The sequence below is a fragment of the Miniopterus schreibersii genome, assembly GCF_964146895.1.
Source record: "Miniopterus schreibersii genome assembly, chromosome: X".
Classification (NCBI taxonomy): Eukaryota; Metazoa; Chordata; class Mammalia; order Chiroptera; family Miniopteridae; genus Miniopterus; species Miniopterus schreibersii.
Window position 1 is genome coordinate 6,618,696 of NC_138104.1, and position 144,179 is coordinate 6,762,874.

General features: G+C 39.8%; 2 protein-coding genes and 2 pseudogenes across 9 annotated transcripts; 2 read left to right on the forward strand and 2 right to left on the reverse strand.

The window, feature by feature from the left end:
* The first annotated feature begins 207 nt into the window (after positions 1-207).
* Positions 208-34,359, forward strand: MAP7D3 (MAP7 domain containing 3). 3 transcript variants are annotated; one of them, XM_081125867.1, is made up of 18 exons: positions 208-497; positions 5,732-5,830; positions 5,924-6,007; positions 7,065-7,228; positions 11,461-11,575; positions 12,122-12,226; positions 16,617-16,742; positions 20,002-20,636; positions 21,181-21,278; positions 21,865-22,070; positions 23,757-23,886; positions 25,496-25,628; positions 26,604-26,708; positions 28,226-28,279; positions 29,790-29,895; positions 31,026-31,218; positions 32,112-32,359; positions 32,987-34,359. In XM_081125867.1, exons 1-17 carry the CDS (start codon positions 440-442, stop codon positions 32,353-32,355), a joined length of 2,655 nt encoding a protein of 884 aa, XP_080981993.1. In that variant the 5' UTR covers positions 208-439; the 3' UTR covers positions 32,356-32,359; positions 32,987-34,359. The 3 variants fall into 3 exon arrangements, with proteins under 3 accessions (XP_080981993.1, XP_080981994.1, XP_080981995.1); XM_081125868.1 differs by lacking the exon at positions 16,617-16,742; XM_081125869.1 differs by lacking the exons at positions 31,026-31,218; positions 32,112-32,359 and having other exon boundaries at positions 32,987-33,080.
* Positions 34,360-35,757: 1,398 nt separating this feature from the next.
* LOC308551498 (activated RNA polymerase II transcriptional coactivator p15 pseudogene) lies at positions 35,758-38,418 on the reverse strand (annotated as a pseudogene). Its single transcript has one exon. The product of its transcript is annotated as an activated RNA polymerase II transcriptional coactivator p15 pseudogene (transcript).
* A 2,513-nt stretch (positions 38,419-40,931) lies between these two features.
* FHL1 (four and a half LIM domains 1) lies at positions 40,932-101,187 on the reverse strand. 4 transcript variants are annotated; one of them, XM_081125708.1, is made up of 8 exons: positions 100,778-101,187; positions 79,025-79,095; positions 45,624-45,805; positions 45,014-45,188; positions 44,232-44,401; positions 43,580-43,766; positions 42,804-43,003; positions 40,932-42,421 (listed from the first exon to the last, which is right to left on the reverse strand). In XM_081125708.1, the coding sequence occupies exons 3-8, from the start codon at positions 45,777-45,779 to the stop codon at positions 42,338-42,340; spliced, it is 972 nt and encodes a 323-aa protein (XP_080981834.1). In that variant the 5' UTR covers positions 45,780-45,805; positions 79,025-79,095; positions 100,778-101,187; the 3' UTR covers positions 40,932-42,337. The 4 variants fall into 4 exon arrangements, with proteins under 4 accessions (XP_080981834.1, XP_080981836.1, XP_080981833.1 ...); XM_081125710.1 differs by lacking the exon at positions 42,804-43,003 and having other exon boundaries at positions 100,778-101,148; XM_081125707.1 differs by lacking the exons at positions 79,025-79,095; positions 100,778-101,187 and adding an exon at positions 53,013-53,099.
* Positions 89,725-90,639, forward strand: LOC308551226 (ribosome biogenesis protein NSA2 homolog pseudogene; annotated as a pseudogene). Its single transcript has one exon. The product of its transcript is annotated as a ribosome biogenesis protein NSA2 homolog pseudogene (transcript).
* Positions 101,188-144,179: the final 42,992 nt, after the last annotated feature.

The window sequence follows — 144,179 nt, forward strand, 5'->3', positions numbered from 1 at the left end:
TCTTCCTCCAAATTGGGCCTTTCTTAGTGTAGTGTTTCAGAGACTAGCAAACTCGTGATGCAAACGCACTCAGTATGAGTTCCGTAAGTGAACGAAGGAAGGAAGGCTGTTACTGCGTTGCCAGGTAGGAGTGACGAAAGGGGAAAAGGAATGTTGGATGGCCCAGCCGCGTGGTGACTGGCTGGCCTCACAAAGGGGGTGGGGGAGAGCACGGAACGAACGAGAAGGCTTCTTTAGACTAGGTGGTCGCTGCCCAGCGGGTCGCGACGTGGTGGTTGGAGAGCTGCGCCGCCAGCTGAGCTGGTCCCAGGCGGGCGGGGCGGGGGCGGAGCCGCCACGCCCCCCCGCGTTGGGGTCCGGGCCAGAGCGGCGACCGCGCTGGAGCCTGCGCAGTGTGGCCGCAGCGACAGTAGCGGCTAAGGGCTTGGGTACTTGGAAGATGGCGGAGCGCACCCCGGGCGGCGGCACATCCTTGAGGGGGATGCGGGAACGCATGGGTGAGCGGGCGGTGGCTTCCTGGAGGAGGGGGCGGCGGCGCGGGCGGCGGGGGCGGCGGGGTGCTCGCGGCCCCAGACACGTTGGCGCTGCGCAGCGGGAGCCGGAAAACTTTACTCCGAGTCGCCTAGCGCCGTCTGTCCTCCCCTCGCCCAGCTGGAGCCCCTGGGACTGGCGGGGGAGTGGTGACGGGACAGGGACACTTGGGGAGACTGCCGGCGAGCGCCGCCGATGGCTGATCCCCGCGAGCGGGCGGCACGTAGCTAACGGGCGCTGCGAGGCCGGGGTGGCCTGGAAGCCCGGACCCCGCGGACTGTCCCGAACCCCTCCTGTTGTTGGGGGCGGCGTGCGCCCCACAACCGCTGCGACCGACGCGCGGCTGCCGGGGATGAGCGTCCTGGAGGACCCCGCGCTCTGGGGCCGCCTCCGTCGCGGGCGCAGCCCTTCCAGGCATCAGCGGTTGGAGTTTCCCTTCTATCTGGGGCGCTCGCGCTCTGATTCTTTCCCACGGTTGCAATCCGTGCCTTTCCGAAAGCTTGCCTCTGCCACCTTCCTACTCACGGTTCGGTAAGGAGGGAGCCTAAATTGGGATGAAATTTAGCTCTCTCTACCTCCTGATTCCCATTACTCCTCCAAGGTGTCACCTTTCCTGGGACATCTTGCAGACCCTAGGCTGCACTGATTCAGAGTGCATCTCCTGAACTCATCTCCTCGCCAAAAAGTTACCCTCCAAATCGTTAATTTTGTAAAATTTGGCAGCGTATTTCTTAGCCCACGAGACTGCTCCACTACTTGAGCGAAATAGCATTTCTTGCTTGTAGGAGGTTGCTTTTCGCCAGTTCTCAGGCAAGTTTCCTCCTGTATGAGCTTGAATAAAACTATCTTATTGATTTCACTGAACTCCTCAGGGAGTTTTTTCATTTGCAGTTGATAAATTAATTTAGATTGGCTGCAACTGCGAGGCGTTATGTGACTTCAGAAGGCTTTGAATCAACTCTTCAGAGAAAATACACTTTCATCAGTCCATCAGCAGAAAACTCTTTTCTGTCTCTAGGGAGACAGTTTCCATTAAATTCAGATTTGTTTTATTGCTTATGGACAACTAAAGCTCTCTGACATTGGTTTATATCATTGTTTTAAATTAACCAGCATTCTGGATAATTCCCCCAAACGTTTGTATATTGAACGTTGAAAAGTATTTGAAAATCTTGTATAGGACAGTTGCTTGAATTGACATATTTCAAACCCAAAACTTAAAAAGCCATGGAAAAGAGGTTTAACACAGAACCCTAGTTGACATCCTCGCTGCCCACTTTGTGTTAGAAATTGAAAACATCACATGCTAGACCAGAACTGCCCTCCAGGTCTCAGCATTTCTTAAAGGGTGATAAAGAGTCAATGAAGTGTTTTGCCACTTTATGGCACTTGCTTCTTTTTATTCTCTTGTCCAAATAAGAGTGAGTAGTACTGAATTTTTAATCTACCAACTAGTTTCATAGTATGGTTCTCTGCCACAACCAAAGCCCTTTTGTAACAGTAAAAAAACCATTCAATCATTTTTTGCAATCTCTGCCCTTCCCTACCTGGTAAAAGTACTAGTTTAGGTGATCTAATGTTTCTGATGAGTACAGAAGAAAGGATCATGGGGAAGAAAGGTCATGGGCAGGTAGGGCTACAGGTTTTATGTTGAGTTCTGACAGGGATTTAAGAGCAACGTCTGCAGCAGACGCTATAGAATTGCTGGATAAGTATGTGGGTGAGTATTCATCATTGACGTCTCATGGGATTAAGCATTTGGGGTTGATTGTGCTTGTGTGCAGCCTTAGGAATATTATCATCATTCTTAACTAGTTGTCATGCTGTGTTCTTCCTTTCCTTAATTCAGTTTGCCCTAGTGCAGCAGAACTCTAGTGACACAGACAGTGTGTGTATTATGTATGTATGTATGTGATTGTGTGTATGTGGGGGGGGAGGTAGCAGAGAGAAGCAGAAATTTTCTACTACTTTGAAGTCAATAATGAGCTAAAATACTTTATGTCCCAAAGGGGCTTCAAAATCTCAATGACATGTTTTAAAAACCTATTAAGTGTAAGCATTCTTTAACTTTGGCATCTTAGTGGCACCTATTTTTGGTTCATTTCATTATGAGACTTATATTGGGCTAGATAGCATGACTGAGTGTAAGTTTTCCCCATAGGAGAATGGTTTTCTTCTTGTAATGTCCTTTACACTTACTTTAAAGTAGTCCTGTGTTAGCCACAGCATAATAGTGCTTTCTTTCTTTTTTTTTTTTAATAGTAAATGCTTTATTTTAAAATCTTTCCATAGCTGTATTTTTCAAACTATATTTTCAGCCCAAACCCATATATTTCATTTATTTCTTGTTTAGTCAACTTTATACATTTAGATCTTAATTCCTTTTCGTGATTTTTCAAATAGAAGTAACCTTAGAAGTAGCTGGGGTGGGAATAATGAATTAAGTCCTATAGAGGTTAATGTGGGTTTTCTTACAGTCTAGTCCTTGATAATTATGTAATATTTCAAAGTAAAGTTGCTTCTTAATCTACAACTGAATCAAGGTCTGGTCTCACCATTACTACCTGTGTGATCTGGGGAAGTTATGTTTAGCTTCACTGTCTATAAAAAAAAAGGGAAAACCAATCATATCCACTTTATAGGATTGTTGATAAGGTTTACACCTTGCAAAGGAAGATAACTTTGTATATGGTGAAGTGATGATGTACATTATTTGTTATGGCAATCTTTAGGAAAGTACCATAAAATAGATTACAATTCATAATTCAGTTTTAGTAATAAACTCTACACGTTTTCTTGTTTAATCTCCAGGCAAAGGTAACTTTTAACCTTAATTTGGGATTTAGAATTAGAATAAGAACTGCAGAAATACTGTAGAGTACGTCCTGTAATTTAGTGTTACTTTAAAATGGTAAATAAATCCCCCCAGTCCATGGAGGTGAATAAAATATTCACTGTGTTAAGTCAAGACATAAAGGCTTTCTCCCATTGCCTGGACATTTAAAATAATTTTTAGAGCCTGCCCTTTTCGTGAGTGTATATCTTGCCAGTAGGAATTTGGATATAAAGGTGTAAAAATCAGATTTGATGTTATATTACCACATTAACCTTTATTTGATTGGTTCATTATTCCCACCACAGCTAATTCAAGGGTTACTTCTGTTTAATAAGATCTAAAAATCTGGTAAAATTGTTCATTTTGAAATAAATTGTCCTTTTGGCCAGCTAAATTGTGCCAAAATATCGACTTTCCTTATGACTTATAAGAAAACCGAATGCACAAAAACAAGTTTTCTCCATGCTCACGTAGAAATGTTGTAAGTGGGAGGGGTATATAGGAGGGATTACTTTATAGACTGTATTTAAGAATTTTTCCTAATACACTAGTACTCAAATTCAGAGGGTAATTGTGGTCTACAAAATTGCCAGTAGTTGAATTATTAAGGAAGGTGAGAAGGGTCTAATCTTCAAATTTAGCTAAGTCATGTATTATCTGAGCTGTTAGGTCTCTGGTGTAAAAAAAAACCCTTTACCCCTTGTGAAATAGTGATCCCTATGGCAGCCATAGTGATGTCACCTTTCAAGGTTACTCTGTAAAATGACTCCCAGATATCTTTCCTCAGTGGCATCTAACAGCTCAGAGTCCATTCATTCTCTGAGTACAAAGACAGCACCTCTATTCCCTTAATTATTTCCCCTGCTCATCTTCAGCTGTTATATTTTCCTTGATATATAGAAACCAGAATTGTATGCAGTATCACGGGGCCATATTTCTTGTGCTTTCATTCAAAGGTGGAAGAGAATTTTCATTGTTCTTCTCCAGATCCTTCCTGAAGATGCCCAGTATTATGGGGCCTTTTAGAAACAGCCATACATGGAATTAAAGGTTTCAGGGAATCCTTTATAATAACTTGTATGTGTATCACCCTAGAATTGTAGTTTTTCTTACTTTCCCTAAAACTGTGATCCCCTTATCTTATATTTTACCCCTATTGAAGTTTATTTTACTTAATTTTTAAATTTAAAAATAATTGGCATACAATATTATATTAGTTTCAGGCATACAATATAGTGATTTGACATTTATATACCTTTACAATTTGATCACCACACTAAATCTAGTAATCATGTGTTACCTTGCAAACTTATCACACTATTATTGACTGTATTCTTCTTCACCTTTTCCACCCATCCCCCTTATTGAAGTTTATAGCTTTTGTACCTGTTTACACAAGACATATGTAAATTTGTATTGTATAATTTACATTTGTTTGCCTGACGTTTTTCTACCTAGAATAATGCCATCTCATTGGAAATTCCTTGAGTGGCTTTCCACCTTCTGTGTGCATCAGAATAGAGCCTTTTGCAATTGCAAAGGCCTGGGTTCACCCCCTAGAGAGTCGGGGCTGGGAGGGGCAGGCATTGCTAATTTTTTTAAAAGCAATTTAAGTGACTGCAGCCAGTGTAGCAAGCCCCTGATCTAGGTCATTTATAAGTGTACTCCTTAATATCAAGCCCAATCTCTGAGAATATCACTGTTGACACTTTTGCTTCCAAGTTAAGATCCATAAGCTCCAAATGTTTTCTAAATTCCCAGTTTACGGCGAAACATTTTTCCAATTCCCTGCCAGCTCAGTTTTTCTAGTACTTGATGCATTTTTGTTTTTTGTTTTTGTGTGTGTTTTTTTAAATATATCTTTATTGATTTCAGAGAGAGGGAAGGCGAGGGAGAGAGAGAGATAGAAACATCAATGATGAGAGAGTCATTGATCGAGCCCACAACCCGGGCATGTGCCCTGATCCGGAATCGAACCCCGATCGCCTGGATCCTAGGTCGACGCTCAACCGCTGAACCATGCCCGGCCAGGCTTGATGCATTTTTGAAAGCTACTGATCATTAACTCCTACTCATCCACAAACTTGTCCTGCTACTTACTCCCACTAACAACTCTCTTTATGTCCAAAGATATAGTGTCATATCCACAGCACACACTCTGAATTTTTTGTGAAATCATTGTTGAACATCATGAGCTCAGTATGTCTTTGTTGTTGACTCAGATTAACCCGTCGGGACTTCGCCTTATGGAGGATACACTTTCCTTTATCATCAAAGACACAATTGGCTGTGCTTTGCAGCCCCTGTTTTAGCTGTTTGTATTCTTAATATCTAATCCCTTTCCTCTATCTCCCTGTTTTTTAGTTGCTGCCGCTCATGCCATTGCTCAAGAAAGACGCACCCAGAGTGGGTTTAGCTCTCTTCCATCCCAGTCCTCAAATACAAGATCAGCATTTAAACCAGGTATAATTTCTAGAATACTTTGATAGGTGTCAAAGTGTCATATCATTAAAATTTGATATCCTATTAATGTCTAACTATATTCTCTTTTTTTAGTAATAGATGGATCTGTTCTTAAAAATGATATAAAACAAAAATTAGCAAAGGAGCGAAGAGAAGAAAAAAGAAGACAACAAGATGGTATATTTTAGACTTTAAAAAAATCAAAATGAATGAATTTTATATTGAAGTTATATATTTCCAAATTGTTTTTTGTTTTTCCTAATCTTATGTGATAGATCTCACTTTTTATCATATGCATTATATTGGATTAAATGCTTGTACTAAATCAGATAGAGAAGGCTCATGAAAGAAATTTGACTACAGTTTAATTTTTGACATAGTAATTTCTGTTAGCTTTAATTTTCTGAAAACTAAGGTATGAATATCTCTTCAACAGTCCTAGAAACAAGCAGAATGGGATGTCAGTAAAATAATAGTAAACATGAAAATGAAGTTGCTAAGAATCCTAACATAGATCTGGTATCTTTCACTGATCCCTGTGCTTCTCAAGTGTAACTTTGGATCATTTGGGATCTAAAAGAATATTCTTTTTACACCCTGAGAGAATGCTCTTTCAACTGTGTATTTTTCTCCTCTGGTCTTGTAAATCCACTGACAATACTAGTGCTCAACTTTATTCAGATGAAATATCAATTACCATTGTTTTGGTGAGGAGCTGTTTCTTCCTAGCTCTAAGCCCCAGACTGTTTTACAACTGCATAGATCTCTCCAGGCTTAAGCTAGGGGAAATTTAAATGTAGGAAAACATCAAAATGTGGTATGTGACTAAGCCCATGAACCGGCATGCTTAATGTGGTCTGTATAGGTGAGGCCTTTGAAAGGAGTTTCCTAGTAGAAGGAGAAAAACACATCTGGCCATGTGTTTTTTTAAAAATTCTTGTTTTAATATTTGACGTTAGCTCAAATCAGCAGAAATGTCAGATGTACCAGAAACTGTTTCTTCTTAATTTGAAATTTGGGTTCAGACAGGATGAAAGTCATCTAAGCTAGTTTAGTTCTCTGGAGTTTCTGTTTGGTGGCCATCTCTTTTCACTTATGTAATAAGTGTTTAGTTATGAACACAGATTGTTATTTTTAAGAAAGAGAATGAGATATGTTCACTTTCTCCTTGGTGTGTCATGGGGAAAACGTAAATATTTTCTGGATCTTACACCTTGCATTTGGAATATTTCAGCTACTAAAGAAATACAACTACTTGAAAAAGAGAGAAAGTCCAAGATCCAGTATGAAAAACAGATGGAAGAGAAACAGCGAAAGCTGCGAGAACAAAAACAGAAAGATGAACAGCGGAGAATATCTGCAGAAGAAAAAAGAAAACAAAAATTACAGGAAGAAAGGGTACCTATTTTTCTAGACTATTAATCAGATGATATATTGTGTTGCCTGGGTCTGGAATTTTTTTTTTTTTTTTTTTTTAAGCCTGTCTCTGCCTTTACTCATCTGACTTGTGGAAAGGAAACCAATCCCAATTCTTCCTTTCTTCCCTTCAATATTAGAGGCTCTTGTCCCTGTCCCAGTCAGATCCCTGGAGTTGAGACCCGCTGGCTGAGGTAAAGAGGAGCCTTGCAGATCCAGGATGAGAGCCCAGACATGGCACACAGGGTGCCTGCAGCCTGGGGTTTGCTCTGAGCAGCTCTCTCTTACCAAAGAGCTTTCAGTTTTGGCCCAGTTACTAATATGCACAGACCCACCATCCGGTCCTCCCTGACAGGGCCCCATCTGACAGGCTTGCTGCTTTTATTCTTATGAGTTTATTTATTTATTTATTTATTTATTTATTTATATCCTCATCTGAAGATATTTTTTCCATTGCTTTTCAGAGAGAGTAGAAGGGAGGGAGAGAGAGAGAGAGAGAGAGAGAGAGAGAGGAGAGAGAGGAGAGAGAGGAGAGAGAGAGAAACACCTATGTGAGAGAGACACATCGATTGGTTGCCTCCCGACTAGGGCCCGGGATCAAGCCTGCAACTGAGGTACATGCCCTTGGCCGAAATCAAACCCAGGACCCTTCAGTCCTCAGGCCAATGCTCTAGCCACTGAGCCAAACTGACTAGGGCTGTGAGTTTCTTTTATTGATTTCAGAGAGGAAGGAAGAGGGATAAGCCTCCTGCACACCGCCTACTGGAGATCGAGCCTACAACCCTGGCATGTGCCCTGACCAGGAATCAGATTGAGACTTCTTGGTTCATGGGTCATTGGTCAACCACTGAGCCACACAAGCTGGCCTGACAGACTTACTTCTTAAAACTACAACTGTAATTGTATGACTGAGTCCCAGCCAAGTCCAAGCCCTGCTCCCTTACACATTCCCGATTCCCTCTTTTGTGTGTACTCTCCCTCTCCCTCTCCCTCTCCCTCTCCCTCTCCCTCTCCCTCTCCCTCTCCCTCTCCCTCTCCCTCTCCCTCTCCCTCTCCCTCTCCCTCTCCCTCTCCCTCTCCCTCTCCCTCTCCCTCTCCCTCTCCCTCTCCCTCTCCCTCTCCCTCTCCCTCTCCCTCTCCCTCTCCCTCTCCCTCTCCCTCTCCCTCTCCCTCTCCCTCTCCCTCTCCCTCTCCCTCTCCCTCTCCCTCTCCCTCTCCCTCATTCCTCACATTCCCTTTTCTCTCTTTTGTTTTGTGGCCCACTGCTCTCTTCTCCTTTCTGAACTCTTAGTGTCTTTGGCACTCTCTTGATATGAGTCACTGCCATTGTGATGCCCTCTCTTTTTCCCTTCAGTCCCTCTTTACTCAGTTTGTCTTTTATTATTTCCACATGGACACCTGGCTCCCTGGATCATTCTGTAGATTCTCTCTGACACCAGATTTTTCTCCTGTAGGTCATTCCACTACTTTACTCTGAGTCACTTTCTTCTGAATCTGGCAGATTTCTCTGTGACACCTTTCTCCTTCCTGCTGGCATTCCCTTCTTGTTTCCAGTGATTCTCCAGTGTCCCTAAACAAATCTTAGTCTGTGTCCTGGTTCTCTGTCTGAGGTGCCTCACTTTTCTTTCTGCTTTCTTTGTTATAGCTTCTCTTTTCCTCTTCTCATTGCACTTTCTGCCTAATTTCTCAGTATGTATGCTTTTATTTTCCTCTTTTTCTGTTGCTCTAATTTTACATCTCTCTTTGGTTACATTTCTTCCCCATGAACCTTCTTCTCTGTTGCTCACTTTTCCTCCTTCCTTGTGCACACAGTTGCTCTTGCACATGCCTCACCCCCAGCCCCTACCTCCTGTGGATCTTCTTTATTCTAGACTGTCCTTGTGCCACCTCTTCCCCATCCATGATCCACTACCCTTTCTGTGTCTTTCTGAACCTTTTTCTGTGGTAGCTTATGCTCTTTTTCCACATTCCAGTATTTAATGGACTCTCAGAATTTCTGTCACTTTGTTTTCCTCTGTGAAACATCTCTTTAATTTACTTATCTATGTTAAAGAGAAAGGAGAGAGAGAGAATATGAACTAAGTAAAGACATAGAACCAAAGAAACTAAAACAGAAAACTGTGTAGAGTCTGGGAAGGGAGGGTCCCTGGAGGAGAGAGAGAGTCTCAGGGACTGAGAGGAAAAAATACCATCTTAGAGAAAGGAATCTGAGAAAGAACACAGAAGAGAATGCAGCAAAATGAAACTGCAGACAGAAAGGGAGCCAGAGACATGGCGGGAGAAGAGGCAGAAAGATGAGACAGGGCCAAAGAGAATCAACCCCAGAGAGCTAGTGTCCGGGAGCAGAGCAGGGACCATGGGACAGTAGGCTGCAGGTAAAAATCCAAACTTGGTGGTGCTGAGGAGGCAGATGGGAGGTATATCTGAGCCACAGATGCAGGAAGGAGCCTGAGAGCACAGGTTCATTTGGAAATCAGTGCATTTGAAAACAGTGAGATAGAATTCTTAGGAATCAGTAATGTTGAACTAATACAAGATTAATCTCTGCTTTGAGTCTTTTTTTTAATTTTAGAATGTATTTTTTAAAATTTATTTTATTGTTGAGAGTACTATGGATGTCCCTTTCTGGGTTTCCAAGTAATTTAAAGCAATTTTCTGTTAGAAAATATAATTTTAAAATACTGCCCTTAGATACATTTTTTTTTTGATAAATTTTATTTTAGGAATTGTAATTGCTACTCTCAGAGGATATGGATGATTCTGTTTTTCTGCTACGTTTACCCTCTATGCCCTCAGAGAAATGATGGGAACATTGTAAGGATGATGTTGCTAAGAAACGGTGGTTTCCAGGGAAAAATAGAAAACCTGGCCCTGAAGTTGATTGGCTCACCTGAGTATAGCCCATGGCATGTTATAGCACAGAGATGAAAAATATCTGAGTGAAGAAAACCGTCTCGTTTCTGGCAGTGGAGTTTTTTTGCCAACGTGTGACATTGACATTTGTGTGGCTGTTATCCTGGGAAGTTGTGGGTTTTTTTTTAATATGTTTTTATTGATTTCAGAGAGGAAGGGAGAGAGAGAAATAGAAACATCAATAATGAGAGAGAGTTATTGATCAACTGCCTCCTGCACGCCCCCTACTGGGGATGGAGCCCACAACTCAGGCATGTGCCCTGACTGGGAATCGAACAGACATCTGGTTCATGGATCAATGCTCAACCACTAAGCCACACCGGTCAGGCCTGAGCAGTTTAAATTGAAGTTGAGGTCAAGACAAACACATTAGTTATCTTTTTTAAAACTGGGTTAGTTAACACCAGAATTGAAGATGTTATAAATGGGTATAGTTTTAAAAATACATGCCACAACCAGGTGATGAATGCTTGAGGGAGTCAAGCAGAGGGAAAAATGAAAGTAGGGAAATAATAAAACATAAGTTATGATTAGCAAACACAAAATTGGACCCCTCAGCCTTTGTATAGTTGGTAGAAATAGGCTACAAATTTTGGTTCTACATTTCCTAATGATATAAGCAGAGGGAAGTAAAGTTAGTTCTTTGATTCAGATTCATAAGATTAAAACCTCGTTATTCAGTAGAAGCACTAATACTGATTGATACCCGAGACATGTCTCTATTTTTTAACTTTTACATGAATACAAAAAAAATTTTGCCTGATAGAAAAATTTGGTGATGGTGTTTTATAACCCACAGGTCAAATTATACTAATCACTAAAAGGAATATGTAAAACTTGTTGGGATTTAATTAATTAAGTAGGCTTTTTTAAAAAATTATGTTTTTATTGATGTCAGAGAGAGGAAGAGAGGGAGAGAGAGAGAGAACCATCAATGATGAGAGAGAGTCATTGATCAGCTGCCTCCTGCACACCCCCTGCTGGGGATCCGGCCCGCAACCTGGGCATGTGCCCCCACCGGGAATTGAACCAAGATCTCCAACTGCTGAGCCACACCATACTGGGTGGCATTTTCTTAAAATTTTTATTTTATTAAATTTATTGCCATGACATTGGTTAATAAGATCATATAGGTTTCAAGTGTACACTTCTGTGGTACATGATCTGTATATTGCATTGTGTGCCCAACACTCAAAGTCAAATCATTTTCTGTCACCATACATTTGGCCCCCTTCACCTTTTACTACCCCCCACCCCCTTCCCTCTGGTAACCACCATACTGTTGCATTTATTTTAAATAGGAGAAATTCAAAGCTGTTGTCTCTCGTACGTTGGAGCGGAGTAACCGTATTGAACAACGTCAAAAACGATGGTCATGGGAAGGCTCTACAACAGTGAACTCTGAAAGTAAAATGGGTAATTAATACAACAATTAACCTTTGGGTTCATTCATGCTGATACTGAAATATTGGCTATTAGTATAAGGTTGCATTGCAGCAAGGTTTTGAGTTTTGTATCTTAAATGAAAATGCTGCCATGTACTCTTTGGCATGCACAGTATTTCACTCGTGTCATGTGATTGCAAAAGAAACAGGTGAAAATTCTATAACTTTATTTTTCATACAGTATATCTAAAATCTTACCAGTTAAACTTGTAATTAGTATAAAATGATTAATAATAAATAAGCTTGACACACTTTTTCCAGTGCATAGTTTTAAAATAAATTAATCCGGCCTCTTTACTATTGATGTACTGTAAATTTTCCTACATAGGAACATAATTCTACACAATTTCATAAAGCATAAGTTAAATTTACGAAGTTTTTAAGGAACGACTGACAGTGAACATTGTGTATCTAATTAATACACTGGCGCCATAGAACTACATCATGAACTCATTTTGTTTCAGCTAATGATGCTATCTTAAAATATGAGTACAGTAAAAAATCTATCTTTTCTCAGTCAAGAAACGGTCTATATCTACTGAAAAACTTGAACAGGAGACTTCTGGGTCACACAAACAAATGACTGTGTCATCTTCTGGTTCTCAGAATTCTATTTCCAAGAGTAAGTAATTATTTCATGTATTCCACTGAATTTCAAGTAAATGAAGTCAATTATTTATATGTATTTTTATAGTACTGCTTCTTTAGATTGTACCACATTTGATTTATTACAAAGAGCACCACATTGTTTTACAGTAGAGAGGGTCATTACTATTTTGTATTTTCATCAATATACCAATATAAATATCAATGTATATATATATGTATAAAATCAGTATATCAATATAAATATCAGTGTTAAATCCTCTTTTTGTCATTTGTGTATTAATCACATCAGAAGGGTTTGTTAGGCTCAGCCCAAAGTGAAACATTTTTTTTTTGTTTGTTTTCCTTTTTATTACTTAAAAATATATATTTTTAAAATTTATATTCTTTACTGTTGACATTATTACAGATGTCCCCCTTTTGCCCCCCTCCTCCCAGCTCCCACTCACCCCCAGGCCTTCATCACACTATTGTCTGTCAATGGGCTATGCATATAAGTATATAAATATTTTGGTTTATCTCTTCCCATCACCACTCCCCCCCACACACACACACTGAGATGTGTCAGTCTGTTCCATACCTCCAGACCAGTTTTGTTGGTCAGTTTATTTTGTTCATTAGATTCTACAAATAAGTGAGATACTATGATACTTGTCCTTCTCTGACTAGCTTATTTCACTTAGCATAATACTTTCCAGTTCCATCCATACAGTCCCAAATGGTACGAGATTCTTCTTCTTTACAGCTGTAAATGTACCACAGCTTTTTTATCCACTCATATCTACTGATGGGCACTTGGGCTGTTTCCAGATCTTAGCTATTGTAAATAATGATGCTATGAACATAGAGGTGCATATATTCTTTCTGATTAGTGTTTCGGGATTCTTAGGATATATTTCTAGAAGTGGGATCACTGGGTCAAAGGCAGTTCCAGTTTTAATTTTTTGAGGAACCTCCATACTGTTTTCCACAGTGGCTGCACCAGTCTGCATTCCCACCAGCAGTGTACTAAGGTTCCCTTTTCTCCACATCTTTGCCAGCACTTGTTTGTTGATTTGTTGATGGCAGCCATTCTGGCAGGTGTGAGGTGGTACCTCATTGTGGTTTTAATTTGCATTTCTCTGATGATTAGTGACATTGAGAAAGTGAAACATTTTGACCACAAGTTGTTGCTATTAAGTGGCACAATAATTTATTTTAAAATTAATTCATATTCTTCCTAACCTATAAATGAAGTCATTTTTTCCTAAGGACTAGTTAAACTAGTCATTCAATTTTCATTAAGTTTCATGAATATTACCTCATTTTAAGGAAAATAATACCATATATATAGCATTGGACAGATTGGTCTGCTTTATTGGTCTATGAATATATTTGTTATTCACAACAACCTTGTAAAGTTGATAGATGAGTATAATTACCTTCCTGGTTTTATATTTGAGACCCCAATGAATTTACTACGAATTCTTCAAATACCTTTTGCTCCTGGTATTTGCCCTTTTAATTAGTATTCCTTATTTCAAAAATTGTTATGAGTGTGTGTGGCCATTTCTGGCTTGTTACACATGGTGCTACTCACTAATAATTGAAATGGATTAGGCAAGCTTACCTATCAATAAAAGAAATTATTCTTTATGGAAATAAAAATAGAAGTGATCTTGGTAGGAAACATTGGTAAACATTCCACAGCATTCCCTCAAACGTAGCCATTAACCAGAAGAAATACCTCTTTTATGCCTTGTGAATTGAGAAAAAGGTGTAATAATTTGAATTAAAAGTGTTTTTTGTATTATTAGGTGCCTTGACAGTTTTTGGAACAATGCTGATTGCTATAAAATTCTAGTACAGCAAAAGATTCTGGATCTAAGTTAAAGTATAATTAGTTGTAGCAGTGGTTAACTTAGTAAGATTTCCATTTTGTCTAAATATTATAGTTTTAATATGTTGAAAATGATTTTTGTTTTGTTCGTACTTACACTATGTTATTTGTACCTTTAGGACTCATACAGTTTCCAACAATTACTTGTGAGGTCTTTTGTTTGTCAGTTTGTGTGCATCAAGTTTTCTCTTCTATTGGTCTAACAAAAGTTGATCCATCCTGGCCGTTTTGGCTCAGTGGATAGAGCATCGACCGAAGGGTCTTAGGCTCGATTCCCGGGCAAGGGCATGCACCTCGGTTGCAGGTTTGATCCCCGGCCCTGGTCGGAGCGTGTATGGGGGGCAACCAATCAATGTGTCTTTTACACATCGATGTTTCTCTCTCTCACTCTCTTCCCCTCCTCCCTCACTTCCATTCTCTCTAAAAAAAATATCCTCAGGTGAGGATTTTTTTTAAAAAGTTGATATACTTATCACCCTCAATATGCTTTCCCAAAGCAGTTTTATGTATATATAGTCCAGGTCCATTCATAAATTAATGTGGGAAGATTTCCTGTAGCATCTTGCTTGTCATATAATAAAATTTATTTTTCACAAACTCAGTCCTTTCGAAAAATTCTGTAACATTCATTGCAATGTCATGTTTATATATTTCTTATATATTAAATACTTCTATTTTAATGTATCTTGTTTCACAAGCATTGACTATGTTTTACCATCTAGTTGCTTTGAGGAATTAGCAAAGATTTCCTACAGAGACATTTATTACATTTTTAGTATCCTGACGAAACACTAATATGTTTTCATTAATATGTCTACTTGCCATATTAATGAGACATGTAAAGAGAAGGAACAGGTGATGACTTTGACGTTAATAATTAGTTAAATTGCACGAAGGAGCCAATTCCAAGTAAATTTTTAAATGATTTTTTACTGGTTTTTCATATAAGAAGGTATGTGTGGAAGATACTTTGTGAAATAACTTGCTTAAAGGTACAGTATATTGCACATCCTGAAATGATGAATGTAATTAATGATTCTAAGGAAAATAAAATCAATGTTGGCAGTGGCAGTGGCTTACATTTACAAAACCCTTTCAAATTTAAATGAAACCTCTTCACCCTGAAGAGGTGAACATTTCAAACTCAAATACTTCAAATACCTTTGAAGTTCATAATCTAACCTGTAATATTTTAAATATCCCTGTTTCATTTATTTTTTAATATGTTTTTATTGATTTCAGAAAGAGGAAAGGAGAGGGAGAGAGAGATAGAAACATCAATGATGAGAGTCTTTGATCGGCTGCCTTCTATAGGCCCCAGACTGGGGATCACGCCCACAACCCGGGCATGTGCCCTGACCGGGAATCGAACCTCAATCTCCTGGATCCTAGGTTGATGCCCAACTGCTGAACCCTGCCCCGCCAGGCAGTATGTTTATCTTTGAATAAAAGATATAGCAAACTGCATTAACCTACAGAAGCTGAACAAGTAGAAGGAAAATCGGGTGGTTAGTTATTTCTCAGTACCAATCTTAAATAGTGGTTTAAAAGAGATATATGTATGTCAACATTCAGTTGCTTGAAAAGTCGATCCTAAAAGTGGAAGCAAAAAACAAAACCATATCCCTTTAGCTAAAAAATGTACTTTGATACCATGCTTATTTGGCTGAAGACAGAAGAGCCTATCTTTAAATGAAATACATAATTCTGCCATCATCTGAGCAAGGGGTCTTGAATGCAGCTGACAAATTAGATGACAGATGTTGAAAGAGATAATTTTGTACTAGAGGACTTGATTCCTTTCAAACATTTCATCAATTTGCGTTTAGAAGTTCTGAATTACCAGCCATATTTTGAACTTCAGTGCTTTGCTCTGTTACCCCACATCCATCCTTTGTGCATGTTCTCCCCACTGATTATTGCACGCAAAATACCACAGTGATTACTGAAGTATTTCTTTATTTAAAATAGTTTCTTTCTCACACCTTTCCCCCTAACTTTTCCCTCTCAAACATGATAGTTGCTTTTTTGTTTCATACTGAATTGTTCACTTACTGAAGACTCTTCACTTCATTGATTCAGGTCAAATCACATTGTCACAGGGATCTTTATAACAATAAAAATTTATTGGAGTAAGATATTTACAAGATTCATCTTTAGCAAAAGAAATCTGTCAGTCCCTTGGAGCTTTTGGCAATGGACTTGACCAGCATGACTGTTAGCAAAGTTGCTTTCTCCATGTGTGAGTTTCTCCATAGAGACTCCATATCCGTTGGGTATGGTTCTGTTAAATATCTTACCTAGGTTCTTTCATTGGCGTTGTGGTATGCTGGGGCATTTGCCCCTTTATTCAGGTCCTCTCTTCCCTAACTGTCAGGCGGCAGTATTCACTATCATGTATGTGTTCTCGTTGCCCCTACTTTTTGGCTGGGAAAGTTGTTTGCAGCAGTTCATGATGTTCTTTTTTGCTTGGCATTTATTTGTGAGGCCTCAAATTGAATCCTTTCTGTTTGTTCTCATCATTTAGTTCAGCAGCTGTACACCGATCTTTGGGAGAATGATTTAATCATGCGCCTGATCGCTCCAACCAAAGCATCAATAGCCAGGAGCAAAAGTACTGCTTCATTATCAATCCCTGGAAAAGATACTCCAGGTAACAGGCATAGGGTAGAAAGCCAGAAAGTGCTGGTATTTGCATTTAAGGAGTAGGTTGTATCACTTAATTTGTTAAAATAGGGCATGAAAATAATTTGAATCCATAGTTTCCAAATGAGTGATTTTATCCAACAGTTTATGTTACATATTTAATGTCTTCTAGCATTTAGTAGTTATCTGAGTAACAGGTAATTTATAGGATGAAATAGGTAATTTTGGTGGTGGTTGTTAAATTACAGAGCTCTATGGTTTTCCTGACTTGTGCTTAAGTGTGTCACAATGCTGTCGAAAGTACTGGATTTTAAAAGCATAGAAAAACTTAATATCAAGGGAGGAAATTCCTACTCTACCCTCCTTTTTCCCCCAAAATATGGAAGAATAATATTGAACTGCTCTTTAGCTTTTAATTAAAGACATAGAGATTGTTGGTAAAATAAGTCTTTAGGGTTATGTGGATTTTCTCATGTATAGGCCACATAAAGTATTAGGCCTGCCTGTGGGTAGTTAGCCGTCTTCTGTAATGGAGAGCTCTAACACATTGTTCCCATCATTTGTTTTCCCCTTTTTCTCCATTTTTGATTTTCCAGAATATATCCCACCCCTTTGTGGGGTTTTTTCAGTCAATCTTCATTTGATTCATAAAGCAAATCAAAATGCTCTCACTTTTTGGTAGTTCGTCTTTACTTCTTTTGATTTGAATTCCTGACTTTGTTTATGTCTAGTTACATGTATGTCAGATTATTTTCTGCCAGTGTCCCTCCAATCTATTGTAAGATATTTCTAATTACTTTCATTTTAGTTTAATATATTACTCCCCTCAAAAAATTCAACATTTTGTCTTAAATTTCTGTAGCTAATAGAAATTACATTATTATACTTACTATATCTTTTGTAACACAAACTGTCGGTGTTAAATAATATGACTCTTTAGGCACATATGGATATGTAGATAGGATGCTTTCTCCACCAGCCCTGGCCAGGTGGCTCTGTTGGTTGGAGTGTCATCCAGTACACCAAAAGGTGGCGGGTTTGATTCCTGATTAGAGCACATATCCAGGTTGTGGGTTCAATCCCTGGTCAGGGCACATGCAGGAGGTAACCAATCAATGTTTCTCTCCCACATCAATGTCTCTCTCTCTTTTTCTCTTTCTTTCTCTCTCTCTCTCAAAATCAATTTAAAAAATTTAAAAATGCTTCCTCCACCAAAAGTGAGACTGCAAAATAACATTTAATTTAGTCAGTGTTATTCATTAGTAGTCAATCTTTGGTAATTTGTTCCATTTTTATTATTTGATAAGATTCTATAAAAATTTCCACCCATATTTAAAGATAATATTACAGATTTACCATGTCTTAAGAAAGCTGCCATCAAAATAACTTCTAAAAAATGTTTACTTCATATTTTTCTTTGTGTTTATGTTTTTTTTTTTTTTCACAAAATGGGATTATAACCTTTTTTTTTTTTTTTTAATAGAGGAAGGGAAGTAGAGGAGAGAGAAATATTGATGTGAGATGGAAACATCGATAAGTTGCCTCCCATATACACACACAACTTGGCCATGCACCCCTACCAGGAATCAAACCCATGACCCTTTGATGCATAGCAGGACCCTCCAACCAACTAACCACACTGGCCAGGGCATAACCTGCTTTTGTTTAAACTCAATATATATTATTTTTATGTCCCCAAATTGCATATTGTTACTGTTAATGACTGTCTTAGTGTAGAGTCCAAATTTTCTGTTGGATATTTGGATTATATTTTCAATAGTTTCAGTATTATAAGCAATGCTATCATAAATAACCCTGTAAATACATTTTCATTTATTTATCTGATTTTTTCCTAAGGCTAAACCTAGAAGTGAAATTGCTGGAACAGAGTAGGTACTTTTTAAAAATCACTTTTGATGCATTATTGCCAAAATGGCCCTCATGGAGCATATGCAAATCCTCACCCCCACCACCAGTTTATGAAGTTGCTTGGTTCCCAAAATTGGTACCAAGTATTATCTATTTGCCCATTTATTAGGCAAAAAATATTTAGATTGTTAAAACTGGAAGAGACCTTGAAGATCTGGCCCATTCTGATTCATGTCTTAAATACAATTTTTAAAAATTTTCCTTGGCTGGTGTGGTTCAGTGGTTAGAGCGTCGGCCATCCCGCAGAAGGGTGGAAGGTTAGATTCCCGGTTAAGGGCACAGTTAAGGGCACATACCTGGGTTGCGGCCCCGCCCCTGGTCCAGGCTTCTGTAGGAGGCAACCATTCGATGTGTGTCTCTCACAGTGATGTTTTTCTCTCTCCCTCTCCGCATCCCTCCCTCCCTTCCACTCTCTCTGAAAAGTAATAGAAAAAATATCCTCTGGTAAGGATTAACAAAAAAAATAAAAATAAATAAATAAATAAATAAAAATTAAGTTTATTGTGGTGACATTGGTTAATAAGTTTAAAGTATACAATTCTATAATACATAATCTGTACATAGCATTGTGTGCTCACCTCCCAAAGTTTAGTCCCCTTCTGTCACCATATATTTGACCCCCTTTACCCTCTTCGACCTCTTCCTACCCCTCTTCCCCTGTGGTCACCACCATACTGTTGTCTGTGTCAATGAGTCTTTTTGTTTGCTTGTCTGTTCATTTGTTGCTTTCTGTTTTATATCCCACATATGAGTGAAATCATATCATTTTTGTCCTTTTCCGCCTGACTTATTTCACTTAGCATGATACTCTCAAGATCCATCCATGTTGTTGCAAATGTACAGTTTGTAGTATGGGAGAGAAAATGCTCTTTTTTACATTCTATCTAAAAAAATTATGTATAGAGTGTTTGACATAATCACCTGTAACAGTAAGTTCTCTGGCCCTGGTGAAGTTGTTTAGATTATTTTTTAAAAGTGTTGAAGATCTTGTAATTTTCTATGACAATTATTCTGAACAATAATGTGATTAAAATAGAAATGACAATTGCAAACCTCCACTTTGTTGGGAGCAGCATCTTATCTTCATCTGCAGTGGGTTATTGCTTTCACAGTGATTCTGTTGGTGGTGGTGCTTATGAGATATACCAGTTTTGCCATGCATCTGCCCTGTGTCTGTCATCCCACTAAACACTTCCGTTGTGTGTAATCTTTGTCATTTCCTAGTAAACACAGTCTATCTCTCTCTCTCTCTTCTCTTTTCCTGTTCTTATACTGTTTCAGGGTGCATTTCTGTTTTGTCAGATTTCTAACTGGAATTTCATTCTCTCCTCCTTCAGCCATAGGCATCCGCAACCCTGTAATGCGGTATGCAAACATGCCCTTGCTTAGCCGGAGCAGTGATGAATTGAAGAATCCATTAGCACTCTGCAAGTCAGCAGTTGCAGTGCCTCCCCAGGAGAAAGGAGAAACACCCCTCAAGGTGAGCCTGGAACCACCCCCTGAGGGGAGCGTGGAAGCAGCTCCTGAAGCAAGTGTGGAAGTGGGCCCTGAGGTGAATGTGGAAACACCATTCAAGGTGAGCGTGGAAACAGCCCCCAAGGGGAGTGTGGAAACATTCCCTGAAATTAGTGTGGAATCGCTCCCCGAGAGCTTGGAAACATCACCTGAGGGGAGCGAGGACGTGTCCCTCGTGAGTGTGGATCCATCCCCTGAGGTGAGCATGGACTCGTCCTCTGAGGTGAGTTTGGACTCATCCCCAGAGGGGAGCATGGAAACGTCATCTGAGGCACGCATGGAAGTGTTCCACAAGGCGAACATGGACGTGATTCCTGAGGAAAGCTTGGAAACAGTCCTTGAGGAGAGCATGGAAGTGCCCCTCGAGGCGAGTGTGGAAGCCTCCCCCGAGTCCAAGTCATGCCCTGAGGTGAATGTGGAAACATCTTCTGAGGAGAAAGTGACAGATACTCCACAGGTTTGTCAAGTACCTCTTACTGACTGACTAATCTTCCATTAAAATATGTTTATTTAATTGTATAGATGATGTGATAGGTTTCCCAATAAAAACTATACCATTCAGCAATAAAATTAATAAAACAGGATAATTCACTTTGGTGATTTAAAATTCTGATATTCATTATATCAGTTTCCCCTAAAGGTGAAATACTAATTTTTAGGAGGGACAAGATGTAGGAGTTTATATGAACTTTGCTTCTAAACTCTGAAGAAAAATTTTTGAGAAATATTGTAAACCCTTAATTAAGATTTAGAAATACAATTTGAAGTGACATGTTTGTTTTAAATTAATTATTTCTCTGGCCTGCTTGAGTTGTGTAATATGAATTATGATTCTGCACAAATGTATCTCTGTAGCTAATTTTCATGCATTTTTAAGGAAAATTAGGAGTTTAAGGAGCTATAATTGTATATTATTCAGAATATTTTTCTCTTAAAAAGATAAGCCAGTTGCACAAAGTTATTGCTAGTAATTTCTTATCCGATTGTATTGATCTGTTCAGAAATCAAACCCTGTAAACAAGCACACATCGACACATATGCCATTGTCTAGATGGCCATCTTCAAGTGGACTGTGTTCACCCTCTCCCTTCAGTGCTAAGTAAGTAGCTATTTGCAACTCTTCTGATGTGTGTTTTACCAGGATAAATTTTACATCAGTGTTTTCATAGTTAAAATAATGTAAGTATACGTGCTAATGTAAATATTTAAAAAAACAAAAACCTTTAATAGACAAAGGCAAGCCCTAGTATAAAATACCATGATCTCATCCTGGCCCATGTGGCTCAATGGGTAAAACATTGGCCTGTGCACCAAAGGGTCTCCGGTTTGATTCCTGGTAAAGGGCATGTACCTGGGTTGCAGGTTTGCTCTGGTTCCCTGGTCGGTCAGGAAATGTGCAAGAGGCAACCAGTCAATGTGTCTCTCTTAACATCGATGTCTGTCTGTCTGTCTCTCTCTCTCTCTCCCTCTCTCTGTCTGTCTGTCTCTCTCTCTCCCTCCCTCCCCCCTTCCTTCCACTCTCTGAAAAACAATGGAAAAAGTATCCTCTGGTGAGGATTAACAACAAAAAAATACCACGGTCTCATAATATATTTTATGAAATAGTACACTAAGAATTAATTGGCACATGTTCATTACAAAACCATATCAGACTTCCCCTATTAACTATTACTTTTTCTCACTAGGCAAATCCAAAAGAATCGCCTGCCATCAATTTCACCGGTCATGTCAAAACAATCAGCACAATCTTCTCTTTGCTGTAAACTGATTCCTGTTCAGCATACCTTATGTGCACAAAATGTATTAGGTACTATCATAAGGAAAAAAGAAGCAACTTCTAAAACCACTGAAAGCTTTGAGGCTGTGAACCAAAAGCATATGACCTATGAAGGTAAGTTCCTTCACTGAGTTTATATTTTGACAACATAGAAAATGTTAAGGTATGGGAATGGTCAACTTTATTTTCCAATTCAGAGAACTTTAGGGAGCGAGCTTTCTTTTAAATAAAGAGAATTTAACCGATCACTGGCACACTGCTTACTTTTCCTTATGAGAGCTTTTTTACCCTTACCCCCTTATTGTTTTGGAAAATCCATTTTTGGAACTGATTTTAAAAGTACTTATTGGATGAGCACATTGATCTAGGTGATCCCTGCAGTCCCTTCCAGTTCTGATAGTGGATGGTTCTATGAATGGCTGAATAAGTTTCCATTAAGAGTTATAGGTCAGTTGCCATACATAGGCCGTAACATGTATCTGGGAAGTATGTAGGTTCCTGAAAGTACCATATTGGTATTTTGCCTGTCATGTGTGTGTTTTTTGTGCATGTGTTGTTGTTTTTTAAATCCTCACCCATGGATATTTTTCCATTGAATTTTAGAGAGAATGGAAGGGAGAGAGGAAGGGTGAGAGGGAAAGAGAAACATAGATGCGAGAGAGACACGTGGATTGGTTGCTCCCAAACGTGCCCCAGCCAGGGCCCGGGATTGAACCTGCAAGCCAGGTATGTGCCCTTGACTGGAATTGAACCTACAACCCTTCAGTGCACAGGCCAATGCTCTAAACACTAAGCACACCAGCCAGGACATTACATGTGTTCTTAATATTCAAGGAAATTGCTTGCTTTTAAACATACTGGCAAATTTTACTTTATGAAGGAATTCCACAGTAAATTCTTTGTAACAGAAACAATCTTTTTATTATAAATTATTCATTATAGATGTCTTACGACCCTCATTTTCATATGTGGTTTATTTAAAATAAAGAAATTAGCCCCAGCTGGTGTGACTTGGTGGTTGTGCTTTGCCCTATGCATGAGGAGGTCATGATTCAGTTCCTGGTCAGGGCACATTCCCATGTTTCAGGCTTGATCCCCAGCAGGGGGCATGTGGGAGGCAGCCAATAGATGTTGATGCATTGATGTTTCTATCTCTCCCTTTTCTTCCTCTCTCTCTAAAATCAGTAAAAACATTTAAATAAAAGAAAGAAATTAGTCAGATGGACTAAAATATTATATGCCTTCATGTGGTCACCTTATGTTACTGATGGTCTTGGTTTCTTTGGTTATCTACAGTTAGCCAGTTTATGATTAACCAAATATTGTAATATGCTATTATCAACGATTAGCTAAATAGTAATTTGGTAAAAATGATGAACAAATTTTAAAATATATGCTGAATCTATTTTTGTTTACTCAAGTATTTAAGATTTGTATACTTCATTTAGATCAAATATAAGCTTGTTTTCCTCTATATTCAGCATACATCTTTTTCCCCATAGGGTCAATTTAGCAAGTTATCTCAAAACAGCTAAACCAAAGTAGGAGTGAGGAGTACGTTATTTTATTTTGGAGCAAGCAGTTGTTAAAAAGAAACAGAATGGTACTTCTGTTTTTGAGAAGGGAATTGGGATTTTGAACAAAATGTGTTATATAGTTACTTATAGATTGCTATTTATAAATTTTAGACCATATACATATTGCTTGTTTTTTATGTTGTTGGTTGTCTTGCACCTCTTTATTGAACAGAGAGGCAGCAAGTTCCCTAAACTAACTGTTTCACATGTTAATTTAAACTAGTGTCTGGTAACAAAAGCACACAAGGGATTTTGAATGCTGAGGAGGCAACAAAAATTTTGGCAGCAAAACGACGCCTTGCTCGTGAGCACAGAGAAAAAGAAGAAAAACTACAAAAAGAAATGGAACAAAGGTCGGTACAATATCATCCTTTCTATGCTATAAATCTTGGCTGGGCTAAAGTTTGAAAGTCAAAACTTAACATCAAGTTAGATGTATTATAAATTCTCGAAGAGTGATTGACTTTTTCTTCAGCATTAATCAGAAATGACTGTTGGAAGTATGTCCAGCAGAGAGACGACACTGGTGGGTAGATGAATGGTATAGGCCTCTTTCACTTTCATGCATCATGTACCCTGATGTGCCATAGAGATGCATAAAGAGACCAAAACTCACGTCGGGGTCCCAGATCTCAGCAATGGAACCTGAGTAATCACACAAGACTGTTTCCATTGGCACTCACTGGTGTCAAAGGTCTTTTGTAACTTTAGAATTTATAAACCTGTAAAGTATACTTTCTTGTGTTTTACTAAGGGTGCTTTCCAGTGACCTTTGGGACACCTGAACTTCATTAGTCATTGGTAGAAGGATTTCCTGTGGGCAGCAGATCTCATGTACAGTTGTGTATATTCTAACTTGATCGAAAGGGTTTCCTGATCTTCTATCTTGAGGCCCATTCAAGTTGGGGCCTTGGAATGTAAACCTCTGTTCACTGCTTGACTTTGTTTTTAAGTATTTTGTTTTTGTTTTTGTTTGTTTGTTTTAGTTTGTTTTGTTTTGTTTTTGTTTTGTTAATCTTCACCCTGAGAATATTTTTTTCATTGATTTTTAGAGAGAGTGGAGGGGAGGGAGTGAGGGGGGGAGGGAGGGAGGGAGGGAGAGAAAGGGAGGGAGGGAGAGGGAGTTATTAATATGAAAGAGACACAATAATCGGTTTCGTCCTGCACGTGTCCCAACCGGGGCCAGGGATCGAACCTGCAACCCACATATGTGCCCTTGACTGGAATTGAACTGGAGATCATGAGCAGGCCGACGCTCTAACCACTGAACCACACTGGCCAGGGCAATATTAAGTGTTTTCTAAATTTCTTTTTTTTTTCTTTTTTTTTTAAATTGATTTCAGAGAGAGGAAGGGAGAGGGAGAGAGAGATAGAAACATCAATGATGAGAGAGTCATTGATTGGCTGCCTCCTGCCTACTGGGGATTGAGCCCTAAACCCACGCATGTTCGCTGACTGGGAATCTGAACAGGCAATCTTTTGGTGCATGGGAGAATGCCCAACCAACTGAGCCACACGGGCCAGGGCTGATTTAACATTTTAAAAGCCCTCAGTACTGGTCTTTGTGGATTGGGCTTTCTTCCTCTGGGCACCAGCAAACCCTCCTCTAAATTACCGCTATCACACTCCCATGTGATATTGGGTGTGAGCATGTATAAGTGGAGAGTCTCACATGTCTAAAACAGATAAGAAAGAGTGATATTCTCCCATTCTCCCTTCCTTCTCTCTCCCGACCCCCGTGTTTTAAGATGCAAAGTAGCCCACCACTTGATAGAAATCTTTTTCTGCTCCCAAGAGCTAGTTTTCCCCATTTAGAAAGGGTGAAATTGTGCAAATCTTCTGCAGTAACAGCACATAAAATGTAGTGAATCTGGTGTACATATAAATTGTACTTAATTCCAAGCCGTGTATGGTAGAGACCAAGACGAATACTAAGAGTTACTTAAATATTTGTGTCATCAGGAAAGAGAAAAATGTGGCAAAGGAAGCATTTGGAGGCCAAGAAGAGTTCTCAGAATTTGACAGTGGACAGCAACAAAAGGAAATGAAGAAAAAAGGATGTCAGGATCAAGAAAACCAGAAAGTGCTGTTACAGGTTTGCTGGGTCTGCACTTTATCAGGGGATGAGAACTAAGTTATAAAATTCAGTCGAAACCCAAAGCAAAAACCTGCTTCTCCAAGAAAGATGAGCAGATGCTGCCTTCTCTGGCTGCAGTTTTGCATTACAGTCTAGCTAATACCCCACATCGCTGTAAGGCATTCTCAGCCGCCCTTGGCAAAATCCAAGAACGTTTACCAAGGGAAACAAAAGCAGAAAGCAGCAAATTCTAGATTAGTAGTCCTTTAGTTTGTCTACATAAACAATACTGCAGCTTGATTTCAGGAAATCCAAACCACTCACACAGATCAAGCTTCTTAGGTGAGTTTTCCCAGTCTGCATTCCGTGGTAACATTCACAACTGCACACTACATCCCCCCAACAGATAAAAATGACGAATAGCTCTAAAAGTTTAAAGTCATCAAATTCACCAATAAGAATGTCTCACCCATGTAAGTTCAAATCACCATGTAAATAATTCCCCAAACAGCTTAGCTGGAATAGCCTAATTTACATTCCACTTCTAGTGTATCTTTCATCAAAATCAGTTAGATGTTACATAAATGATAGTATGCATTTGCATTCCTGGGGAAGGTACCTTTAAGAATCCTCTTGGTACTTTTGAGAGGAATAAGACTTTTGGCTCCTGTTGCTATGTTAATGGATACCTACACACTCACTCACATTCTTTGAAACTATACTGGTCTGATGACCACTTTTAATGATAACCCTGAAGCCCTGGAGGGCACTAACACATGCCTTCTAAATCCTCAGGATAAAAGTTAGCCTAGTTTTGTGCATTTTAGCTAATGCTTTGAAAACTGCTAATCCATATATGTTATGTAGGCCCTCTCAATCAAAAGGCTACCTTCTTTTAGCTAGATAACAATTTACTTTTTAACTCTTCAAACTGGTGTTGTCTGATGTCACTCAGATATATTGAGATGAAACGTTTTTATATAAATTTTCTAGAAAGGGGACGCCAATATCAAAGCTCGGGAGGAGGCCGACAAACGCAGGAAGGAGCAGGAAAAAATTATGTTACAGAATTTACAAGAAAGATTAGAAAGAAAAAAGGTATACTATCTCTCTATCTCTGTCTCTGTTTTATGGGTTTGATTCTTTGTAAAACAATGTTGGGCACAGGATATCAAAACATGTATTTGAAAATCACAAATAAGCCCTAGGTGATTTGGTTCAATGGTTAGAGCGCCAACACATGGACTGAAAGGTCCCGGGTTTGATTCCTGGTCAAGGGCATGTACCTTGGTTGCTGGCTCCGTCTTCTGCCCCGGTTGGGGTGTGTGCAGGAGGCAACCAATCGATGTGTCTCTCTCACACTGATGTTTCTCTCCCTCTCTCTCTCCCACTCTCTCTAAAAAGTGAAAAACAATGGAAAAAATATCCTCATTGAGGTTAAAAAAAAAAGAAAACCACAGATAAGTGACCTACCAGCCCCTGGTTATTTTCCCACTCTACTCTTCCTTATCCAAAGATCTGACCTCTCCTACCTATAAGGGTCTGCTTTTATTGACCATACATATCCCTCATGGAATAGTGGTGACCATTACAGTGATGCCTCACTATAGCAAACCCCTGGGAACAAAGTTCCTTTGAACAGAATTACTCTGGCCTTGGTAGGGGGTGATGGAAATCAAGTTTTCTTCTAAACTGGGCTACAATGTGCAGGTCTCTCTGAGAGGCCAAGGTGCAGGCTTTTAGTATGCTAGGACCTCACTTTGTGTAACTCATGTGCCTCATCTGGGAGCAAGGAAGCGCCCTGGTCTTGGCTGAGCGCTGCAAGGCCTGTCAGATCCATCACCATGAGGAGACCAGAGAGCTGCAGCTCTCCTCACTTCCAGGGAAAGAAGTGTATGCTGGAAAAATCATTCCTAGCCCTCCTACATGTGGACTCTTTCTGGTAACAAAAGCTCTGACAGTGTCACATCATTGAGGTACATTCTTTTCATTAACATTGACCTCCATCATGGTCTGTTCAGACTGAAATTATCTTGTTTTTAATCTTCACCCAAGGATATTTTTTCCATTGCTGTTCAGAGAAAGTGGGAGGGAGTGGGAGAGAGACAGAGAAAGAAACATTAATGTGAGAGAGACACATCAATTGGGTGCTTCCTGTATGCACCCTGACTGGAGCCAGGGATCGAGCCTGCAACCAAGGTATGTGCCCTTGTCCAGAACCGAACCCGGGATCCTTCAGTCCAAGGGCTGACGCTCTAACCACTGAGCCAAACCAGCCATGGCTAAAGTTATGTTTAAAAGTTTTAATTGGTTTGCAATAATATGTGCTTAGTCTAAGTGATGCATTTTGAAGTCTGCGAAATTAGGAGTGAGGAATAATTTGGATTTTCTGTTACCATAAAAAGTACAATTATCACCACCCAGGGCATCTTTTATATGACTGACACCAGGACTCAACTGCTGCCCAAGGTCTTGTGTCTGATCAGAGTGTGGCTTTGGAACAGTCGCTGATATTATCCACTTCTGGAAAATGGAAATAATCAGCTTTCTCAAGACCACTGTTTTGTTGTTTTTGATCTGTTTCCATGTTTGTAATTTTATTTTCCTTTAAATAGAGAATTGAGGAAATTATGAAGAGGACAAGAAAGACAGATTCGGATGCCTCAAAGGTAGTTTCCATGCTCCTACCAGCAGTGTATAAAAATTCCTGTTGCTTCACATTCTTTTTAAGTTTTGCCAAACTGGTGGTTATGAAATAAAGTGTCACATTGCGTTTTCCTGATAGTAAAAAGGTTGAGCATGTTTTTCAGATCTTTAGTTATCTTTCATGTTTTTTTCTTGTGTGAAATGCTTATTTCGGTCTTTGGCCCAGAACTTCTGGGCTGATTTGTATTTTTCTTACTAATTTGTAGTTCTATAAATGTTCTAGATTCTATTTCTTTCTTGGTTATGTGTGTTACAGGTAGTTTCTCCTACTTTATTATGGCTTTGCCTTTTTTAATACCATATTCATTTTTACATTGTTGAATTTATCAGTATTTTTATGACTAATGCATTTGGGTGACTTTTCATATGCTTATTGGCCATTTGGATATTTGGTTTCATGAATTGCCTTTTCTTTTTCCTTGTTTTAATTGATTTTATTAGAGAAGGAAGGAGAGGATGAGAGAGAGAGAGAGGAGAGAGAGAGAGAGAGAGAGAGAGAGAAACATCGATGTGAAAGAGAAACATCGATTGGCTGCCCCGTGTAAGCGCCCCAACCAGGGATCAAACCCACAACCTGGGTATGTGCTGGGACTGGGAATCAAACCTGTGACCTTTTGGTGCACAGGACAATGCTCCAACCAACAGCCAGGCCAGCCAGGCCGTGCAGTGCCTTTTCAGTTCCTTTGCCTGTGTTTCTATTGTGTTGCATGCTTTTTTATTGCTCGGTAGTTTTTACCTGCTTTGGTTGTGAGCTCTTTGGATATATGTATTGCAGGTATCAGCCCCAATGCTGTAGTTTGCCTCACACTCTCACAATGTTGTGATGAACAGAAGTTCATTTGCATGAACTCAAAGTTAGCAGTTTCTTCCTGTATAGTTACTGCTTTTGGTATCTGTCTCATGAGTATTTGCCTACCTCAGTGTCCTGTCTTTTGATGGATCACATGCATTCAACGTCTTTTTTTCTCCAACTTCTATGCTGTTTATTCTCTGCTATAAAACTGTTTACAACTTCCCAGTTGTGGTCATTCATATCTTTATGAAAATTTAGAATAGAAATACGATTTCTGAAAAGTTCTGGGCATCACCATCTAGCACATTGGCCTAAGAAGTTTAACTCCAGTAGCAGCCAAGAATTTTTTTAGCTATTCACCAGTCGGCCTTACCTTGGCTTAGTTCGGACTCAGAGTGGGCAGAGACCACATGCTAACCCTAAGCTCATGTCCCTTGGCTCCCACTCAGGGAAGTCTTTCATTCTTGAGTGTCTTTACCTAAATTAAAGACACAAGTAGGGCTATCTGTCCTGTTTCCTGTTATGTTCTTGGGGCCAAAGAGTTGAGATTTTTTTAATCTTGTAATTGAAATGATGAAAATTAGCCACCAATCCAGCCTTGAAATCTATCTTCTTTGAAGTAATTAAGTCAGGATGATTGGATATTTAGATGTAACCATGATTTTCTTTTTTCATCATAGGAGGCACAGACATCCAGCAGTGACACTTATGAGGAGCATGAGGCAGACGATGAGGATGAGTCAGAAAGTGACGACGCAGGTTCTTTTGATGTCGCACATCCGTCAGGTTCACTTGCCTTTTGAGTTTTGTTAGTCACTGTTTAAGAGCTAGACTGCCTGGCTCATCCAGGGACTCCTTCGCTTCTGAGCTGTGTGACTATGGGCAAGCTGTGTAATCTCTGCGTGTGCTCAGTTTTCCTGTCTAAAAAAGGGGAAGCTATTGTTCTCCTAGGTTGGGCACGATATTTCAATGAGATAGTCCATGTAATGCAAAGAGAAGAGTACCTGACACATAAACTCTCAATAAACATTAGCTGCTGAAAGACTGTAGATGGCAGCTCTTTCTCAGCTGACTGTGAGGCTTACTAGCATTTCATAGCTCATGACTGAGGCATCCATGACTGACTACAGGCAGAATACTACTTTCCACCTCATTGAGAAAAATTAAAGTCATGTCATGATTATGAGTGCTCTCTGAAATGTATTATTGATTCCCTTATGAGTATTGAAATGATGAAAATTAGCACTTTATGGCAGCAGTAATTGGCATATGAAAAAACACCTTTTGTTCACCCTATATCCCACAAGTCTGGTCCTCTGCTAGGTATAAGGATACAGAGATGAAGAGACAGGGTCCTCCACCTTGAGGAATTATAGCCAGTGGGGAGGCAAACATACAGACATACAAACAGTGATACTGCCACAAGCTGGTCGCATTAAAAGAAGTTTGGCCAAAATGCAATGAGAACATAGCAGTAGGAGCAAGGTAGGTGTAGGGTCTGCCTTAGGGCACTGGAAAGGGTAGGAGGTAACTGGAGGTGAGACTGAAGTAAGAGGCAGAAGCGGAGGCAGAATTGGCTGGGTGAATAATTAGGAGGAGAAATAGGAAGCACGGTGTAGTCCTGTCCTGTGGTCTGGCATTATTTCCTGTCAAAAGAGAGAGTGCAAGTTCCTTAAAGGTGGCCCCTTTGTGCTTCGAGGGTAAGGTGGGCAGGTGTGCTGGACAGCAGCCTGGACTGTGTCTGAGGAAAGTAGAGCAGCTTGGGGGCTGCTGGGCCTACCTCTCCAGAGTACTGCCCATGACTACTACTGCCATCAGACAGGTGGTCCCTCCCCCAGCCCATCAAAGTCACAGCCTTCGTTATTCTTGTCTTCATTGTTGAAACTCCAGTTTTAATCTCAGCCCTTTTTCCCTAGCCTTTATAAATGGCATGAATTCATCCAGAAAACTCAAGACAAGTTTTAGAAATGTGAAGAGCACCCCCAGGCTGTTGTTTTTAGATGTCAATTCTGACAAAGTCTATGCGAAGCCAAAAGCATCTTTAAAAAGTGACATGAAAAACTTCAGACAGAAAGTGAAAGACCCTTTGGCTCAGGCCAAGGGTATCAGGTGAGTCACTTGGAGAGCTTTGCAGAGTAAACGTGGTGGTATTGACATTCTTAGAATGATACATGAGATTATTGGCTGAGCTCTTAGTTTGTACCAAACACTATGTCAAGCACTTGTCTTACAGAAACAAACTAACCCACACAGCAGTCTCAGTAGGATTAGCATCCCCATCTTTACAGATAAGGAAACTGCAGCATGGAGAGTTTATGGGTCTTATTTGTCCAACATCCCACTGTTCCAGGGCAGAGCCCAAATTCACACCCAGATACATCTGACTCCAAACTGCTTTTGTTCACACTGATTAATGTTGTCTCATAAAATCAGGGAAGGGGTCATTGATTGACTGCTGTATACCAGGCATTTTACATAACCTATTTTAATTCTCATTGCACCTCTGAGTTTGATAGTATTGACCTCATTTTACACATGAGGAAACAGTGTCCAAGATTAGGTCAAAAAAGTAGGAACAGATTCTAAGAAAGGAAGGCTCCTTGGGCAGTTACTTGAAAGATATTAACCTACAAGGCCCATGGAAATGCTCTGCTAAGAGACACAGTAATAGTGTGGAAAGAGCACTGGAGCTAGAAAACCCATGTGAGTACTCACTCTACTTTACTGGCCATGTCTGGGGTCAGCTTGAAGTAGGGACAGGGTTCCTGCAGCCTTCACACTCAACTGCATACCCATGGAACCTAGGAGTTTGTAGGACACAGTTTGAAAACCAGTATGTTCTGTGATCTCCAGGGCCCCTTCCAGCCTTCCCATTTTATCATTCTGAAAGTTCATTTATTTCCAATTCATTTCTTAAAATTGCATTAAATTGTACAGCTTCTTTGAGGACAAAGCTCTGGCTTGGGAATAATCAGGATTATAACCAGAACATCTCTTTACAGGATGTCCATCAAAAGAATGACCAACCAAGTAACAAAAACAGAAACCAGCAACACAGTGGTACCACCCCAAAATTTACATTCAGTGTCACAGGAATGTATGTGTGACCAGACACTAGATACCACTAGCGAGATCGATCCACTCACGTCCAGTATTCTTCCCGATTGCCAAAAACAGCATCCGAAAGGTTCCACAACATTCCACCAAAGTCCCCAGACAGAAGTAGAAAAATCTGATTCTGCTTGACCAGGTGAGGCTTGATCCCATCTTCACTTCGTTTGCCAGGCAGTTGACCTTGAACAATCCTGCTTCCTGCTGTTTCAGAACCATCTTGGCACCATGTAACTTAGGAGGTGAGGGAGAAGACAGTGGTGGGTCTAAAAGCTACACTGGTGTCAAAGAGTCTTCCATGAAGTTAGTTTTTAGAGAGTAAATTAAATGACATGATTCTAATTTTAATGTCCTGCATTTCCTGCCGGATAATACAAAGTAGGTTCTTGTCACAGCCCAGACCCCTCAGCTTCCTCTGAGCTCCTGATGCATCGACTGCTGTACAGCATACACATTATCATTTAGGGCAGAGAGTTTATGAGGTCTGTGGAATTTGGCTCTCAGCCTGTGTCTCCAAAACCAAAAGACCTTTGTTTTTCTTTCCTTGAGAAGCTCTCTTTGAAATTCAGAGGCAGCATAGGCTTGTTTGGGGTTAGGGATGCGGAGAACATTTATAAGAGCACCGGTATGTCAGCAACTCCAGGGGGGCTACTGAGGGTCCCTGACCCACCTCGAAGAAGGGAAGGAAGGCCAGACAGGGCCCAGTTGCTGTGAGACCAGCATCTTCTCTACTAATCTTTTTTTTTTTCTTTTTCTCTCTGGTCAGATATGTGAACCTTGTGCAGCCTAGAAGAGAATTTATCCTGCACTCTGGATTTCAGCTTCCAGACCCATCTCCCCAAATTTCTCTGCCTTAGACTTAAACCAGGCAAAGAAAATAAATATCCAAAAAACGAAAACACCAAAAAGTCATTTTAACAGATCTCAGAAAATGCTCACTCAAGTCATCTTTACACTTGCCCACAAGGAAGGGTTCTGAGTAGAGTTGTGCTGTTTTCCTGTAAAAATCTCCATTGTCTCTCATTGTTGTATTTTCCTGCCAACAAGTGTTTGAGTGTGCATTGAAGGAGTGTTTATAAAATAGTAATTCTTGAACTTCTAACAGAATCTCTACTGAAAGAATAATTTTCTCTCAGTACATATTTGAGATCTTAATGTTTATTCTGTTTAACATTACATCAATTTAGATCTTGTAGTGAACTTAATAGGTTATATGAGGGACTCAAGATTGCTCGCAAGAGCTGTTGGATTGTTTCTAATATACCAACGCCAAAGGTTGCAGCATAGAGTAAAGCATATGTTACCATTATGTTTATTTTTAACTCTGCCAGCCGAGTACACAGGCACTGTTACCCCCAAATACTGGGAATCCTAGAAAGTGTGAACTTGAAATAGTTAGCATCTTTTGTGCTCTTGTCAGTATTTCCTTTTGGAGTACATACTGGGGTTTATCTACAAAAACGTATTATTTTTATTGTGTACATAAGGCAGTATTTTGCTGTTCTCTGGTGGGGTATGTTTAATTCCTCTAAATGTTTACTGTGTATAATCTTTTTCTGTTTGTGCCCTCCAGTCCTTCCCTTCAGTATACACCCAGGCTTGGGATATGGAACCAAAATTTGCTTGCCTTTTTCTAGCCACTGGCTGCGAGTACAGGAGCAGTTGTTATTCCTCAGTCCTTGTGATAGATGGGCACACAGACATACCCATGTGCAGACATGCGCGCACATACAGGGTATATGTTTGCTGAATTGCATTGAATCCTGGTTAAACCATTGACTAAAACTTGAATGCAAATTAGTTGTCCTAATGCTAGTGAGTTTTCTGGTGAGTCACAAATAGTTTGAAGCACACCCACGTTCCATTCCAGTCACCAGCCTTGAATTAGTAAAAGGAAGTAATTATCCTTTCTCGTCCCTTAGCTCTGTGCTATTTAGAGTACTATAACTTTGTTACAGGTTAGAGCTTGGTGCCTTAGATTTTACAACTATTTTTAATGCTAGTTCTTTCATATAGAAGGCAGACAATCATCCTAAAACATTTTTGATATTTTTCTGCACAAATGTCACCTGTTGAAACACTCTGTTATACCTCCATATAAATGTGTGCTCTGTGAAATAAACTTTGCAGATAAAGCCAAATTTTCTTTCCATTATAATAACACAATATACTGGCGGTTGTATTGAGGTGACACCAATTGTTAACTGAGCCATGAACACAGGCGACCAGCAAGTTCAATCAGCAATGGAATCTTACGATGCTCTTCCTCAGCTAGTCGGTGATTCGGCCGAGTTCCACTTGTGGGACAGTAAGATGTGAATTTCAAAACTCTGGTCCTCCTGCACCTGTTTCAGTGCTTGTTACTCTTCCCCATGATGGTTCTGACTTACACTTGAGGCCAGTGATTCAAGTACCTTTCTTTTTACTGTGGTGAAATTCACATAAGTCACCATTCAGTGGCATTTAGTACTTTCATAGTATTGCACAGCCATCACCACCATTCATCTCTTGTTCCAGAACATTGTCATCACTCTGCAAAGAAATCCCAGACCCTTTACAGTCACTCCCCATTCCTCCTCCCCTAGCCCTTAGAAACCTCACGTTTGATGCTTGTGATGGTTGAGGAAAACACATTAGCTTTTTAAGTCTGAGTGTCCTCAGGCAGTTCTGATACTGTTATATACCTGTCTCTTCATGATATCACTCACTTTGATTGGTGAAACCAATGTTCTGATTTGCCTATAAAGCTTTAGTTTCCAATCTTGAAACGTTCTACAACACTAGTTACTGTTTTTGATAAGGTGAGGTCCCCTGGCACACACACAACTTGAAATGCGTTCGTAGCACCCTGTTTACAGCTGTAAAGTGATGGACACTGATCTAGATTCCCCCTCTTGCCGGGCACTGGTGCTCTTGAACCTGTTAGGGGGACACATTGGTTGCCTCCAGCTTCCCATTCTCTCTGAGTAGCCTCTTGGTATCCTCTGCCCTGAGGTTCCTGGCCTTAAAGTAGGTTCTGAGGATGAGCATATTTCCTCCACCTGTGTCATGAACACTGGAATGAAGCCTTTTAAAGGCTCCAATCCCTGGCAGCCACAGAAGCGCAGTATGGAATAATGTAAGGGACACTAGCCAGGGATCAGAAGACCTGAATCTTAACCAAGGTGGCTGTGTGTGTGTACACATTATAGCCATGTGATTGCACATGTTATATATGGCCCCTCTGAGCCTTCTTATCTGGCAAGAGGGGGGCTGCAGTAAAATCTCTGAGGACCCTTTCATTCTCGTTCTGAGGAGTCACAAAATCATTATGGCAACAGCTGGAGGATTGGGAGTAACAAAACAGTGGCTAGTGTCAAGAAGCAAAAGCCTAGAGGCATACTTTCACATTTTATCAGGTCAATTCCCTGTGTCTCTTTCAGTGCCCCCCACCAGGTCTGGTTGGTTGAAGCAGGCCCCCAAAAGGCTGCCTTGTCCTTGGTCTCCCCACCAATCCAGTGCCAGTGTTTCCAGAAGTATGTGTCTAATAATTTCCCCAACTGTGTTATAATAACTAGTTAAGTTTGCATATGCTATATGCCAGGTACTTTATAGGCATCACTTTAAACCTTCACAGCAATCCATATGCAGTGTGGGTATTCGTTGTTACCTAGGAGGACACAGATTTGTGGAAACTGGCATTTGTTCAAGGTCACTCAACTAGAAAGAGGCAGAACTGATTAAAACCCAAGTCTGATTCTAAAGGCAACACCCCATCCCATACTGCTTGGGGAGTGGGAACAGTCCTGGGGCTTGCATGGTAGTTACTATGCTGTCTTTGGTGATGGAGATAAAATAATTGCTAAGGTTTATTGAGTCCTTTTACTGGTTGTCAGTCATCCTGCTGAGCACTTGTATTATTGTGAAATCTGCATGTGATTCTGCAAGGTAGGAATTCAAAGTCTCATTTACAGGCAAGGAAAAAAGCTCAGGATAAGTAACTGGCCCAAGGGCTCATACCTTGAAAATGGCAGGGATACCAGGGTGGGCAGGATTTGAACCCCTTCCATGGGGCTTCAGAACCTACTCAGTTAACCACAAGTAGATCCGTTCTTTTAAAAAAAATGTTTTTATTGATTTCAGAGAGAGGAAGGGAGAGGGAGAGAGAGAGAAACATCAATGATGAGAGAGTCACTGATTGGCTGCCTCCTGCACACCCCCTGCTAGGGATCAAGCCAGCAACCCGGGCATGTGCCCTGACCAGGAATCAAACCGGTGACCTCTTGGTTTCTGGGTTGATGCTGAACTGCCGAGCCACACTGGCCAGGTTTCACTGTCTTCTTTAACTTCCGTTATAGCTCCCTTACATTCTTTTCCTCAGGCACACCATGCCCTATTTATTGCTGCCCATCCCCTGAAACCTGTGCCTAAATCTGTGTCTGCTTTGTCACTGGTTCAGTGAAAGTCCTATCAGAGTGCCTGCTAAAACTCAGTAACATTTAAACCCAGTAGATTAACTGCAAAAGAACCAAGCCTACTGAAGCAAAGGCTAAAAAGCACAAGTATATATGCTCTTTCCCCTAAAAACTGACCACATTACCTACTATAACAGTAAAGCTCACTGCTATCTCTGGCTATATATAATCCATACTCAGTGTTATAAAATAAAATGTTAAGCCAGTAAGCTTTCACAATTTTTAATAAATCCTAGTCTAATTTAATATCTGATTTTATAGACATCTTATAGTGAACATGTTTGATAAGTGAAAGCAAATCAGACATCAAAGTTATTTTCTGTAGACTAAGCAATACGGTAACTACTACACAGAATACTACAGGTCATGATGATATACACACACTCGCTCAGAGTTTTCATACAACAACCTGTGTTGTTTATCCAACTGTATCTCCTAATATTTAATACAGTAGGATTTGTGATTGTAGTTCTCATGTTTTAATTACAAGTGCCTTATTGAGATAACATTTTGACAGTTTCACTGACTACGCAAATTAGCATAATACGTTCAAGAAAAAGAGCAAGAAGTGTTCTTACAAATTGTTCTACAATCCAAATATACAATAGCTTGGAAAACAACATTTAAAAAACAAAAGACAATGTAAAAAGACAGATTAAAGTAACTAGAACAGTGCAAGTTTTATTTGGTCCTGATTTTACAGTTTTCTTACTGCATCATCAATGTCAGCAATTTGCACCTTCAGCAGGCTCCATTGCTCAGGGGTTAAGGAAATACCCTTTCTTCCTGGCTTCATTTCACCTTCTGAATCCATCCAAAATTCTCTAATATCAATCAGGACTTTTCCTTTAAAGTCCCGAATGCTGACGTACCTCATCTTCCCAATCTGAAACATGTTTTCTCCGCAGCTGCTGCTGGGCTTGGAAGATGGCATGGCTCTTGAAGTTTCATCAGTCTTTTGCTTCTTTACAGGGTTTTCAGAAGTAACTTGCTTTATCTTCTTTAACACTGTGCCAACTTCACTGTCAGATTCGCTGCCAGAAGAGATGGTAACCAGTTCTTTTAATTTAGGCATTGCTTGCTCCTGCTCTGAAACAGCCCTTTGCTTGCTGGCTTGCTCGCTTGTGACTCAAGTAGATATGTTCTTGATATCCTGCTCCCCTTAAGTATGAGGGAGAATAGGTTTTTCTCCTGAAAATTTGGTAACTAAAATGTCCCTCCCTTCCTTCTGAGTCTTATGCCTGTCAATGTGCACCAATGTCATTGTGATGTCAGACACTGTCCCTGCCCTAAGGGGGCTCACCGTTTCTATGGCAATGCAGTATCATAATGGATAGGGTGGTGTCCAGGGTGGTGATCTGTGACTTACTAGCTGTGTGACCTTAGGCAAAGCAAATAACCTCTCTGAACTTCAATTTTCTTATCTGGAAGATGGGGGCATGAGTGCCAGTGTTGGCTGTGAGGGTCCAATATAATGTGTATAAGGTGCTTATAGTGGAACCTTGGTTCTCAAACCTAATTTGTTCGAGAAAGCTTTTCGAGAAGCAAATTGTTGGAAACCCAAATCATGTTTTTCCCATTAGAAATTATGTAAATGGAATTAATCTGTTCCAGACTCCCAAATGATTCTGTTTTAACCTTTGTTATATATGGTATGTGTCTAATGTACTGTTTAATCTATAAACAAACACTTTAAAAAGAAAAAGGACATGAAATGTAAATGAAAATTTATCAAAAATGAAATGTGCAGTAAAAAATGAAAATTTACATACACACTAGGACTTACCATTAATATTGAGAGCAACAAAAGGAAAAAACACAAAAATATTCACAACACAATTTCCTGAGATGATAACGTGAGGTTTTGCAGTAAACCAACTCATACTCACTCATTCCCTCCTTTGTCCCCTGAGAAACACCTGACTTATAATACAGGTATCAGCATGAAAGGGTTGTTGGCTTGAGAACCCAAGTTTTTAAAAAATTTATCTTTATTGAAAGTATTACAGATGTCCCCCTTTTTCCCTCATTGACCCTCGCCACCCCTATCCACTCCCCCAGGCCTTCACCACACTATTGTCTGTGTCCATGGGTTATGTATATATGCATATAAATTCTTGGTTAATCTCTCCCCACCCACTCCCCCACCCTCGCCTTCCCTCTGAGATTCATCAGTCTGTTCCATGCTTCTGTCTCTCTGAACCAATTTTGTTCTTCAGTTTATTTTGTTCATTAGATTCCACATATAAGTGAAATCCTGTGATATTTGTCTTTCTCTGGCTTATTTCACTTGCATAATACTCTCCAGGTCCATCCATACTGTCCCAAAGGGTACGAGGTCCTTTTTTACAGCTCCATAGTATTCCACAGTGTAAATGTCCCACAGCTTTTTTATCCACTCGTCTACTGATGGGCACTTGGGCTGTTTCCAGATCTTAGCTATTGTAAATTGTGCTGCTATGAACATAGGGGCACATATATTCTGATTACACGGTGTTTTGGGTTTCTTAGGATATATTCCTAGAAGTGGGATCACTGGGTCAAATTGCAGTTTTGTTTAACAACCAAGACTTTTTTTATGAACTTGCTTGAGAACCAAATTGAGATGGGAGATGTTTGAGAACCAAGGTTTGAATACTTCTAAAGATGCTCGAGTGTTAAGAGTAGGCATCCTGTGGCAAGCAATAGTCGGAGGCTGACACCCATGAGTCTGTTTCCTGGGCGAGGAAGGTGGTGGAGGAAGTCTGTTAGGAACGTGGAGGAAGTGGTGGAGTGGTGGTACAGGGCTGAGGGCCTGGCAGAAGCTTATACAGTACTGGTGGCTACAGTCTGTAATTGTGTGGCTTTTCTCAGCAGAGGTCTTTGGCCCTGGTGTGGGCTGGAGTTTTGCAGGCCAAGTGAAAAAGCAAGGCAAATAGGTAACAGGACTGAGGGGGGAATGAAAATGATTGAAGTGAGAGCATAGAATCTAGGGCAGATACAGAGGGAAGTAAGGGTTGGGAGGAACTGAGAGAATAACCTGGACCAGTCAGTGGACCGGAAGGCAAAGAATGAGCTCAGTGAGAATAAGTATGGCCAGGAAAAATGCAGTTCGACGGCAGGTGAGCATGGATGCTGCAAAGGTCCAGGGTTTGCGAAAGTGGAGCAAGCAGAGGAGGAGGAGGGTACTGGAAATGTGTCATGGTCTCTTCCTATGAAGAAGAGTACATAAGCCAGTGCCCAAGTCTTGAGTGAATGGGAGGGCTTGTCCCCTCCGGGCTCTATCCCTTGCCAGGGTTTCAGGAAGCAGAGGGGTGCCACCTGAATTCCCCACCCTACCCACTTCCTTGGGACCCCAGATGATGACCAGATACATTCTTTTCATTGTTTTAAGGGTCGCTCATCTCTCCAGGGAAATGCAAGGGGATGTTCCCCATTCATAAAAATGCTCATGGTTTCTTGCTGACAGGTTCTGATTCCCTTCTAACATAGTAAATATTAGAACCCAAGGGGTTCTGCCCTTGGTTTTTATTGCCCTGGGCCTGAAGCTCATCAAAGACTACTGCCCTTTCCTCCCAACTCTGCCTTTAGCTGAAATGTTTGACTACGTGCCCTTATGGCCTGGCGACCCATCATGTGGGAAGGCAGCAGACACCCCTCTCGCTGGCCCTCCAGTGCTGCCCTGCAATGACATCGGAGTGAGTAGGTTGAATGGCTCGAGAACATGGGACCCAGAGATGTGTAACAATGATCTAGAAGCTGCAACCTCTGTCAATCCCTAATACCCCTCACTGAAGCCCATGAGCCCAAATGAGTAGTCCCAAACGAGCACTGTCCACAAGGGGGAGTAAGGTTCTCCTGAAGGCCCAACAGTGGAGAGCAGCAGCTGAGAACCAATGTTCAACATTGGCCTGGGACTCCAGAGGGCAGGGGGAAAGGGTAGCCAACAAAATAAGGATTATGATGATTACTCAATGACACGCTTCAGCTGCAGTTCTCTTCCCACCCCCATCCCCCTGGCCAAAGACAATCAATTTGCTCTTTTTAAGGGATGGCAACATCTGGAAAATGCTATTTTGGGTCAGAATAGTTTTTTGTTGTTTTCAACTGGATCCAAGTGATGTTATAGGTTTGTCTTGTTTGTAATTCCCATGTTTTGTGCAACCGCACTGGACTGAGTATGTCCTTAAAGAAAGGGAAAAAGTCATTCAGGTTTCAGGGTCAGTAGTATCACCTTCTAGCAATTCCACCGGGTGGAATAAAAAGATAGGAGGCAAGTTATTTATATGCTGCTTTATTTCTGTAAGAATACACTGAAACATTAGATGATATTAGCTAATGACAAAATGTAGAAATGAGGCATCAGCTCCTCTAACCACGGCTACGAGAATGTTAATATGTGTTGTCATTACATGTTCACTTTGACATCATCTCATTCTACTATGTAATATAACAATGTAGCTAGAATACAGTAAGTAGGTGATCCAGCATCTCAGGTGAGCACTACATGGAAACCTGCCTGTGAGGACGGTGACTTCCTCACCCCCCAGAGATACAGCTGAGCTCTTGAGGAACAGTCCAAAGAATTACAAGAGAAGGGACACTGGCAGGCCTCTTTAACACAGGGACAAAGCAGACAACCACTATGTTACAGGGGATTCAACTCGCCACTGTTTGTGTCACATCTATGTCAATGCCAGTCCTGGAGCCTGCTTAGCTACCCCTCTAGAGTTTTATGTAGGATGATGTCAAAACTGCAGGAACGTTTAGGGGCTAAAATATTTTCATGCAAGTCTCCAAACTCATAATCTATGTTGCTATTAATGAAAACAAAACATTAGTAATTTAAAAAACACGGCAGCTGGGTTAGTTTTGTTCAGCTTCCAGAAGTATTCTCTGTGACGATGTTCCTCTGAAACAGGCTCGTTCTCTCAGATCTGCCTACACTTGTCATATCACCTGCATGTCCCACACTCGGAGGCAGGGACTTTCAGAAAACATGGCACGCAGGGAACTCAAAGGTTAGTACAGGGGAAAGGTCAGCTTAGAATCACAGCTAAGTTCAAATGTTAATTTTCTAGAAATTCGCATTAGTCCATCAAAAGCACAAAAGAACAGAAGGAAGGTTTTGATGAGAAAGTTAAACCATGCATTTCGATAAGTTTTCTTTCTGCTCACAGAACACAGGGTGAGCAGCGAGTTGGAGCAGCCGCTCCAACTCTTGTGTCGTATGATGACACGGTGGGTCCCAGCTGAGTGACGAAGGGCATCTCAGTGGGAGCTTTATCTCTTAGGCTTCTTGCTCACATCACTAAGCAGCTAAATGGTTAGCACTTTTCTGCTCTATGATAAACATGCAGAAGAGTCAATCTATCTAAGTGTTCGTTTTTTAACTGCAGCCATCGCAAAATTCACTTCGCTGCGGAGTTGGTTTTGCTAAATCCTAGAATGATCGCTGTGTGCCCTTGAGTAATACTGTAAAATGGGAAAAAAGACAGGAACAATTTTGAAGAGGTGAAAGACCACTCTCCCCCTATGGATGGTGCAGGGCAGAGGGTGAGGACACAAAGAAAAGACTCAATGCCATTTTACAGGACAGGAGCCCCTGTCACTTTACAGCTTTTTGGCACAGTCGGGGCAATACACTTGCTCCTGATGGAAAACAAAGCGCTTGTTGGCCAGATTCACGGAGCATTTTTTGCAGTGGAAGCAGTAGTCGTGCCAGGATTGTCCTTCATAGGCCACCACACTGGAGCCTTTACCAAACCCTGTGGAAAACACAAAAGAGAACAAAAGAGACAGCTCAGTGAATACAGGTAAGAGGTACATCGCTGCCTTGCCCATTTACAGAGCCAACAAGCACGCAGGGGCAGGGTCTGCCCGGCTCCCAGGCCACCCCTCCACCATGATCTGTCCCCTACGCCATGCCGCCGTGACCCTGCTACAGCTCTCAAGGACCTGAGAAGATGCCAGAGCTCAGCCAAGGGCTTCTCTGATTTAAAGAACCCCCATTCCCACGCCACTGCAATCGCCCTGTAACACTTGCACCGACCTCCCAGCATAACCAGTTTCTTTGATTTATGTCAGGGCCATGGCATCAAAGTGGCCACCAGGAGGCAAACTTGGGCTGTTCGTGGGGTGTGCACTTACCGGGCCTCGAGGAGCTGCTAAGCTTCGATTTTTTCTATAAAGAACCACCACCCACGAGGGACAAGTCCTCTCTCCACCCGGATGCCTGCCCCGGAGGTTGGCGCTGGGAAACAGGGTGAGAGGCAAGCGTTTCCCGTGGCACACTGGGGGCTTCCTAGCTTTAGAGACTGGGTGGCTCACTCTTGACACAGTCCTTTTCCCTGAGGATGGCAAAAGTCTTCTCAAATGTACATTTCAAGGCTCCCCGGGGAGATGGGAACAGTGGAGGCGGGGAAAGGGCCCAGGGCACGTGGACCGCGGCCGCGAGATGAGGAATGAAGTGATTAGCTCAGCTTCTGATAGCAACACAGCTGCTCACAGATACCTCTGAGCTAGCCTTCAGCTATGGGGTGTTATGATCCCAGCCTATCGCTCCCCAGCCTCCCTCCCTTCCCTCTGTCCCACCCCCACCCCACCCCATTAACCCCCTCCCCCCCCCACCCCCCCCCACCCCCCAGAATCCCACGCGCAGTGCCTGCCCATTGCGTGGGTCTCAGGCTCATGAACTCCGCAGCACAGATCATTAGTCAGCAGCAGTCAGGAAGTGTTCTGTATTGCAAAGGCTAACCTGGCCTGCGGGAGAATTCAACACTATTTGGGGGCCTTCAGGACCACAATAGCAAGGAGAGGGGGCATTCTCTGGGTCCTTTGTGGATGACACCGACGTAGGAAAATGAGAGATGGTTACCATGCGCAAAACCTAGCCTGGCCAACTTAGCAAGGACTCTTTAGCCTACCAGTGATGGGGTTCTTGCATCCAGCACACTTCTTGGCCACAAAGTTCTTGTAGCAATCCACGCAGTAATACTGGTCCTCCACAGCGGTGAAACGCTGCCCAGCCAGCTTCTTAGAGCAGGTAACACACACAAAGCACTCGCCATGCCAGGGCTGATCCTGGTAAGTGATTCCTCCAGATGTGATGGCCTAGACCAGGGAGTGTAGCACCGAATTCAGATTCAACAACCATTTTGTTGAATGCCTACTACGTGCCAGGCACTGTGCTGGGCGCTTTGGTCTACAATATCTCATTTAATCGCCACAACGGCCATGGGAGGCAGGTGCTATTATTATCCCCAAGTTACAGATGAAGGTACTGAGGCTCAGAGAAGGCAAGCCCCTGTGCAACATTACACAGCAACTAGGTGGTGGAGGCAGGCCTCTAGAGCCGGGGCTGCCTGTGCCTCCAGGGTGAGCACCTTTCGGGCAGCCTGAGTTGGCCCGGACACTTCTTTCTACTACCAGTCTCCTCATCTGTAAAATGAGCATAATAATTCCCACGTCACGGGGCCGTCGTGGGGATGGAATGGGATAGTGTGTGTGCAAGTGCTCTGCCAACTGTCCAACGCTTCTAGAAACAACACTCCATGCAGAACTCCCTTGACAACGTACCTTGTTGCACTTGACGCAATGCTTGGCAAATTTGGACTCGTGGCAAGTCACGCAGTAGAAGTCCTCCCCTTTAGGGAAGAAGCTTCCAGACCCGATGACTTGCTTGCAGTTGCTGCAGGTGAAGCAGTCTTTGTGCCAGACGGTTCCCTTGTATTCCACGTTTTGATCTCCTGCAAGGGCGGGGGAAGCGATTGGATAGCCCCACTGATAGTGCTCTGCAGGGGGCTGCATCCACTCAGCTCCCACCCTGGGCCCTCCAGAGGTGGGAGAATGCAGGCCCTGCAGCGACTGGCCTCACACTTCCAAGGAACCTACCCATGGGGGGTTCTCGACAATGGCCTACTTGTAGGTGTGCCAACCCAGATCCGTCAGGGAGGGGACCCCAGCTGTAGTGTTTGAGGAGGAGACACCTGAGTCCCCACTCCCACGCCCTTTGTGGACTTAAGAGATTCCGTAGGGGACTGGCTGAGCCCGAGCTACACCCTAAGGAGGAAGCATGCGTCGATCACTTACTCTACTCAAATGAGAAAGTGCTACATACTTTTCACTTCCTTCTCTTGCCACAGACAGTTGTCTCCAGTGGTCTTTAGTTTCCAAATGTGTGCGTGTGTGCGAGCATATATGTGTACGCATGTATACGTGTATATATATGCGTGCATATATATGCCAAAAGCTAAGAGCAGCTCCCAGCAGCATTAGCCCCATCGTCCCAAACCACCCCACATCCTCTCTGCCCACAGGCCTCCTCCCTGGCCACCCCGGGGGGTGAGTGTGGGCAGTACCTGCCACAATGGGCTTGAAGCAACCCTTGCACTTGGGGGAGTCCTCCCGTGTGGTGCACTTGTTGCACAGGATCTTGTTGTCCTTGGACATGAAAGTTTCATTGGCCAAGGGGTGCAGGCACTTGGCGCAGCGGAAGCAGGTGTCATGCCAGTAGCGGTTCTTATAATGTACCTCCTGGAAACCAAGCAGAAGGGGGTGGGCTGCTGTCAGTGACCTGGGGCTGGTGAGATGACACCGCCCCTTATACCTGGGGGTGCCCTGAGCTGAATGCTCTAGTGAGTAACATGGAGGACACTGAGGTGAGAATGGAAGACTTACAGTTCCTGAAACAAAAGAAAGAATACAACCACCAGAGCTGGTATGGGCCTTGGCACCAGCTGTTACAACTCACACACAGACAGCTCAGGACACTGTCAAGGGAATGAGCACTAGAAACAAGGGTTGCTGGCTCCTGGGCGAGTGCCTGTTTCCTTGTGTCCATGCCCCTGCCTGTCCTGCCTTCCACACAGGTGGCTGCAGTGATGAGGAGAACTTGGGACAGGGTGGGCTTTTGTTGTCTTGGCCGCTGGACAACCAACCTGTCCCTTCCCCACGTGAGGACCGCGTTACCTTGGAGTCTGCTCCAATGGGCTTGCGGCACTCCACACAGGTGTTGGCGCAGAACTTGTCGAAGCACTTCAGGCAGCAGTGGTGGCCGTCCTTCTCCACGTACTTCTTCCCCTGCAGGGGGTCCCTGCAGTAGTGGCAGTCAAACTTCTCAGCCATGGTGCCCACTTTGTACCTGGAGGGACCTATGGGGGCAAGAGGCAGAACAAATGACCAATGGAAAAACTAGCTGCTGTACCACGGAGGCTTCCAGGAGACAGCTGCACAAGGCCGCGTGGGGCCTGCAGGCACCGACGCAACACATACTTCACTAAGACTCCTGGCAAGAAAGAGCCCTTGAGGGTAGCTCCCCAGGGGCCAGGGAAGTCCCTGGGGACTTGGGAGAAACCCTGCTGGGATATCCTGCTGTGCTGCTTCACAGGACACTGAGGGGGACAAGAGGATCAGAGATGTGTCGGCCTGCCAGGGGTTCTGGACGTCGAAGTGGCTCTGAGCAGTGATGTGAACGAGTGCAGGGGTGTGAGGAAGCAGGCAAGACAGAAGGAGTTGTTTTACACAGAAGGACACTTAGCTTCGGGCACAGTTTGCATGCAGCAGCTGCTGCGGGCGGGGGATGCTCAGGATGTTCTCAGGCTGGCTGGCTCAGCTGGCTTGCAGAGGAGGGAGATGCCCAGACCCTCTGCTTTAAGAGCTATGTTCTAGACAGTGAGCCAGAAACCTCCCTGCCAGCTTCCAGCTCCTCCTCCATAACTTCTTAGAGGGGGAAACAGCATCCTCTGGAAGCCTCGCTTTCCTCCTGACTGTAAACTTCAGTTCATCTGAACACAAAGATTCACTGCTAACTCTAAACACTGGGCACACAAGCAGTCCTTATTAATTTGCTTAAAACGTCTGCATTTACTTTAAACCTGACAGAACAATTTTACATCCCTGAATGGATCCTAAGGAATTTTGTCCAAGGTAAGTTTACTGGCTTTGAGTCAGTAAAGAGAGGATTTATTAGAGTAGCATTCTCAATTGGTACTGGCAGGTTTTACAACTGTCAATTATTTGTTATAGTAATGTGCAGTTTTATGGCAGTCCAAAATTAACCCCCCCCCCCCTTTGTTCAAGCAAGTGAGAATAGATATAGTCAATGAAGTGTTACTATTTAGGACATTTGCTGTTTGAGAAATCGCAATTTTAAAGTAAAGTCTGGGGGTGAGTAACTTATAAAAAGTGCTAAAATGATAATTCTAAGAACCTCCTCCACTGCCTTCATATGAACAAGTCCCTTGCCCCCTTCCTGACCCCTGCCCACCCATCTCCGACCCTAGACCACCCACCTGCAATTACAAGCACTGCTAAGGTATTCTGTTAATCCTGTCACGGAAAAGGTACCAAATGTGAGTATCTATGAGCTCCCAACTTCTTCAACATATGCTAATTTGTTTCTCTCTCCCTGAAAAAGAAACTTACATGGGCAAATAAAGAGCAATTATTTCATTTGCTTAAGAAACATGAGAATGGAGACTACTTTTGCCAACTGCCCACAAACATGGTTACCGTGCTAGCAGACATCCCCAGCATAATTTAGAAAGAAAGGAGAGAAAAGCAATGAGCAGTTGCCCAGTACTCACCGCAGCTCTTCTACTAACTGAACAGCCCCAAACTCCCTCTTTGGGTCCCATTCCCAGTTTTTTTTTTTATACAAACACATGTCCAAGTTGTTTGGATCTTGTTGCCATAGGCAACCAAATAGCAGAGTGTGAGCTAAGGAAACCGCACCCAGTGTCTCAGACCCTGCCTCAGTGAAGGCTGGTGAACTGTCACTGAGAACTGGGTCAGTTTCTAAGGCCAGCCCCCCTAAAGAGGGCATCAGACCACTGACAGGCTTTATGTTGTGAGCCAGCCTAGCTCCAGCTTGTGCTGGCTCACAGGCAGACCCCTCATCTCCACAGAGCTGATGACTGAAGCAAGCAGGTAACATTCTTGGGCAAAGATATTTGCTTGACTTCTCAGTAGAGATTTATCGAGACCAGAGACCATTCTTAATAGCACTTTTCCCCCAAAAGAAGAGCAGGATGTTCTCTTACACAATTGGGTTAGAAATGAAAAGCAGAGACACAGAGAAACCAGGGGCAGTTTACATAAGGAAGCTTGGAAACTGCCTTGAGCCTCTGTATATAGAAAAATGTGCCTGTCACAGTGATATCATGTTGAGAATCTCTCCCCTAATTCATTCTTGTTGGTCCTTCACATGTCACATAAAATCTTTGTCTTACTGGCTTTTCCATATTGAAATTGTGCACTCAACAAAGATTTACTCTTGCTAAGAGCTAAATAGAGAAACCAAACGAATCTCCAGTAACAGTAAACGCCATGAAATTAAATTATCAGTGGTTCCTAAATGCCATTTGGCAGGAAATCAGAATATATAAGATAGACAACACTGGCTAGTAATCTCAGCTGGTTTAGCCCTTCAGAGACTATCGGCTTGGACCGTATTTGAAATACACTTTCCCTTACCAAAGTCCCTACTTACAGAATAAAACTTTGAACACTACTCATTTTAAGGTCACTCTCTTCCAGGCATCCAGATGATGAACTAATCCATGTCTCACCAATGAACATGAAGTACCCGAGTGTGTTGAACATGAAGTCACATTTAATGAAGTTGCTCACCGCTCTATCATTCTTATGGTACAGGGTCTTAGATCCAGCAAAGGGCAAGTTAAATGAATGCACCCCAAGTTAATGATGTTTTCGGGTGCTAACTTTAGGTGTTATTTTTTCTGTTTACAGTGTGAAAAATCCAGGGTCATCCTTTTAGAACTGATTTCCACAGTGGACTCAAGCTTTTTCTTTTTCTTTAATCCTCATCCAAGGAAAGAGGAAAGGTCAGGAGGAGAGAGAGAAGAACACTGATGTGTGAAACACCAATCAGTTGCCTCCCATACAAGCCCTGACTGGGGATCGAACCTGAGACCCTTCCATGCATGGGCTGATGCCCAACCAACTGAGCCACCCCGGCCAGGGTAAGCCTTTCTCATGTGTATGGAAACACTTATTTGTCAAGATAAAATAGGAACTTCTAGGAATGCTCATTTTATTGCCTAATAAGTAAACAGGCTGGAAATACTTAAAGCATGTTAACAATGTTGATGGCAAATTCATGAACTTTGGTACTCTTTTGCAATAAATCCAGTTAAGTGGAACTCAGGCGACCCAAATTAGCTTAACTCGTGTTTTTCTAACCTTATGATTATTTGGTCCCAAACTATTTCAAATTGTCACACAGTGTGCTTAGGAGGAAGCTGGAGTAATACATTCCTGCTGATGAGATAGTTACCATGTCAAAACTTTGAATAAAATGTGAATGATGTGTACAAGAGCAAACTATTGTGTTACTACTTATCTTCAAAGAGGTTAACAACTCTAAGAAGAGAGCTTATATATGACAACACTGAGAGCTTCCGAAAAGACGGCAAATGCCCTGATTTGTGGGCTCCATCCAAATGAGACATAGTTAAGTGCTGACTTCACGATAAGAGAGAAGCTTTGAGCTTTCCTTACTTTCCCTTTGTTAGAAATAAGAGAATAGAGAAAAATAATGATGGCATTGATCTTTTCTTTGGGACTCTCTTTAATCTTAAGTAATGACAGATACTGAGGTGTTTATCTCTTAGGGAATAATTTTTATCCCTTTAGCAATTTCTAAGCACATGAAATCCGAAGCCTTTTAATCTTCCAGAACTGCCAGATCTGTTTGCCTTGACCTATTGCTGTTATCTGGGAAAGGGCATGTCATCAATCATTAAATGAAACTTTGATACATATAACTACAGCACTGCTTCCCTGCCTGTCTGTCCAGGCTAGGTTTGCCCTGGGGTAGCTCTCTGACTAATTTTAACCTCACAGTGTGGCCCTCACCCGGACATGGTGATGAGGTTTCTCTATCACAGACAAGTTTGCCAATTCACCAGGAGCCCTGGGGACCTAAGCAGGGGCCTTGTACACAGGAGTAACACAGTACACGCCCATTGAAACTTCTTTTAGTAAAGGCATTTTATAACAAGGATTTCTGTTTTGGGAACTCAGGGAGCAGATCCTGTGACCCTAAGGTGCTGACATCTAACCAACAGTCCTTTATAGACTTAGTAGGTCAGAATGCAGTTGGAAATGTGACCAGGCGATCGAGTTGTAGGTATTTATTCCAAGGTGGTAGCCTGACTTTCATGTTATGCCTGCTTCAAAAGTCACATCATTCTTCACTTAATAAACAAGCTTCCTCTTTCATAAAATTCCTGAACCACTTCCAACATGCTGCGAGGTGCCTACATAAACCTCAGTATCTCAATAAAAAGTTCTGGTTTTTGATTTAATCATGTACATATACAAGTAATACAACATTGCAACTTTTTTTTTTTTTTTACTATAAATCTCTCATTAGAGAAGTCTATCTCTATTTAATAATCTTGCTTGTGTTTTTATGTGTATTTTGTCACATATTTCATGCTAATGTTCATTTTTGTCCCCGTGCTTAAGTGGTTCTAAATAAGAATATTTAAGAAAAAAGTGAGTATTATAACTAGGTAGCATTTTTTTAACTAAGCACTTCCCGAGTGGTATAATGTACAGTGTAAACAATGAGCAGCAACCCCCCCCCAAAAAAAAGTTCGGGTTATTTCTGGTCTGTTAATTGCTAAGTCCAACATACCAGTATGTTAGTCACTCCATTTATAAATATTGGCTTCTAAAGAAAGGGTATATTGCTTTCCTGAGAACATTCAACAACTGGAACGGAGCCTTAGCTGATGAATAAGACACTTGTGTAACAGACATGCTCACGCACCTGGAGGTGTCGTCAGACATTTGGGAATAAGTACCTAAGTAGCTGGAATGAGACGAAGTTCATGAGTCACGGCTGAAAAGTAGTCTTTCATAGAATTTCATAGAAAACCAAAAAGTGCTTTTTCCCTTAAAAACAGAATGTGTGCAGAGTGATTAAATGTTATTAGCAACTTCACTTGTACACTGTATTTAGGGGAAAAAACATATAAATCTCTTTTGGATCACCGGTAGACAGGTAACACAATTTAGATTATATCTGGTATCAGGAGGTTTGATAGAGATTATTAAACAAAAAATTATGTGTCCCTGAACTTCCATTAGGCCAGATTCTATTCTTGTGCTACTTTGTTCATAGTTGAAGCTTTTCTTAACATTTTAAAATTGATTTGAGGGAGGAAGAGGGAGAGGGAGAGAGGAGGGGGGAGAAACATCAATCTGTTGCCTCCCGTACATGCCCCAACCTGGGATCAAACCTGCAACCTGGGTATGTACCCTGATCAGGAATCGAACTCGCCACCTGTTGGTGCTGGGGACAATGCTCTAACCAACTGAGCCACCTGGCCAGGGCGAAGCTTTTCTTAATGTTGTTCACATTATGTGCTGTACATTCTGTCTTCCATATAGCAACCCGACAGCAATGGAACATGTGTTTTTAGTTTCTTTAGTGGTGGTGAAGTAGTAGGCAGTCATTTAGTGGTCATTAAAAGTACAAAACATTGAGCTTCACCCTTGACCAAATCTACCATTTTTCAGTTATTTAAAGAAGTCAATCCACTTTGATTATTCTTTCTCACTTCACCTTTTCATTTTCCACCCCTGCCCTGAGAACAGACTCCTGGGGCTGTGTAACCCGCGGGGAGTGGCTGGCGAAGGGAATTAATGGGTGTACCATAAGGCAAATGATCTTACTTCCCTCTCACCCATCCGCAGCCCCGGTCCTCAACTTGAAAAGCCAAAGGGTAAAGGATTTCAATCTACATAATTTTGCAGACTGTAAGTGTTCAATAACAAAATTCTTGTCCTTAAAATGTCCTCTCAGTATGTGGATGGTCACTAAAAATGGATTCTGATCCACTTTTGTCCACATAAAGCCCATTTCAGGGCACTATGGATTTTCCTGAATGTGAGGACTTCTCTTCTGTCTGCTTTCATGGACCTAAGAACCCAACGCAATAGAAAACAATAGTTCCTGATTTAAAACTCATCGAAAAGGTGTCAATTAGTCTAATTTAGTCACAGTTATAGCTTCCAGATTTATATAGGCAAGAATAAAATCAAAGCTTGGGTGTGCTAGAATGTCACCTTTTAAATACAATATGTCCCTACTTAGTCACTTAATTAGTAAATAAAATGGGGAGATACTGTAGCAGTTAACATGTATCCAAGGTCCACTGGAACAACTGGTACAACTGAAGAGTGTGCTACACCCAGAGAATGTGTATGTTGGCCGATTACCACAATCTCTGGCATGTGGTGCCATGTTTGTAAAATGGCTCCTGGGGTGGGGGGTGGGAGACAAACAGCTCTTGAACTCTTAAATAAGGAAGACATTGCATATTAATTCATCAAAGCAGGAATTCCATGGTAGCACATTTGTTTTAAAACACCAAAGGAATAGTTTCTAAACTATTCCTATTGTTTAAATATTGACAGGCAATCCCAAGTTTATAATTTTTTTTTTTTTCTAAAAGAATGCCACTGCTTATTTCTTTGTCTCTTAATCTGAAAACTTGGAGACAGGACAAAGTGCTTGGTTTCTAAGAAAGGGAAGCGTTACTCAGGCAGAGGACAACAAAGCAGCAACAGCATTCCTGGCTGCAGAGCAGAGATTGGCAGCAGGCTGAACAGAGAGAGCCGGGCATTCTGAGGAGACTGCCTGTCCTTCAGTCTTTGGTCCCCTATTCCGAGGTGTATTGTCCATGGCCAAAGGGCTTCCTTAACATCACGTTACAAAACAAGAGGAAGACTCTTATAGTAATGACAGTCTAGAAGTCCTGAAATTTTGCCCCCTTTCCAATTAATAACCTAAGTGTTATAGCAAAAGGAACACAGCTGTTTCTTCAGGAACACTAAAAACCACTGTTTAGAAATAGGGAAGATACGTGGTAGGGCATTACGGACTTTCTCAGTTATAAATACTCCTTCCAGCTCTATATTCAATTTACCTTTTTCTACACATCTTAAATTTGATTTAAAGCACTGTCAAGATAAGAATTTGTATCTTATAAATCACCAAAAATTTCTAACCAAAATATCTTCTTTCCTCCCACAATTTCTTACAGTTTTATAAGATGTCCTGAAAAATGTACAATATAGTAAAAGGTTCATATATTTTAAAAAATAAGCCATTCAAACTGCTAATTTTACTTGAATAAGAATAACATTTTGTCTTTGAAACAACATCAGAAGACAAGGACTGAACAGAGATGGGCTATGTCTTATTTACTATTTAGACAATACTAAATTCATTTCATGAAAAACTATCCTTTAGGCAAATGACGGCTTTACTGCCCAAACAAACTTGTGCTCAATAGAAGATAAATAATATGAAGCTTTTACCTGAGTGTCTTTGGGAAGCCATGGCTCAGATACCAAGTTCAGGAGCAATACCTAGACCAGTCCTCCCTGGACCACAGCTGATAAGGCTGTGGCTCATTTGTGAACATACATTTAAGGGGAAGCGGCTAACACAAAAATAACCAAGAGCAGATGGCCCACCCCTCCCCAGAGATCACAACCTTAATCCCACTAGAAAATTCTTAACCATTTTAGGTGATCCAAGGGAGAAGAATAGAACCCAGTAAAAATACCAAACACTACATATAAATACCTGTGGGGCTACTCAGCATCCAAATTAGCTCCAGAGCCAGAGAGGCCACATAGAAAGTCATCCCTGTACCGGAATAAAATTTGGACTCAGCTCTGGCATAACTTAACGCTGAGCCACCCTTGTTAACCCACTTCATATGCCTAAAGAGCTTGTATTTGGCCCTACAAATAATTCATTTTTTTTGCTGTTATGATAAAAGTAACTATAAGAGATAGACTTATGTTACCAGTGTAGTTAAAAAGAATTAGACACTATGAATATAGAGATCCTGGGCATTATCTGTCCTCCTTGGTATGTACCAGATTAGCAGAATTACTGAAAAGAACAATTCTAGCCACACATCTCCTTAGTGTCAGACACTTAATGTCAGATAGAGCAGGGTAGGACAGAGACATAGACACCTATACCCACTATGTACACAAGGAAGAGACTTTGTCTCACAAACAAAATCTCTTGCTTTTCACTGTAGCGACAATAAAAATAAAAATATTGATGGAAGTGAATACAGCAAGTTATTATGCTATGACAGCTCAATAGGCCATCTGATGGCTGGAGGCTGGTCACCAGGAACAAGCTCAAGGAAAAGCTAAGGTCCTCAGGATGGCCTGTAAGTCCCTCTAAGAACCCCTGTCCCTGCCCCGCTCACCCCAGCTCCCTTCAACTCCAGCCCCATTGGCCTCTGAGCTGTCCCCTGCACCCTACAGACACGCCCCACCTCAGGGTCCCAATACTGATTCCCTCAGCACCAAGCCTCTCCCAGCCGCTCCTCTGCCTCCTCAAGGGAAGTGACATGGTGCTCTCCCCATGACCCTCTAGCCTCTTTCTTATCCAGCCTGATTGCATTATGGCAGGAACATGGCCAGTCTGAACAATACCACACCCCTAAAATAAACTCGAACTTTTCACCCGAAGGAAACACTGTATTTTATTAGATGATTAACCTTTATGAACCCAAATTTTAGATTTCAGTGAGGTGTGTTTTTAGGTAAAGCCAAGGTATTTTTTATGTCCCTCTTGTGGTGCTGTGAACAATAAACTTAGAGCAGCAAATGCTTTCTTCTAAGAAGTCAATCCTAGTTTCAAGCCACACATCAGGACGTGTATTCCTTTAGCAAGTGTGGTAGTTCCAGCCATCTGATCATTTGGAAAAGCAACAACCGAATATGGACAGAGTGACAGCCCTATAAGGTTAGCAAATCAATATAAATCTATTTTGCCTGATACACAAGAGAAGGCACAAAAACAAGAGCATTACTTCCTGACCATTAATGAATTAGTCAACTATGACAAATCAGTGTGAACTGAGAGCTTGGCCCTACAGCAATAGCATTTATTCTATCTGCAGTTTACTTCAACCAGGTAACTCTGCCTTCCAAAAAACTTCCTGAAGCGTGACCACTGCCTGCTCTTAAGATTTGTCCCCACAAAACCACAACTTTCATGAAACCAAAACACAAAAGGCCTTTTGTGAGGTGAAACACAATTTCTCAGTAAGAATAGCTGGTGATTTTGCCCTGTCTTAGATCATTGGGTCAGAAACCCTGATGGTTATTTAGCACACGCCCAAACAATCACTGGTTTCATTAGCGTCTGGGCCAACTTCATTACACATTAACAGTATGATGTTAATAATATCCTTAATAATCACTGGACTGTTTACAAAGTGCCTTTATATACTGTTGGTGGAGCTGGCTGGTGTTTGATTAACAAATCTCTCCAGTGGCTGAAGGCCACATTTCAGACCCTTTAGTTTTTCACAGTCCAGTGTACATCAGGATGGTTTTCCAGTGAGTGTTAGGCATCAAAAGTTCTAAGCTCCCTCTTGCACATGATCCTCTGAGAACCATTTACTTCAGAGGTTATGTACACATTCTTGTCTTCCAACAACTCAGCAGTTACATTTTAACCTCCCCTTGGGCCCCACCTGTACATGCTACCACCCTATTCATTTTATAAGATGAACACTTAAGGAACAGTTGTCGTACTATGTGGTGCAGGATCTTCTGCTGCCCACAGAGAGTAAGACAGTTCTTTCTTCTCAGTGTACCAAGATCAATATACAAATGACTGTCATGCAAGAGATATAAAGTGGTGTCGAGATTTAGCAGAGGCAGCGATCATATTGGGTTTAGGGGCATCAGACAAGACTTGGTGAATGTGATCATATTTGACCTGGTCCCTGAACAATGGGTAAGACTTTAGCACAAGGAGGAGAGGAGAGGGAATTCTAAGGAAAGGTACAGTGTGGGCAAAGGTATGAGAAGAGCACAGGGTCTGCTCCAGAAGCAGGACACAGCCCATCACAGAAGCACAGGATGTGGAAGAGATGGCACACCAAGCTACAAAGGAAGGGAAAGGCAGAGCATGAAGGGCCTTTTTGCAATTGGTACAGAAGGATAAGATCAGGATAATGCAGACAGTAATAAAGGTGGATCCTGGGGAAGAAAGTCTGGTAGCAGGAAGAGTCTGGAAGGGTACTGCAGTTATCCTGATGAGACGTAAGGGGGGGGGGACTGAATGAATGAGAGCAATAATGGCAATGGGCATGGAAAGGAAAGAAGGCTACTTTGGGGCAGGACTGACAGGGCAGGTTTAATGTATCAAGGGAAGGGAGCTGGCGATCCCTCTGATTTAGTTATTCTGGGTGATCAGGTAAATAATGGGGAATTTGGGAGGCGGCACTGGTGGGGGGAAGAGTGGTGCTTTATTTGGGGCTTTATAATGAGGTTCTACTGAGAGGTCAATAACTAAACCCCTTTAATGGGATCCAAGTTGTCAAGTCAAGAGAGAAATAGGGCTACTGGTGCGGTTACGGTGGAATCCCATTTGTGGGGATTCTCCCACTGCAACCTAATCCCAGCCTCTCTACCTCAGAAACACTGCTGGGAGGATCAAACTTCCAAAGTTCAAAGTGGTGCAACCTAAGAGTCAAACACGGCAAATTCAGTGACCTGGTTGGCCCACACCTCCAAAAGTTCCTCGTTCACAGCTTGGCTTGTGGTCATCCTTCTCCCTTTACTTTATTTTTCATTTACCAAAGAAATTTCCAAATGATTTAAAACTTCTTTAGACAATTACTGGCCACTAGTCATGGCAGAGGCAAGAGGTTGATGACAACCTAGAATGGAGTCTTTGTGGGTTTATCAGTGGTTTGATCTTCATTTTTTTACATTATTCTTCTCTCCTCGTGCCTACTATTAATAAGTTAATACACTACAAGTATCTTCTCAATATAACTTTGTCAGAGTACCAGTCCCTTCGCCAACAATTTTACTGAGTGACTCCAACTACAAGATTAGGCATCTAGTCATGTACTCTGATATGATGGGATTCGATGCTGAGCTCTCCCAAGTATTTCTTGTCCTATGTACTCTTGCCATCTCATGTTCCTGTCAATCTTTAGGGTGGGAAGAGTACTTTCTCTTACTGACAAATCAAATTTTGCAAAGTCACTGCTTAAATGTCACAATTTTAGAGTAAAACAAGGGAGCCCCACCAGGGCAACCTGAGAGGCAATCTCATCGTGCAAGATCCGAATGAAAGCAAAGCTAGAATTCTTTCTCCCAAAAGGGTCTCTGAGTTTCAGGGCAAAGAAAAGGGCAACTATGAAAGGGAAAGACTTGTTACAAATGAGGTTAAATACAAGAAGCAGAGAACTTTGCAAATTGCAAAGCACCTTGAAAATGCTAATTTATTCCAGTGAAGACCTGCTCATTTCACTATGAACGAGGGCTTAGAAGGTTTTCTTGTAATATTCACACAGAGATTAAGAATTTAAACACATACCATGGCCTTTGACACTTGATTTTTGGAAATGTCATCCCATGATTCATAACAGTTTTAAATGTATCCTGTCCTCAAAGTCGGCCCTTTCCTATACTGCTATGAGACTCTCACCAAGATGTATGAACTATCCCAACCATATCCTAGAGATATTTTTATGAGCCTCTAACCAGAAATCATCATCATAAAAACACTGAACAAATGACTTTCAAATAAGCCACACTATATGATCTCAGATTTTTTACAAAACCAAAGTGGCACTTAAGAAAGAAGATACAGAGAAAAAAATGATAGAACAAAAGAAACAAAACAGAGAGTTTTAGGAAGAAATATTAAACACAGATATAGAATCTCAGATCAAGGGAGAATGGATGTATCACAAAACTGAGAAGCTGGTAGGGATAAATCTGTCATATTTTAGGTGTTAAAATTCTCTTCCAGTCTATTTCTACCACCCACTTGTGATATATCTGTTTTATTTCCATGTTGCCATGTGCCATGACTCAAAACACTCTCTCAATCATGTTAAGTCCTGGCATTCACCAAGCCCACCTGTTGTGGACATTTCAAGCCTCTGATAGATACTTGAGAGCTAAACATGTATGGGACTAGTCTATGATTTACTAAGTAGATTAATATCCATTAACAGAAAAAACCCAGCAAATCAAATAAGCTTCAATCTATTTATTCTTAAAGCTACTAATGGAGATCGACTGACTTGTCCACAGGTGCTATCACAGTACCTCATGAGCCCCGCACTTCTTGATGTGAGGTCTCAACTAGTAACATAAAATCTGTCTTCATTTACCAAAGGGCTGTAATTAACATTACCTTATTATGCATTGGTGTCTTCAATTCCCAAATAGGGCATAGCCCTGGAATTCTGAGTAAAGGCTGGTAAAGGTGCACATAAGCAGGAGTGAGAGCACAGGAAAATGAAAGAAATCAAGCAGTGATATGGGTGTCACTCAAAAGTCTAGATCTTGTTAGGCAATAGGGCTGACTAATAGCAGGGACATTCAGATTTCTAGAGGACTGAAAGCTTCACTTGGTCTGCATATGCCAAGTTTTTCCCGAGGGCCACTCTGAGCAGTGTCTCAACCTAGATTTGAAGCAGATATCAAGGAGGATCCAGGAGGGTGGTGGTCCACAGTGATTCATGGCTGAGAGAGCAAATAGGAATAACTTCCTGTGGAAAGAGCTATTCTGTTTGTGAGGACAGGCACTCTTATGTGAAAACTCAGTGGTAGACCACAGTAAAGACTAGTGTGATCTTGTGTGTAGCCTGCTGTGAGGTAACTGCCCAAAAGGGTACCTCATGTTTTCTGTCAGTCTGTGCATAGTCAGGACAGAATATAATGGGTGGGTCCTATGGGTATTTCCATCTTCATAATGGCAGAGAAGAAAAATGATCTTAAGATACCATCTAGTCCAACCACCTCATTTTACAGATGTGGAAACTAAGACCCAGAGATGTGTGAGAACTTGCTTCATTGTGTTAGAAGCACCTCCAGGTCTAGAGCCTGGTGTCCAGACTTCCAAAGCTCTATTCCTTGCATAATATCAAGCTTTTTCCAGCAAGGGCTCTTTACTTGTGACAATGTAAAACCTAGGAATGCAGTTTATGGTAAATAGGGTTCATGATCCCTTGACTTTTGATAATCATCAGCAGAGGCTAGGTGTCTGGGTCAAGACTAAGGGGCAGTTGTATGATCTGTTGATGAACACTTTGCAGATTTTCTCATGCTACAGCAAAAGTCCAGTCAAAGAGACCATAAACTTCATCCAATGTAGTTCAGATAAAATGGTTTAGACTGGATCATAGCTATTTTTGAACATTTCCATGAAATAAATTAAAGTCTTAATTTTATATGATTATCTGAACAACTAACATTGTTCTAAGACAAATAATATGGAATGTTCCCTGAGTTTAATATGGTCATATCTAATTTTTTTTTTAACTTTCAAGGGAATACAGTATACTGGCTAAGGTCATGGACTCTGGAGCCAGCACGTCTAGAATCAAATCCTGCCTCCAACCACTTACTGGTTGTGTGCAAGCAAGTTTTACTTAACTTCTCTGTGACTCAACTTGCTCATTTGTAGAATGGGGATAACAACAATACCTATATTAATTGGATTGTTGGGAGAAATAAAGTAGTAAATATCTGCAACATTTAGAACAGTAGCCCAGCCACATGGCTCAGTGGTTGAGCATCAACCCACGAACCAGGAGGTCATGGCTCAATTCCTGGTCAGAGAACGTGCCCAGGTTGCTGGCTCAATCCCCAGCCCAGTTGTGGGCATGTGGGAGGTGGCCAATCAAATCTTGCTCTCTCCCTCTCCCTTCCTCTCTCTGAAATCAATAAAAATATATTTTTAAAAATTAAAAAAAAATAGAACAGTAGCTGGCACACAGTAAGCACAAAATGTTATTAATTATTCAATTACTCTAAAAATATGGATGTTCCAAGTAGCAGATTTCTGCAAAAGATGAATTTATCTTCAACTTTACCAGTTCACAAGGGATATGTGGAGAAGAGATAAGAGCTCAGGATCTTGGCCAAGAGTCCAGCTGTAAGGGTTATGGGCCTGAGAATGCTTAGGGCACCAGACAGAAGTTCTGAAAGTCCTAGTAACTCAGAGGAATCATCCTCTGGTAGCGGGACAGCCCAGAGAGAGCTGTATATACTACACAGACGAGGGTTCGGGAACAGATGATGGAGATCTAGGGAGAACAAAACTCTGCTCTTTTGATCCTCTAGTGCAAATAAAAGACATGCTAGATTTAGGTCACCTGCTCAGTCTCAGGGTGAGGAAGGCTCTTCCCTATATCCCTCATACCAAGTAAGGGCCCAGTGAGTCCAAAGGATGATTAGACTTTCCAATACGATGAACAAGAGCTTGCTGTGACGTGACTAATTAATGAGACAGGCCACCTGTGGTTCACATCTCTGATCTCAAGTTGGCCTGAATATCAACAACAAAAATAGGCTACCTATACCATCTGAACAGTAGCTCCAGCCAGAATGTAGGTTAGTTTTGTATTATCTGAGTTAATTCTGAATGAATGAATGCCAAGGATGTGGATCTGAAAGACCCTGTCTTATTAGGCCACTTACAGGAAGGACTCAGCAGCTCATTTGAGGTAAGGTTGCTTGTGGGGAGACTTAGCTTCAGTGGGCACAGTAATGACTAAGGTCTCAGGGGTGGCAAACTGAAATATACATTGTGCACCTGACTCCTCACCATTATCATCATGCCCACTCCAATATAAATTCAAGTTAAAGCACCTGGAGTTGGAAAAGACTAACAGAAGATTGGTATCTGACCAGCCTGTAGACAGGCTTATATGCTATAATGGCAATTGTCCTGCTGGACAACAATTCACAATGACCCAGAACCTATGAACAGTTAGTGACTAGGGGAAGAGAAGCTGTATTATCAGATCTACTGATCTTATCCAAGAGCCCCAAAGCTAATCCTCTATCAAGAAGGGCTCCTGCCCGGCCTGGAGTGGCTCAGCCAGCGATTGAGCATCAACCTGGGATCCAGGCGATCAGGGTTCGATTCCCGGTCAGGGCACATGCCCGGGTTGCGGGCTTGATCAATGACTCTCTCATCATTGATGTTTCTCTCTCTCTCCCTCTCCTTTCCTTTCTCTGAAATCAATAAAGATATATTTTTTAAAAAAAGAAAAAAGGGGAAAAAAAAAAAGAAGGGCTCCTTAAACTCTGTGACTCAACTCAACCCAGGAGAACACAGAGAAGGGAACAGGGGGAGGTCACCAGCCCAGGGAGGCAGGATATGGGCAGGGGAAGCTCTGGGATCAGCTGAGAGGAGAGAAAGGACTGGTCCAGAAGATTCTCTGAGGTTTCTTCAAAACTCCCATAGCCTTCTCTCCTAGTAGCAGGGTTTGGAGAAGGCCTTCAGCTACATCTCAATCCCATATAATTCAAATTCTTTTATTTGGTTATTTTGCCTAAAATTCTATCAGGGATTCATTTGGGTTAACAATAAAATGGAAAGATCACTGGTGAGTGCTAGTGGTTCATTGTTTTATATGTCCACAGTGATTCTTAAAGTTTCCTTGTTCATGACTTCACTGAGTTGTTTTAATTTTATTTATTGAGATATAATTTACACACCATAATATTCACCCTTTAAAGTGTGCACTTCAGTAGTTTTTAATATATTCATAAAGTTGTGTAAGTATCACCCCTAATTCCAAAACATTTTCATCACCAAAAAAGAAACCCTGGACCTCTCAGTAATCACTCCTTACCCTCTTCCTCCCAGCTTCTGGCAACCACTAATCTACTTTCCATCTCTATGGATTTGCTTATTCTGGATATTTTGTACAAATGGGATCATACAAGCAGTGACCCTTTGTGGCTGGTTTCTTTAACTTAGTATATAATGTTTTTAAGGTTTGTACATGTTGTAGGTGTGTCAACATATCATTCCTTTTTATAGCTAAATAATATTCCACTGTATGGATATACCACATTTTATTTATTCATTCATCAGTTAATGGACATGAGTTGTTTCTACTTTTTAGCCATTATGAATAATGCTACTGTGAACATTCTTTTTTGGGTATGAATTTATTTCTCTTTTTCTCCATTTTTATTGACTATATTATGGTGACACTGATTCACAAAATTAAACAGGTTTCAGGTGCACAATTCCACAATACATCATCTGTGTAATGTATTGTGTTTTCACCACACCATGTGGATTTATTTCTGAAATATTTTTTGAAAAGGTGCAAAAGAATATATAGTGAAAATTTTCCTCCCTTACCTGCGCCCAGATACCCACTTTCCCCTTCCATCAGTAACTAACAATACCAGTGACTTCTTCTGTTTCCATAGATACTGGCTATATGAAAAATAGGCAGCTATATACATTTTACAAAAAACAACATGGTGATATGAACTCTTCTATACCTGCCTTTTCTATTTAATATATTTTAGAGAATTTTCCATGTTAGTACATAGAGACTTTCTACTTTGTAACACATACATAGTATTCAATCAACGGTGTACATATACCGCAATTTATTTAATCAGTCCCTTATTTACAGACATTTAAGTTGCCTACAGCCTGTTATTACAAATAATGCTGTAAGAAATACACAAAATTTAAAACGATGGAATGGAACAACTAAAAAAGTAGTAAGTTAGTTTATTCAGACTGCCTTCCCCTCACACCCAACAGGGTCAGCTGCACTACACGAACAGAGTTGTGAAATTTACAAGGGAGGGGAGTGAGAAAAGGGAAAAGGATGAAAGGATCTCAAGTGGATCAGGTAGCTCCCACCAAAGCTTACTGAAATAGCAGATTATTTTTGTTCATGCAGAGAAGATGCCATCTGGAAATCCTATGCCAACTATGCTAAGGTTACACTCAGTTAATAAGCCAGCCAGACAGGAAGTGGCTTTTGATTCCAAGTCTAGTGCTCTTTGCACCAAACCACAATGCCTTGCCAAAAAATTACAAAACAATAAACTCAGTAAAACACTTATCCTGACAATATGTACATATGCTCATACAGTGAGGGATCATGAAAGATTAGTGGCAGTGAAGGATTTACCTCTCAAACTTAGTGTTCATCAAGTCTTTAGACTGAAAAGCTATAAAGTACACATGGTATTTGACTTTCAAATATTCATGTTCTCCTTTTAATCTATTTTTTAAATGAAAGGTGGCTTCTCAGCTGGGGATTATAATGGAGCAACCTGAGCTGGGCACAAGTCCTTCTGGACTATCAGACTGGCAACATGTCAATGATGCGTATCACCAAGTGCACGGCTCTGACTCACCAGTCTGACCTTAACTGCCTGCTGGGAGAACAAAACACCATACTCGTTCATTACAGAAACCTGTTGGGGATTTTTCAACTCTATCTGTATCAGAGTTTTAAATTAACCCTGTAAGTGTTCCTTCTTTAAAGCAGAAGAGTAGCTCGATGTCTACAGTCTCAAAATCAGTTTTTTTCTGAAACAAACACTTGTTATTTAAAGGTCACATAACTAACTAAAGCCAGGTGACTCGTGTCCTATTTGTCACTGATTTACCAACTTAGATTATACCTCCCTGTTTCTCTGAACAAGAAAAATAAGTGTCACTAGCACTCTCACTCCAATCTCACATCTAACATGTAAAAAATTAACTCTTTGGATTTCAGGAAAAGGGGTTGATGTTTGTAAATCAGCTTAGTATATGCAAATCATTTTATTTATTTATTTATTTATTTATTTATTTATTTATTTATTTATTATTTATTTATTTTTTTAAAAAATATATCTTTATTGATTTCAGAGAGAAGAAAGGAGAGGGAGAGAGAGAGATAGAAACATCAATGATGAGAGAGTCGTTGATCGGCTGCAGCCCACAACCCGGGCATGTGCCCCGACCGGGAATCGAACCCTGATCGCCTGGATCCTAGGTCGACGCTTAACCGCTGAGCCACGCCCGGCCGGGCGCAAATCATTTTAAAACAGAACGAGTCAGAAATGAAGAATACAATAACTGAAATGAAGAATACATTACAGGGAATCAACAGTAGAGTAGATGAAGTAGAGGATCAAATAATAGATTTAGAAGATAAAGAAGCAGAAAACACCCAATGAGAACAGCAAAAAGAAAAAAATCGAAAAAAATGAGGATAGTATAAGAAGCCTCTGGGATAACTTCAAGCATACCAACATTCACATCATGGGGGATACCAGAAGGCGAAGAGAAAAAGCAAGAAAACTTACGTGAAAAAATAATGACAGAAACTTCCTTAACTTGGTGAAGGAAACAGACATGCAAGTCCAGGAAGTACAGAGTCCCAAACAAGATGAACCCAGAAAGGCCCACACCAAGACACATCATAAATAAAAGGCAAAAGGTTAAAGATAAAGAGAGAATCTTAAAAGTAGCAAGACAAAGGCAGTTAGTTACCTACAAGGGAGCTCCCATAAGACTGTCACATGATGTCTCAACAGTAACTTCAGTCCAGAAAGGGTTGGCAAGAAATACTCAAAGTGATAAAAAGTAAGGACTTACCACCAAGATTATTCTATCCAGCAAAGCTATCATTTAGAATCAAAAGACAGATAAAGAGCTTCCCAGGAAAAAAAAACTAAAGGAGTTCACCACTACCAAACCAGTATTATATGAAATGGTAAAGTATCTTCTTTAAGAATAATAATAAAAACAAAGATAAAAAATATGAATAAAATGGCAATAAATACATATCTATCATCAATTGAATCTTAAAAAAACAAAATAAATGAGCAAACAGAACAGATACAGACTCACAGATACAGAGAACATTTTGATTGTTGCCAGATTGGTGGGGAGGGGTTGGGGGGAGGGGTGAAAAAGTACAAATTGGTTGTTACAGAATAGTCATGGGGCTGTACAGTGCAGCATAAGGAATATAGTCAATAATATTCTAATAACAATGTATGGTGTCCGATGGGTGCAAGATTAGGATGATCACTTCGTAATGTAATGTCTAATCACTGGGGTATATACCTGAAACTAATAATGTATATCAACTGTAATTAAAAAATAAAAATGATTGAAAAGAATATATATATACATATGCATATATATGCACAAATACATATATATATATGTGTGTGTGTGTATATATATACAGTTAACCCTTGAACAATGTGGGGGTTAGGGGTACTGACCCCTCACATAGTCGAAAATCCACATATGACTTGACTCCCTCAAAACATTACTACTAATAGTCTACTGTTGACCAGAAGCCTTACTGATAACATAAAACATCAACTAACAGATATTTTGAAATCTATATGTATTATATAATATATTCTAACAATAAGCTAGAAAAAAGATAAAATGTTATTAAAAAATCATAAGAAAAATACATTTACAGTATTTATTGAAAAAAATCTGCTTATTAATTGACCCTTGCAGTGCAAACCCGTGTTGTTTGAGAGTCAACTATACATAAATCAGGCTTTGTACCTAAGTAGGTAGTGTCTTCTAATTTTTCAAGTGGATTTAATTTTTGACATGACTCACATAATTTTCACAACAAACACACACATTTATCATGCACCATAAAAATCTAGTAGCAGATCACTGTGAAAATACTGAGAATCTCCATGATAAGGATTCTCTCTCTCTTTCTCTCTCTCTCTATTTAGCCCAAGCTTTGAAGGATATAGAATTGATACAATAGTCATATGGGTATTTTAGTTTTACTTAGGGTATAGCTATTTAATCCTCTTGGCATTTAGTTAATATTTAATTCTTTGTAAAGGCGCAAGTAAGTAGCTGGGAACAAATGTACAATAAGTAAGCTGCACATAATCTTAGTTCTTTGCTTTGATCTAAAAATCAAAAGCATACTCCTCTACATATTTGTAGTTGGTAATTTTAGTCACTTTAAGTTACTGACATGGTTTATCCTCCACTCTTTACAAAGAGAATAACTTGGGAAGCTCTCAACGAAAGAAAAAAAATTAAGCTAAGATAGAAGACTTTTACTCCAGAAAAATTAAGTAAAACAAGGAGCAATTTTTATTTCTGTTGTCAAAAGGGCTGGAGATTTAGTAACAACTTGAAGAAGTGAGTTAATCCCTTTGTAACACAGCCAAGATCGAGTTTATTTTCCTACTGTTATGATGGTAACTTAGAACACACAGGACAACAATATCAAATATCAATTCCCTCTAGAGTTGTAACTTTCTAAATGTAGTAATTACTAATTTGTTAAGATTATCATTCCACATACAAATAATTTCTGCATAATTTGAACCTCTATGCCACTTTATACATCAAGTCCTCAAATGCTGTCAAATAAAAACCAGGTACTGTTTTCATGAAATAAAACTACAGGTGTTATAGGTAGATAAACTGAGACATTAAAAGATTAAGTGTCTTGCCTTAAGAGAGGGGGGCGAGGTCAGCCTAAGAATAGAAGCTCAAGTACTGTCACCTGTCCTAATCATAAATCTAGGACACTTCCTAACCTCTTGCTAGCAATAAGTACATAGGTAAATTGATTTATGTTTTAAACACGTTTGCAGTAAAATGAATTTTCTAAATTGATTTGTCAAAATATTTAATTAAGGGTGGTCCTGTGTATATGAATATAGGATATAATTACTCAGACACAAAACCACTTTTTTCAAGTAATATTAAATCTGATGAATGTTAATATCTAAAAATTTATAAAATAATTCCAAAAGCTTGAGGCCTAACAGCAACTAGATATATATAGTCAGACTACTCTATTATACTATATACATTAAATCGGTTTTATTATCAGTACTTATGAAACCATCACAGAACAAGTTAGTCACTTTCTGAGATCAAAGAGCAAGTCGGTGGTAGAGGAGTCAAAATTTTGCAACCTAACAGTCTCTTCCAAGAACAAAAGGCATATTATTCCTTGGTGCGCCAAGGAGTTTCTATGGGTTTTAAATGGTAGTGTATTTGCCTGAGGGGGTTGGTAAATTTTCTACAACTCCCTATATGTATTTTTTTAAATTAATGATCTACTAACACGTTTAAAATATATCCAATCATCAAGTTCCCCACCCATATTCCCCACTTAACCCCTGCCTCAAAGATTTTCTGTTCTTTTTGTTGTTAAACATTAAATTTTCTTGGAAGGTCCAGAGATTGGACAGACAGCAGAGAGCCGTTTCTACACAAGCAACAGCAGCTGAAACTTAAGTGGAAATTACAGGATTAGCCCTATAAGGGAGTGGGAAAACCAGCTTGGAAATGCTTTTTAAGTTAAGGGATCTCCTGCCAGCTATCTCAAGAGTGCAAGTGAAGACTTCCAGAGGGAAATATACCCAACCAATCCCCTGGGCCAAAGAAGAGTGTTTGGACATGACTCTGGCGACTGAGAATAAAGGGAATAACAACACAGCTTTGCAAGAACGCAGGGAGTGCTTGCCGAATAAATGGGGCAAAAGCCATACTCCAGTAGCTTTCATCTCCAGCCTGGTCTTACTGTTCCAATGGTAATGAGAGTGTTTTTTAATAATTTGCACTTAACACCTTGACACCAGGATTTGGGATCAGATCCAGCATAGACCAATTTAGTCCTCAGTTAACTTGCTCCTCTGCTTTCCAAATCCAGTACATTTTGCTGCAGTGACCAACACTTGATGTTTACAACACTTTTAAAGATGATTCTCTCTATAAGAACTGGGAGTTATTTGGCTCTTGTCTCAATGATGAAAACAAAATTTACAAGTATACCCCCTCTTTATTTGGGGTCAGCAATGTCTGAGTCAAGATAAAGTTCAGATTTAAAAATAAGCCAGTATTCTTCTCCAACTCCACACCAGAATTCCAGAAAAATCTGTTACTTTTAAAATAAGGCTCCTAATTTTCCCCCCAGTAAACCCAAAAGGGGCATTTATTTTACATCTTTCACAGGATTCAATGACAATTTACACAATCTCTGTAATGTTTGAAATGCCACACTCTTAAGAGTATACAATATACGAAGTTAACTAAAATCTACATTTACTTTGCAATGCATCCAAAAATGATATACATTGATGGATAGACAGATATATGGATAGATGCGTGATAAAACAAGTACAGTAAAATGTTTTTGATGGTAGACTTTTAATGATGGGTATATAGGTGTTCACTGCAAAATCATTTCAACTTTGAACATCTTCATAATAAAATGGTAGGGGGAAAATAAAGATAAGCAAATATTTTAAAAATTGACTGCAGCTACACACAAGCAGGTATTGGCTTCCAAAAGGCATTTTAGACCACAGGTACAGAATGTTTATGATCCGAATGAAGGGACCAAAGGGAGTACCACAGCCTCCAAGTGAAAGTAATCTACCAACGCTGTTCTAAGGCTTTTTAGGCACTGGAATCAAGAAGCCTTAACAATCTCATAATGAACTCCAATATTGCACACGTACATTTTCAGACGTATGTTGAGCAATTTGAGCTACAGGCCAAGAGAGAGACCTTTTTGAAGGTTCCCTAATCCACTCACACAGCCCCATCTGAGGGATGACACTGGAGCCAGCCTCCTCTTAACTAGCTTTCCCCTTTTATGGTCATTTCGAGTTGAAAGCATATACTCATCTGTTTCCAAATTTCTAAAGGTACTAGAAAAAAAAATCTAAATATAACAGATGGATAAGTGCTCATGGTAACTGGAAACCAAAATGTAACTTCAGCTTTCACAGGCCAGTTCTTAGCACTGTGGCTTTAGTGTAATGGTCTTGCTGAAGACCTTTTGTCTGTATTCCCACAACAGGAACATTACCCTGGCTTTGATGGATGACAGATAAGGGTTATTCAAAACTGTGTTTTAAGCTGACATTAATAACCTTTACCTATTTTAATGTCAATCAGCAAGTGTTACAGTATGCTTACATTTACTGCAAAACACAGCTGAAGTATATGTGTTGTTTTTTATTAGTTCTTTAAAATATACTTAAAAATCTAATTCGAATGGTGGTAAAACCTGTGAAACATTTCCATGAATTCTAGGGTTCCATGTGAAAACCACCAGAGTAGAATGACCCTCTATTTGTACTGTTAGTGTGTATCAAATATGTGACTCTTAGATAATATAAACAGCCACTTAACCCTCTCCAGACTTATACATACATATAAGTAAGCGGTATCCCACAGGTAACTTCCTGATTCTGAATCTCTTTCCCCCTCCCTTACAGTAGCTAACTCTAAAGTTCTGACCCACTATCCTGAATCTCCAATCTCTGTTTTTACTCATATAAACAAGACCCTCTATTTCCTAGGCTGGTCTTCCAAGTTTCAACAATACAAACAATGTGACCGTGTGATGTGGGGGGAAAGGGGCGGTGTTATGTATGTGTTTGTATACTTGCTGGTAGTTAAAAGCAAACAAAAAATTCCCCAAGTCTGAAAACAGAGATTCTTTCACATTCAATTTACCATCTCTTCTTAGCCACCACCAAAACCAATTTGAGAATCTTAGCGAACCTAATAGCAGCTCTAAGTACGTCAAAATTGAAACCACATAATCATGCATACGGAAGTGTTTAGAAGTGAAGTATACAGATGCCTGAAGTTTACTCTGAAATGCATCCTAAAACTTAAGATGGACCGATGGATGGATATGTGATTAAAGCAAATATAGTAAAATGTTTAATTGTAGAATCTGGGTGGTAGAAATACAAGCATTCACTGTGTAACTTCAACTTTTCTGTTTGTAAAATTTCAAAATAAAATGTTGGGAAAATGATGCCATGTCACAGGAGGGACCATTCCTTTCAAGAATATGCTCCAATGATGTCAGAATACAGATATTAGCGGAACACGGAGTCAAACAAAGTTCCTGAGATTGTCCTGTGCAACACCACAGTAATGCTGTGGTTTGTGATTTATAAAATGCCTTTCACTTAATTAACTGTATCTCTAGCAAATGCCTACTAAGCCTCTGGCATTAAATAATAAATGAGCCTGGCTGGGTGTGGCTCAGTGGTTGAGCATCTAGGATCCAGGAGATTGTGGTTCGATTCCCGGTCAGGGCACATGCCCGGGTTGCAGGCTCAATCCCCAGTCAGGGGCGTGCAGGAGGCAGCTGATCAATGACGACTCTCTCATCACTGATGTTTCTATTTCTCTCTCCCCCTCTCCCTTCCTCTCTCTGAAATCAATAAAGATATATTTAAAAGTAATAATAATAATAATAATAATAAATGATATGGGAGACACCAGAGAAAACATCAGTATTCTTGCTCCCAAGGAGCATCCAGTTTCCTGGGGAAAGCAGAATACAACTTAAGACAGTGATACCAACCAAATCTTGACTCTTAGATTATCCTCACTAAAAAAATGGAAAATACCCAGGGGAAGACTGAGGAGTTTTGGTCAATATCCTGTGTAAATCTATGAGTACTGACAATACGGTGGACAAAGCTGGGTACATAAAGGATGGGCCAAAAATAATGGAACATATTGTATTGTTTTCAGGCTCAAACCTAACACGTGAGCCCAATGCCAAGGGTGGAGTGCATTCTCTCCAATTAGTCAGCACTAGACCCACTTTAGTAAGCAAAAGACACTATGGATAATGACTCCCCTAGCCCATGAATACTGACAACTACATACGCAAACACTCATTAGAATCCACAGAAGATGCTCCACTGGTTCTGGGAAAGAAATCCTGGGAACATCTTAAGTGAATTATTGATTTACAACCCTGAAGAATGCATAAAAATGGTCTTGTCACATATGCTTAAGAGATATCCACAGACTCGCAAAGACTACAAATTCTCACCAAATTACCTAAAACCACTGCTTTACTTCTAAGGTGAAGAACTGTTCAACTAATTGTTTCTCCAATAAGTGGCTATCCCTCATTGAGAGATGTTATACAAAGTGCGAAGCTTATCTGGCTGATAGGACAAGAGAAGAAATCTACTATTCTAAATACATTTTTATGTATTTCATCCTTTTTAAATTTAAATTGATTTGATCCTTAGAGCTGTTTAGACAAAATTGAAATATTAACAGTTAAAGAAATAATAAAATAAATTATAACTATTATTAGCACAGTTCTCCATACTGGGCTTTCAACACACAAGGCTGATAAGAAAATAAATGATGATGACAAGGATAATGATAAAAGTACAACTCTTTCTGAAGCATTAAGGGCTTCGGACCTTAACATTTTGATTTCTGTATAAGTTTTGACCTCAGCTATGCTTACTTTACTGACCATAATAAAATGTATATGATTTAGCTATGACCTTAACTTAATATATTTTCTAAGTTCACAGTTCTAAGATATAACAGTCAAGGTTTCAAACCCAGAACTTAATAAGTATCCCAAATTCACCTCACAAGTATGGATCTCTTCTATAGGTGACCACCTGTTGTTGGCTTTGCAAGTCTTTGCCCTACGGACAAAAACGTTGACAATGGAGAAAATCTTAAAATCACTTCCATATCCACTGAGTTTTATGATGTTAAAAATCTTAATAACTATTCACAAGTTCCTATTGTACTTGAGCTGAACTTGATGACAGAACTGAATTCTAATACTATGTTGGGGAGTAAAGATGCAAGGACTTGCAAATAAATAAATTATCCATAAGTAAACTAACACTGTATACACTAGCCTTAAATAAAGTAAAACACTCTTGATTAGATTTTGGATAAATTATTAAATTTCTAAAACTGGAGTCTCCTTGCAAATCTCAAAGGATCATATGGGAAAGGATAAGAAGTTTTAAAGGGTCATTTGAACCAACTGAAATCCAAGATGGTTTGACTCTAGTTGCCTTAGAGATCTTCATTTCACATCAACTGGGTATGGATGGAACACTATGTTTGAATTTCAGTGTCAAGATCTGACTTCTTCCATGGGAATCCTAGCGAAGCCCAACCTTTATTGTGGACTTGCACAGCACGGTTTAATACACTTGAATTCTGAAATACGGTTTGAACACATATATACAAGCAAATTTATAGTAATTGATAAAGGAAGTAATTTTTAAAAATAAAATTGTAGTATCAATGTTCCCATTGATTTAATTAATATTCTTATAAAAGATTCTCTTATAAAACGTTCTTGCCCTAGTCAGTGTCACTCAGTGGTTAGAGCGTCGGCCTGCAGACTGAAGGCTCTGGGATTTGACTCTGGCCAAGGGCATGTACCTTGGTTGCAGGCTTGATCCCCGGCCCTGGTCTAGTCTCGTGCAGGAGGCAACCAATCAATGTGTTTCTCTCACATCGATCTCGATCTCTCTCTCTGTCTCTCTATCTCTCTGTCTCTCTCTCCCTCTCCACTCTCTCCAAAAAGCAATGGAAAAAATACGCTGGGGTGAGGATTTAAAAAATAAATAAAAATAAAAATAATAAAATGTTCTTACATACAACTCATTCACATTAACTAAATATTTGATTTCATTGAAAAGAAAATTACTTCCCAGGCCACTAGCAATGTTGTGTGAGTGTGTATAAATTTATCTAAAAGACTTCTCAGCTTTCTTTACAAGTGCTATATGAACTCTGATCGAAGACAGCATAAGAATTGAAGACTCTGGAGATTCCACTTTTCAGGAGTCCAGTCGGGACCCTTTCTCTAAAAGTGGCAGTTTCTCTCCTCAAGTGAAAATGAATTCCTTCTAAATCAGAGGCTGGGAAAGTTAGGAGATGTACAAGAGGTCAAAATTAAGTCCATTAAATCCAGGCCCCAGATTTAGTCACCATAGAGACAGGGAAGATAAATAAACCAGTAACCTTAACAAATGTGCTGCACCTTTGCCAGACATATCTTTGACTTACCATTATTTTTACTTAAGTATCTTTCAGTCCAAACATAACTGATGATGAAGACTACAAAACCAAACAGAACTAGGCCCAAAAGAAATAGGAACACTCAAGCAGGCAAAGGGCAGGCAAAGAGTCAAGAGCTACCCCCTTCGTAATGTGCTCTCTGTTCCCCTTGAAAAACGATTGCAACATGAGGCTCCAGAGGCAATGACATATGGGGAAAATATGTGGTGCTAAAGCCAGAGGAAACCATGTCAAAAAAGAAAAACAGACATGAAGTAACTGACCTAATTAAAGGAGAAAAGTATACTTACAGCAGGGAACAAGGATATCTGAAACAGGGACTACAACTGAAAGGGAGGGGATGCTGAAAGAGGCTCATGACACTACAGTGACAACTTGTTACTTATCAAAATGAAACCAGAAGATGAAATTATGGCATCCCTCGAATTATGGCTGCATCAAGGTTCTAGTTCAGTTTTTAGACATAGGATTCACTCCCTGGCACTTCTATACATTAATGAGAAGCTCTGAGACAAACATTTATACTTTGTCATGTGAGACACCTAGATGCCTCTATACCAACCACAAGAAACAGAAGAAAGAAAAATGGGGGCTCAGGATGATGGAAGAAAGCAGCAAGCAGGAACCGTATCACCGGAACTCCATGTTAGGCTCTGGGCATCAGTCCTCATTGTGGTTCAGTTATTTGCTAAACACCCATTGTGTGAGCAGGGGGAACACTGCTGTTGTGATATGGAGTTGATTTAAGTAGGTAAAAGCTGAAGATCCTCAACCTCTAAGCAAGCATATACTTATGGTAAAATGTACAAATAATAGGACAATAATACAAATAAAACCTCAAATAAAGTATTACTTACATTTGTCCATGTGCCTTCCAGTTCTTGTCCGTGTGTACATATCTCTTTACAAGGTTATAAATCACAGCATATACACAATTTTGTATCCTGCATTTTTAATAAGGCTATATTATACAAATTCATGTTGCTCTGCTACTGTCAGAATTATAATTTTGGACAGATCCATGGAATTCCACTGCATAGAGTACCACAATTACTTAACCAAAAATATCTGATGAACAAATGAACCATTACTCTAATGCTGGACATTTAAATTCTTTCTAATTTTGTATCCTTATAAATAACATTGTGCTGAATACCTAAAACATATAGCTTCCTTTCTTTTCTTAGGGAAATTTGTTTCTTAGAAATTCCCAAAATAGGATTAGTGGATTAAGTGGTACCAATCTTGCTATATATACTAAGCCAAATAATGTTCTACAAGGCTTTTTAACCAACTTACAATGCTACCAGCAACAAGTCAGTGTTTGTCAGTTTCAAGATAACTGTGTTAGCATAGGGATTCCTTTTTGTTTTTCTTGATGTAATAGGTGAAAAATGTACTTTTTTGTCATTTGAATATGCTTGTTTTTGCATACCAGAGAGGCTGACCGGTTCTTCCATGCATTTATTTACTTTGTGATTTAATGTGAGTGCCTTTTGCATGCCTTCCTACTGCAGAATTCATTCAGTCAACAGTTATGGCACATCTACCCTAGGTCAAGCCTGTGCCTAATGATCTATATGAGCTCTGTGAGCAATATGGAAATTATCTTGTCAAACTCACAAACTTTTCCTGGTGTGTTTTCCTTTTCGTTAGTTATTTTTTCCACCTTTATTTAAATATAAATAACAAAACTGTACATATTTAAGGTACAATATGATGATTTGACATATATATACATTGTGAAATGATTCCCACAATCTAGTTAATTGACATACCTATCACCTCAGAGTTACCATTGTGTGTGGTGAGCATACTTAAGATCGACTTTCTTAGCAAATTTTTATATATTTGAATCTGTTGATCTCTTCCTTTGTTACTTCTATCATTTTATAGCTTACAAAGTTATCATATATCCAGGGATCTGATAATTATCTATTTTCAGTGGTCTTATTTATAAGTTTTCTAAGAGTCTCATAAATATATTCTCCTATAATTATAAAATAAAAAGCTCTAAACCCTACTTCATGATTCTTAGCTTTAACATATATAGCTTTTTTTTTTTTTTTACCAGAAGCACTTAATTTGAAACAAGTTTTAAAATAAAAGTTAGGTTTATTGTTTATATGGGTATGTTGTATTAAAAAAACACACACAATGATTGCACCTGGCCAGCGTGGCTCAGTGGTTGAGCATCAACCTAGGATCCAGGAGGTTGTGGTTCGATTCCCATTCAGGGCACATGCCTGGGTTTCAGGCTCGATCCCCAGTAGGGGGCGTGCAGGAGGCAGCCGATCAATGACTCTCTCAAATCACTGATATTTCTATCTCTCTCTCTCCCTCTCCCTCTCTCTGAAATCAATAAAGATATATTAAAAAACAACAACAACAATTGCTTTTTTTTTAACTTACCATGCTGCAACTAGAAGTGAAGACCGGTTTATTTATGAAGCTTCAACCCCAAATAGTCTGGCTAAGATCTCCTCTTTCTCAGGACAAAGTAAAAAAATATTTAGAACCATCATTGCATGACTGCCTTTTCTTGGGATCGCTTTAGGGTAGAGTCCCTCACTACTCAAAGAGCAGTGGGTCCTCAGACTAGCGGTAGTGTAACCTGGTGCTGGTTGGACTCACAGGAACTCATGCCCTGCCCCTGACCTGCTGTGTCAGAATCTACATGTTCAAGTATGAAAAGCACTAGGGTAGACCACAGGAATCCTTTAAACTCTGCTGATGCTCCTTCTCTCAATCAGACACCACTGGGAGATATCCCTCTCCTTAAATGTTTACCCTCAGCCCATTTAATACAACCCCTTAAAATGAACATTATCCAACATCCTGCACCTGAAAAGCAACAAGCTGATATTTTGAGAGAAAGGATACATCTAAGTTTGCAGCCTCAATTTCATCTAGACCAGGGGTTGAAAACACACATGCTTGTAAGAGCTAAGCAGGCTTTTCCTATGAGTAAAACATTCAGGTAATGGCAACTGCCCTTGTCCTCAGTGTCAAGGAGGTAACAGTCGTGAAGACTGTGGCAAATTTCAGAGTTCATGTTCCATCTAAAGATACAGCAGCTATTTGGCTCCAGCCTAGTGTTACCCAATAGGAATGCAGGCTCAACATTGCCAGATCTTCTGATATTTCAAGAGAAGCTAAAAATCTGGATTTTTGAAAATGTGAAATCTCTCAATTTTTAAATGCTGGCAATTCACGTACAAATTTAAAAGAACACCTCTGTGTGCCAGATCCAGCCCACCAGTTTGAGACCCTGGCTCTAAACTGATGATTTCCAAACTCTTTAAGTTTGTGTAACCCATCTGTGCTGATTTTCATGCTTACTGCTAGTGCACCAAGGAGAGAGGTGACATCAACATAAATGGTACAAATCATATCACGATGACTACTATATTCTAAATTTTTGTTTTGTGATTATTAAAAACTGCCAAATCAATAATGAAAGTGACCATGTCAGTGATACAAGTATTTTCTAGATGTGAAATACCTGTTTAATTAACAATATTGTCCCTACCACAAAAGTAAATAGAGTGCCCAACTCATCTATGTGTTAAGAATTATGTTGTGTTAAAGTTTTTGTTCCAAATAATTCCGTAACTAGAAGGCAGCCAAATGGAATAATTTCAAGTTCTTCAATTATAAACTTTACCTGTGATAAATGCTGTGTTAAACATAAGATGGGAAACATCTAAAAAAACCAAAATATCCTCCTGTGGAAGCTGCAAAATCCATTTTCCTAAACTGTTCAATTATTCCAAACTTTTAAAAAAGAGAGTGTAAAATACACCATTTACATTTGGTTTCATTTTGGGGGCATTTGGGTCTCAAGCATAGCCACATTTCCAGAAATTACTGCATACTTTATTATTTGCACATGCTTCTATGGAGGTGGCATAAATCACAGGCTCAGAGCAGACTGGATATAGGGATTTTGAATTGCACCCGTGAATGCAAACTGGTCTACTCAGTACTGGCAATTTAATTTTAAAAGCAAATCGATTTCAGTCAACCTCATCTGCAAAAGGGAAAATAATCATCTAGGGATGTCCTACACTTGAAGAACATCAGACTAAAATGTATTATTCTTTTTGTTTTGCTCACTCCTACACTCCTGGTGTGGTACATAGTAGGGCTGAATGAATGAATGAAAGGAAGGAAGAAAGATCGCAAGATACAACTGCATTGTGGCTTTGAACTCTTTTACATCAATCCTATATATTTCTGTCCTGGTGAAACAGAATTTAACAGATTATATTTAATAACTCGGCTGAGAAACTCACTGCTCTAAAAGAAACCCAAGTTTTGGTAAAATTAAAGATATCATTGGCGTCTTCTTAATATAAAACCACTTCAAAACTGTATTCAAAAAGCTTCAATTAAAAGGTTCCATTTTAGGAGTACAGTCTTGTACACATAGTTTCTATCAAAGTTTTTTTTCTTTAAAAATTTTTTTATTGACTTTTTTAGAGAGAGGGAGGGGGGAACATCGATGTGAGAGAGAAACGTCAATTGGTTGCCTACTGGACATGCCCGAAATGGGGATTGAACCCACAACCTGGGTATGTGGTCTGACCAGAAATCAAACCCACCCCCTTCTGGTGTATGGGATGACACTCAACCAACTGAGCCACACCAGCCAGGGCTTAAATTTTTTTAAATTAAATTTATTGGGGTGACTGGTTAATAAGAATAGGTTTCAAGTGTATAAATCTACGATACATTATCTGTATATTGAAGTTTTCTACCGATGAGGTTTGTCCAAGTGGCAGATTGCTGTGGAATGACTAAGGGCAAACAATGCACATGAATGGCCAAGTTTTACCTAGCCAGCATTTCCAACTAAATGGATGGGGAGATGCTTTCCCCTTCTGCATATCTCCTTGAACAACCTAGTCTCTGTTTCCATGGGGAAATTAAAATAAGAGCTGTGAAAGGGCTCAGAGCTAACATCTTTGCTCTTTAGACAGAGCACAGTGCTTTCCACCTGCACTGGGAAGGGTTCCTCAGAGGAGGGTAAGAGAGTCATAACCTCCAGCTTGAGCCGAAGCAGTTCTGCTTGGTGTTCTCTATTGGGGTTAGACCTAAGGTTTTATTGGAAAACAGGTTTCTATCATTTTAAAAAAAACTTTGAACACGTTTTAGGTAAAGGTCAAGGATGATAGGGCTTAGACTCAAAGACGGAAGAGTCCATCTCTGGCAGCTGAGAGAAACTGCCTAGTCTTCTGTCACTGGGCCAGGATAAAGCCCTGGGCCCTAGGAAGGACTTCCGACCTCTACCATAATTGATGACATTGAAAAAATTCTGATTAAACACTTCTAAAGATAAGTCCTACTTTTTTTACTCTTAAGGTTTAATAATATTTAGGTATTTGAATATATATATATATTTTAATTTGTGAATTATTCTGCAATAAGTAGATTTAACAAATTCAACTGTTGCCACCTAGTAAGCATCTACCCTAACTGAAATACTAAGGACCTAATGTTAAATGTGGAACTGTGCATGGAGGCAGGGCAGGGTGGAGGGGAAGACAAAAACCTGTTGATGGCCCTGGCCTTTGTGGCTCAGTGGTTGAGCGTCATCCCATGCACCAAAGGGTCACTGGTTTAATTCCCAGTCAGGGCACATACCCGGGTTACAGGCTTGATCCCTAGTAGGGGGCATGCAGGAGGCAGCCAATCAGTGTTTCTCTCTCAACATCGATGTTTCTCTCTCCCTCTTTCTTTTTCCTCTCTGAAATCAATAAAAACATATTTTTTTTAAAAAACACACCTGTTGATGGATGAAACTGGAAATCCTGGTTGGTCTGGTGCTGGCAAATGTTATATCCTCTCTCATAAATGCATGGAGACTGGGGCACAAAAGGAGAGGGACCAGGGCCTCTTCCATTCTGCGTGGATGAACCATCTTTGAGATTACCTCCTTTCATTATTTTCAAAGGTGAGTATCCAGTCTCTCAAAGAGAGAAATGGGTAACCCTGGATCATCGTGGAGAAGACATAAGCCACCATGGCTAGGTAAAGAGGACAGAGGACACCAATCCAATGTGTTAAATGAAAAGGCTGGTCAATCTGGCTGCTCCCACCAGTGCGGCAGTGCTCTGAACTTGAGTACTAATTAGAAAAAAAAAACCTTCTGACCCATGTTAATGTAACCTAATGGAAGCATTCTTTGGCATTCTTACCATCAGATTTTACAGAGGCATCCTGCACCTCAGCTCCTTTCACTGACAGTTGACTGGGTCAGCCCAATCTCCTCACAGTGTCAGCAAGAATCCTTTCCCTTCAGCCCAGTATTTGCTCCATGCAGCTTTCCTGCTCCCTACTGTTCATGCTGTGACATGAGCAGATCTTTATTTTCAAACAGACCTAAACAGTTTTGTTGTGCTTGGCACATTCACTTTTCATGCCCCCAAATTAAAAGCAAATGAGTTTTTCCCCCCTTGAAAAGGCATTCCCCAGAGAGCTAATATTTAGGGTAAGCAGTGATAATGGTTGGGTCAATTAAAATGAACCCTTTTAAAACTACTGTACACATAAAGCTCTTCATACAATGTCAACCCTAACACTACAAATTGGAAGGCTGGAGATCAGTGTAAGAACAATTAGTAGTACTTACCTCACACTGGATGTGTGGACAATGGGATGTATTCGGCAAGGGCTGGATATCGTCAACAACTTCCAATGTGCCTAAGTCAGGAAAAAATGAAAATCAAGAGGCAAAGTTACCTTTTCAGAAAAGTTTGAAATTCTAAAAAAAAAGATCAACTTCCTTTGAAATGGCTCATGGTAATGCATTCTACTTTGTATTTATTACCCTTAAATTTAAAGGAAAACTGCCAAGATGTTCTGCATATTTCCCCAAATGTCTGTTTATCATATAACATTCTCACCGGCAGTGGACCTGGCCACTTCATTATCAAGCTGGATTAGCACAAACACTCAGCATTGTTAGTGGAGTGAGCTCATGGCCTATTTTGGTTTTAAATTAACATTTGGCAATCACCCGGGTAATCAAAACAAATGACTCAGTCATTTAGAATAGATTTATTAGTTGAGCCTTTCCCCCTTCTTTTTAACATCTTTAGAATATTTTGCCATAGGAGGGCTCAGATCCAGACAGAATGTAGAGCACAAGTCACCAGAGGAATATTTAGAGGTGTTGCCATGGAGATGAGGTGCCCTGTGACCGCTGAAGTTATCTCCAATCAACAATAGGATTGGGATGCAGGCTGGTGGGCAGGCGCATCCCAGTGCGGATGGTTCCACATCACATCACTAGGAAACAGGTGTGCCCTGTGCTTTTTCCATCAGGGCACAAAGACAGTACACCCCGACCTGCTGCCCTACCCACAGGCATGGTCATCCCCCTTATTACCGGCCCCTCTCATTATTCAGAAAGGACTGGCTGGGGCTAAGGAGAGAGGAAGTTTGATCACTGTATTATCCCCAATGTGTGAAATCCTGAAGCTCATACCAAAAGCACTTTTATATCAACTGTGAAATGTTCACAGAGCAAATGAAATCTGAGGAAAAGACAGCTCTGTAACAGAAGGGCCCACTGCTGTAATCCCATGCCCAGAACAGTGCCTGGCATACAGAAGTATCTACCAAATGAAACTGGGCAAAGATAAACCAAGAATTATAACCAGGCTCGTAACTGCCCCCCACTTGCCCCCAACCAACTGTTTATTGTTTCCAGTATGACCATCAAACAAGCAGTGGTTAGAGATTTTGATATTCATTTATCCTCACCCGAGGACATGTTTATTGATCTTTAGAGAGAGAAGGACAGGGGAGAGAGAGCAAAAGAGATAGCAATGTGAGAGAGAAACATCAATTGGTTGCCTTCTGTATGCACCCCGACCAGAGATCAAATCTGCAACCTAGATATGTGCCCTGACCAGGAATTGAACTTGCAACCTTTTGGTGTACAGATGACACTCTAACCAACTGAGCAACCTGGCCAGGGACAGAGACTTTTAAAAATGTTAACATGACCTCCTGGTTCATAGGCATGGCTCAGTGGTTGAACGTCAACCTATGAACCAGGAGGTCAAGGTTGGATTCCCAGTCAGGACACATGCCCGGGTTTCAGGCTCAATCCCCAGCAGGGGGCATGCAGGAGGCAGCAGATCAATGACTCATCATTGATGTTTCTCTCTCTCTCACTCCCTTCTTCTCTCTGAAATCAATAAAAACATATTTTATAAATAAATAAATCAATGTTAATGTGCTGGAAAATAAATAGCTGGTTCAGTTAGCTCAATAGGCTAATGGGTTCCTGTTTAGAGATATTAATGACAGCTTTCATTGTTAAAGGTACCTCTTCAGAACTCAAAACGGACAAGTCTGCTGACTACAGAGTCAGGGTTCTTGTCTACCAGGTCAAAAGTCCAGAGGAAAACGAATTTGTGCCAGCAGTGAAGAGCCAACCTTCACAAGCTTATCCTTAAGTAGAAAGAATATTTTCATATACTATCATATGAATATGTATTACTTGTTTCATATTATGACTCCTTTGTCCTACAGGACTTCAAGTTTCTTGGTTGCAGGGACAGAATTCCTTATTTCTTTTCTATCTCTCATACTTAGCATGGTTTGTATATACAAAAGTCTTTTTCTCGGTCTCATCTCCCACTACCCACATCCTACTCATATGGAAATCAAAGTGCCACACCCCTCCTGCAGCTGCAGCAAGAATGCAGCATGGCACAGCTGTTCACAGCAAGGGTGCCAGAGTCTGAATGCCTAGGTTCAAATACTGCCCCCACCTCATACTAGCTGTACAACCTCACTCTCAGCCGCACAATGGTAACGCACAGAGGTTCTGTAAAGTGGTAAGAGGGCACTATATGTAAAGTACTTAACAGTGCCTCACACATAAAAGGTACTCACTGCATATCAGATCTATAGTTATCATTATAATTATAGCAGGTGCAGAGTAAAAATGTTATCAAACTTGGATAATGATGTCATATGCTACTGTCACAATGCTTGGCACCAAATATATCCCTCTTTAGATTCAACCCAACTTAAATTTCCAACTTAAATCCATCACACTCTAGATTTAGTATACTGTACTATTTTATTTTACACACCCTTCTGGAACCGATATTTTTCCTGGCAATGGATTTGATACATACTGGGTTCTACTTGAAGGAATCCAGCTCTCCACTTAAAGAACCAGAATAGCTTCTTCCCTAAGACCCTAAACCTGCCAGTATTTTCCCTGCCTTATCTCTATCTGCTCCCCATCTCTACAAGTTCAGGCTTTGAGGGGCCCCTGGCAGGTCCGGGGTACCAGAGAACTTGTCTTCCGGTAACCACAACAGGACTGGCTCTCTTCCTTTCAGAGGAAGTCCTTGCATGTCATGCTCCCTGACACCCGCCAGAGGGCAGAAGAGAAAGGCCCAAAGGCTAAGCAGGCAGAGCTCTCACATTGGGGTCTAACTTGGGGCCTTGCCAGGGGAGTCTTAGGTTCCATAGCTCATAGTTTCATCAAGAACTAGACCACAAGAATGATAAAAACTGACAGCAAGATTTTAATAGCATTTGTAGTTCTGTTTCACTTTATGGTCTGTGCTAGTGTGTCCCACTTAACACTTAGTTGGGTTGGGAAGATGGAGACACTCATGGCAGGTAGAACTGTATATACTTTTGAGTCTGCAATGTGTAATTGTATGCTTCTGACAGACATAATACAAACTGTGTTAACAATATTGCGCAAGTCAAAGAATTAAAAAAAACGCCAAAAAAAACCCAAAAACCAGAACAGCAGCCAAACACACTGGGTAAAATGTGATGACAGCAAATAATCCAAAATAAAACCCAAACACTTTAGGGGCAGTCATGCTTTTAAATAAATCATGCTAATCTTATCCCACCCTGACAGAATTAATAAGTGAAATTAGACAGATCATTTATATTATTCCAGAAGAAGCCAGTAGCTATGTTCTTGTCACATTTAGCATACACAATCATTCTCCTTCAGGTTTAACAATAGTACTGTGGTCACAGACACTGGTGACCCTAGCACTACTGTCAGTCAAGCTTAAATGGTCCCCATATCACCAACCAATTGGGTGAATTATGTGAAAAAATACAATCCAGAGACAACAGCGGTTTGAATGACCCTAAAAGACCAATTTAATCAATCAAAGTGGATAAGCCCCACAGAAGCATTGTCCCCTTTCAATTCTTTGACTGTGACTGTCATGGCAACCACCTAAGAAACCAAAGAGCGGTGAACCCCAGATATCTTTTTTTTTAATCTTTATTGATTTCAGAGAGAGAAAGAGAGAGGGAGAGAGAGAGATAGAAACATCAGTGATGAGAGAGTCATTGATAGGATGCCCCCTGCACGCCCTCTATTGGGGATCGAGCCCGCTAATGGGGCATGTGCCCTGACCTGGAATCAAACCATGATCTCCGGGATCAAAGGTTGATGCTCAACCACTGAGCCATACCTGGCCGGGCCCAAATATCTTCTTAATTAGGTACACTTTTGATGGTAACAGGTGACTTAGACTTCTCATTTTTCCTACTTTAATTCAAATACTTACACTATGGTAGTCAGAAACAGTGGCTTACGCACCTTTCCAAACACATTTTAAATGTTACCACAAAATTCAATAATTAATACAAATGAGATGGCTACTGATCCTTTATTTTAGCAGAAGAACTGGTAAACTGGCTCTCATTCGGCAAAATAATTTATTGGCGTAAATAAATGGTTCAGATGATAGATGCCTCATTTTTAATAATTTCAACATAATCGAGATCTGAAAAAAACTATCAAATATTTAACAATCTCTTAATAAATAAACAAAAAACAAAAGGCTATTATGTTATATAATAAAATCTAATTTTGTGTCCTTATATTAAGATTTAGTCTAGAGTATATCTGGCGATGTGTATCAGGTGATATACTCTATATTATGTCTAGAAGACCATCTATTCCACACAATTTTCTACATTTATTTTATATGATATAACCATAATATTCTTCACAATTTGGAAGAGAAAGGTTTATCCTTATTCAGTTGGAGAAAAGACATGTTATTTTTTAAAAGGTGTATCTACTAGATACACTACACGTTTAAAGTTGTGATCAGTCTAGATTTCCCCCTGGATTTTTAGTTTCTTCAGAAAACTAGAAAGTATACAGGTTTACCAAAGTTAGAGTGGTGAGCCATTTTTAAACCTTGCATTGGAATACAGGAAACCCTTTAAAATATGGGATTTGCTTTTATAGGTTTCCAAACTAGTAAATGAAAGGTATCTTTCCTCCTGGATATGGCACGACCTACAAATTCAGTGCCCCCATGATGCCCAATAAACACTAAGGAACTCTTTTGATGGGTCATTTCTGGATGCAAATTTAAATAATTTTTTGGTCAAAAGGGGGGATAAGCAATAAAATATATTTGTTTATTTTTTGACTGGAGTAATAAAACATTGAGAATAATTTTGCAACAAAAGGGACTACATCATACTATAAAAGCTTCTACATAGCAAAGGAAACCGTTTAGAAAAGGAAAAGACAACCTACTGAATGGGGGAAAATATTTTCAAATCATATATCTGATAAAGGGCTAATATCCAAAACACAGATTTGGGCAAAAGTAGGTTTATAGTTGTTCACATAGAAAATAATACAATAATTAATAAATAATAATTCAAGAATAAACTGTTTTGTGTACTCACAACTGTAAACCTACTTTTGCCCCACCCTGTATATAAAGAACTCATAAGACCCAATGGCAAAAACAAAACAAAACAAAGAAACAAAACAAAAAGAAAACCAATCTGATTAAAAAATGGGCAGAAGGTCTGAAGAGGTATTTTTCCCCCCAAAAAACCAACAACCATACAGATGGCCAATCTACATAGATGATGCAAATTAAAACCACAATGAGATAGGATAGCACCTCACACCTGTCAGAATGGCTATCATCAATAAACCCACAAACAACAAGTGTTGTTGAGGATGTGGAGAAAAGGGAGCCCTTGTGCACTGTCTGGTGGGAATGCTGATTGGTGCAGCCATTGTAGAAAATATTACGGTGGTTCCTCAAAATATAAAACTAGAACTACCATATAATCTAGCTTTTCCACTTCTGGGTATTTATCCAAAGAAACTAAAAACACATGCCTGGCCGGGCATGGCTCAGCGGTTGAGCATCGACCTAGGATCCAGGCGATTGGGGTTCAATTCCAGGTCAGGGCACATGCCCGGGTTGTAGGCTCAATCAATGACTCTCTCATCATTGATGTTTCTATCTCTCTCTCTCCCTCTCCTTTCCTCTCTCTGAAATCAATAAAGATATATTTAAAAAAAAAACAAACTAAAAACACAAACTCAAAAAAATATATATACCCCTATGTTCATTGAAACGTTATTTACAATAGTAATGATACAGAAATCAGTGGATAAAAATTGTGATATATATAGTGGAGTATTATTCAGCTAAAAAAGAAATAAAAATCTTGCCATTTTTGATAACATAGATGGACTTCAAGGATATTATTCTAAGCAAAATTAGTCAGATAAAGACAAATACCATACAATCTCTCTTATGTGTGTAATCTAAAATAAAACAAAACAGAAAATAAAACAAAACAAAAACCAAGTGCATATATACAGAGAACAGACTGGTGGTTGCCAGAGGCAGGAGGGTGTAAGAAATGGATAAAGAGGGTCAAAAGGCTTTTAAAAAGACTATTTTTCTGTGTATGTTGTTGCATAATTGCTGGCTAATGAGCTTTATGAGACTAAAGTAAAATAGAAAAAGTAAAAAAATAATAAAACATCAAGAATACTTTCAAAAGCTGTCAATAACAGAATAGAGGAAACTAAAATTATCAGGAATTAGGAGCAAATGGGAACAATGCAAAATCCAGCAAGAAAAATGGAGAAGCAAATATTTGCTAAAGTCAAAAGGTAAAACCTTGAAATTCTTGTCCTTTGCCCTAATGTTCAATGGTATTTTTGTTTTGTTTTTAAAATAGGGAGATTGATGTCCTTTCAATGACAATTACAACAGCTCCCAAATAAAACAAATGATAAAATAAAAATTCAGTTAACTGACTGATAGGTTTGAATTGGTCACTGCCAAGTTTACAACTTTCCCACAACTCCAAGCATTCTTTTGTTAGAGAAACAGGGTTTTTGCCCCCCTGCCATGATGAACTTGAGTAGTTTTCTGGGTGACTGCAATTTTGTATTTTTATGCAACTCACTGAGGAACACCCATCCCCCAAATTAGAACTCCTAAATCAAAGTAATGGGGGACAAAAAATAAGTACAGCTCCATAAAACGTGACAATTCTGATTGCACTGGCTGTCCCAGAAGTCTGAGAGGAACTCCTGAGTTAAACGCATTCTAACACTGTCCCTCACTGCTACATCCCGTCCATTTTGTCCGGCAAAAGAGCTTTCATACTTTCTTTCTTCCTTCCTTATAATCTCAGTTCTACAATGCTAATTTAGCCCATTATCAGTTCACACCTAGACTACTTCATCAGACTTAACTCTGGACATACTCCCTTCTTCATACAGCTGCCAGAATAATCTTTCAAACATCCCACTTTGCAAGTATCACTCCCTTTCCCCAAGACCTTCCTCCACTTGTAACCTAAAGGGCATTATTTCTAGCATGAAATTCAAGGCCTTCCAATCAGATCCGAACCCACTTTTCACCTCCCCCTATACTCAACTCTGGCCCTGGCTGACTCCATGCCTTTGAGGTTTGTCACCACTAGAGAATAACAGGAGCTCATGCCACCCTCCCCTAAACCAGTGATTCCCAAATTGGCTGCACCAGGGGAGCCAGAGCAACTAGTGATGCCTTGGGCACCTGAGGTTCCCCCAGATGAAACCAATGTGCAGCCAAGTTTGAGAACCACTGCCCCAATTCCTATAGCACAGTTGTCAAAGTATAGTGGGAATCAGAATCTCCTGGGGGTGAGGGGGCTGTTAAAACTGATTTCTGGGCCCCACCCATAGTCTTTCTGATTCAGTAGGTCTGGAGTGGGTCCATGAATTGGCATTTCTAGTAAGTTTCCAGGCGATGCTGATGCTGCTGGTCGAAGGACCCCACTTTGAGAACTGCTGCTCTATAGTTGTAATTACTATAATTATATAGTGTAAATACATGTACCATATACAGCAGGTCCTCAAATAATATCATTTCATTCAATGTTGTTTTGTTATGTGAGATGCTGTAGGAACTGAACCTCTCATTTCTATCAAATTAGCCTGTGGTAAAACTGGTTTCCTTATAGGTTGTTTTGCTTAAAGTCTCAGAACCTATCAAAAACATTAAGTGAGGACTTACTGTACATATAATAGTTATTATTATATGTACACATAATAAATAGTTATTATTATATGTACACTTTATTTAGCAAAACAGAATGTAACATGTTCTGCTAGTTTAACTTTTTAACACATTTGTTTATGAACCAATCCTCAGAATATTTTAGAGATTGTCTAGCCCAATTCCTCTTTTATAAACAGACTCGGAGAAGGGAAGTGATTTGCCCAAAGGATCTGAGGGTTATTGGCAGAACTTAGGCTAAGATTCAAAACTCCTGACTCCTCCTCTCCCTCAGTTCAATACTCTTTCCACCACATCCTTAATGCATCTCTAACAACTTCTCCAATTAGAATGGACATTCCTTGCTTGAAGAGATCACTTTTGTTTTTAATATTCCCCACAGCATCTAGCAAGCTGAGCAAAGTGCCTAGGACATAGAGTAAGCATTCAATAAATATTTATGGATTTCATTTTATGAAGTACTCAGCCTCATACTTTATAAGCTGGGTTTGGCACAGTGCTGGCAATTGGGCAGCTCTGCTTCAATCACTTAGCCACAGAGTAAATCCTTCACATCGGCATGCACATTGCTGATATCTGCTATAGGGACAATAGCTAGGATATAAGACAAATAAATTATAGGGGTTTTAAAAGTGGAAAGAATGGTAAGTTTATAAGGTGACACTATTCAACTCTCAAGTTGCGTTCAGAAAATGTTTATAACGTACCCTAAGTTCCATTTTATACCTAACAAAGCAGCACAGTGGTAAAAACCTGGCAGTTAGGGAAGTCTAAAGTACACTGCTTTGGTAGTTAAAATACTTAGACCAATGATCCCCTTTTTGTGGTGAGGCTCTTCTTGTTCCTTAACAGAAATTCCACAAGCAACTGCATTAAGGGTAAAGAGGAGGTAGGGAGGGAGATGAAGAGAAGCCAAAGGTCTGTGAGAAGCAGTTCAGTAAGCACAGGGGGCAAGAGACGTTGTCACATACCTGGCCTTGCATGCCATTGCCATTATACCTCCCCACACCATCCAGCTATTTCCAGCAGCTTCACTGGGAGGAGCATGACTATGCTCCGTCTCACAACTGACTAAGCCCATCTATACCTTACGATCTGGCCAGAGGGATAATTCTGCCATTGCTACAATGGACAGGAATTGCTGTATAATCAAGTCAGCTGCAGAACTCGGTATTAATCATGAAAGTGACCACAGGAATGCACTGGCTGTGCCACTATTTGGTTCACCACTGGCACAGAGTAACACGTGATCTTGGCAACTGAACAGAAATTGCCAGCCTCCATCATGGATTGTACCTCTAGGGAGGTTATTCTTGTCTTCTCTCTTTCTCCTCCCGCCCCCTCCCTCCATTAAAATTTGCTGCTTCTAAATGATGTAGGACCACATGTATAGTATAGTCAATCAGGCAAGCAGTGAAGCCAAGAAAAAATGCATAAAAATTTGTCTAATAACAGGTGTAACAATGAATATGCATAACAGATCCATACCTTAAAAATTACCTCTAATATACAAAATAAATTTTAATGCTCTGGCTAGTGTGGCTCAGTGGGAGCATCATCCTATACACCAAAAGGTGGTAGGTTCAATTCCTGGTGTCAGGGTGCTTACTTAGGTTTCAGGTTCGATCCCTGGTCTCTCTGGTCGGGGAAGGTATGGGAGGTAACCGATTGATGTTTCTCTCTCACATCAGTGTTTCTCTCTCTCTCTTTCCCTTCCTGTGTCTAAAATCAATTAAAAAAAATCCTCAAGTGAGGATCAAAAAAAAATGTTTTAATAAATTAAATAGGAACTCTATAACCAACTCCCTCCTTTATTAGTATTTTTTTCAGGTAACAGTATGAAGTTTTTCACCCTGGGTCCAATTACAGACCCAATGAACACATTCCATGAACAACCAAATCTCCCAAATATTCATTCCTTGAGTGATCACCCTCATTTATGTTCTAATCCTCAATACCTTGTCAGTTTTTTTCTCTTCTGATGATTTTAACATCACCATAAGATTTGTTTATCTCCCTCAGTCTCAACAACCCTCTCAGATCCAATCTCCCACCCTCTTGTGTAAGTACATAAAGATGATACACCAATGCACAGAAAATTCCCTCTGAATCTGTTTGAAATCTTTGGGAAAGCTCGTGGGATAGGATCATCACTGCATAATAATACACACACACACACACACACACACACACACACACACATATTAGCTGGAGGTACTAATATATATACCGCTGTAAAATATTTACCCTCATTTTTCATTTTTTACTTTACAAATAGACATGAAATAAATTTCAGGTTGTTATTTGTCCTGTTCTTGAGGAATTTGACATCTCGTTACAACTACCTCAAAAGAACATACACTGCTTTTCTATTTATCAGAGCTATTTCTCTCTTGGCTGTAATTTCCTTCGATCCAAGTATGTAATGAAGCTATTTTAAAAGGATGTTGTAGTTTACTTGCAGGCAAATTGTTAAGTACTAATCTCTAGAAAATCAGGATAGTATTATTTGATCTTAAACATAGAGAAGAAAATTGCATTTTGGATATAAATATGGTCTTTGGATAGAGAAGGATCCAAAAATTTTCAAATCTAAGTTTAAAAAGTGGCTCTCACACAAAAGCAGCTCAGTGGTTGCCTGGGGTCATGGGCTGAGGGAAGAATGTACTGTAAAAGCAGGCCTGAGGAAACTTTTGAGGGAGTGATAAAAATATTCTACATCCTGATTGTGGCAGTGGTTTCATGGGTATATATATCTACCAAAACTCAGCAAATTAAATGCTTTAAGTAAATGCAGTTTATTTTATGTAAACATTACTCAGTAAACCTGATATTAACATTTCACAATGTACATGTATCCCAAATCTTCACAATGTACCCTTCAAAATTATATTTGTTAATTATTCTTTAATAAAGTGGGGGTAGGAGCAGATATTTAAAAAGTGGCTTGCTTTTCCTGTCGCGAGTTGCCAAGAGTTGGTCCTCGGGTCTCTGAGATCCGAGGATCAAGAGCTCCTTTGCACCCAGAGGACTGCGCTCGGGGGGCTGGCAGCCGCAACCATGCCACAAAATGAGTCTATTGAGTTACACCGTAAGCGCTATGGATACCGTTTGGATTACCATGAGAAAAAGAGAAAGAAGGAAGGTTGAGAGACTCATGAACGTTCAAAGAAGGCAAAAAAAATGATTGGTCTGAAGGCTAAGCTCTACCATAAACAGCGCCATGTTGAGAAAATACAAATGAAAAAGACTATCAAGATCCACGAGAAGAGAAACACTAGACAGAAGAATGATGAGAAGACTCCACAGGGAGCAGTACCTGCGTATCTACTGGACAGAGAGGGACAGTCCCGAGCTAAAGTACTTTCCAATATGATTAAGCAAAAACGAAAAGAGAAAGTGGGAAAATGGGAAGTCCCTCTGCCCAAAGTTCGTGCCCCGGGAGAAACAGAGGTATTAAAAGTTATTCGAACAGGAAAGAGAAAGAAAAAAGTGTGGAAGAGAATGGTTATTAAAGTCTGCTTTATTGGAGATGGCTTTACTAGAAAACCACCTAAATATGAAAGATTCATTAGGCCAGTGGGCTTACGTTTAGTAACACATCCTGAACTGAAAGCTACCTTTTGCCTGCCAATATCTGGTGTAAAGAAGAATCCCTCATCCCTACTTTATACAACTTTGGGTGTCATTACCAAAGGTACTGTCTTCGAAGTGAATGTGAGCGAGTTGGGCCTTGTGACACAAGGAGGCAAGGTTATCTGGGTAAAATATGCCCAGGTTACCAACAATCCTGAAAATGATGGATGCATAAATGCAGTCTTACTTGTGTGAGAGCAGTTTTATACAAGTAACTCATTATAATTATTGAAGACTATGCGCCAATCAGGAAGTTTCTGGGTACTATCTCACAGCTTACGTGTCTGCAGTCATCAATAGAACTATTTATTCTATTGTAAAGAACATTAAAATGGTCCAGTTTTACTAAATAAATAAATAAATAAATTAATTAATTAATTAAATAAAATAAAAAGTGGCTTTAACAAAGGGTGACTGCTTATCTATAGATCAGCAACTTTCAACCGGTGTGCAGCAAGAATTTTTAAAGCATGCAATACCTGACTATTGAGTCAGGGGTGCTGACTTCCTTTTCCTTAGGCTGTCAAAAAAAATGACAAGAGCCAACACAAAAATAGCCATCTGGTATGAATGAATCAAAATTATATACCTTTTTTTTTTTTTTTGTCAGATTGGCAAAAAATGTATTTTGGGGGGGTGCAAAATTTTAGTAATTAGTTTATGTGTGCCATGAGATGAAAAAGGTTTAAAATTGCTGCTATAGATGCAAGTATAGACTTTCACCACCTGTTAGCTTAGCTGTTTGGTTTCTTTCCTTAGTGCGGTTACGTGTGCTTACTACACTGGAAAATTCCTTCCCAGTTCCTTCACAAAGAGGTGGAGCTTCAGGTGCACAGCATAGTGGTTAGGGTATCCATTAGTGAGGCAGATTAAAAACAAGGTTGTATAAAAATCTTAAGCCAAGTTGCAGTATGGATGTGCTTAGCAGAGTCTCATGGGCCACACATGAAATAAACAACTGTTGTTTACCTGCAGCCAGCATTTGAAAGAATATTCCAACATCAAATCCTAAATGTGTGACCATCATCACTTTTGTTTTTGGCTTTGAAACGCAAGAGACTTTTAATAATACAAGTTGTCTAACAACCAAATTCAATTTCGGTTGATCAAAATTTTGAACAAGCCAAAAAAAAAAGACAGAGAGAGAGGCAGAACTTCTTGTGGCCTAGAAAGGAATAGTCCTAGGATGTGAAAACTTTAATTGATCCTGGCATCTGGAGATGTAGATTCTCTGACAAGGAACTGACAGTGTCTCAGAAGCTGTCTGGCTGAGGACTTTATCGTTTCAAGCATTTAAAACTACAATGTTTTACAGGGCATTTCTTAGAAACTGTTGAAAAACTTTTTTTTTTATTTTTAATTTAGACATCTAAATCCACTACTGTGGCTTAGTGATATAAACATTTTTGAGACTTTATAATTCATGTGTGTGTATCTTTGTTTGCCTGTGTATACTCTTTAGTCTCTAAGAAATGGGAAGGGGGATACCTGTTACTTCAGTTCACCTGGCCACATGAGATGCCCAATGATTTTGTCTATAGGCAGACACTAACAATCAGTTTCACAAGCAAGAATGATATGTAGCTCAGCCGGTGTGGCTCAGTAGTTGACTGTCACCCAAGAACCAAGAGGTCACTGGTTCAATTCCGTCAGGGCACATGCCTAGGTTGCTGGCTCAATCCCTGGTAGGGGGTATACAGGAGGCAGCCAATCGATGTTCTGCTCTCACATCGATGTTTCCCTCTTCCTCTCCCTTCCCCTCTCTCTAAACCTGCCCCCCAAAAAAACCAACAACCTTGATGATGAAATCTCAGCATCCTCAGCTATCATGTCCTTAGCACTGAAAAATATATATAAAACCTTGTGTATTAGAAATGTATCAATGGATCATTTTGTGTCTTGGAATATATATAAGATCCAGAGAGTTTTATGTGGGTAAGTAAAATATAAATTGTATAAGCTGACCACAAAGACTTATTTTGATCGTTTTCTTTTTCTAGGTTTCACTGCTTTAAAAAAAAACAAAACATTACACATGTATCTTCTATCTGTGCATTTCTACTTATAGTAGTTAAAAAATAAAGTACAATAAAATATGTTTAAATACAGAAGAAAAACCATTTTTCTAAGAGGTATACAGTGTACTACAGGAAACTTGGAAGATCTGGTTGCTCACTGACAATGCACACACTCATTAAGGGGCATAAATGAGAAACAGGAGCAATACTTAAGAACACACCCCCAGGCGAGGGTGAAATTTCCTCATTTGTTTAAACAGTAAGCCCTTAGCACTGAGTATCCATATGCATTATTTCACATAGCTTTAGCATTTGCTGGGGCCTGGCTGTAGAGAAGGGATGATTTTGTGTTCACAGGTTTATATGTACAGGGATAAAAGTAGGTTTACAGTTGTTTATATGGAAAATAATACAATAATTAATAAATAATACAAGAATGGTTTCATGTACTCACAACTGTAAACTTACTTTTGTCCCACTCTGTATATGCAGCCTATGTCATCTCTGATCGCATTTTGTTTAATCCTATTCTATCAGTGACATTTCTGAATCGACCAGCCAACACTTGCTCCAAACAGCAGCTTCCCTGCCCATCCTTGCCTGAAAAAAGGACCCGGCCCAGGCCAGGTTGGGGTAACTGTAATACTGGTGAATGGGGCAAGAGGGACACAGTAGAACATGAACATGATGATGTGGATACCCTGAGAGCCAGAAAAAAGGAAAGTGGGCAGAGTCAACTGGACTGAAAAAAGTTACCCTAAGAATGAAACAGACACACAGACAAAGGAGACACAAAGAGAGAGTGAGCCACACAGCTACAAAGAGACACAAAGAGGGCAGGGAAAGAGAGGGAGGAAAGCTGAAGAACTTTTTTAATAGTGCCAAAATTCAAACAATTATGTGTGTGTTAATGACGCCATACTGCCAGCATTTGCTGTAATTACTTAACTTCCTACTTAAATTTGGAAGCAGATGCAATCTTTAAAATTTCTTTTCCACAATTTTAACAGATATCTCATTTTATAAAGGAAACAAATAGTTTTGTACAGCAATAGCTTTAATTGTGGTCTTCCAGGCTCCCACGTGTAAAGACTCATATAAAGTCATTTTTCATTCCTCTGACCATAGGCATGCTTGATATGCCTTGGTACTTGCCCCATAGGCCAGGGAAAATGAAACTGAGGGCCAGAAGCACAAAAGAGGTTCCCCATCACTAATCTTCAATTTCAATAAGGCAAATTATATGAAAAATTCCTGTACTGCTACTGCTCACAACTGTTTTGATCATTTTCTGAACTCAGGAAATATTTGGTCTTTTTGTTATCCTTTAGTATAGTTAATATACTTCCATCATGAAAGCCTGTTCTTTTGAAGGGTAGGCTAACAAAAAGTTCTTGACTGTGAGAAGTTTGTAATTAGAAAATAAAGTTACCTACTATGGAGGACCTACAACTTGAAACCGGAATGCCGACATTAACACATTATATGATGCTGGATTAGGTGCTTGACCTCTTTGAGCCTCCTTTTCCTCATCTGTAAAATGAAAGGGGTGTGTACTGACAGCCCCTTCTAGCACTGAAGTTCTATCACTCAAACTGGAGGAGGAGAAATTTTAAGGGGATTACACAAAGAGGCCACAGGATAGTTCTCCAACTCTCGGGGAGCTTTCTCATTTTGACCATGAGTTCTATCTAGAGATGCAACAATAATTCAGAAAATATTCTGGTAAAGTTTTAAAAAATAACCTAGACTACTATAGGTTAGAAATTTTGCAAAGGACTTGAGTCCACCATTTTAAAAAATCACTTCATTTTAAAAAGAGATACAAAATATTGTCACTAATTTCTGGGTGGTGGATTAATACTGATTTTTCTTTTTTTTAGACTTGTCTGCATTTTAAAATTTCCCTACAGTGAAAAAGTACCACTCTTATCACGAAAAATTAGATTTTCAAAAGGATTAATGTGTTCTTACAAGTTTGATCAGATCTCTCAAGTCTATTCTGAAATCACTGGGCGGGGGGCACAAAATCAGACAGTATCACAATGAGTGCCCATACATGGTGGTTGATTACCCAAGTGGCTGATTGCTGTAGTCTGAATTAGAACATTATTACTATAATCAAAATCTATGTTTCACAGTGCTATGTGGAAATCAAAATGTGCATTTTATCTAAATAACATTTCTTTTTTTCCCTCAGCATCCTGGCCCATGAGAACCATGGTTAAAATTCCTTTCCAATTTAAAGTAAATGAAATGAAATACGAGGTTCTTCTACCCACACAAAAAAAAAAAAGCTTGCCAGGCAAAATATGATTGCTAATGGCTGTTTCTTATTTTTCCCCCCCTCTTTTTATGCTCTAAAAAACAACACATCAAAAGTTAAATATTTAGCAGTCAAAACAAAACACACCCCCCATATGAAAAACACAAGTGAGAATTTGTTTTTTATAAAAACAACTTTCATAGAAAAACACAAATGTTTAAATTGTGTAAAAAGCCCTGCCAGTTTGGATCAGTGGTTAGAACGTCAGCCCTTCAACCAAAGGGTTTTGGGTTCGATTCTGGTCAAGAGCACGTACCTTGGTTGCAGGCTTGATCCCAGATCCCAGCCCAGGTCATGGCACATGCAGTAGGCAACCAATTGATGTCTCTCACATCGATGTCTCTCTCTCTCTCTCTCTCTCTCCCCCCCTCCCCCTTCTTCCTCCCTCCCCCTCCACTATCTCTTAAAAAAAAAAATCAATGGAAAAAATAATACTTGGGTTAGGAATAAGTAAGTAAGTAAGTAAATAAATAAATAAATAAATAAATAAATAAAGTGTAAAAGGACGACAAAACCAAGTGTCGCCATTACTGGGTTCTATACGGCAGACCTAGAAAGGTAGAAGGGAAGCTGCAGAAAGTATCTAAACACAATTCAGTAACTTCTAGTTTTATGATCATCAAAAGTGTTCCAAAAATTCAAGATGGAAAATTAAGTTTTCCGCCCGGCCGGGCGTGGCTCAGCGGTTAAGCGTCGACCTAGGATCCAGGCGATCAGGGTTCAATTCCCGGTCAGGGCACATGCCCGGGTTTCGGGCTTCAGCCGATCAATGACTCTCTCATCATTGATGTTTCTAGCTCTCTCTCTCCCTCTCCTTTCCTCTCTCTGAAATCAATAAAGATATAAAAAAAAGAAAAAGAAAAAGAAAGAAAATTAAGTTTTCCAAAATGGCAACGACAGGCTTAGTCTGGGTAGATCTCCAGAGCAAATTCTGTGTTTCACTCAGTTCTCATCAGCTGAGGAAGGTACAGCAATTCACCTCTCCATTCTCTACTAGAATACAAGCCAGCAACTACAATAGGTTACCTCTGAAATTACTTTTTATGGGACTGGTTACTCACCTCTCTGCAGCCCGCTCCTCAACTCACCCCCTTCACCAACCCCAAGCTTTAGATCAAGCAGCAGGGGACAGTGGCTTAATCATGAGACTTAAGTTCAAATCCCAACTCTGCTGCTTATTACTTGTGCAATCTTAGACAAGTTACTTCACTAATCTTATCTGGGAAATGTGCTTAACTACTCTGCAGAGTTGCTGTGAGGATAAAATTACATAATGGGTATAAATTCAACTCATGTATTTTCTAGAATTATAGGCCTTCAAGTAATATTGGTTCCCCTTCTCCCCCTACTCCTGGCTACTTATTCCAAGTATGATCAAATTTAGCATTCATGGTTTTAATTACTCTTAAGCAAGCTCAATGGTATATAGGACATGTAGTAAATTTGTTAACTAAGATTTTGAATAGAGTACTCCCCAAGGGAGAGAGTATGACATTGTGCTTAAAACCATGAACTGCTGAGGAGTAAACAATCTTTTGATGCCCACTTCTAACCCTGACCAGCTGTGAGACCTAAGATAAGTTCCTTTATCACTCTGAGTCTGGTTCCTCATTTATAAATTGAAGAGACTATATCATGCATCGAAGTGTCTGGCACAGTATAACTACCATCAATGGTAGCTGTTTTTGACCTTTTCTATTATTCAGGTCCATGCATGGGAACCACTCACTTTTAAGACTAGAAAAGTAAGCTCAGCAAACTTCTCAAGTCACATCAAGATATTGTCATTGTTCTCTACTCTCCTGCAGTTACATTTTATAGAGGAAATTACATCAACCTCAGCAATATTGACTTTTTGGTTTAGACAACTCTTGGCTGGGGAGTGGGGGGTGGGAGCCTGGCCTGTGCACTATAGAATGCTAAAGCAGTATTCTTGGCCTCTCAGGTGCATGCCAAGCCCCAAGTTGTAACAGCCAAAAATATCTCTGGACAATGTTCAATGTTTCCTGGGGGCAAAACTGCCCTAGTTGGAAACCACTGGTCTAGCACTCTTCACAAAAGGGGGAATTCTCTAAGAACTCAGGAGGTAGCCCTGCAGGAAGGCAAAGGTTTACTGGTGCTACTATTTAGTATTAGCCACTCTTCTGGGCTCCACCATCTATGATTGTCCATAATTCAAAGTTGGCCACAGAAAAATATACTTTTGGGCCCAATTTGCTGTCAGAAGATGCTTTGAGTCACAGGAAGGAATGCTAGCCTGGTCATCTTCTCACTACTCCATACAGGGATACAAAATGCTGGAATTAAATTATCAAGAATTCTGCTATGTCCTATTTATTTTACGTAAAGTGTATCTTTTTTAAAAGGCCACAGACCTTAGGAAGACTTAAAAACCATATTACTACCCAAAATGAAAAGTATGTCTTAGTTGGGAGGTAAGATAAAATCTATGCACTGAACAATTCTCTGGAAAGAAATTACACCACTGTTTGCACGGCTAAAGCGCTTAATGTATATAAAGTGCATGTTAATGTCCAAAAGACTGAACAACTCTTGATTATTCACAACAAAGTCATTGTCTATCTTCCATTTAGTAACTTCACCAGAAGGCAGAAGCCATTTCTTATCCACCGTGCACCCCCAAACCTAGCACAGAGCCTCCAACAGAGGCGGGAACTCTGTAAGTGTTTGTTGAATAAATGGTCACATATTCTGCTTAATTAAGTATTCCATTGACAAAATTAAAAAAAAACCCAACAACCCTTTCTTTGCTCTTATCCAACAGGAGCTGAAAGAAAAGCTCTTTTAAGAGAAAATAATTATAGTCGACTCCCTTTTACCCCAAGTCCCAACAACTGGAAAGTTCAATTAAGCAAAAAAATTTTGTAGGCAAAAGTTGGGGAAAGCAGCCAAAGAGATAAGTTCAAGCAAGTGCCAACATTTGTTCAACTCCCACAAGGTTATAAAAGCCAATGTTACTGGCACCAGAGAGGAAAAAGGGAGGGGTGTGGGGAAGAAGGGAACCAGGAAGTAGAGGGCAGGAAAAAGGAATCAGTCTCCGAAGGTTAGCTTCCATTCTTTCAACAAACTATTATATATTTTTTAATGTCAAAACTTTAGGGATGTGGGGCAATTTCTTACACAAAGTCTTGATTTACAAATTACTTTTCAAACAAAAAAGTATTGGATGCTAACAAAATCTTTAAGGCTATTTAGAAATATATTTGATCATCTATTTGTTAATTTCTGAAATGTTATCTTTTCTTCCCCTTCCAGTCCCATTTCTTATCCACCGTGCACCCCTGCACCTAGTACAAAGCCAACAACAGGTTCTCAAAAAGCTGAGTAAAAGACACTCCAGTTACACTTTTTGTCTACAGAAACTTGAGGCCCACCACCCATCATCAAACTCTCTCTTTGAAAGAATTTACCTCTCTCGGCATTCTATTCATGAGAAAAAACAATGGGACTTAAATCGATTCCACAGGCAAAAATTCTGTGTATAACTTTTCACTCCCTAAAGTCTGTTCCTGGGTATCCTCAGGGCATTGGTTCCAGGACCTCCAGATACTCAAATCAAATCCATGCATGTTCAAGTCGCCTGTATAAAATGGTGCAGATCAATGCATACAGTCAACCCTCCATATCTTCGGACTCCCAAGGGCAGATGGAAAACAGTACAGGTATTTACTGAAAAAAAATCTGACTTATAAGTGTATCCTTGAAGTTCAAACCTGTGTTGTTTAAGGGTCAACAGTACTATTTTTAGACTGTTGCCTATGCATAGAATTCATATCACATTAACATTAGAAATGGTGCTTATGATGTTTATTTAAATGTATTTGCATTAATCTTTAAAACCCAAATCTCTATTTCTACTTAAACATTTTCAGGTTAGCATTTCAAGTAAACAATCTTATTTCAGTGGTTCATTATTTGGTACTTATTAAATTAACTCCAATACCCTGGTATCATACAAGACAAAATTTTACCAATTTAAATCTTACACATATTTTTTAATGTTTCACTCAAAAATCTAGACTTGGTAAAAACAAGCAAACAATGCTTTCCTTCTCCAAAAACTCAATATGGGAATGGTAGCTCAGAATTTCAAAAACAAGATATGGCTACAGAACCTATACGGTAGTCTTAGACTATGTAATTATTGGGAGGTGGTTTGTACAAATCATGGCCTATCTGACCAATTTCCTGTTGCATAAAGATTATATTTGCTCTTAAAAATGTTAAATAAGCATTTTAAAGACTGAAGGTAAAGACTAGATTGGAACCTTATGTAACCAAAATGGGAAAGCAGTGTATAGCCTCACCACATTAAAGGCCCTTGCCTCTTTAATATGTATTCTTCTTAAGCAAATAAGAGCATGAGTTTCCAAAGGCAAAGCTACCATCCCAGAAGCCCTTGTTTCTTCAGTGTAAAGAATGGGGAGGGTTCTGTTCCCTAGAAGAGGAGCTGGGGATGGAAAGGCTTTGCAAAATTCCAAGGGGCCCATAATTTAAATTTATGCTATTCTGCAAATGTTCACATTTCCAAGGAACAATATAAAACTTACATTAAAACTGTCTTAATCAAGATAACGGGGAAAAATTATTCCTGCTGCTCTATAAGCTTGCCATAGATTTGATAACCCAGGGAAGAATTCCAGGCAATTACAAAATGATGGCTCCAATTAGGAAAACTGGATCTATTCCAAATTCAAATCAAAGGGGGCTCAGATAATCCCAATGGGATAATTTAAATGAATATAGGGAACTTCCAGCAAAGACATTTGACATTTATTCTACATGTACCTCTTCTGAAAGCAAAGGAAAAATGCTACAACAGATCTCTTGCCCCTCAGGAAATTCAAAATTCAAACCTGGAGTCCCCTTAATAAACCATATTCTGTTCTTTTCCCAAGGGGTCTCCCTGATACACGGTTTTTATTGTAAAGGGAAAAATCAAAACAAACCCGAGAAACTCGCACAGTCCCAAATGCAGAAAATAATATAGCACTGAACCCAAACCACACACAGGCTTCCTTTGCTAATTTCCACAAGTCCACCTAGTCCTGGACGAGATGAGGCTGTGAGGAATGGAAGGGAAAGAGAAACTTCGAAAGCAGAAAGTGCTATCCCAGAGCCTGTAACAGAGGGCACCTTGTAGGGATTTCAAGCTTTTTGAAACAGAAAGGTTACACCCTGCAGTTTTGAAAATCCACCTTCTAAGGCTCAACCCACGTGATAGAGCCTTCCTCTTGCTTCTCTAGGTTCCACGCTGGAGCTGAAATCCACCACTCTCCCCACCCCCACTCGCCACCCCCCAGCCACCCCCTTAGAAGCACAGCTGGCTCTCCCCTCCTTCCCTATTCTCCCTGCAACACCCCCCCTCACTCCTCAAACCCCTCAGCATCCCGGAGAAAACCCAGGCGACCCCCCTCACCTCCACTCCCTCGGATCCCCACCCCCACCACCCTCGTCAAGAGAACCAAAGCAGGTCCCTCATCTCTCCCTCCCTAATCCCCACCATCTCTGATAAGAAAACCAAAGCAAGACCCCACTTCATCATCACCCGCTCCCCACAAATCCTGCTAACTCTCCTAGTTGAGAAAACCAACTCGCCCCACACCCACTGCCCGACATCCTCGGTGAGAAAACCAAGAGCCCCGTTCCCTCCTTCCTCCCTCCCCATCATTCCGCAGAGGAGAACGCGGAGAGTCCCCCCTTTTTGCTCCTGCTCCCCCCACCTCCACCCACTCCCTTCTCAGTCGTTCCCTATCCCTACCGCCCAGCACCTCCCACCACCTCAGCGAAAACCCAGGGGAGGCCCCCTGGGGAGGGTCCCGCAGCCTGCAGCCAGCTGTGCCCCCAGCCAGCCCCCGCCCCGGGCCTGGCGGCTGGGGCCGGGAGCCGCAGGTAGCCGGCTCCCGAAGGCCCGGCAGACCCGGGCGACCGCAGCGGCGGCGGCGCGGCCAGAGGGCAGCGGCCCCCGGGGGACGCGGGAGGGCGGGAGGCAAACGCACGCCCTCGCGGAGAGAAAGCGGGCTTACTGCCTGGGGATGCTCGGCGGCGTGGTGTCCCGGCGGCGGCCGCTACCTGCACCGAGACCCCGGCGCGGCGGCCGCAGCGGCGGTGGTGGCAGCGTTGGCGGAGGACTGAGCCCCCTCAGCCCGGCGCGGGATGTAGGGCGCGGGAGGGACGCGAGGGGAGGGGCGCGCTCGGGGGGCGGGGAGGGAGGGAGGGAGCGCGCGAGGCGGACGCGCTGGCCCAGGGCGGGGCGGGGCGCGCGCGCCCGCGGGGGCTCTGCCCTGGGGGGCTGCTGTGCGGGAGCGAGCGCGTGGGGGTCGGTCCGACTGGGGTCCAGGGGCGGGAGCACCACGCACCCGGCGCGCCCGCGTGCCCTCGTCTCGGGAGCGGCGGCGCTGCCTGCAAGGCGCGGGCGCGCGGAGGAGGTGGCTGCGGGGTGGCGGTGGCGAGCGCTTCCCTGGAGGGCCGGCCCTAGCCTGGAGAGGAGGGCGGGCTAGGGGCTTGCGGGGCCCTCCTCCCCCGTGCCGCAGCCTCCAAGCCCAGGGAGTCACGATTCACTGCAGGCAGCCTCACCCAGGGCTGGAGAGGTGGGAGTAACAAAGAGAGTCGGGCGAAGGTGGCCTCACCGGGGGCCTCCGCTAACCTGCGTCCTCCCTGCAAAGGGCGGGGTCCGGGACGTACCGGGTTTGGCCCCCGACTGCGGAACCCCATGGTTCGGAGTGGCGCCAAGGGACCCGCCAGCGACCATTCCCCTTAGGAACAAGCAGAAGAGGGAGCGAAAGGAGCCCTATCCATAAGTCCAAAGCCACCATACAGAGGGTTTTACATCACTCAGAAAAACACCGATGGCAGCCGCACGTGGCTACTCATTCATTCACTCAACGTTCAGTTTTCTGAGCCCTCACCACGTGCCAAGAACTGTGCCAGGCGCTGGGGAGACAGCGCAGAGTCCTGCAAACAACTCTCCACTATGCCCTGGGAGTTTGCAATCTAGTCCGCGAGGCAGATGATAAAGAAGTGAGAAAATAATCAAATCTGGGATAAGACCTGCGCAGGAAAAGAAGAGGGTGCAAATTGTGTGATTAGGAAGGAGGAGGTGTCATGTAAGCCGAGCCCTGAAAGTTATGAAAGGAGCAACCATAAGAACAGCGAGGGGAAAGCCTTCCAGAAATAGGGGGCAGATGTACAAAAACCAGAAAGAGGGGACAAATCTTGATGCCTTGGAACTAAGGTGGTGATGATGTTGGGCACCAGAACGGCTGAGGAGAGTGGCATAATAAAATATTGGACAGGTTGGCAGGGACCAGATCATGAACTGCATCCTAGTCAATGGACAGACAGTTTTATTCCAAAATAAATGGGAGACCATTGAATGAATGGTTTTACCCAGGGACATGACATGATCTGATTTATTTTTCTTTTTTCTTTTGCAGTAATTGTAGGTTCACATGCATTTTTAAAAAATAAAACAGATCCTATGTACCCTTTACCCATTTTCCCCCAATGCAAAACTAGAATACAAGATAACAACCAGAATATGGACATTAGTACAATCTACCAATCTTATTCAGATTTCCCTGGATTTACTTGTACTTGTGTGTGTATTTAAATCTATACAGTTTTATCACCTGTAGTCTCATGTATCCACCATCACAGTCAAGGTATAAAATAGTTTCATCATTACAAGGATCCATCCTGTTGCTCTTTTATAGCCACAGCCTCCTCCCTAGTCCCCCCAGTCCCTTGACATTGGTAACCATTAATCTGTCCTCTGCTTCTACAGTTTTGTGATTTCAAGAATGTTATGTAAATAAATAGTACAGTATGTAACCTAGGGGATTGGCTTTTTTCATTCAGCTTTTTAAAATTATTATTATTGCTGAGTAGTATTCCGGGTCTGACTTTCATTTCAAAGACCACCTTGACTATCATGTAGAGAGCGGTTCAGAGGAGATTGAGAATCAAAGAACTGGTTAGAAGGCTTTCCCAATAGTCCTTGTTAAAACTGGTGGTGGTTCAGTTTAATATGGTACCTGTGGAGGGAAGTTGAAGGGCTTGATGGACCAAGTTTGAAAAGAGAATTGGAGTTGAAGTAGACACCGCATTTTGAGACGTTTCACTGTAAAGGGGAACCGATGTGGAGTAGAACAGAGGGACAAGTAGAGACAAAAGAAGGTTCATTTCTCCCATTTTAATTTGAGAGATGAGAATGTGTTTAGGAATAAATCAGTAGGGAAGGATTGGTGATGAGAGGGAAGAGTTTACTTACCTCTGCACAGGTGAGATGAAATGAGAGCCAGATTGCACGCCCAGAGAATGGGTCCTCCAGCTGAAGAGCTTTCTCCTTTGTGAAGACCAAGAAGGTATATGCTGATCAAGGGATGGAGTAGGGGTCAGGCTGCTGTGTATGTAGGAATCAAGCAAATCCAATTTGATGACTCCAATTCCTCCCACCCACCGGGTTCACAAACTGGGCGCTGGCCTTCTTTAGGAGAAAGCATAAGCCCTTGCAAAGTTCCCTTCTCTCTCTCCCTCGCACCAGGGACCTGGACCTTCCCTTTTCCCTTCCCAAGCCTTCAGAAGCACTGAAGTTTGGTCATTCTGGATGGTGAGAGAGGCTGTCCTTCATACTTGCTAGGAAAAGAAGAAGCTGATCTGCCCCACAATTAGCTGAGAACAATTAGCTCTGGAGCAGGGACTCCCCAAATAGAATACCAGCCCAAAATAGCCAAGAGGCACCCAATCTGGAGGGCACCGGGATGAAACGCCCTCTACCAGGGAATCTTCTGGCCATCCTTTGGCACTCAATCAGTGTTTGTGGGTCATTTCTCACAAAACCCCTTTCTTCCTCCCCCTTCCTTTCTTCATTTTTCCCTTCCATTCTGCCCCCCACCTTCTTTCCCACCTGCCCCACTTCTTCCCTTTCCTCCTCCCTTCTGCGGATATTAGTGATGCTCTCCTACTAGGTGCTAGGACATTGCTTGGGATTGGTCTACACTGAACGTCAGTTCTGTCTGCCTCTTAACACTCCATATCCTTGGATTTGAACTCAACTTTTGTGGGTCATAGGGACACATTGTTCCACTTAAAGTATGTGGGGGACTGTGTTGCAGAAGCAAACAATAAATTTGTTTAATTTCTTAAATTTCTTTCAGGATGACTAAATTCAGATGGTATAATCTCAGATCTGATCTTTTCCATTTCTGTTTGAGTAAGGAAACAGGCATGAGGAGAAGGGTCTTAGATTTCAACAGAATTTAAAGCACCCTTGAAAGCAAATATGAAACATAGAATCCCTTGTTTCTCTTGGGTATAGTCAAAAGACCATGGGCTTTGGAATCTTGCAGACAGGGATTCAAGTTTGAGCTTGGCCACTTATTGGTTGTGTGGCCTAGGGCAAGTTATAAACTCAGGTGCCTCCAAACTTTTGCTGGTGACTATATTAAAAGAGAGGGGGTGGAGATTTTTTAAAAGATTAAAAACAAGAAAATGTTTGCTCACATGCTCCCTAAAATAACGTTTACCCTCTCTTAGCTAAATGTTTCATCCCATGCTTAAATAGTTACAAAGGAAGTTATTTTGGTATATAGTCAATAACGACATTCTAAAATAAAGTGGTTATGTTACTTTTTTGAGTCTGTCCGATTGACCATAAATACAATGGCTTTTTCATGCCCACCATCAGCTATTTAAAAAATACATGATTAATACATCTTTAAGAATGGGAAATTTTACATCATTCATTTTTTTTTCCTCCCAAAACTCATCTCCATTCCAATTCTCCCACAGAATTTCATCCTAAGGTAACATATTTTATGTCTATAAGTTTGCTTTTGCTCATTCTATATACTTATCTGCAACAAAAATATGAACATAAATTAAAATTATTTTTTTACCTTTTGACCTCTTTCACACATTTATCCTTCCACCTCACCTCCCTGGTTTTGGCAACGACCAATCCTTTCTCTATATTTATGCGTTTGGTTTTTATTTATTTTAGATTCCACATACGAGAGATCATAAGTTACAGTATTTGTCTTAGCATAATGCCCTCAGGCCCATCCATTGTTGTCTCAAATGGCAGGATTTCATTCTTTTTAATGGCTGAATAATATTCTATTGTGTATATATATCTCACATAATTATATATTTATCTGTGGATGGATACTTGGGTTGCTTCCATATCTTGGCTATTGTAAATAATGCTGCAATGAACATAGGGGTGCATATATTCTTTTGGGTTTCTTTGGATAAATACCCAGAAGTGGGAGTGCTGGGCTATATGGTAGCTCTAATTTTAATTTTTTGAGGACCCTCCATACTATTTTCCATAGTGGCTGCACCAGTTTACATTCCCACCAATAGCCATAACAATTAAAATTAATTTTAAAAATTTCCTATCGCAATAAGGATCCATGGGTTTAAAAAAATGTTTTCTGGATAGAATTATCCTTAGTACACAATTAGGAAAAAGAACTTCAATATTTTATAAAAGTTGAAAATAATTTAAATATACAATGTAAAACTGTTTTGGAACTGTATCTCTTAAAGATGGGTGAGGTGTTTTTCAATTAGTTCATGCATTTGGAAATAAATATTACTTATTGCTAGAATGAGACAGGGTTATATATTGATTCTATTTTGATTCCTTTTTTCTTTTAAAAATGTAAACGCTAAGAAGCTTTGTTCACAGAAATGGATAGAATGAAATGAAAAATAAAAATTCTCACAGCATTGTCAAACAATTCTTTGCATTTCTTCTGCATTGTATATAAAGAATCCGATTGTGACCTATCATCAAAAATTAATTTTAATGATTTATTAGCTGGCAATTCCATTAGATTCTTCAGCAATTTTCTTGAAAGAAAAGCAAAAGGTCTTGCTGAGCAATGATTAGGGTCATTCATTTTTTCCACACCATCACACTTATTTTGGCCTGTCCCTTTGTTTGGAGGTTTCTGCTCCACCTCCACTCCACACTGTGGGGGAGGGGCAATGCACCAAAGTCAGATTAAGGAAGGAGAGGTGGGGGGAGATGGTTGTCTTTTGTAAAATGAAAGAAGGGCTGTTTAGAAAGAGGTGGGGAAGGAGAACCCACCTTCGAGAGACTCAGTATTCCCAGGAGGTCAATTTTAGGAAGTTGAGAGTCTAGAAACTGATTTCTTTACAACTGAATGTGCCCTTCGACTCCTGGTCATTTTTTTTTTTTTCGTGTATCCCCAATGATATTCATAACCTATTTTGACTTAATTTACCTCATCCCAGTTTCCACATCTGCAGTTTGGAACTGGTGTTCTCTAAATTACAGCATTAATATGAAGATGGAATTAAATTACATACCACATGTACAACACTCAGCACAGTGCTAGACATATAGTAGGTATTCAGCAAATATCATATTCCTTCCCCACCTTCACACCTTGATATACGCATTTTTACACAAGTACAATTGCTAATCTTTTTTTTTTACAAGTTAAAAAGTGTGTTAAATAAAGGTTATGACTTGGCCAGGATTACACACGAAATCAATAAAAGTGGGCTGAAAATCCAATACAGTATATTTTCCTGTTATTTTTTAACTTTCAGATATTTTTAAAAAGAAAAGTACCAAAAGTAACATAATGAGCACTCATGCTCCCACCACTCAGAATTAACAGCTGTTAACAGTTTATATTTACTTTAAGTCTCTCTTTTTGGAAAATAAAAGAGTAAATATTAGAGATAAATATTTAATATTGGCCACTGCCTTCAGTCCTACCCCCTTCTCTCTTCGGGGTGAACCACTATTATGAGTTGGTTTTCTTTTATGATTTTATGTTTAATGTACATCAGTGATACCATTACTATACATCATTATGCAACTTATTTTTATCTGTTTGACTAAACATCATGGCTTTATTTATTCCCTCCTCTTCCAGCCATTTTAGAAGTTACAAATTCTATTTATATCATTTACTCCAATGGAATGAGTATCTCTATTCTTCTCCCAAACAATTTCTCCCACGACACCCCCTACTCTGGTGTTTTTGTTGTCTGATTTTAGTTTCACTTTTTTGTTTTGTTTTTCTACAGGTTGATTTGGTACATTTATATATTGCAATTTGATTGCCATTGCAGGCTTAGCTAACACCTGTTTGTTTTTAAATTGAGATATAATTCATCTACCATAAATTTCACCCTTGTAAGTTGTATGGTTCATGGGTTTGTAGCATATTCAGAGTTGTACAACCATCACCACTATCCAGGAAATTCTCATAATGCAAAAACAAACCCCACTAGCAGTCACCCCCCAGTAATTTCCCATTTCACCCTCTCCCCAGCTTCTGGCAATCACTGATCTACTTTCTTTCTCTGTGCATTTGCTTATTCTGGATGTTTCAAATAAATGAAATGATACAATATGTGGCCTTTTGTGTATGGCTCCTTTTACTTAGCATAATATTTTCAAGGTTCATCCTTTATATTGCTGAATAATAGGCCATTGTATGGATATTTTGTTTGTCCATTTCATTATTTTTTTTTATCCATTCATCAGTTGAAGGGCATTTGTGTCATTTCCCCTTTGGGCTGTTATGAATAATGCTGCTGTGAATATTTGTGCACAAGTTTTTGTATGGACATATGTGTTTTTTATTGTTCAAAGTACTGCAGATGTCCCTTTTTTCCCCCATTGATCCCTTCCGCCCTGCACCCACGCCCCACCCCAGGCCTTCACCACACTATTGTCTGTGTCGATGGGTTATGCATATATGCATATAAATTCTTTGGTTAATCTCTCTCCGCCCACCCACCCACACCTTCCCTCTGAGATTCATCAGCATGATCCATGCTTCCATGTCACTGAATCTATTTTGCTCATCAGTTTATTATCTTTAGATTCCACGTATAAGTGAGATCATGTGATATCTGTCTTTCTCTGCTTGGTTTATTTCGCTTAGCATAATATTCTCCAGGTCCATCCATACTGTCCCAAAGGGTACGAGATCCTTCTTTATAGCTGCATAGTATTCCATGGTATATATGTCCCACAGCTTTTTTATCCACTCATCTACTGATGGGCACTTGGGCTGTTTCCAGATCTTAGCTATTGTAAACTGTGCTGCTATGAACATAGGGGTGCATATATTCTTTCTGATTAGTGTTTCAGGATTCTTAGGATATATTCCTAGAAGTGGGATCACTGGGTCAAAGGCAGTTCCAGTTTTAATTTTTTGAGGAACCTCCATACTGTTTTCCATAGTGGTTGCACCAGTCTGCATTCCCACCAGCAGTGTACTAGGGTTCCCCTTTCTTCACATCCTCACCAGCACGTGCCATTTGTTGTTTTGTTGATGGTAGCCATTCTGGCAGGTGTGAGGTGATACCTCATTGTGGTTTTAATTGGCATCTCTCTGATGATTAACGGCGTTGACCATTTTTTCATATGTCTCTTGGCCATCTGTATGTCCTCTTTGGAGAAATGTCTATTCAGGTCCTTTGCTCATTTTTTAATTGGATTGTTTGTCTTCCTTTTGTTGAGTTCCATGAGTTCTTTGTACACTTTGGAAATTAGCCCCTTATCAGATGTATCCTTGGCAAATATGTTTTCCCAGACTGTGGGGTTCCTTTGTATTTTGAGGCTGATTTCTTTTGCTGTGCAAAAGCTTTTTAGTTTGATGTAGTCCCATATGTTAATTTTTTCTTTTGTTTCTCTTGCCCTAGGAGATGTATCGGTGAAAATTCCACTATGTGAGATGTCTATGATTTTACTGCCTATGTTTTCTTCCAGGATTTTTACGGTTTTGTGACTTACATTTAAGTCTTTTATCCATTTTGAATTTATTCTTCTGTATGGAGTAAGTTGGTGATCTAGTTTCATTTTTTTGCATGTACCTGTCCAATTTTCCCAACACCATTTATTGAAGGGATTGTCTTTACTCCATTGTATGCTCTTGCCTCCCTTATCAAACATTAACTGACCATAATGGCTTGGGTCTATTTCTGGGGTCTCTGTTCTGTTCCACTGATCTATATGTCTGGTGTTGTACCAATACCACACTGTTTTTATTACAATGGCTTTGTAGTATAGTTTGATATCCAGTAAAGTGATCCCTCCAACTCTGTTCTTCTTTCTCAAGATTGCTGCGGTTATTCGAGGTCTTTTTTGGTTCCATATACATATTTGAAATATTTGTTCAAGGTCTGTGAAACATGCTGTTCGTATTTTAATAGGAATTGCATTGAATCTATAGATTGTGTTGGGTAGTATGGACATTTTAATGATATTAATTCTTTCAATCCATGAACATGGTATATTCTTCCACTTGTTTATATCTTCCTCTATTTCTTTTTTCAGTGTCTTGTAGTTTTCTGAGTACAGGTCTTTTATACCCTTGGTTAAGTTTATTCCAAGGTATCTTATTTTTTTAGTTGCAATGGTAAATGGTTTGTTTTCTCTGTGTGAAAGGTCATTGTTGGTGTATAAAAATGCTCTTGATTTTTGGATGTTAATTTTATATCCAGCTACCTTGCCAGATTCATTTATCAAACCTAGTAGTACTTTGATAGAGTCTTTAGGGTTTTCTATGTACAATATCATGTCATCTGCAAATAATGAGTTTTACTTCCTCTTTTCCAATTTGGATACCTTTTACGTTTTCTTCCTGTCTGATGGCTGTAGCAAGCACTTCCATGCTGAATAAGAGTGGTGAAAACAGACAACCCCGTATTGTTCCTGTTTTAAGGGAAATGGTTTTAGGTTTTGCCCATTGAGTATGATGTTGGCTGTAGATTCGTGGTATATGACCTTTATTATGTTGAAGTATGTTGCCTCTGTTCTCACTTTGCTGAGAGCTTTTTTCAAAAATAGGTGCTGGATTTTATCGAATGCTTTTTCTGTATCTATTGATATGATCATATAATTTTTGCCCTTCATTTTGCTTATGTGATGTATTACATTTATTGATCTGCAAATATTATACTAGCCTTGGATCCCCAGAATAAATCCCACTTGGTTGTGTTGTATGATCTTTGTAATATATTGCTGGATCTGGTTTGCTAGTATTTTGTTGAGGATTTTAGCATCTATGTTCATCAGGGATATTGGCCTATAATGTTCTTTCTTTGCAGTGTCTTTATCTGGTTTTGGAATTAGACTAATAATGGCCTCATAAAAAGAGTTTGGGAGTTTTCCCTCCTCTTGAATTTTCTGGAATAGTTTGAGTAGAATAGGTGTTAATTCTTCTTTGAATGTTTGGTAAAACTCACCTGTAAATCCATCTGGTCCAGGACTTTTATTTGCTGGGAGTTTTTTTTTATTACTGCTTCAACTTCACTAGTTGTTATCGGTCTATTCAGGTTTTTTGACTCTTCCTGATTCAGCTTTGAAAGATTGTATGCTTCTAGGAATTTGTCCATTTCACCCAGGTTGGACATATGTTTTCAGTTCTCTTGCATATATACCTAAGAGTGGAATCCCTGAATCAATTGGTAACTCTATGTTTAAGCTTTGGGAAACTGCCACTGTTTCCAAAGCAGCTGTACCATTTTACACTCCTAAAAGGAATGTGTGAGGGTTCCAATTTCCCCACATTCTTGCCAACACTTGCTATTGCCTGTCTTTTTTAGTATAGCCATGCTGGTATGTGTGTGAAGTCGTATCTCATTGTGGTTTTGTTTTGCATTTCCCTGATGACAAAGAAGTTTGTTAGTTTCTGCAAAAAGCAAAGAAAAACAGCTGGGATTTTGATAGAGATTGCATTGAATTTTAGATCAATTAGGAAAGTATTGCATCTTCACAAGTCTTTTAATTAATGAACAGTAGATGTCTTTCAATTTATTTAGACATTTTTTAAACAATATTTAATAGTTTTCAAGAGTATAGGTTTTATATTTTTTAAAAAATTTATTCCTGAGTATTTTATTCCTTTGTTGTTGTTATAAATGGAATTGTTTTCTTAACTTCACCATTGGATTGTTCATGGCTAGTGTGTAGAATTATAATTGATTTGTACATATTATGGCTTCTTTATTATTATTAATGGGTTATAATTCATCCCTGTCCTTACTTATTTTGATGCTGAAATTATCCCAAATTTGGCTAATGGGGGCCTAGGCTAGCTTGCTCCTGTGTCTTTTTTACATGAGTCTATTAATTTTGGGAGCATTTCCCTGCTTTCTCATATAACTAGATAACGTAGGCTCACTTTAGTGTTCTTTCTGTGCCCTGGACATGGGATGAGCCACTTCTCCAAGGAGATCTAGTTACTTTTAGTGGGAAGAGAAGTAGACATGGAGATGTGTTATACAGATCACCCTTCAGGAAAGCACTTGCTACCCAGCTGTGGAGAGTGTGGTCAGTGTGCAGCCTTCAATTGTCAGCTCCGTCAGGGCCTGCTTCAGCTGAAAAAACCACTTCACCTACATGCATGCCCTTTCTTGGATAGCCTACCCACATCCACTCACTGACTGAGACAGGGATAAAGGCCCAGGTTTTCACTTGATGTGGGACACTCTGTTGGGGCAAAGTATCAGCTCCAGAGCTCTCTGTTCAGTTGACTGGAACTTTTTCTTTTTTCTTTTTTCTTTTTTAAATATATCTTTATTGATTTCAGAGAGAGGAAAGGAGAGGGAGAGACAGAGATAGAAACATCAATGATGAGAGAGTCATTGATCGAGCCCACAACCTGGGCATGTGCCCTGACCAGGAATCAAACCCTGATCGCCTGGATCCCAGGTCGACGCTCAACCGCTGAGCCATGCCCGGCTGGGCTCGACAAATATTTTTTGAGACGTATTATGTGCCAATCATTGGTCCAGGGCGTTGGGACATCAAAATCAATCAAAGCTCACTTTTCTTTCTTTTTACACAGTGTTTGTTAAGAATGTGCACCCTGCCCAGCCAGCGTGGCTCAGCAGTTGAGCATTGACCTATGATCCAGGAGATCACGGTTCAGTTCCCGGTCAGGGCACATGCCTGGGTTTCAGGCTCAATCCCCAGCAGGGGGCATGCAAGAGGCAGCTGATCAAGGACTCTCTCATCATTGATGTTTCTCTCCCTCTCTCTCTCCCTCTCCCTTCCTCTTTCTGAAATCAATAAAGACATATAAGAAAGAAAAAAAAAATCACTTAAAAAAAATGTGCACCCTGCCTTCATAATACAATAAAACCTTTCAAACATATTAGAATTGGTAGGCTCTCTTGAAGAAGTATCTCACCCACTTACTCCTTCCCCCATCTACACCTGGATTTCACTCTCCAAATAAAAGAAGCTTTTCTATAGAAAATAAAAACTCACCCTAAAAAGAAAGCTTTTCCTTTATTCCTTTAATCCTTCCCTTCAATTGCACCGATGATACTCCAGAGTCCTTAAATGCTAAAGTAGACCGCATGAAATTGTTTCTAGAAAGAAAAAACAAAAACAAACAAACAAAAAACCCTTGGCACCTACTTAATACTCTTTATTACTCCCTTGGACCTCTTGTGTAGATGGGGGTCTTGGCTTTTTTTAATGGTAAATTCTTTTAGAGAATTCACTTGTGATGAATTCCGGTTTCCAGGCAGACCTCTTACTTGTGGCCACCCTCCCAGCATTTCTACCCTGACAAACATGTACTTGGGCTGCGTGTGACCTTTTTCTTGATTATTGTGTTTCACATCTTTTTATCCTCCTCTGGAAATGCTAAAATTAGATGCATTTTCAGTGTCTGGTTCAATGCTGAGACAAAAGGCCTCCTCTGCTCTTTGATATTTAACAGGCTGATGTGCTGACTAATTCTGCAGCAGCTTTCTCTATTAGTTCATTTGCTAAATATAGCATGGGACATGGAGTTTGATAAGAGCAAGTTAATTAAATATTACTTTTCATCCATTAATTTTTCAGTTGTTCACTGTTTAAGTACAACCGATATCACTGAGGAAAAAGAAATTCAAAACAAAAGCACATACATCTTCAGAATATTTAAATGTAATATTGAACCATTTTTCTGTTACTTCCGAGCTGAAAGCCACTGATAATTGCAAAACTTTTTTTTTAATGTGGTCACACACATCATAGGCTAATGTTCCTTTATAGAATTATGAGAGCTGAGGGAAGCCAGAAAAACCCACTGAGGTAGAGTCCACTTAGACTTGAGAGGTTTCTTCTGTTTGGGGTTAAATCACGTCAGTGTAATTATTTTCTTAGTCCAGGTTGCTACATGCAGACTTCTACCATATATGCTTATGGTATGAATATGCACAGCTCCTCTCACCCTGAGTTTAAATCGAGCTTAGAGTCAGCTGAATATTAACAGCAATTGAATTCCGAAGAGCTAAATACTTTATGTTGTTTACGGATTAATGGCTTTGGCAAAATTGAATAAAAATGAAGGCAAATGAATTCTTGACTTGTTTTCTAGACAGGAATGTTTTTGGAGTGAGAGCCATTCTCAGTTGAGATTAGGCCTATATTTGGGAATTGGGTAAGAGGTGCTGCTCTATAAAGTACAGCATAGGGACTACAGTCAATAATATTGTAATAACTATGTACGGTGTCAGGTTGGCACTAGACTTATGAAGGAGATCACTTTGTAAGTTATATAAGTGTCTAACCACTATGCTGTACACCTGAAACTAATATAATATTGTATGTCAACTGTAATTGAAGAAAAAATAAAAAAATTAAAAGCTCATTATGAAGATAGCCACAAGGTAGAAGACAGCAACTGAAATTACCATCAGTTTAAGGGGTCACTTTTTCTTTTCTATCTGCCCCTTCTAATTTCTTAGCTCAGATAGCACATTGTTAATTGCTGCCCATTCAGTGCAAATGTCAACTGCTTATGTGTTTTTACAAACAATGCAGGAACTAAGAAAGAAATAAAAATAGTTCATCTTTGTTGATCACTCTGTGCCTGATATTGTTTTAAGAGCTTTACAAGTATAGTTTCATTGAATCCTTACAATAACCCTGGCTTAAAATAGGATAACATGCATAACACAGGGACACAGACAATAGAGTGGTGAAGGCCTGGGATGGGGCAGGAACCCAGAGGAGGGGGGTAATGGGGGGGAAATGGGGGACATCTGTAATACTCTCAACAATAAAGATAAATTTAAAAAATAAAATAGGATAATATAGTACTTTTCATAGATGAGGAAACTGAAGGTTCATAGGGGTTAAGCAACTTGTCAAGAGTCACACAGTTATTAAGAGGGTTTACTGATATTCAAGCCCAGGCACTCTGACTCCACTATGCTTGCATAGACAGACTGCTTTTCATATATGTGTTCCTCACCATTGTATATTCTTAGGATATATTTCCAGAAGTGGGATCACTGGGTCAAAAGGCAGCTCCATTTTTAATTTTTTGAGGAAACTCCATACTGTTTTCCACAGTGTTGCACCAGTCTGCATTCCCACCAGCAGTGCACGAGGGTTCCCCTTTCAAATCCAGATTTTTATGTGAAACTGCTTGATTTTTCAATGTTGGCAACTAATCTAAATAGTTTTAAAATACCACAGGGGCCAAATAAAACATGTCTACAGGCTGAACTTGGCTCACAGACCACTGCCCTGGCTTTCTAAGGTTCCTTCCAACTTCTCAAATGCCTCTAGTCTATGAATTTTTTTTAAAAGTTGACACAAAATCTGGGTAAACATTTAAAAACCCTTATTAGCATAGAAATCTTTTTTAAGATCTAAAGAAGACATTGTTTCAAGTGAAATATATTAATATCCAATGTGTACATAAGTTCTGACCAATATCCTAGATGTTTTGGTAAAGTTGTTCACTATTTAATTAAGCACAGAACAAGGAGGCCAGCAATGTAAAGAAAGGAGAGTATGCTAACTGTGATGTTTTAAGGCCTGGGTGGAGAAGAAATGGACAGACTAACCTCTGTAGGTGAGGTGTTGGTGTAAATTTAAGTCTAGTGCAAAAAACAAAATTCACCTAGAACTTTAACAGCTGAGTCTTGTCTTGGTCTTTGAGAAAGTTTTCATCAGATTGGATCAGATTCTCAGTTCATTAGAGAAAGTAGGAGATTAATACTGGCACCCAGGAATTTTCCATGTCCTTTAGAAAAAGAACTACATAGAACTACCCACTCATCCAAGAAGCATATTAAATACTTTCACTATTACCCAACAAGTTTCTGGAAGAACCAAAGTAAGCAGTTTCACATTAACTTTTCTCAGATAGGGTAGGATTGGTTTGAAATTTTTATGATAACATTGAATGCATTAGTGAAGCCAATTGTTTCTACATTACCAAAACATACTAATGGGATAATTTTTTAAGCTTTATTACTGTGACAAACCATTGTAAAACATTGGGACCCCTGAAAACAACAACCTAAAAATATTAACACCCTTTTATTTTAAACCAAGAGTTTGATCATGATGATTTTTAACCTCTTATTCAAAAGTTTACAGTAACAATCTGAAAATAAAATTAAGAAAAATTTCATTTACAATAGCATAAAAAAGAATATAAATACTTAGGAATAAATTTAACAAAGGAGGTGTAAAACTTACACTCCGTAAAGTACAAAACATTGTACAAAGACATTTAAAAAGACAAATAAGTGAAAATATATTCCACTTTCATGGAGTAGAAGATTTAATATGGGAATAAAATTTAAGGTGGCACCAATATACACATTCAATATAATCCTTGTTAAAAGTCCGAAAGACTTCTTTGTAGAAAAGGCAAAGCACATCCTCAAATTCATATGGAATCACAATGGGTCCTAAATAGCCAAAACAATACTGAAAAAAGAAGAATAAAGCTGGAAGACTCACACTTCCCAATATCAAAACTTGCTACAAAGCTACAGAAATCAAAACAGTGTGGTACTGGCATAAGGATAACTGTACAGGACAATGGAATGAAATTGAGAGTCAAGAAATTAACTCGAGCAGCTGTAAAAAAGAAGAATCTTTTATCCTTTGGCACAGCATGGAGGGAATAGAAAGTATTATGCTAAGTGAAATAAGCCAGTCAGAGAAAGACAAGTACCACATGATCTCACTTATATGTGGAATATAATAAACAAAATAAACTGGTGAACAAAATGGATCCAGAGACATAGAAGCATGGAACAGACTGAAGGTTCTCAGAGGGAAGCCGGGGAGGAGGGTGTGGGTGGGGAAAGATTAATCAAAGAGCTTATATGTTTATAAGCATAATCCATGGACACAGACATTGGTATGAGGAAAGCCTGGGGGCGGGATGGATGTGGGGTGGAAGGTATCAGTAGGGATAAAAAGGGAACATCTGTAATATTCTCAACAATAAAGATAAACAAACTTTAAAAATAAATAAATAAATAAAAATAAAAGCTATTTACAGCTGTGCAAAAAAAGAAAGAAAAGAATTAGTTCATACACCTATGATCAACTGATTTTCAGCAAGGGTGCCAAGACCATTCAACGGGGAAAGAATAGTCTCTTCAAAAAATGGTGCTGAGACAACTGGATACCACTTGCAAAAGGATGAAGTTGGACCCTTACCTCACATCATATACAAATATTAACTCAAAATACATCAAAGACCAAACTGTAAGAGCTAAAATATAGAACTCTTGAAAGATAATACAGGAGTAAATTTTGGTGACTTTGGGTTAGGCAAAACCTTCTTAGATAATGCACAAGTGACAAAAAACAGATAAACTGGACTTTTTAAAAACTAAACTTTTGTGCTTTCAAAAAGGCACCATCAAGAAAGTGAAAAAACCAACCCACAAAATATAAGAAATAATTTGCAAATCATCTGTCGGGAAGGTACTTGTATACAGAATATATAAAGAACATTTACAACTCAATAATAAATTAAAAAAACAATTAAAAATAGACAAATAACTTGAATAGACATTTCTCCAAAGAAGGCATACCAATGACCAAGAAGGGCATGAAAAGATGCTCAAAATCATTAATTATTAGGGAAATGCAAATCAAAACTACAATGGAATAGATCTTAAAATTTTTCATCACAAGGGAAAAAATTGCAAGTATATGAGGTAACGGATGTTAGCTAAATGTATCATGCTAATCATTTTGCAATGTGTACATGTATCAAATAATTATGTTGTACACCTTAAACTAATACATGTTATATGTCAATTATATCTCAATAAAACTAGAAAAAATAAAGTAAAAAAATCACTTAAAAAAGAGAAATCGTAAACCTTGTATAACATTGGTGGGTATGTTAAATGATGTAACCACTATGGAAAACAGTATGGCAGTTCTTCAAAAAATTAAACATAGAATTACTATGTGATCTACTAATCCTACTTCTGAGTATATATCCAAAAGATTTGAAGCAGGGCTCTTGAAGAGATAGTTGTACACACATATTTATAGCAGCATTATTCACAATAGCCAAAAAGTGGAAACAACCAAGTGTCCATTGATGAGTAAATGAATAAACAAAATATAGTATATACATAATATGGAATAGTATTCAGCCTTACAAAAGAAGGAAATTCTGACTCATGCTACAACACAGATGGACATTGAGAACATTATGCTAAGTGAAATAAGTCAGTCAAAAAAGAAAAATACTGTATGATTCCACTTATATGAAGTACCTAGAGTATTCAAAATCATAGAAACAGAAAGTAAAATGGTGGCTGCCAGATGTTAGGGAGAGGGGAGAATAGAGAGTTAATGTTTGATGGGTACAGAGTTTTGGTTTCACAAGATGAAAAGAGTTCTGGAGATGGATGGTGATAATAATTGCACAACAATGTAAATGTACTTAATGCCACTGAACTGTACAGTTAAAATTATTAAGATGGTCAATTTCATCTTATGAGTATTTTACACAATTAGAAAAAAATTAAAAATTAGCAAAAGATCTAAATAGATATTTTTCTAAGGAACATATATAAATGGCAAATAAGCACATGAAAAGATGCCCAACATAATTAGTCACCAGGGAAAAGAATATTAAAACCATAATGAGGTACCACTTCAGACCTACAAGGATGGCTATAATAAAAAAGGACAGTAATTATTTGCAAAAATGTGGAGAAATTAGAAACTTTGTATATTACTGGTGGAATTGTAAAATGGTGCAGCCACTTTGGAAATTGTTTGTTAGTTGCTCAAAAGGTTAAACATAGCCACAGCAATCAGACAAGAAGAAGAAATAAAAGGCATCCAAATTATTTGCAGATGACATGGTACCATATATAAAGAACCCTAAAGATTCCACCCAAAACTACTAGAACTGATAAATGAATCCAGCGAAGTAGCAGGATACAAAATAAATATCCAGAAATGGTTGAATATTTATACACCAATAGTGAGCTATCAGAAAGGGAAACTAAGAAAACAATCCCACTTACAACTGCATCAAAAAAAGTAAAATAGCTAGGAATAAATTTAACCAAGGAGGGAAAATTCTCTACTCAGAAAATTATAAAACACTGAAGAAAGAAATGGAAGAAGATACAAATAAACAGAAGCTCATAGATAGGAAGAATTAACATCATTAAAGTGTCTATACTACCCAAAATAATCTTTAGATTCAATGCAAGTCCTATCAAAATACCAATGGTGTTTTTTACAGAACAAGAACAAATAATCCAAAAATTTATATGGAAACACAAAATATCCTAACTAGCCTCAGCAATCTTGAGAAAGAAGTTAAAGGTATTACACTACCTGATATCAAACTATACTACAAGGTTGTAGTAATTAAAACAGCATGGTGCTGGCAGAAAAACAGACACATAGATCAATAGAACACAATAGAGAGCCCAGAAATAAACCCACCCCTATATGTTCAATTAATATATGACAAAGGAGGCATGAATATACAATAAGGTAAAGACGGTCTGTTAAATAAATGGTGTTGGGAAAATTAAGCAGATATATGCAAAAAAAAAATGAAAGTAGACCACCGTCTTACACCATACACAAGAAGAAACTCAATGTGGATTAAAGACTTAAGTGTAAGATATGAAACCATAAAACTCCTAGAAGAAAACATAGGCAGTGAAATTTCGAACATTTCTCTTAGCTATATATTTTTTTAATGTATCTCCTCAGGCAAGGAAAACAAAAGAAAAAAATAAACTAAAAAGTTTTTGCACAATAAAAGAAACCATCAACAACACTAAAAGATAACCTACTAAATGGAAGAAGGTATTCACCAATTATGCATTCAATAAAGGGTTAATACCCAAAATTTACAAAGAACTCTTACCACTAACACGAAGAAAAACTTAAACAATCCAATTAAAAAATGGGCAGATGACCTGAATAGGGTGAGGGTGGGATCGGGTAGCATTGCACAGCAGAAACAATGGAAATGAAAAGCATCAATTGCCTTTAGGAAATGTCAGTTACCTCAGTTGGCCTGAAGGTAAAAACTGAGGGATAGTTACCCCCCCTAAGACAGGACATGTAGGTTAGGCCATATCCTGGAAGGCAATGAATGCCATGCTAAAGAGTTTGGATTTGCCTCAGTGGGCAAGAGAGAAATATGAAGGCTTTTGAGCAAGGGAGTTACATGATCAGAACTGTGCTTTAGACAGATACCCTTGCCACCTGACCCTACCTCCACCCCCACTCTCAACCTTACCCTGAATCACCCAGTGCCAGCTACACATCTCATCCTCAAGTGAGAGATCTGAGCAGATGAGCTAGAGAGGCTCATGACTTGAAAGCAACAGGCACAGACAGAAGAGGCTGAGACGTCAGAACAACGGGGATTACAAAAACCTCTTCAACCTGCTGGAAAACTAGTCACAAGTGATACAAAGGAGAATCAGAACAGTATCGGGTTTCTTAAGAGCAACACTTGATGCTAGAAGATAATTTAACAATGCCATAAAAATGTGAGAGAAAATAATATTCAACCATGAATTCAATGAAATAAATGCAAGGGATCAAAAACATTATCTTTCATGCTTCTTTCTTAGAAACTTCTGGCGGATACACCCTAGCAAAATGAAGGAACAAAACAAGACTAGAGAAGCAAAAGGATTCAGGAAACCTGATCCCTAGGAGAGTGGTGTGGGGGTTTCAAGATGACAACTGTGCAGCAGACCTGAAAAGCAACTAGTTTAGACTGGTGCAGGAAGATGGGAGACCCTAGGCAGGTGATTTCTGAGGGAGAAAAGAGGATTTGATGGAATATCTAATGGAAAAGATTTAGGGTATGTGGATGATAGCTTAAGGTGAAAGAAAATAAGGCAAAAGGTGATTAGAAGTTCCAGGAAAAAATATACAAGAAAGAAAATAATATATTACTCAACCCTACAATAAATGATATTAACATAGTTGTAATAGTGTAAACACTTGTTTTATTTTAAACGATAATTACAATACAACTATATAGTGTAAGATGGTTAGAGCTTCATCTATTTAGTGATTTTCTTGCCTAACAAGAAGTCAATAGATGATGTCTGAACCTGATGAATCTAGGAATACTAGCAAAATCATACGTAAAGAAATTTGGTTTTAATTACTAGAAGAAACAGCTAAAAGTATTTAAGTGGTTGCTTCTGTGGAACAGAATTAGGATGTAGAAAAAGGTGAATGGGACACTGTGGTATGTCATTACATGATATTTGATTCTGAAATCTTTGTTTTTTATAATATTTATATATTATATTAATACATGTTTTAAATTATACAATTATATAAAACCTAACTCTGGATGTGCTGTGAAGGTTGACCTGCAGAGGGTTGAAACTTAATTAGAAGGATAGTGCAATATTCCTAAGATAATAAGGGTCTGAGGTAGGCTGGTCAGGCAAACCAATGTTCAACCAGATTTGTTCGATTTATATTCACAAAGACTTTTTTCTGGTAGGAGTCTCATTAGAAAATCTTCAGAGTAGGGACCTTGTCTATTTTGTTCACTGCTGTATCCCCAGCATCTATCATAGTGCCTGGCACCTGTAAAAGCTTGATAAATATTTGTTGAGTAAATGAATGAATAAATCTTGACACACTTTTGCAAGGCCAAATTGCATTCTTTCTGATTCTTAAGGTGATGCTCATTTATAAAATGAAATCTTCCTTAGATGGCAACAAAACAATAGCCAAATCACTCTTGCCTCCCTTTCCAAAGAAAAGGCAGAATAGAGTGAGACTCAATCTTAAGGGAAGCAGGGCAACAGCTCACTTCAGGAGCACAGACAAGATCTGGAATGCTGATGTGTGTATTCTCAGGTAAAGGGGTAAAGGGGGTGGTGGGTAGAGCTTGTTCTATTTGGACCTAAGAGCTTTAAGGTTTCCAAGATTCCATTCTCTTTACCTTTAGTAAATAGACCCTGATCAAATGCAGAGTTGAAAAACCATGATCCAATGGGGGACATCTGTAATACTCTCAAAAATAAAATAAATTTTAAAAAGTGCCAGTTGTATAAAATAAATGTAGAATGGTAAAAAAGGAAAAGAAAAACCATGATCCAGATATTTTCAAAGTGTTTGAACAGAATTGTGTATAAAATCCCCACAGTCCTAGTTGGCATTTGAGAAAGAAATATTTCAAGAGGCTAAGCACCTGAGAACTATTAGATCACGTTATACAACTGTCTATAAACAGTGCCAATGGAGCTGTGCATCACTATATTAAAAAATAAGAAAGAGATGTTTGTTACCCCCTAGATGAAAACAACTGAGTGTATATTTTGTCCACAAGTTCACTTCCTGAATCCTCTTGGAACCATGAAGCTTTAACTTCTAAGCAGACATTCTAGTGGTAAGACATAAGCAAGGCTGGATTTTATATAAACTCCACCATCTCAGCAATTGTAAGGCAGGTTATAGACTAAATTATTTCATCTATGTGTAGTGGTTTCAAATCCCTAGACATTTAAGTTTAGAATCTTACTGAGTATGACGTGGTATTGTATCTATAAAATAAAACCTATCTGTTAACTGCACAAAGACAAGTTACCAAAGCACGAAGACAAATGCAGGGGAGGAAGGCAAGAATCACGTTAGTGGCAGTGGGGTGCAAGTTGAGGATTGCTCTTGCTTTCTCTCTCCCTACTTGGCCTCATTGATTTCTCAATATCCCCAGCCAGGTCCATTCCACCACAACTCTCAATGGCTGCTTCACCTCAAAGAAGATCTTCAAAATTTGGGACCCTTGCAGTTTGCTCCAACTTGTAGCAGTTAACCCTATTAAATTCCTAATAACCTCTGGAATTTCTAAACTGTGTAGCTTGTATTACATGGTTTGGTTTCATTGTTACTTTTGCAATATGAAAAAGATTTTTAAAATTAAGAATTGAGAGAATGCTAAAAAATGAAAGACTGTTTGTGCTGTCACAGTGCCCACAAGGCATAAAATGTTTCTCAACATTGCAGCTGCTAAGTAACACAAATAGTTGTCCGGTCTCCTAAACATGTGCTTATGTACTTCAGCATTCCTACAATACCATTCCAAAGTTGTGCTAGGTTCTCCACGATTTCAAAGCACAACAGGGATAGGAAAGATCATATCTCAGCTTCTTCTTATTCCTTTTGCTATACACTGAATATTTGTGTCTTCCTCTCCCCAATTTGTATGTGGAAATCTTAACCCCCAATGTGATGGTATTAGGAGGTGAGACATTTGGGAGGTGACTAAATCATGGGAGTGGAGCCCTCATGAATGTGATTAGTGCCCTTATAAAAAAGACGGCAGAGAGCTCTCCCATCCCTTTTACCATGTGAAGGCACAGCTAGAAGACGCTGTCTATGAACCAAGAAGAGGGTTCTCACCAGACACCAAATCTGTCAGCATGTTGACCTTGGACTTCATCCTCCAGAATTGTGAGAAATAAGTTTCTGTTGTTCATAAGCCACCAGTCTGTGGGAATTTGTTATAGCAGCCAAACAGACTAAAACACCTTTGGAATCAGCAGTCAATGCCATGGCAATTCTAAACTGAACAGTTACCAGCAGGCAGTGTTTACTCTGGGAGAGGTGACTGTGATGTTTTTTCCTATACACAAACACTAAGGCTCTGTCATTCATCCAGTGTCAAGGCCTGTGCTGGGCACTGAAATACGGAAGTGAACAAAACAGACCTGTTCCCTGCCCCCATGGAGCTCACAGTCTAGTAGGGAGAGTCAGACCATAAACAAGAAAATAAAGAAAGAACATTTCAGGTTGTGAGTAGAGCTATGATGCAAATAAACAGAGAGGTATGGTAAAAGTCACTGGGGCGGGGAAGACTACTACGGAGGTTCAACATCTTTAATATAAATAAGACAGCCTTGCCCTGAGAAGTTTTCAATCTAGTGATGGAGACAGACTAAAACAAGTAGACAAAAAAATTACCCTAATTGTCGGTTATCATAAAAGAAATAAACAAAGGAACAAATGGTGGTCAGAGAAGGCCTCTCCCAGGAGGTGCTATTTCAGCTGTGGCCTCCTGGGTGAGAGGGAACTAGCCAGCCCACTGCTGGAGAAACAACATTCCAAGCAGTGGGAACAGAAAATCTAAGTATCCAAGATAAAATACTAGTAATTTCCAGAATGGAGGACAGTGTGGCCTAGTGAGCAAAAGGTAAATTGGAAGGAAATGAGGGTGCAGAGACAGACAAGGACCAGCTCTAGTCCACAGAGAGGAGTGGGGTTCTTATTTTAAGTGCACTGAAAAAAATGAAAAAGTTGCTTATAGTCTACTTTTCCTTGGTCTTCTGTTCCAGACTGGCTCTTTCTCTATAAACTTTCATTAAGCATATGGGTACAGGTGAAATGTCCGAAAAAATAATAAATTAACTTTAGTTTTAAATATTTCACAGATATCCTACTGAATATTTGAGTACAGTGGTTATATGCAGATCTATTCTTGTTGATCATTATGGCCAAGTAACCTGGGAAAGCCGAGTCCATTCCTCCTTCACTTTCTCTAAAATGGTTAGCAGGGATGGTGTTTTCAACATGGAGTAATCGTTATGTTCATACGGCCTTCCTCTGTTAATAAATAACTAAGGTGGTAGTTTGGTCAGTTACATACTCCCTACTTCCAAAAAGGATGTGAAGTTAGTCACATAAATTCATGTAATATAACAGGATAAAAATGTAATCAATAAAGTTAAAGACCAAGGGAAAATATGGGTAGGAAAAAAAATGAAGCTGAAAGTGAAGTTAAAACAGTATGCTGAAATGCTACAAATTGATCACAAAACCTAGATATGGGATGCCTGGTGGACAAAGGAAAGAAGGAAACAAGACCAAGCTCATATTGCCTATAAGATCGTCAACCAATGGTCATTGGTGCCAATTCAGTGCCAACAGGAATCCTCAATTTGGGATGTGGTGAAAAAGGAAATTTTACTCAGTGTAAACAGCTCAAATGTGATACAGCACGGCTGCAGAACAGCAAGGCTGTGAAACAGCTCAATAATGTTACAGTTCAATTACGAGGCAGCATGGCTGTGAAAAAGCATGGCTGCAAGGCAGCCCTCAGGCAGGTGCCTCTCTGGCTAGAAAACCTGCTTCCTTTTTCTCCAGTCTTGTCTGTTCTGCCCTGCCCTACTCCACCAGCTCCACCTGCTGTACCCTGCTCTGGTCCATTCTACTTACTTTGCTATGCTCGGTTTCTGTCTGTTCCACTCTGCTCTGGCAAGATGTCTTTGATGTTTCAGCTCCAGCTGGGAAAATTTCCAGTGGAAAGGGAAAATGTGCTCCTCAGGGAGCTGACATACAGAGCAGTCCCCACTCCTGGTCCCTGATTAGTCCATCCTCATGCCAAGGAGGACTCCAGATTTTCCAAGCGCAACTGGTCCAAAAGGCACTGTCCTGATTGGTCAGAATGGAGCCACCCTGATTGGTCTGTGAAGATGCTCATGAGGCTATAGTTGCACGGCTCTGATTGGATGGGAAAAGTTTCAGTCCTATTGGTTGAAATACGATTCCAGGAACTCTTTTTTAAAGGGCTGGCTCAGATGGCAGGAACACAGGCAGTGCAGCTTAGTGTAGGTTTCTCCCTGAAGTGTGGCTTGGGTGAGAGGTCCCTGTTTATAAGTTACTGCTAGGCTCTGCTTTTAAATTTGAGCCCAGTTAGCCACCAGGAGCCCTTCTTGGTAGATATCTTTTTCTCAGGGTCAACAAGATAAACCATGGTTTCGCTCAATATAAGTATAGTTATTTCTGGTATAGAAGCCTGAGAGAAATGTCTCTTGTGGGTCCAATTAGATTGGGGACATTGTACTCAAATGGACTTATGTCTTTTTTAAAAAGCAGCTTTATGGAAGTATCATTTACATACCATTAAATTCACCTATTTTAAGTGTACAATTTCTTATGTCCCTATGTTTTCTTAAAGACCTCCACATAAAAACAGCTAAGGAGGTTTTGTAATTGGAGGACAGATTTATTATCTTTCCTTCAGATAAAGTGATTCATATGGGTAATCATACTTTCTCTTAGCAAACAGCTCTATAATTGTTAGTATATTTTTTCTAATTACTAATCTTAAAGATTATAGTATTAGTTCTGTTTTATAAGTTAGAGAGCATAAGGAAAAGGGAAATTGAACAATTTAGCTGAAGTCAGACATTTAGCCAGGATTAGACTTCAAAACTGGACTGTTTACACAAACCACATTCTGATTCTAATTGCTTAATATGGGTTGATTTTCCCTGTTTATAGATGGCTGCTCTGTAGTGTGTTCATCTCACTCAATTGACGTCCGGAAATGTGAAAGGGATCCAGGAGTTCAAATACCTTTAAGGCCCCATTTCAGATTGCTAAACACAGATTAAGTGTGAGTAATATGATCCAATGCTACAAATAAAGAAATAAAATGTTTGCTTCTTTATTTTTGGCGAAACATATGAAAAACTTATTTTGAACCTTAAAAAAGTAGGTAGAACCTTAAAAAAGTAAGTATTTCTGCATCACACTGTTGCAGAAATCAGTCTCTCAGAATTTTGCTACTGTTGGTTAATGGCATGTGGTCCAACAGGAATGTATAGATAATCATTCACAAGCAGAATGTGAAATATGAAGATATTATTGCAAAAGACCTTGTTATTTTCCAGAATATACTAACCGAAGTATAACATGCAATCCAAAACGTTTGTAAATTTATCTTCTTTGTTTATCCATCATTTTTGAACTCCTTGTAAAGTGTACTACAGAGCCAAGCAAAGATTTGATCATTCTGAAGACCACAGTCCTAGAAGCAGGACATGTTTATGATCTCTCTAGACTCCAGCCAGCATAGACTAAGAGCTGGAGAAAGACAGGGAGGCTGGAGTCATCTAAGAACCTAGCATGGTGCTAGGAGCATAGTAGGTGTTCAGTAATTGAATTTTAACCTGAAGAACAAAGGGTAGGGAAAGGGTTTTTTATTTTCTTATTTTTGTGTGCATTTAAAAAGCTTTTTGTTGAGTATAAGTGTAGCGATTGGTGGATTTTCACAAGCTAACCACAGCTACCCTCTGTGCTGGAGGATAAGGTCCTATCAGGTGGTGAAGTGTGGAGAACTACTTTTATATGTGGAAAGAACAGTATGGACAGAGGCAAGTTTGGGAGAACTATTAGAAGGACAGTGTGGCAGGAACACTGGGGCATGAACATTCCTTCATTGATCCTACAGCCCTCTCCAACTGATACTCTTTTTTTCTGCCCCCTTCACAGCCAAACTTCTCCAAAAAATCATCTACTTACACTGACTCTTTCTCCTGAGCTCCCATCCACTCCTCAAATCACCCCAATCTGTCTTCCAGATTCTCTAGTTTACCGAAACTACTCTTGCTGAGGCAGCCAACTTCCATGTTGCCAAAGGAACATTATTCTGTTCTTATATTATTTACCTTCTCAGCAATATCCAGAAGTCAGCCATTCTTTCTTAGGACAATCTCTTTTCTTGGTTTCTGTGACAGACCACATCTTGGCTTTCTTCAGGCTTCTTTTCAGTGTCTTTTGCTAAATCCCCCTCTTCCTTTACTTATGAAAAGAGTAAGTAAGATAATACCTGAAAAGTGCTTAGAATAGTTCATGATAAACAGTAAGCACTCAATAAATAGTATCTATTATTATTTCTGGTCTTCTTGTGGCATCCTTTTCATTTTTCCAGGCTTGCTATTGATTTATTCTTATTTTATCACCTAACCTCTAAATTTGGTTATTCCTCAAGGCTCATTCTTTAAATTCCATTCATATAATTATAAATCATGAATTTCTATTTCTTACCCTTTCTTATCGATGGAGCCCTTTTTCACACAGCCGACAGAGTATTCTCTTTGAGACTTATATATCACCATATTTACTGGTGAAATATTGAGCACTTTCTGCTAAAATTGGTAACAAGGCAAGGATGGCTACTCTTATTGCTTTTATTCAACATCATACTGGAGGTCCATCCAGTGCATAAGTCAACAAAAAGAAATAAAAAGCATACATATTGGAAAAGAAGAAGTAAAACTTTAAAATCAAATAACATAATTGTGTATAGAAAAAAATGTAAGGAATCTACAAAAAATTACCAGAGCCAATTAATGAATTAAGCAAGATCATAGGCTACAAGGTCAAAATACAAAGTTAACTGTGTTTCTATATATTAACAACGAAAAATGTAAAATAATAATAAAAATATTATTATTTGTGATAGCATCAAGAAAGCTTCCAACACCCAGAAAAATTCTAATAAAAGACATCAAGATCTCTATACTGAAAAATAAAACAAATTGCTGAAAGAAATTAAAGAAGACTTAAATAAATGTAGAAATACATCATGTTGATAGATTTAAAGAATCAATATTGTTAGGATGTCAGTTCACCCCAGATTGATCTATGGATTTAATGCAGTCCCATTTATTATCCTAGCAAATTTCTCTTGTAGAAATGACAAGCTCTTCTGCTCAGCAAAAGAAACGGCCAACAAAACAAAAAGGCAACCAACTGAATGGGAAAAGATATTTGCAAACAACAGCTCCAACATGGGGTTAATATCCAAAATATATAAAGAACTCATACAACTCAACCCCAAACAAACAACCCAATTAAAAAATGGGCAGAGGACCTGAACAGACACTTCTCCCAAGAAGACATACAAATGGCCAACAGATATATGAAAAGATGCTAAAATATACTAGCTATTAGGGAAATGTAAATCAAACCCACAATGAGGTACCACCTCACACCTGTTAGAGTGGCTGTTATCAACAAGAGAAGTAATAAGTGTTGGAGAGGTTGTAGAGAAAAAGGAACCCTCATTCACTGCTGGTGGGAATGTAGACTAGTACAGCCACTATGGAAAACACTATAGAGTTTTCTCAAAAAAGTAAGAATAGAGTTACCATAGGATCAGCATTACCTTTTCTGGGTATCTACCCCCAAAATTTTGAAAACGTTTATTCGCAAAGATATATGTACCCTTATGTTCATTGCGGCATTATTCACAGTGGCCAAGACATGGAAACAATTGAAGTGTCCTTCAATAGAGGACTGGATAAAAAGGATGTGGTACATACATACAGTGGAATACTACTCAGCCATAATAAAAAATGAAATACTGCCATTTACTACAAAATTAATGAACCTTGAGAATATTATGCCAGCTAAGCAATAATAGTCAAAAAAAGCTCAGAACCATACAATTTCACTCATAGGTGGGATATAAAGCCGGAACTCATAGACACAGACAACAGTATGGTGGTTACCAGAAGGAAGGGGTAGCAGGGTAGTAAAGGGCAAAGGGGGACAAATATATGGTGATGGAAGATGGTATGACTTTGGGTGGTAGGCACACAACGCAATATACAGATCATGTATCATAGAAATGTACTCTTGAAACCTATATAATCCTATTAACCAATGTCACCCCAATAAATTTAATTGAAAATGTAATTTAAAAAAGAAATTACAAGGTCATTCTAAAGTTTATAAGAAAATGCAAAAGATCTAGCCAAAACAATCTTGAAAAAGAAAAATTTTAGGTGATGCACACTATCTCAGTTAATACTATAAAGCTACTGTGTGGTACTGGCATAAAGATAAACAAATAGATCAATAGAACAGAATAGAGTCTGGAGATATATTTTTCTTATTTTTTTGTGATTAAAAGTATATCTATATCTATCTATCTATATATATATATATATATATATATATATATATATAAAATATGACTTTCTACAAAAGTACAAAGGCAATTAAATGAGAAAAGGATAGTTTTTCAACAAATATTCCTGTTCTGGGGATAGCTAGATAGTCTTATGAAAAAACTGAACCTTGACTCCCTACCTTACTGCTTACTTAAAAATTAATTTGAGATCATATACCTAAGTGAACTTAGGTATAGTTACAACTATAAAAGTTCTGGAAGAATACATAGAATATTTTCATGACCTGTAAATAAACAACAGTTTCTTAGACAAGACATAGAAAGCATTGATCAGCCCGGCTGAGCGCAGCTCAGTGGTTTAGGATCCAGGAGATCGCAGTTCGATTCCCAGTCAGGGCACATGCCTGGGTTGCGGGCTCAATCTCCAGCAGGGGGCGTGCAGGAGCAGCTGATCAATGAGGACTCTCGTCATTGATGTTTCTCTCTCTCTCCCTCTTCCTTCCCCTCTCTGAAATCAATAAGGATATATATTTTTTAAAAAGCATTGATCATAAAAGAAAAAAGAAAGATAAATGAAACTTCACCAACATTAAAAATTTCTCCTCATCAAAAGGCACCATTAAGAAAACAAACAGTCAAGTTACAGGTTAGGAGAAATATTCACAATGCATGTAAAACAGACAAAGGACAAAAGAAAAAAAAAAACAACAATGAAAATGGGCAGAAGATTTGAATAGACACTTTACAAAAGAAGATAAAGGGTCAATAAACACAGGAAAGGGTTCTCAACATTATTAGTTAGTTATCAGGGAAATTCAAACTAAAACTACAATAAAATATCATTTCACACACTCTGGAATGGCTAGAATAAAAAGAATTGACAGAATAAAATGTTAGCAAAGATGTGGAGCAATGGGAAACTTCACATATTTTTGGTGGGAATATAAAATGGTAAGCTATGCCCGGCCAGGCGTGGCTCAGCGGTTGAGCATCGACCTAGGATCCAGGAGATCGGGGTTCGATTCCTGGTCAGGGCACATGCCCAGGCTGCAGGCTCGATCCCCAACAGGGGGCATGCAGGAGGCAGCCGATCAATGACTCTCATCATTGATGTTTGTATCTCTCTCTCTCCCTCTCTCTGAAATCAATAAAGATTTAAAAAAAATAAAAATAAAAATAAAATAAAATGGTAAGCTAGTTTGGAAAACTGTTTAGCAGATCCTTATAAAGTTAAACATACATCTTCCCTATGACTTAACAATTCATCCAAAATAAATGTAAGCATATGTCCACAAAAAGACACTATAAGAATGCTCATAGCAGCCTTATTCATATAGTCTAAAACTAGTGGTAGAGTACCAAAACATACATACATCATTAGGAGAAAGGGCAAATTATAGTAAATTAATACACTGGGATATTACAACATGAATGAATCTCAGAAATATTGTTGAACAAAAGAAGCCAGACATAAGAGTATATACCATATGATTTTATTTATATGAAGTTCAAGAACAGACAAAACTAATCTAGAAGATAAAAATCATATCACTGGATGGGAGGAAGGGTCATGAAAGAGCTTTTTGAAGTGATGGAGATGTTTTATGGCTTGATTGGTGTGTTGGTTACACAGAGGTATACTAATTGTCCATACTCATTGAATTAAGATTAATGAATTTTTATAAAATAAAAATTTAATTAAAATAAAAAATAAAGCCCCAAAGCCTGAAACAACAAAAAGACCTCATATATTTGACTACTTAGTTGACATCACAACTTGGATGATTACTTAGGCATCTCAAAGGGCACTCAGATATTGAATGGTGGTCTCGAAATCCTATGACATTATGAAGAAAATAAAAGGTCATGTAATAGAGAGTGACTGGACAAGGGACTCTTTTAAGTTGGGTAATTAGGAAGCCATGCATTGAGCTGAGGGAAGAATGTTCCAGATAGATGGAAAGCAAATGCAAAGACTCTAAGATAGGAACGAGCTTGGCACATACCTGGAACTTAATGAGCAAGGGGAAAGTGGTGGGAGATGATATCAAAGAGTCAGGGCCAGATCATGTAGGGTCATATAGGCCATGGTGAGGAGCTTGGATTTTATTTTGAGTGCGATGAGAAGCCATAGGAGGGGTTTAAACAGGCTCATGTTTCGACTTGGATCATAAAGGATCACTCTGGCTGCTCTGTGGAGAGGATATTTGGGGGATTGGGAAGAATGGAAGCAAAGTGACCACTCAGAAGGTGTGTTGCTCATTCTCCTTAACCTCTTTCCCTCTTACCTCATTACCTTATCTGCTCTTCTCTAATCCTGAAGGCTGACCTGTAGACAGCATCTCCAGGGCTCCTTTACTGGCTTATTTCTGATTTGAGTTTAACCAGTGGGAGACATTGGCAGGAAATCAGAAGGCGGGAAAAGAGAGATCAGGGTACTTATTATCATTTCCCTCTGTCCCATTTTCTTCCTTCCTCAACCAGGTCCTGACTGTGTCTGTGTTTCTGCAGCTCCTCATGCTTGTACCTGATCCTTCACCATCTTTTGGTTGTTATCTTAAGCCTTCCCACACCTTGATTAATAGTCAATAGCTAATATATAATGTTTACTTTATATGTATATTATATAGACTTATAATATTATATGAACATATTGTATATAATTATATAACAATATTTTATATAACATTATATATTATATATAACATATTATAATTCATGTTATATATAATTTATGTATAGTGGTTTATAGTAATAATATATAATATATAGTAAAAATAATATATAGCAATAATATATAATGGTTTATAGTTAATAGTTATTGGACTCTCTTCGGTTAATCTCTTTTGAGTGTATCATTTGTTTCCTGCTGGTGCCCTGAATGGCACAAAGTGGCTGTTGCAAGCAAAAAGATACTTATGGCTTGGCCTACAGTACTGGAGGTGTGAGAAGGCAGATATGAGATATATTTTGGAGGTAGAAACCATAGGCTGTCCTTGTGGATTGGATGTGATGGGAGAAAGAAAGGAATGGAGAGAAATTCCTAGGATTTGGGCTTGATGCTATTTACTAAGGAAGGAAAGTCTGAGGGACATGCAGGCTTGTATGGGATGGAGATGGGTGAATCAAGAAATTCTTGTCCACTATGATGAGTTTGATTTGTCGATAAGACATCTGAATGGAGATACCATGTAAGCATGCAGATATAAGAGTCTGGAGCTCAGTAGAGATGTTGGCTAGTAGTTAAAGCCAAGGGGAAGGATGAGATCACTGAGGGAAAGAGTGTGTTGGGGAATCACCACTGTGTGAATCACATATTGTGTGAATCTTGATTGGAGGCAGGGCCCACCTTCCACTGAGGAAATTGAAAGTACACTCACTCTCCCTGACCCCTGGCAGCCTAGGCATAGGCATGTGATCTAAGTTCAGCCAACCTAAGAATACTGTCCAGGACTTTGGATCTGGAGCCTGTGTTGCAAAGAAGCAAGGGACAGTTCAAAATTCATTCTGATAGCAGCAGCTGCGGCATCGAAGTGGTCATTGGCAGTGGTTGGTGGTGACAGTGTCAGCACTCAATGTCCAGTGGGGATGGCAGAGACACTGAACCAGTCCGTTCCTGTGGTGTGAGCTTGGCTGGGACCTTGACCCCAAGCTTCCCTCAGTCTCAGACTGTTTCCAAGCCTGGTTCACCAGCCTTCCTGTCAATTCTCTTTGCTACCTGATTTCCTGCTAGTGAATTCCTTTTCTTCTTAGGTTAATCAGAGTTGGTTTCTGTTGACTGCAACTAAGAACCCTTTAAGCACAATGTCTTGAACTTGGTAGTCATTCAACAAATATTTGCTGAATAAGTTTCTGAATAAGTTTCCTCCTAACTTGAAATGACTCAGCAAGGTGTCTCATGCTTTTCCATCATGGCTGCCGGGGTCTAATGGTGAGTACTCATTTTTATTAATTGACAGCTTTTCTTGGAAGTTTTGAAGGACAGGGAAACAAGAGGTCAGTGGCTGAAGTAACTGTCATCCTAATCTCACAGGAGTAAACATATTGACTCATGGATGAAGTCAATGTTCTTCTGAAAATGGCATATGGGAATTATTATTTGCGGGGAGGGATCCTTCCTGGATGCTGTGGGTAAAGCTAGCCACTATTTCCCCTGTTTTAAATAGCAGTTATAGAAATCCATGAACTCGATTTTAAGATATGTATCTACAATGAAAGCAAGGGTGCGTTTTGTCCTTTGCAACTAGAATAGAGAGATCACATTTTACTTTTCAAAACTTCTCAAGGTAATTCAACTCTTCCCACCTCTTCAGTGCTTTGTTTTTTTAAATTTATCTTTATTGTTAAGAGTATTACAGGTGTCCCATTTTTCCTTCAATTGACCCCCTCCACTTCGCTCCCACCCCCTCCCCAGCCCTTCACCCTGTTATTAACTGTGTCCATGGGCTATGCATATATGCACATAACTTCTTTGGTTAATCTCTTCCCACCCTCCACCCTCCTTCCCTCTTTCCTCTGAAATATGATTGTCTGTAGCATGCACCAATGTCTCCGGATCTATTTAGTTCATCAGATTCTTTTGTTCATTAGCTTCTTCTTAAAGAAGACTCTTCAGCTTTTCCTGTAGTGCTGGTCTGGTGGTGATGAACTCCTTTAGCTTTTCCTTGTCTGAGAAGCTCTTTATCTGACCTTCAATTCTAAATGATAGCTTTGCTGGGTAGAGCAATCTTGGTTGTAGTTCCATGTTTTTCATCACTTTGAATATTTCTTGCCACTCCCTTCTGGCCTGCAGAGTTTCTGTTGAGAAATCAGCTGACAGTCGTATGGGTGCTCCCTTGGAGGTAACTAATTGCTTTTCTCTTGCTGCTTTTAAGATTCTCTCTTTGTCTCTAACCTTTGGCATTTTAATGATGATGTGTCTTGCTGTGGGCCTCTTTGGGTTCCTCTTGTTTGGGACCCTCTGTGCTTCCTGGACTTGTAAGTCTATTTCTTTCCCCAGGTAGGGGAAGTTTTCTGTAATTATTTTTTCAAATAGGTTTTCAGTTTCTTGGTCTCTTTCTGCCTCTTCTGGCACCCTAATAATACAAATGTTGGGCCTCTTGAAGTTGTCCCAGAGACTCCTTATACTATCTTCATATTTCTGGATTCTTTTTCCTTTCTGCTCTTCTGGTTGGGTGTTTTTTGTTTCCTCGTGTTCCAAATTGCTGATTTGATTCTCAGTGTCCTCTACTCTACTGTTGATTCCATGTAAATTATTCTTCATTTCAGTTCCTGTAGCCTTCATTTCAAATTGGTACTTTATTATGTTATCGATTTTCTCAGTTATTTCCCTAATAGTCTGCTTAAACATCCTTATAAACAAAATTCTGAACTCTATCTGTTAGCTTGCTTAGATCTATTTCATTTAGTTCCTCTTCTAGAGATTTCTTCTGTTCTTTCCTTTGTGACATGTTTCTTTGCCTCCATATTTTGGCTGCTTCCAGGTGTTTGTTTCTATGTATTAGGTAGAGCTGCTATGTCTCCTAGAATTTGTAGAGTGGTTTTGTGTAGTAGGTGTCTTGTAGGGTCGAGTGGTTCAGCCTCCCCTGTCACCTGAGGTGGGCCTTCTAGGTGCCCCCCTGTGTGGGCTGTGTGGACTGTCCTGTTGTAGTTGAGCCTTGGTTGCTGTTCCAGTCCCTGGGAGGAATTGACCCCCAGGCCAATCAGCTGTGAGGGCCAGTTGCAACTACAGCCAAAGAGCTGCTGTGCTGGAGACACCCCTATGGAGCAGGATTTACTTCAGTGGAGCTTTGGTGTTCACCAAGTGTGCACCTTGAGTGTCACTTGTGGATGTGGTAGGGTTGTAATCCAGTGTGGTCGAGTCTGACCACCAGGTGCACTGTCTCTGGGGCTTCTGGGGAGGTGCAAAGTCAGTCTCTGCCAGTGCCTTGCCCAGGGCCACCCAGCATGAGCTACACAGCAAATTGTAGTTGGCTGCTACTTGTGCTGAGCTTGGCGTTGTCCAGGAGAGGCCAAGCTATGAGCCAATGCAGGCTGCCTCTAGTGCCAGGCCTAGGGCCGCTTATCAAGCTGTATGGGGCTTGCTGCTGTTTGTTTGAGAGATTTTAGGAAAGTCCTAAGCATGAGGCTCGAGAGGCCACTTGCACAGAAAAGCCACTGGAAATGGCTTGGATGAGCTTGCAGGTGGGGAGGGGCAGGGCCTCCAGGAATCACGGGGCGGGAACAGAGGTGCGAGTCAGGTGCTGGCGATTCAAATATGGCGCCTGCCTGCCGGCTGTGTTCGGGGAGGATTCGCCAAAGGAGCCATGGCCTCTGCCAGCTCTTCTGCCTGGGAGAAAGCCGCCCCTCCACCTCTCGCTCCAATTTCAGGCAGGTTACTTCCTCCCCAAATGTCCCAGGTTCCTTTAAAGCTGCTGCCCAGCGCTGGGCTCAGAGGGAGCGTCCTAGGCAGTCCTTGCGCGGGCCCTTTAAGAGGAGCCGCTGGGGCTCCCGCAGCCTCCACTGGTTTCAGTCCCCACTGGTTTCACAGCCCGGAGTTGTGGGGAAGTCTCTTCCCAGCCCTGGAGCCCTGGGCTGGGGGCCTGCTGTGGGGCTGGGACCCCTCGCTCCTCCGGGAAACCTCCACCGCCAAGATGTCCCTCCCGGGTTTAAACTGCGGCACCGGGTGTGGGTGTGGGCCCGCAGCGAGTCTCGGATTCAGTCCCAATCCACCTGCGTCTCCGCCCCTCCTACCGGTCTCGGTGCTTCTTCAGTTCCTCAGTTGTAGGGCTTCTGTGCAGCCATATTTCAGGAGGTTCTGAGTGATGGTGGTTCTGTATTTTAGTTGTAATTTTGATGTGGTTGTGGGAGGCAGTGTGTGCAGCTGTTACCTACGCCGCCAGCTTGTTTCTCTCTCAGTGCTTTTAAATGAAAGTTAACTCTTGTCTTTGAAGAAACTTAAAGAAGTTACTGAAACAGCTGAAGTCTAAATCTGCTTTGGCAAAAACAAAAAATATGTGGAAATATCCTGCACTGTTCTATTTTACATTTCATTGATTTTGAGCTACATAAGGGTCCATCTGCTGGGGCTCCTGAAAAGAAACCAATGTTCTGTCTGCAGATAGCTCTAAACCCAAAGAGAAGGCCAGCTCCTCAGCTGTGGTGTGAATCCAATCCAGGAGAGTGTGCGGTCAGTTGGAACTCTAGCTGATGAAAAAATGAAGATGTCAGCAGATGGAGAAATAAGTTAATTTTAAAAGGATCACTATATATGATGCTAAATCCTGTCAGTTCCACCTTAACAGTTTTCTCATATCTATACCTTCCTCTTCATTCCCATTTAGTCTTGGCCAACACTTCTCCAATTTTAATATGGGAACCAATCACCAGAGGATCTTGTTATAATGCAGATTCTAATTTAGCAGGTGTGTAGTGGAGCCTGACATTTTGCATGTGTGACAAGCTCCCTGGTGATGCATATGCTGCTGGTCTTGGACTACACTTTTAGTAGCCAGGGTCTAGGACATCATAACATGTCTTATCTGGATATTTACAGCAGCTTTCTAACTGGTCTTCTGTCTCCAGGTTTGATTTTATTTTCAACTGATTTTTTCACAAAGAAGATTGAAATGATTGGTTTAGAAACATTTCTATATGGATCTTTACTATTGTCCTCACTTCTCACTTATTCTCCCAGTGGCTCCCAATGTTCTTAGAATACAATCCAGATCCCTTACCATGGCACCAAAAGTCTCTATGCCTATAAGCCTCCAAACACCACTCTCCTCTATATGCATCCTGCACTCCAACGTTCCCATATTGCTGTGCTCTCTCATAGCTCTATGTCTTTGCAAGTCATGTTTGCACTTCTTCAAATGGACCTACTCCCCTCTGTCTGCCTGGTGCTATATGTTTCTCTTCAGCACTACTGTAGTTGACGTGTTGTACTTTCATTGTCACTTTGTTCAATATACTATTTGATTTTCCTCCCCTAGTTGGTTTCTAGTTTAATTCGATTGTGGCTGGACAACACACCCTGTATGATTTGAATTCTTTTAAATTTGTTGAGATTTGTTTTATGGTCAAAGATAGAATCTACCTTGGTGATTGTTATACATGATGCTTGAAAAGAATGTTATTGGGTGGAGGGTTCTAAAATGTCCATTGGATACTCTTGATAAATGGTTTTGTTGAGTTGTTCTATAGCCTTGCTGATTTTCTGATTGTTCTGTCAACTGCTAAGAGCAGGGTGTTGAAGTCCCCAACTGTAATTGTGGATTTTCTATTTCTCCTTTCAGCTCTATCAGTTTTTGCTTCATATATTTTGAATCTTTGTTGTTTGATGAATACACTCTTAGAATCACTGTGTCTTCTTGGTGGATTGATCTTTTTACCATTATGTAATTTTACCTGGTAAGTTTTTGTTTTTGGTTTGAAGTCTACTCTATGATATTAATATAGCCACTCCTTTTAAAAAATCAATGAGTGAACAATATATCTTTTTCTATACCTTTCTATTAAACCTACTTAATGTTGTTACATTTGAAGAGTGTCTTGTAGAAAGGACATAGTTAGATTATACTTTTTAATTCGCTCTGCATTCTCCCTCTTTTAATTGATATACTTATATCATTTGCATTTAATATAATGATTGATGTGTTAGGATTTAAGTCTGCCATTTTATTATTTATTTTCTTTTTGGTGTCTGTTTTTTTCCCTTCTGCATTCCTATGGATCACTTGAACATTTTTTAGAATTACATTTTGATTTATTTATATTTTTAATATGAAGAGGATGAAGTATCCTACGAACATTCTCTTAATGATAACATATGAATTCTATAAGATGATACAGACTTTCTCTACCATGCTCCTGACTTCCTCCTTAGCCCCTCCAGCAGAATCTTTAACATCCATATCAATGGTCTTTCCAAGCCAATGTAGGTTTTCCTAAAATTTTCTATCATGCTTTTCAAAAATTTTCCAGCCTCTACCCATAACCAAATTCCAAAGTCACTTCTACATATTTAGTTATTTGTTACAGCATCACTCTCCTGGTACAAAATCTGTATCAGTCAGGATTCAATCAGAGAAACAAAACTAGTATGAAATACACACACACACACACATACACACAGAGATCTGGCTATGCAAATCTGAAATCTGCAGAGTAAACCAGCAGGAAAGGCAGTCTGGAACTCTCAGTCATGAGCTGAAGCTGTTGTCCACAGGTAGAATTTCTTCTTCAGGGATGTCTCAGCTCTGTTTTTAAGGCCTTTCACCTGATTGAGTCAGGACCACCAAGATTTTCTAGGATAATGTCCCTTACTTAAAGTCAACTGATTATGGACTTTTGTCACACCTACAAAATACTTTTATAGCAACATGTAAGTTAGTGTTTTGTTGAATAACTGGGGACTGTAACCTAGCCAAGGACACATAAAGCAGGTCATCACAGACTGTAAATTGCCACAATCACCTTTTAAAACTGTTTTACAGTCTGGGTTTATATCTAATGTAATCCATGTATACACCAAAAGTCATGTACACGAATATGACAGAATTATTTGTATTAATTTGAACTTGGAAACAACCCAAATTTCCATCAACAGGAGAATGGATAAACAAATTGTGGTATATCCACTCAACAAACTATTACTTAGCAATGAAAAAGAACAACCTACTGCTGTATGCAACAGTATAGATGAATCTCATAGACATAATGGACGAGCCATTCACAAATGAATGTTCTCTGTATGATTCCATTTATATGGAGTTCAAAAACAGGCAAAAATTAATCTACTGAGTTAGAAGTCAGGACAGTAGTTACCTTGAGGTGGGAGTTATTTACCAAAAAGAGATACAAGGGAGCCTTCTGGGTACTGACAATATTCTGTTTCTTAATATGAGTGGTGATTACAGTGGTGTGCATGTGTATGCATGTGTAAAGATAAATCAAGCTGTACACTTAAGGCCTATGCACTAAAATTATACCTTAATAAATTTGAAAAAGGTCCAAGTAGGCTAGAAGAATGACTTGAAACAATGAAGATGCTCTTTAATTTCTAACCATTTTAAAGCAGACCATGAGGAAGATCTAATTTGGCAGTACAGAGGAAGACCTGGGGGCTTTAGGTGACCACAAGTTCTGCATGAGTCAGCCATGTGACATGGCAATTTTAAAAGTGCATGTAATTTAAGCTGCTTTGGCAAATGCAAAAGTCTCTGTTATATTTCATCTTGTTGGTTCTAACCCTTCATTTTCAAATCTCCTTGGCTCTTAATTCTGTCATGTAAGGTTGCAGAAAGAACTCTTAAATAGGAAAATAAAGTCTTGGAACTATCTTTCTAACAAAGACAAGAATCTTTATTACTGAGCAAAAGTCCAATGAGTTATTTTCTTTATAACTGAAATTAGATTTAGAGGCCAGATGCAACACTCTCCAAAAGTTGTTGACAAATTTAAGAAGATGCAGAGGCCAAGAGTTAGGATGGTAATAAGAGGTAATGCTGCCATATATGGAGGAGCTTGTGACAAACAACTGAGGAGGTACTTGGAAGGTTTTTTCAATATTGGAAGGGCTGGCCTATGAAAGAAGGCCTAGTTGTTCACTTCTGATGGCAGAGCTAAACATACAGGTAGGTGTAATGGTGAAGCTGACTTGGGCTCTGTATTAAGAAGTGACCTAATGCATGAAGCCCTGCAAAAGAAAGAGAGCTGGCCATCATGGAAGAGTTTAAGCCATTTCAGAATGACTACAGGCTGGATAGTGCTCAGAGGACTCCTGCTGCATAGTGCCTATTTCTAGATGTGAAGAAGTAAAGAATGGGACCAAGTGGAAGGAAGGTGGAATCTCAAAGTCCATGAGAAAGGAAACATGCTAACACCTATGTTCAACCATTACTATCCATTCGCAATTTCTTACAAGTGGTCAGTGGAGATGTCTGTAAAGGTAAACACCAAACATTTTTAACTCGAAATGGACCAGAAATAGAAAGCAAGGTTGTTGTAACTTCCCCAAGGTGTCTCTGTAAAATAGAGCTAATATGAATCTCCCAGCATGATGTTTTCAGAAGAGAGACCAGTTCCAAATGCTGTCTAGACTCTCCAGTCCATTTATGGGGCCACCCATTTCAAAATCTTGCCTCTGGCAAGTTGCATAGAAAACAGCTTATTATGGCCCTTTTGTAAACATCCTCTTCAACCTCAGTCCCTTTGTTCCTCCAAAACTAAAGTCCAGCTATGTGGAAAACCAGGTCTTTATGCTCACAATAAAGTGATTTTGCTTTAACTGTATTTAATTTAGTAGAGTTGGCATCAAATATAAAGGATAATGCCAGTAAGTGTTGGTCAATCTGACCCTGTCCAGAAAGCAATGCTTATTTTATTATACAGCTGCAAAAATATTGTCACAAGTATCTATGACTATCTGTAAAGTACATAAAGTTATTAAAACACATTCTTACTAAAGAAATACAAAAAATTCCATAAACAAATAAAGCTAGAAGTAAGCATATTTCATTTGCTTCAAGAACACTAAGGAAGCCACTGAAGCAAAGCTTCTGATGGGCTGGCAGGCAGCAGGAAGATGATTTCAGAGATGATATGACATGATAAATTGCCTCTGCTGTGCACAATTTTCACTCCAGAGAATAACTCATCTCCAACTCCCATCACATTGTTCTTTCCCACTGATGCGTATGTCAGTTTCTTCATCTCTGGAGTCTGAGCAGGACCTAGTTTGTCCTTTGTGGCTGTAGCTCCAAAAATGTAAAAAAAAATGAAAGAAAAATAAACCCACAGAGTACAGCTTGCTTTTGAACAACTTCTAAAATGTCAATGTCATTATTTGTGTCCCATATACATGTTTGCATTGAGAGTCCAGAGATACCCGTAGAATAATGCTCTTTTGGGTCAAGGCACCTTGAGGGGAGGCAAGAGCAGTCAGACTGTGACCCCATGGAAGCTTTATTTGGAGATCTAGCTCTTTCCAAATGTGTGAGTTTGAGCAATTCACTTAACTCTTCAGTTTCCTCATCTGTAAAATATGTATATAATACAACTTCCTGGGGTTGTTATGAAAACTAGATGATGTCATGAATGTAAGGTGTCTAGTTGCACAATCTGTGTCTGTTAATTGGTGCCTGGTATTATTATTCAGTCGCTTAACAAATATTTATTGAGCACCTATTTGCCAAGCACTATTCTAGGTGCTGGGAATACAGCAGTGAAAAATGAAACCAGCCCAGCTGGGCGTGGCTTAGCGGTTGAGCATCGACCTAGGATCCAGGAGATCAGGGTTCGATTCCTGGTCAGGGCACATGCCCGGGTTGCGGGCCAGTCAGCCAATCAATGACTCTCTCATCATTGATGTTTCTATCTCTCTCTCTCCCCCTCCTTTCCTCTCTCTGAAATCAATAAAGATATGTTTAAAAAAAAAAAATGAAACCAAAATCCCTTCACTAACAGATCTTAAACCTACTGAAAGGAAACAAACGACAAAATAAATAAGTAAAACATATAGTTTGCCAGAAGGCAATAATTGTTATGGAGAAAAACATAGCAGGGATGGAGGTTAGGGAGTGCTGGCACTGAGTGTAGGGGTGCAGTTTTTGAGGGAGTGGTTACCTAAGATGATGCTATGTAAGCAAAAACCTGAAGGAAGTGAATGAGTGAGCTATGAGCCATGAGCCATGAGGATATCTGGGGGAAGTATGTTTCAGGCACAGGGAACAACACTCAAAGCCCTGAAACAGAAACATGTGTAGGGTGTTGAGAAGAACTGGGAGGCCAGTGCAGAGTGGTATGAATGATGGGGAGAGTAGTTAGAAATAAGGTCAGAGAAGTAACGGGAGCCATATCACATAAGGCCTTGTAGTGTCTGGCATGTAGCAGGTGCTATATATGTAATAGGTGTTACTATATAATGTTATAAATATTAAAGAATCATCCTTTCCTGAGTTGAAAACTATAGAAGGCACAATGGTGGTAACAGGGAGATTATTAAATAACCAGATGAGAGATGATGGTGGCTTTGACAAGAGTAACAGCAGTGAAGGTTGTGAGACATGGTCAGACTCTGGATATATTATGAAGTTAGTACCAAAAGGATTTCCTGATTAAGTAAATGAGTGTAAATGAAAGCAAGGAATCAAAGATGACTGCAAGGTTTTGGTGCCTGACCAACTGGAAGGATGGGATTGTCATGATCTGAGATGAAGGCTATACAAGTGGAACAGAGTCTAGGAGACCATCAGCTTGTTTTGACCATATTAAGGTGTGTGTTTTTTGGTTAATCTTCACTCAAAGCTATTTTTTCCCATTGATTTTTAGAGTAGAAGGGAGGAAAGGAAGGGGAGAGAAAGAGAGAGAGAAACATCGATGTGAGAGAGACACATCAATTGGTTGCCTCCTACACCCACCCTGGGGATTGAACCTGCAACCCAGGTACATGCCCTTGACCAGCAATCGAACCCACAATCCGTTGGCATGAGGGCTGACACTCTAACTACTGAACCACACCTGCCATGGCAGACCATGTTAAGTCTGAGATGTCTTTTAGACACCCATGTGGACAGGTTAAGTAGGGAGTTGGATAACCAAGTCTAGAATTCAGGGGAGAGGCCCATGCTGGTGTTATCAAGGTATGGATTGTACCAAAAGTCACGGAACTGGATGAGATCACCAAAAAGTAAGGATAGATAAAGAGGAAGAGGAACTGAGCCCTGGAGCACTCCAATGTTAAGACGTGAAGGAGAAGAATAGGCACATCCATAGAGATGGAAAGTAGATTCATAGTTGTCAGGGGCTGGGGGTGGGGATAGAGAATGACTATTAGTAGATAAGGGGTTACTTTTGGGAGTGATGACAGTGTTTTGGAATTAGATCATTGTGACGATTGCCAATTCTGAATATTCTAAAAACCACTTAATTGTAGACTATAAGTGGGCAAATTTTGTGGTTTGTAAATTATATCTTAATTTGAAAAAAAAAAAAGTCAGAAGAGGAGGAATCAACAAAAGAGATTGAAGAGCCATCAGTGAGGTGGAAAGAAAACCAGGAAAGTAGATAGATTGTCCTAGAAGGAAAGAAGAAAAAAATGTTTCAATAGGAGTATGTCAAATGCTCCTGAGACTTAACCTAGGTTGAGGCTACATCATTGGATTTAGTACCATGAAAATCATTGATGACATTAACAAGCTATTTAGGTGGAATGGTGATGATGAAAGCTTGACTGGAGTGAGATGGGGGAAAACAGTCATTGAGGGGGACATCTGTAATACTTTCAACAATGAAGATTTTTTTTAAAAAGTCATTGATCATTGTTAGAGGATGCTAGACATTCAACTCATTATTTTGAAAATTGGTAAATAGAGAGAAAGAATCAAGCACTAGGCCCTGGCCTGGTAGTTCAGTTTTTTAGAGCGTTATCCCGATGCACCAGGATTACAAGTTTGATCCCTAGACAGGGCAAATACAAGAATCAACCAATGAATGCATAAACAAGTGGAACAGCAAATTTCTTTCTCTCTCTCTTTCTCTTTCTCTCTCTCTCTCTCCCCTCTTCCTCTAAAAAAATCACTTCACACCTGTCAGAATGGCTGCCATCAACAAATCAACAAACGATATGTGCTGGCAAGGGTGTGGAGAAAGGGGAACCCTGGTACACTGTTGGTGGGAATGCAGACTGGTGCAGCCACTATGGAAAACAGTATGGAGGTTCCTCAAAAAATTAAAAATGGAGCTGCCGTTTGACCCAGTGATTCCGCTCCTAGGAATGTATCCTAAGAATCCTGAAACATTCATCAGAAAGGATTTATGTACCCCTATGTTCATAGCAGCACAGTTTACAATAGCTAAGATCTGGAAACAGCCCAAGTGCCCATCATTAGATGAGTGGATTAAAAAGCTGTGGGACATTTATACCGTGGAATACTACACAGCTGTAAAGAAGAAGAAGCTCGTACCCTTTGGGACAGTATGGATGGTCCTGGAGAATATTATGCTAAGTGAAATAAGCCAGGCAGCAAAAGAAAAATATCACATGATCTCGCTTATACGTGGAACCTAAAGAACTTAATAAATTGACGAGCAGAATAGATTCAATGACATGGAAGCATAGTTGAGACTGACCAAATGTCAGAGGGATGGAGGGGGAGAGAGCAACCAAAGAATTTATATGCATATATGCACAACCCAAGGACACGGACAATGGTGGGGAGAGTGACTGGGGAGGGGGAAGGAACGGTGGGGAATGGGTCATTGGGGAGAAAAAGGGACATCTGTAATACTTTAAACAAAAAAAATAAAAAATAAAAATAATAAAAAAATTTTTTTTAAAAAGGAATTGGTACCACTATAAAACCATATAGTAGATGTAGGGACATTTCTATTTATAGAAGTATTTCCAGCTAATAAGTGAAGATGGACTGGCAGAATTCTAATATCA

Coding starts and splice junctions, on each gene's coding strand:
- FHL1 (XM_081125707.1), bottom strand. CDS start 53,034: ATGGCTTCCCAAAGACACTCAG. Junction 45,189..45,623: donor CCATTGGAGCAGACTCCAAG/GTAACGCGGTCC, acceptor CTTGGTTTCCAG/GAGGTACATTATAAGAACCG. Junction 43,004..43,579: donor ATGCAAGAACCCCATCACTG/GTAGGCTAAAGA, acceptor TGCCATCCTCAG/GGAAAAGGACTGTGTCAAGA.
- MAP7D3 (XM_081125867.1), top strand. CDS start 440: ATGGCGGAGCGCACCCCGGGCGGCGGCACATCCTTGAGGGGGATGCGG. Junction 12,227..16,616: donor TCAGAATTCTATTTCCAAGA/GTAAGTAATTAT, acceptor CTCATCATTTAG/TTCAGCAGCTGTACACCGAT. Junction 26,709..28,225: donor AAAGATTAGAAAGAAAAAAG/GTATACTATCTC, acceptor TCCTTTAAATAG/AGAATTGAGGAAATTATGAA.